The following is a 121,046-nucleotide window of genomic DNA, read 5'->3' on the forward strand; positions in this document are numbered from 1 at the left end:
TCTCTTGTGGGATTATCCTGTGCCTTGTAATCAAAATGTCTTCTTCTTCAAGTATCAGAGGGGTAGCCGTGTTAGTCTGGATCTGTAAAAGCAACAAAGAATCCTGTGGCACCTTATAGACTAACAGACGTTCTGCAGCATGAGCTTTCGTGGGTGAATACCCACTTCTTCAGATGCAAGTGGTGGAAATTTCCAGGGGCAGGTTTATATATGCAAGCAAGAAGCAAGCTAGAGATAACGAGGTTAGTTCAATCAGGGAGGATGAGGCCCTGTTCTAGCAGTTGAGGTGTGAAAACCAAGGGAGGAGAAACTGGTTCTGTAATTGGCAAGCCATTCACAGTCTTTGTTTAATCCTGAGCTGATGGTGTCAAATTTGCAGATGAACTGGAGCTCAGCAGTTTCTCTTTGAAGTCTGGTCCTGAAGTTTTTTGGCTGCAGGATGGCCACCTTAAGATCTGCTATTGTGTGGCCAGGGAGGTTGAAGTGTTCTCCTACAGGTTTTTGTATATTGCCATTCCTAATATCTGATTTGTGTCCATTTATCCTTTTCCTTAGAGACTGTCCAGTTTGGGGCATTGCTGGCATATGATGGCATATATTACATTGGTGGACGTGCAGGTGAATGAACCGGTGATGGTGTGGCTGATCTGGTTAGGTCCTGTGATGGTGTTACTGGTATAGATATGTGGGCAGAGTTGGCATCGAGGTTTGTTGCATGGGTTGGTTCCTGAGCTAGAGTTACGTGCAGTTACTGGTGAGAATATGCTTCAGGTTGGCAGGTTGTCTGTGGGCGAGGACTGGCCTGCCACCCAAGGCCTGTGAAAGTGTGGGATCATTCTCCAGGATGGGTTGTAGATCCCTGATGATGCGCTGGAGGGGTTTTAGCTGGGGACTGTATGTGATGGCCAGTGGAGTCCTGTTGGTTTCTTTCTTGGGTTTGTCTTGCAGTAGGAGGCTTCTGGGTACACGTCTGGCTCTGTTGATCTGTCTCCTTATTTCCTCGTGCGGGTACTGTAGTTTTGAGAATGCTTGGTGGAGATTTTGTAGGTGTTGGTCTCTGTCTGTGGGGTTAGAGCAGATGCGGTTGTACCTCTTCTTCTTCAGTGACTCTTGTATTCTTGAATGGGTGGGAAAATAGCTTCAGTGTGAAGTTCCTCTGCCAACTTCTGTGCACTCTTCAGAACATTTTGAAATCCCTCATCTGACCAGTAAGACTGTAGGTATGACTTTGCTTTGTCCAGTTGTTCCATTGCTCAGATATATCAAGGTCAACACCTTGGAGTCTCTTGCTTACAACATTTATTTCAAACAGTATGTCATGCCACAACAGTAAGCCACACGGAAATTTGAAGTTACGTGTTTCTGGTGATTGCATTTACTTCTGCCACTGTTCTCCCATGAACAGTTCCTGTTATAGCATTATCCTCAATAATGGCAACTATGGCATCATCTATCTTCCCAATTTAGTGTTTGATAGGCTTTATTGCCTCCACTCGACTTTCCCATCATGTGGCACTCAATGGTTTCAGTGTCAGAGAGGATGTTCCCAGATGTTGTTTCAAAATTTGCCATCGATGAATTGATGCAGAGAAAAATACATAGATGCTTTGAATTACATTAAAAAATTCAGCAGCCTCACTAGAAGCTTGAAGGGACAATAATCCACACCGTGCAGAGTCAAGCACAGGAGTTTATTACGCACTGCGCTGGTGGAGTGTCACTTTGCTTATCAGGCTCAGAGACACTGCAAAACAATTAATTACTATCAATTATATATGGTACTCATTGGGCAGAGAGAAGCTACGGGGATGGATTTTCCCAAGCCCCTGGATAGCCCCTTCCAGCAAGACAAGATAAGCACAATAAGCCAATGGTCTAAAAGATTACATAATGGCTCCTCCCATGGCCCAAATTAACATATTGCTGTCACACAGGTAATTACCCCCAAACTATGTCTGTTAAAGTGTATAGGTTAAATCCTAATTTTGGAGTCCAGGGGAATTTTGGAGTCCGTAGCAGCTCTCTTGGTTGACCAACAGGTGCATTCCTAGAGATTTAACGCGAAAAAGCAGTAATTAGTACTTAACAATTTCACAAGTTTACCCTTGCATTTCTGTGGGCTAGGACTGGCATACATCTGTGAGGGGAGATGTCATAACTCATGTCAATCACATGAGGCCTCTCCACAAATTTTGTCTAGGATCTGAGGGGTATTGTACCACTATCTCCTCCCTGCATTAGGGAGTAACCGTGAGGCCTTTCTCAGCACTTCATGTGCCGATAACTCATGATAAGGACGCCCAATTACATTCAGAGTTACGTTGACTCCGCACACTGACTTGAAAGGTTATCTGTTTACCCCAGCTTCCTCTGTGCTATGTATTGTTCTCTGTTAGCTAGCCCCCATAGCCCAAGCTGAGCTGTGGACTCCGGGCCTATATGAAAAGTTCTCAGGAGAAACTGTAGTTAAGATCTTACCTCCATAGCAAATGGATTCTGACTCTTCAAAGCTGATGCTGCATCACTGACCACCAAGTTAAATGAAAGAACTGCATGGGACAAAAAAAGCTCGAGGGTTTAACTCTTGGATCCATGTCTGCACTCCTCTATTCTTTCCTCTCACATTGGCACCATTATCGTAGCCCTGACCTCTCATGTCAGCTATCACAATTCCCGTATCTTCCAGCTTTTTAAGAAGCCCATTTGTCATACCAGCTCCTGAAGTATCATCAATGTCAATAAATTCTAGAAAATGCTCTCTGACAGTCACCATTGCAGTGATATTTTCACTAGGTTCTGTTGTTGTTACAAAATGCACCATTAAAGTCATTTGTTCTGTATGGTTGATGTCAGATGTGCAGTCCAGAATAACAGAGCAATGTCTTGCTGACTTCAGATCTCCCACAATATTCTGTTTGACTTTTGTTGCCAGTAACTGTATGATCTCTTTTTGAACTGTTTTTCCAAGGTAGTGGTGTGTGTACATTTCTTGGGTGATGACTCTTCTCAGATGCTCCTGGAGTACACCATCAAACGCAGCCATCAGCTCCACAATTTTAAGGAAGTTTTATTGTTACAGCTGATCTGAAATGCCACACAGTGCTAAGTTTTGGGTAGAAAGCATTCTCACAATGGCAATGAGCCTTTTCAGAACATTTTGCCAGTAAAGAGACTCTGACACAATCTTCTCTTGATGCTGATCACCTATGGTGGCCTTTAACCTTAGTCTCATCTCAAGCTCTTTCCACATATGGAATGCTCTTTGGTGATTTGCTGTCTTTCCATGGCATAACAGATTTCTAGCCAGATTTTTCCAGTCCTTTGTTCCTGAACCCAATGTGGCTGGAACATTAGACTGGAAGAGTTTGTAACAAAAACAATATGCAGCATTCTGGGTTTTTGAGTACATAAGCCATGGCCTCTCCACTTTGTCACCATTGGGGATTTCACGCCAGTAATGTGTTGGATGGACACTTCTATTTTCATTGTCTTTGGGGAACATGAAGTTTTTCCACTTGCTATGGCCCATACAGTACAAGAAAGGCCCTCAGGCTACTGCTCAAGTGGGTCCACAGTCCTGGGTCATCTAGACTTAAGGAACTAAACTCAGCAGCAGCTGTTTCTTGCGCCTCCACCACACTCTTCTCTGATCTACACTTCAGGAATGTGCATGGTTACATCCATCTGAGATGGAGATATGGATGGTGCAGTAGCTGCCAGGTCACCTGCACTCGACTAACTGGAAGATCAGGCATCTCCTCACCACTCACATCCTCACTGGGGCTGGAAGGCTCACCATGAACATTTGTGTCTATGTATCTCAGGAGAGCTCCTTCCTGCTTAGATAGAAAAGCTTCCTTTGCTTTCTTCCGTTTTCTGAATGCTGCCCCATTTTTCTTCTTTCACTCATGACTGCTGTTCTGTGCCAGTTATAGTGACTCTCAACGTTCAGTTGAAGGGACAAATAAGCAGGCTGGTAGCAGGGCCTGAGTGATGGAAGATATCAGTGTCTTAAGGGCCTAACTGGCTCCTACTACTTCAGTTTACTGCCTGTTTTCCTCAAGTGGGTTCAGGGAAGCAGCAGGAAACAGGAAGCTCCCTGAGAAGCTGGTGTTAATCAGTCCAGGTTCCTGGGGTGCTAGAGAGATACATAAGAGGCTCCTTCCTCCACCTCTCTCTCCCTGCAGCTCCTGCTGCTTTCTGTTATCCCCTCTCACCTTTTCTCCTGCCTGCCTGTTTTGTCTCTTGTGCCCTCCTTCCTCCAGCACAGCACTCCATCATCTCTGAGAGCAGAGAGAATACATATGCACCAGCAGCAGACACAATTTTCTACACTCTGGATCCTAGGGGTGCCCCCCCTCCCCCGTCCAGTCTAACACTTGAGGCAGCCGCCTCAGTTCTCCTCATGGTAAGGCCAGCCCTGTCTGTAGCTGTGAACTTTACCAGCCTGGCATCCTCAAGCTCAGTCACAGAACTAACTTACATTGAGCAGTGGGTTAGGTGCTGATAGCTATAAATTGTGGCAGATTAATCAGTTATTAGACACAATTCCCTCCCTACTTTATATAAGGAACATGAACACTAAGAAGGGGCAGATTCAGACCAGTAAGGAATTGCTGTGTAGAGCTGGTGAACTACAAGACTCAAGAGATGGTTTCAGCAAAACTGCTGCAATTCATTCATTCAGGAATTCGCCAGTAGAGTGCAGCAGATTGAGAAAACATTGTAAAATAAGTACCTTTACTGGATTAAAGGAAGAGTGCTTCTGTACAGCTGGACAAACAATGGATTGTTTGCTTTTTTTTGGTTTGCTGATAATTTTGAAAACAACCCAAAAAAGTTTAGTTTTGTCTCAAACCAAAAAAGACATTTTCTGAGGTTTTTTTTTTTTTGGCAAATTGAAAAACGTTTAAGTCTAAATCTTTTTGGTAACATAGAAATGAAATGTTTCAGTTCTACCTGAAAAAAATGTATTTCAAGTTTCAAGAATTTTGACCAAAAAAAAAATCAAAGAAAAAGGATGACTGGATTTACAAAGCAAAGGTGCTTCCCTTATAAGCTGTAGCTTAGTACAGTAGTCCCCAAGCATTTTTTATCATGCCCCCCCTTTCCCCGTAATGGAATCTGTCCACACCCCTGACCCGGAAACCATAGTCAGGAGCTACAGCCGGGAATGGGCCAGGAGCCACAGTGGGAGCTGGAACCAGGAGCAGAGATCCGATCGGGGCTGGGAGCTGAGAGCTTAGGCCAGGGTGGAGCTGCAGCGGGGGGCCAAGGCCAGGACTGGGAGCCAAGGCTGGGAGCCAGGGACCAGGGTCAAGGCTGGGTCCATGGCTAGGCATGGAGCCACTGCTGGTGCCAGCAGCGGGCCCAAGGCCCAAGCTATGGGCAGGGCCAGAGCAAAGCTGGAGGCAGAGTAGGGCTGGGTGACGCTCCCTCCCTGCCCCCGGTGGGTGCTGGCTTGTGCCCCACCATTCCCCCCACCCCCTGAATGTTCCTCCATGCCCCCCAGGGGGGCATGCCCCACAGTTTGGGTACCACTGTCTTAGTAGTTCAGGGACTCACTTGGGTTGTGGAAGACTTGGGTTCAGTTCCTTTCCCTTTGTGATGTGTAAAAGGGATCTAACTTGAGCCTCCTCCACTGCAGGAGAGTGCCCCAAGCACTGGGCTATGGCGTATTCTAGGATGGGGCAGTCCCAAGCTCTCTTCTTGAAGCTGTTCCACTCTTGATAAATAAGTTAATAGTCTCCGCAGCAAGGATTTGAATTTAGGTCTCCTACATGAGGGCCCCAACTACCAGGCTATAGAATCATTGTCATTCACTTTTCTTGGCCAAGTGACCATCCATCGTCATCATGAGGGGCAGTAACTGAGCAGGAGGGTTGTGGATCATAGTACAGTAGTGGCTAAATCTGGGATTTAGGCACCTAAATTCCTTTGTGAATCTGAGCCCTGGAGCCTTGTCCCAGCGTGGCTCCGACAAGCGCTAATACCAGTATAACTGATTCAGTGCTAGTGCTGGCATGTGGGGAGGGAGCGAGGGGATCTCTGGCACATTCCTCAGTACAGGCTGTTTGTAGCCTGACTGGTTCCTGAACTCAATAGAGCACCGGGTACAAAGTACATTGAGAGTGTTCCAGAGGCCCATCTCTGTGTACACATCCTCATGAGAGCTAGAGGCAATGCTTCAGGGTAGCACCCAAAAGGTGCTCTCCACCCTCAAGTGCCCCTGAGCTCCCAGTTGCACTCCTGACCATAACATCAGTGTGTGATATCAGGCCATGGGGCAGCTCAGTGCATGCCCCACTTCACATCCCTTTTACACTACTAACTGCTCACAGCAGAGTCAGTTGCCATTAAAGAGATGATGTCAGAAAATAGGCCAACCACACCCTGATATACAAATCCACAATCCTAGCACCACCTAGTGGAATAGGAGAGGTACATTTATTATTCAGGGTTAAAATGTTATGAAAGCTTAGACTTTGCCAATTGCTACAAAACAGTTACAATTGGTGATTTTTTTGCATGTGCAACTATTGCTTTTCTCCTGGCCTTGGTAACTATTGGAATTGGCCAGAACACCACACTAACCTAGGGAAGCTTCCAAGGCTCTTTTTGTGACTATACTGGTCAGGATGTTGGGTTTATATCAATATGTCTAAAGGTACTTACATGCCCTCCCCTTACCACTATATCTGAGCAGCTCACAACCTTTAATGTATTTATTTATCTACATAACACCACTGTGAGGTAGGGCAGTGCTCTTATCCCCATTCTACAGATGGTGAACTGAAGCACCGAGATGCTAAGGGTATGGCTACATTTGCAGATGTACAGCATTGTGAGTTAAACCCGCCTTCATACAGCTGAGTAGGGAAAGCGCTGCAGTCTGTCCACACTGACAGCTGCCAGTACACTGTCGTGGCCACAGTTGCAGCATTTGCAGCTGCATTGGGAGCAGTGCATTATGGGCATCTATCCCAGCATTCAAGTGGCTGCAATATGCTTTTCAAATGTGGGGGGTGGGGGTGGAGTGTGACAAGGAGCGTGGAGGGAGAGAGAGTGGGTTTTTGGAGCGCTGAGAATGTGTCAGCACACTGTCTTGTGAGTTCAGACCCCTCTCCCTTCCCCCCTCTCTCTCACTCACTGAAAGCAAACAGCAGCTGTTTCTTTTTTTCTCATAGACCAGATAAGCAGCCACTTGGTGAAACAGACCCCAACCCCCCCCCACCCCCACCTATCCAGGGCCAGCTCCAGACCCCAGCGCGCCAAGCGCGCGCTTGGGGCAGCATTTTGCTGGCAGGGCGGCAGGCGGGTCCGGCGGACCTTCCGCAGTCATGCCTGCGGTAGGTCCACCGGAGCTGTGGGTCCAGTCGACCTCCCACAGGCATGACTGCGGACGGTTCGCTGGTCCCGCGGCTCGGGTGGACCTCCCGCGGGCATGACTGTGGATGCTCCACCGGAGCCGCGGGACCAGCGCACCCTCCGCAGCTGCAGGAGGTCCACTGGAGCCACGGGACCAGCGGACCTTCCGCAGTCATGCCTGCTGGAGGTCCGCTGGTCCCGCGGCTCTGGTGCACCTCCCGCAGGCATGACTGCTTGGGGCGGCCAAATTCCTAGAGCCGCCCCTGCACCTATCTCTTCAAGCAAACATTAGCTGTTGGCACTCCAAACGGAGCCCCCCTGCCTGCCTCTCACTCATTCAAAGCAAATAGTATCTGTGTTTGTTTTTTTGATAAGCAGCCCCGAAATGGAGCTTTGAAAGGGCACTTCCTCCTCCAGAGTTCACAACAAAACAAGAGGACTCTTCAGTTAAAAGGATTATGGGGAGTTTCCAGAGGTCAATCAGTGCATAATAACATTACTCCCCATTTACATTGGAGCAGCAGCGTCTCAGCCAATACGCAACAGCTGTTGTTACTCTCAGGGAGGTGGAGTACCAGCAGCACTGTAGCCACAGAGACACAGTGCTGAACGTGCCTTGCCAGTGTGGACGGGGAGTGAGGTACAGCGCTCTGGGAGGCTTTATTGTGCTGTAATTCGCAAGTGTAGCCAAGGCTTAAGTGACTTGCCCAAGATCTCATAGGATGCCTGTGGCAGAGCAGGGAATTGACTACAGAGCTCCTGATTTGTGCCCTAATCACTGGGCCAACCTTCATTCCTCATTAAAAAAAGCCCACTATTTCCATAATCAAAAATACTAAAACTCTATCTTTGTCTTTGTAGTAACCATCTACTTAACGTATTTCAGTGATCAGACCTTTGGGGTTCTATATGAAGATTAATATAATTAAACATTTCAATTAAATCTCTGTTTTGGGGCCCAGGCAAGCACAGAAAATGGTAAAGCTGGTCAAGAATTTTGACTAGAAAAATAGGTGTCCATTTTTTAACTTGCCCTATAAGAGACCACTTAGTGTTTATTGTAACTATGGAAAGGAAAAGCAAGGGAGTGATCTTAGCAGCAGATCAGCAGCTCTATGGCATGTTTAGTCATTTGGTGTGGCTGATCATATCGTATGTGTGACTATGTCCTATCAACCCCACCCTTGTGTAAATGAATTACTCATAACAAAATACTGAGTTATAATCAAAAATATGAGAGCCACTGATTCTCCTCACAGGCTTTCCCCTAAAAGGTGGGATTCTATATAAATGGATATAAAAATCAAACAATCAAGGCTAGACTGTGGTGCTTATCCAGGGACACATACAAAGTCTTCCTGTGCCACTTGGTTGAGTGTGTAATGGCCACTCACAATAGCAGTCTGTGTGCGCTGGGGAATGGGCAGGGTTGTGGCTCCACACCAGCATATAGAGCAGGGCCAGTGCACTGGGTGGGGGATGTTCTTCTCCACCCTAATCTATGGAGCAGATTGCTCATTGCCCGTACACAAGGAACAGCCCTGGCAGAGACTGTGCTCTCCAAGATGCAATCTCTGGTGTGGCTCTGCACCACCCTCTTTTCAGGATTGTGGCTGAACAGCTGCAATCTAGCCTAAAGTGTTATCTCAGAAATAAACACACAGCAGCACACATTTGTCCAAGATGGGGAAAAACACCCCCACCCTGAATGTTTGCCTCTGCGCCATTTCAGCTGCACCTACACTGAGAATTGCAGGGACCACTCCCACCATTGGTCTCGCACTGGTGCAGTTCCAACAGTGCTAGCAATAGGAGGAGTTGCTTTGTCAAGTCCTTGAGGAATTTACTGTTTCTCTTACAGACTGAGCTCTCTGAGCTGAGACTCTCAACTTTCATTTAAAAAAAATAGCTTCTAGTCCTCATGGTTTCAGAGAAAAGCCTGAAAACCTGATCCCAATGCACCCTAAAGACTCAGAAACCAAGTCATATAAAAAAGCCTCCAAAATATTTTTTAAAATCTCATGGTTTTTTAAGCCAATTGTGTGATTTTAGGGGGTTTACTTGTTATTTCTGAATGTTTGGGATTAGTAATATTGCTAGTGTCCACTGCCTGGCAAGCTGTCTAGAGTGGCTCATGACCAGGAGTGCCAGCCTCAGGGCAGACTGTGAAGAAGCAGGGCACAAACCCCAAACTGGTTGTGAGCTCTAAACTTAGATTTCACCAATCAAGTATCCAGTGTGAATTCCTCCAGCACTACAACAGCCTTAACATGGAATCACAGACAGTCCCCTTGGGCACTCCAATCTATCCTGCCACCTAGGCAAGCTTGCCTTTTTATGGATGATCCCTTACACCAAAAATCGCAACAATATTCAAGTTACTTCTAGTCCCAGAGGCCCAGTCACTTACTCCAGATCAGGGATCGGCAACCTTTGCATGCAGCCCATTAGGGAAATCCGCTGGCAGGCTAGAATAGTTTGTTTACCTGCAGTGTCCACAGGTTCGGCCGATCACAGCTCCCACTGGCTGCGGTTCGCTGTTCCAGGCCAATGGGGGCTGCGGGATCCTCCTTGTCAGACATTTTTATTCCCTACCCCCCAGAGTTCAAGCTGATGGGGTGAGTTCATGCTCAGGTCTCTTCATGGGGGTGGGGGGAGCAGTCAACAAAGTCTTTGTCCTGTGATGTGTCACAATGGCTCCTTTGGTTTCAATGGGCTTTCTTGTGTACAGGACCAGCACTTCACATTAATGAATGCATCTTCCTGTTTGGTGAGTTGCACAATTACAGAGGTTTACAATGCAAACACTCAGCATAACTTAGACCAGGGGCTACAGATGTTACATGTGAGTTCAATACATGCTGCATCCTACAAGCATTTCATCAAGTCTAAACACTAAATGCATTTGTATCAACTTAACATCTATTTTAGCAATACTAACACACCAGTGAGACAGACTTGTTTCCAGCTATGCATTTGTCAGTGTCCAATGAGGCCTAGGGACCTTGCCATGAGCTGGCACCTGGTCTGCCAGCATCACAATGCTCACGGGCAGGTCTCCCAAAGTAAAGAGTGCTTGTGGATGACCAATCCACATCAATGTCTGAACACTTTAGAGTCATCTTCTAGGCCCCTATCTGGCAAAGGGTTCCATATGGATGGACTGGTGCATTCGTATGGAGTCCCACTGACTTCAATCAGACTCTGCATCTGTGTAAGGATCCACCACAGAGATCCTGTTACAGGGTAGGGACCTTAGCACCTTTTCTTTTGAGTACAAAGGCTTAAAAAGCCAGGGTGAAATCTTGTCCCCTTGAATTAAATGGGAGTTTTGCCACTGACCTATTTGGGACCATGATCTCACCCAAGATCCTTTTCTCCAGCTGTTAGATCTACCAGCTTCTAATGCTATGCTAATTATTTTCTGTATGACTATTGTATCTGGAATAAGAGGGCTTAAACAGGAAAACAAAAATATTACCCTACTACAACCATGGTCAGCAGGTAATTTCTTGTCAGACAGGTACTGGGGCTTAAAAAAGACTCTACTAAAAGGGTTTTTGCAACCACATAGTAAAGACAGTAATATAGTCACTGTGTCTCAGAGGAATAAAAATAACTATTACCTATTGGGTTTCTGATTATAATAATAATAGTAAAAATATACTGTGATGTACATGATGTCTAGACTACGATGTTTTTACCAGTAAACCCATAGATATGAGTATGCAGAAAACTGGCATTCTGAATCCTGCATTAGAATGAAAAATGTCAGTTATTAGCCTCTCACATCTGTCTCTACTGTAGAATCAACAGTCTGTTTAAAACTAGTGCAAACCAGTGAGTGTGTATTTGTGGGCTGCAGAACTTCAGGTCTGGAGATCTGGTAACACCCGTCCTGCTCTTTTGTTTGCACAAGGCCTCATGATATCTGAGCATTGGTAACCACAGAAAGAAGATACAGGCTGCAGCATGCAGCAATGGTCCATTTGCTGGAGATGTTTTGTCTGCTAGGCAGAAACAGCTGCTGCTGTTGGCATCTCTCTCAGAGGATCAGAGGTGCAAAGTAATATATTTGATGTGTTATTTTTCATGTTCCTTCCTGCTCCCGTTCATGCTCTTGCCTCTTGAATGCACACTGTTGTTTGTGGGGGAATTCCGGTGATCACATAGCTGAGCACCTCACTGCAAAAGAGACACATACAGAGAAAATACATTTCCGTGGAAAATCCTGAGCAAGCCACATTACACCAGTACACTGGTGAGACATAAGCCAAATCCTCAGTTGCCCTCAGTCCTTACCTAGGCAAAACTCATTTGACTTCAGTGGGAGTTTTGCAGAGTAAACTGTGCACAGAGTTTAGCTATATTTGACATAAGTGGATTCACTGTAGTAATCAATACAATAGCTTGTCTACACTTTTCATCATTTGGCCGCCATCTCCGTAAATTATCAGAATAACCTTCCACTCTTTAATGTATTTATCTTCACAACATTCCTAAGAGATAATGAAGTACTATTATCCCAATTTTTCCAGGTTGGAAACTGAGGGCCTAACATTGCCCAAGATCACATGTGGAGTTCATGGGAGAGCCAGGACTTGAAGCTAGGTCTCAGAAGTCCCAGCTTAGTGACCTAACCACTGGACTGTCTTTTAGCTTCATCTAAACTACTTTCCATCCCACAATGCTTTAATAAACACTATACAGGACTTATTTTAGGCACCACCAAAATGCAACTCTCTGGAGAGGAACATGGAAACTTTTTAAGGGAATGATCATTGCATTGAAGTTCAAATCCTTGCTCTAGCATGGGCCTCCAAAGCTGGATCTAGCAGATGCCAGGCAAATGCCCTGACTATGGAGCTAAATGTTATAAGGGTCACATACCCATGGTTTTCCTGAAATGGAGCTTTCTGATTTGCTGAGAAATTCCAAACATTTTTAGAACCAAACTGAATATTTTTTCAGTTTGCTCATTGAACCAAAAGATCGATTATTCACCCATCTCTACTTGTGGCCTTAATGAAAATGTTCTGGAAATTGTTGTGTTTATAACAGCTCCTCATAATAAATCCATTTGTTTAGTTTGCAGTGTTCCAACTCCTGAAATCTATACTTAGACTAAATTCCCAACTGCTGTGAGAGTTTTGCTTGAAAGAGCAAAGAGTAACTACTTCAGGAATTTACTCTGTAATAGGTCCAGGGTGTCCTCACCATACAAACCAGACTAAGAACCAGTTCTCCTCCCCCTTATACTGTGTTTAGTAACTGATACCTGTGCAAAATCAGTTTCAAGTAGCTGTCAGATATAACCTAGTCAGAATAGATTGTGCTTTATGCCCCGTTTGCCCAGGTATAAATGACTACACAAGGTACAAGTCTGGGCCCAACTGTGTTCTTATACCAGTTTTGCACACAGCTTTTCAACAGCATTCCCTTGATGTACGCTAGAGCGAGATTGGTATCCAGGTCTCTGTTTGCTGCTACCTTTCCCGAGTCATATTTATGAAGATGTAACCAAAAAAAAGTCACAGAACACAACCTGGCTCTCTTTGTCTAGGCTCTTATTCCACACAAACTACAACAAGCAAAAGGAGGGAAATTCAGTCCAAAACATAGTAAAATTGCCCAGGCAGCTGCTTGGATGTGTCCTTCCTGTAGGCTCCTTGACTCATCTCTTTCAGGTCCCAGTTTCCTCTGAGGCAAAAGTTAGTGAGTTATGTAACCTCCTGGTGGTTAATTGTCAGGGAGGGCCACTTGGCAAGAAAACCCAACTTCTTAACCCCTGATAGGCTTGGATACATCCCTTTTTGTGCTCACAGGGTTCTTTGTATATATGATCCACTTGCCAGGGTCTTTGATCATCCTCACTTTCCAGCCACAGGGCAGGACTGGGTCTTGGTGCTTCATCATCCTGTTGTCTACAATGGTTCATTCAGATTTTAATGTTGCTCAAACTCCCTTCACAATAATGTTCTCTACTATTTTGCTTATCAACATGAATCATTTATCAACATGGATCATATCTCCTTCGAGGGGAGATAATTATCTGGAAAGAGAAAAAGTCAGAGACAAAAGATAACTAGAAAGGTAAGAGACCTGCTGTTGTAAATAATACTTTGCAGTTCTACAAGGGAGGTAAGCACCATATGCCAGTTTTAGAGATGAGGTAAGAGACGCACAGAGAGATTACAGGATTGCCCATCATCTCCCGAGTCCCTAGCTGTAAGCTGAGTCCATTAGAGCACAGCTACCCACACTGGGAGTAGTCATTCTGGGAGTAGTCATGAGAAGTGTCATTCTGCCCATGCCAATCTACCTACCTCTGCCCTCAAGCACAACCCCAGAGATTTATCAGATAATATACTGTATTCTACCATCTGTCCCATTCTGAAGAGAAGAAGCAAGTTGGAACAATCGTACATGACAAGAGTCTCTTGATCCCTATGCATTGAGGTACTGTCGGAAATATGACATTTATCAAACTTCTGTGGCTTGATGTCAAAGCCTTGGTCCAGAAGAGTCTGAGAAGAGTACAGGCACTACCTCTGAGGCCTGGTCTACACTACGCGTTTATACCGAATTTAGCAGCGTTAAACCGATTTAACCGTGTACCCGTCCACACAACGAAGTCCTTTCTATCAATATAAAGGGCTCTTAAAACCGATTTCTGTACTTCTCCCTGACGAGGGGAGTAGCGCTCAAATCGGTATTTGCCATGTTGGATTAGGGTTAGCGTGGCCGCAATTCGACAGTATTGGCCTCCAGGAGCTATCCCACAGTGCACCATTGTGACCACTCTGGAAAGCCATCTGAACTCGGATGCACTTGCCAGGTAGACAGGAAAACCCCTGCAAACTTTTGAATTGCATTTCCTGTTTGGTCAGCATGGAGAGCTCACCAGCACAAGTGACCACGCAGAGCTCATCAGCACAGGTAACAATGCAGTCTCCTGAGAATCGAAAAAGAGCTCCAGCATGGATTGCACGGGAGGTACTGGATCTGATCACTGTATGGGGAGAGGATTCCGTGCTAACAGAACTCCGTTCCAAAAGATTAAATGAAAAAACATTTGAAAAAATTTCCAAGGCCATGATGCAGAGAGGACACACCAGGGACTCAGTACAGTGCCGTGTGAAAGTTAAGGAGTCAGACAAGCCTACCAGAAAACCAAAGAAGCAAACAGAAGTTTGGGGCAGGGCCGAAAACATGCCGCTTCTACGCTGAGCTGCATGCAGTTCTCGGGGGGGTCCACCACCACTACCCCACCCCTGTCCGTGGATTCCGAGGTGGGGATGGTAATCGCAGCCATGCCTGAGGATTCTGCGGATGGGGAAGATGAGGAGGAGGAGGAAGGAGGACGAGCTTGCGGAGAGCACACAGCACTCCGTTCTCCCCAACAGCCAGGAACTTTTTCTCACCCTGACAGAATTACCCTCCCAGCCCTCCTGAGCCACTATCCCAGACAATGAAGCCATGGAAGGGACCTCTGGTGAGTGTACCTTTGTAAATATAAAACATGGTTTAAAAGCAAGTGTTTTTTAATGATTAATTTGCCCTGAGGACTTGGGATGCATTCGTGGCCAGTAAAGTTACTGGAAAAGTCTGTTAATATGTCTGGGGATGGAGCAGAAATCCTCCAGGGACATCTCCATGAAGCTGTCCTGGAGGTACTCCAAAAGCCTTTGCAGAAGGTTTTTGGGCAGGGCAGCCTTATTCCGTCCTCCATGGTAGGACGCTTGACCACACCATGCATATAGCAAGTAATCTGGTATCATTGCATGACAAAGCCTAGCTGCGTATGGTCCCGGTGTTTGCTGGCATTCAAGCAACATCCGTTCTTTATCTCGCTGTGTTAGCCTCAGGAGAGTGATATCGTTCATGGTAACCTGGTTGAAATTCAGGAATTTAATTAAGGGGACAGAGATGGTTGGGCTGTTTGCCTGTGGCTTAAAAGAAATCCTTCCCTGCATTTAGCCAAGCAGGGGGAGGAGGGGAGGTGATTGGCGCTGAGCTTTTTCGCGTTTGGCTAGCTGAGATCTTCCCTGCTACCAGTCACGCGGTGGGGGGGAGGGTGGCTAGCCGCGATCTTCCACAATACCAGCCACGCGGTGATGGGAGGGGTAAAGCGATCATCCCAGAGAATTGGATGGGGGCGGTTCTGGTACTGCATGTTAACAGGAAAGAAACGGGCTTTCCTTGCTATTTGGGAAAGGAGGGTGCTGGATATATGAAGGCTGCAGAAGCCGAAAGACAATGGCTTACCATGGCCACATGCAAGCCAAATTCTGAGGCCCAGACCTGCGTCTGTGATCTCTAACACCAAAACCGCAGGTATTCAATATTAAAATGCAAAATGCGACCTTGTAGTGAGATCACATGTGCTATGTAAGGTGAATAGTGTTGTTTACCGTGAAAGAGTATAACCATTGTTCTGTAAAATGTATCTTTTTAAATACTTCTCTCCCTTTTTTCCCCTCCCTCCTGCAGCTGCAAATTTTTCAAGTCTCCCTCCTCCATCCCGAAGGCTATCTCAGATAAGGCGGCGGAAAAAAAAGACGCGAGACGAAATGTTCTCAGAAATCATGGAAGTGACCCGCAATGAAAGAGCTCATCTGAATGAGTGGAAGGACGTGGTATCAAAGTACAGGAAAGATGCTAGTGACCGTGAGGACAGGAGGGACCAACATGAGGATAGGAGGGATGAACGTGAGGAGAGGAGACACGCTCGAGATGAGAGGAGAGATGCTCAAGATGAGAGGTGGCGGCAGGAAGATCAATGGTGGCGGGATGCAACTCTGGGGCTGCTGTGTGATCAAACTGACATGCTCCGGCATATGGTGGAGCTTCAGGAACGGCAGCAGGATCACAGAGTGCCGCTGCAGCCCCTGTATAACCACCCTCCCCCCTCACCATGTTCCTTAGCCTCTTCACCCGCCAGACGAGTAAGAACTCGTGGGGGTAGGCTCCGTGCACCCGCCCACTCCACCCCAGTGGACAGCCCAACCAAAAGGCTCTCATTATTATGAAATTATGAAATTTTTATAGTGGCCTTTTACTTCCCTACTATTCTCCTCCGAAACCTCACCCAGGCTACCTTGTCAGTTCTCTCCCTCTTTTTATAATTAAGTAATTAAGAATACATGATTTTTAAACGAGAGTGACTTTATTTCCTTAGAAAGCAAGCTGTGATCGAAGGTGGGGTGGGTGGCTTACAGTGAATGATTCAATCAAGGGGGGGAGGGTTTCATCAAGGAGAAAGAAACACAACAGTCAGACTATACCCTGGCCAGTGATGAAACTGGTTTTCAAAGCTTCTCTGATGCGCACCGCTTCCTGGTGTGCTCTTCTAATCACCCTGGTGTCTGGCTGTGCGTAATCAGTGGCCGGGTGATTTGCCTCAGCCTCCCACCCCGCCATGAAGGTCTCCCCCTTACTCTCACAGAGATTGTGGAGCACACAGCAAGCAGCAATAACAAAGGGGACATTGATTTGGCTGAGGTCTGAGCAAGTCAGTAATGTGCGCCAGCGCACCTTTAAATGGCCAAATGCACATTCTACCACCATTCTGCACTTGTTCAGCCTGTAGTTGAACAGCTCCTGACTACTGTCCAGGCTGCCTGTGTATGGCTTCATGAGCCATGGCATCAAGGGGTAGGCTGGGTCCCCCAGGATAACTACAGGCATTTCAACATCCCCAACTGTTAATTTCTGGTCTGGGAAGTAATTCCCTTGCTGCAGCCTTTTAAACAGAGTAGTGTTCCTGAAGACACGAGCGTCATGAACCCTTCCCGGCCATCTCATGTGGATGTTGGTGAAACGTCCCTTGTGATCCACCAGTGCTTGCAGCACCATGGAAAAGTACCCCTTGCGCTGGTTGCCCTGGTGCTCCGGTGCCAAGATAGGGATATGGGTTCCATCTATCGCCCTACCACAGTTAGGGAATCCCATCGCAGCAAAGCCATCCACTATGACCTGCACATTTCTCAGAGTCACTACCTTTCGTAGCAGCAGCTTAATGATTGCTTTGGCTACTTGCATCACAGCAGCCCCTACAGTCGATTTGCCCACTCCAAATTGATTCCCGACTGACCGGTAGCTGTCTGGCATTGCAAGCTTCCAGAAGGCTATCGCCACTCGCTTCTCCACTGTGAGGGCTGCTTTCATCTTTGTATTCTGGCATTTCAGAGCAGGGGAAAGCAAGTCACAAAGTTCCAAGAAAGTGCCCTTACGCATGCGAAAGTTTCGCAGCCACTGGGAATTGTCCCACACCTGCAACACTGTGCTTGTTTCCCGGGCCCAAAATCAGCGTTCAATGGCTAGAACCTGCCCCATTACCAGTAGGATCTCCAAAGCGCAGGGGCCCACAGTTTGAGAGAATTCTGTGTCCATGTCCTCATCACTCTCATCGCCGCACTGCCGTAGCCGCTCCTCCTCGACTGGTTTTGCTGGTCCTGGTTCAGCATTGACTGCACGAGAATGCGCGAGGTGTTTACAATGTCCATGATTGCTGTCTTGAGCTGAGCAGGGTCTACGCTTGCCGTGCTATGGCGTCTGCACAGTTCACCCAAGAAGAAAGGCGCAAAATGGTTGTCTGCTACTTGCACGGAGTGAGGGGTGAGGCTGTACCCAGAACCACCCATGACAATGTTTTTTGCCCCATCAGGCACTGGGCTCTCAACCCAGAATTCCAATGGGCGGGGGAGACTGTGGGAACTATGGGACAGCTATGCGATAGCTACCCACAGTGCAACGCTCCGGAAATCGACACTAGCCTCGGTACATGGACGCACACCACCGAATTAATGTGCTTAGTGTGGCCGCATGCACTCGACTTTATACAATCTGTTTTAAAAAACCAGTTTCTGTAAAATTGGAATAATCCCGTAGTGTAGACATACCCTGAGTATACTTTTGGGGTGCAGGTTCACTTTCTAGCATCCCCTTCCAAGAACTGAGACCCCATAGTCCGAATGCCTGGTCTCTGTGGCCTCCGCTGCTCAAGCATGTCTTTCCCCAGAGCTCCAACCTTGAGGATTCTCTAGTTTACAGTTTAGCTCTTTCGGGACACTGACTAGTTTAACCTAACAGACATAGACCTTGCAAAGATTTCTAGCACAATTATTCTTTACTTTAGATAACACAAGAGAGAAAGAGATCTAGGAAAAAACAATTAAAAAAACAACCTGTATGCCATTCGCTGCCTCACTTCCTGCAGCATTCTTTGGGATTTGGGCCAGTGTCCTTTCCAGGCATTCAGGATCTCCCTCCCGCAGCTCCTGGCTTCCTTTCTGGACCATGGAGAGAGACAGACCATCTTTCCATTGTCTCTCAAATGGCCAGTGAGAGACCCTTCCTTTTACAACTTCCAGACCCCTTTGTCAGGTGACCCCCAGATCATCCTCATCAGGAGATCCAAGTCCCCCCCTTTGCCTAGTTAGCAGTTCACTTGGCAGAATCACTTTTCTTGGCATATCCATTGTATTGCCCAGGTAGACCTATTCAAATGACAATGAGTCTTGATAGTCCACTCACCCAATCCAGACACACTACTGCACTGATCACCTGTTACTCCCAGCCAGTGTTTCTGGAAAGAAGTTAACCCCCTGAGGTCAGGTAACAGGCAGCACAAGATTAAACAGGTAAACTGAGTCACACATAATATTTCATAAACACACTGCAGAAATTTCCCACATTCTCCATACCTGGCAATAATAAATCATTTATATCACATTTTATTTCTGTTAGATTGATACTGTGATTGACAGAGAAGGTAAACTGATAGAATATTGACTAATTCAAGGGTAGGTATGAGTGACTCATGAGAAAAAATGTGCGGCCTACCCTTGCCACATAAACCTCCCACTAAGATTAATATCCAAACCATCATTCCTATTTCTTGATAATGTATCTGGACTGAACATGGGTTACCCCAAAATAAATACACAGGTGGAGTTTGGATATAAAATAACCCTCCCACGATAAACATTATCTGAAATGACTGAACAAACATATGGGTATAAAATTAGCTTTTCTACAGATTTTCATTCTGTACTAATTGTTCTAACCAACCTGAAGGTTCAGGACTGAAGACTGCAAACAACAATGGAACACAAGGGGTGCTGGTTACTGGCAATTGTCCTTATTTTAGGGCTCAGCAGCCTGGCTAATGGATACATACAGCTATGTAAGTGCATTTGCTTCATTTTTCCTGTGTTCATAACAAGCAAAGTCTTGTGTTGATTATTTGGTTAATCAAACCAAATAATACATTCAAGGAAAGTCTGGGAGAAATCTTAATTTTATTTAAAGAGTTCTATTAAACCACAAGGCTCTTTCTTGATGATTGCATCCTTTTACTATTATTATCAGTAATAATTATTATTTCTTGAGCACCATTTGGCCCAAAAGTTTACAATCAACTTAGCTTCAATTTTTGGGGGGGATACTGCAAAATCTGTCTTCTCTATTACCAAGTACTGTACATAATACCACAATGAGTGAAATGAAATCAAAATTAAGATTCTTTTAGTATTTGTAATGTTACCATTTTATATAAAGTCTGTTTTATTGCAGCAGAGGGGTTATCACAGAATGTGATCTTGATGCTTCTAAGAGCCCTTGCAATGAAATACAAAATTTCTTATTACAAATTCAGCTTATTAGTAATAATCAAATGTTAGAACCACAAATGATGAAGACATTCTTCTTATTATTTTCATATATAGAACAGCTGACTAAAACATTTGAAAACAATTCCCCTATATGTCAATTAGCTCGTGTGTTTTTCCTTTTCCCCATTTGTAGCCATATCACAGTCTTAAACTATAAAGATTATCTCTGCCCTTGTCCCATAAACACTTGCCCACATGAGTGACTTTATAGTGCAGTATGGTCCCATTAATTATTCATGTATGCATGTGTTTGCAGGATTGAGGCTAGAGTTTAAAAAAAACCACACTGTGCAGGTTTTAAATAACTTTAAAAAAAAATCTGTGCAGATCCCATTGGGCTTGAGGCTGATCTCACTTCCACCCATCATTTAACATTGTATAAATGACTGAAGTTCTTAATGTTTTTAAGGGGGGAAAGAAGAGTCAATTACATAAATTGTCTCAGTCAGACAAGCCAATGCCTTGACAGCAAGTAATTCTCTACTCTAAAAAGAGCAAGACTTTGTGGTGATGAAGCCATTATGTAGACAGCAATTGGTGTTTAAAATCACAACTGGCCATTAGCTCTAAATTGAACTTCTACAATTATGATTGGTTCTGTAACAAAGCCTTCACTTACTACTATAACTGAATACACAATGCTTGGTATTACAAATTGGTCCTCATCACTCAAGACAACTTTACAGTAGCTTTAAAACAAATCTGACTAAGGGAAAGCTGTCAACGGATCATGGAATTCTGAAGCAATGGGAGAAAATTGTTTGTGGCTGAGATGCAGAAACAACAAAAGTGCAGTGGGTGGTACATTGTTAGCATGAATGGAAAGGAAAGTTGTAACACCCTAAATCATTTGGAAAGGAGAAGTAATTCAAAGTTCTGTGAAAAACTGACATTTTAATGTACTCGCAATGCATCACGTAGGTAAATGCTTTGCAATTAAAGGCTCTGGAAAATCTCAAGTCAATGGCACTATTTGAATTAGTAAGGCCTGCTTGCATGAGTGAGATGTTTCTGTATCCGACAATTGCAATTCATTTGGGCCCTGACCGAACAAAGCACATGCTTACCTTTAAGGACACAGACCCCTTGACTTCAGTGGGACCACACATGAGCTTAAAGGTAAACATGTGCATACGTGCTTTGATGAATCTGGTCCTCAAGAAGCTAAAAGCAGCTCAAAGAGATTTTTGTCAAAAGAAGGAGACCAAGAAAAAACCCTTTAAATGTGATGTTTGCAAAGGACACAAATAATGCGGGGACTGATACTGCAGACATTACTCAATCAAAACTCCCATCAAAATGTGGCCTGCAGAGAAGTTTATCATCTAGAAGTTAATAAGGCAGAACAAGAGGGAATACAAAGACTGAAATGTTTCTTCTGTTGGGATTGCAGCATTTGCAACTCTCATAGTTTAACAAGTGTTGGTGCTCTTTGGTGCTTTTCTTCAAGCCCCTCTCCTGGATTCATGAAAGTTAGAGGAGAATCTCAGCTTTCATTTGAAAAATAAGTCAGTTTCTAACCCTCCTGGTTGCAGAGAAAAGCTTGAAAACGTGGCCCAAATGCAACAGAAAGGCTCAGAAGCCAGAAAACAAATAAAAAGAACTCAAATTATATATTTGCTGGTTTGGGATTTTTAAAAATATCATGGTTTTTAAACCAATTTAATGAGTTTTTGGGGCCTAACTCACCATTTTTGAACACTTGAGGCTGGCAATACTGGGATTGTGAGTCATCTTCTCCAAAGAGTTTGCTCACAGGAGGAATAACAGCTGCAACCGGAAACAATAACAAAGTTTACAACGAATTAAAAGTTTTAAATAGGACTCATTTTCTTACTTACAACTGACATCACCATTGTTATTGAATGGATGGGAGATTGTAGCCAAGGTATTTTTTGTTTCAGCAGTTTAGTTATAATGAAAGTATTATATTTACAGAGGCATTTGATGTCAGTGTCTGATCTATTACCATTACAATATGAATTTGAGGCATATTGATATTAAAGAACATATTTTGCCCTTGGATGCATGTGGGCTGAAATTAACGTGAGCTTCAGTGGGTGATGTTTATATAGATAACAAACCATTCTGTGTTATGTTAGGCTGGCTAAGGGATCTAAGAACTATAAACCCTCATGCTTCATATTTCATGAACCAATATCTAACAAAGGGGTTTAGAAAGGAACTTCCTCTATGGGCAGAGAATTCCATAATTACTTGCTATAGGGTTTTTGTACCTTTTTTGAAGCATCTAATACTGGCCAATATCAGAGACAAGATGCTGGGCTAGATGGACTGCTGGTCTGATGCGGCATGGTCATTCCTAGGTTCCTGTGTGCTCATCCAAGTGTGAAGATCACAGTGCAGAGTGGCCCCAAATCATGAAATGAAACTCACACAATCAGTTAACTTGGACTTTGTTTTAAACAGCTCAGGAGCAATGTGCGCAGCAGCCATCTGCCCGCGTGAACTGTGGCTATCCGTACATCAGCGCTGAGGAATGCAACAACAGAGGGTGCTGTTTTGATGACAGTATCGTTGATGTCATTTGGTGCTTCTTTCCTAGGACAGAGGAAGGTAATAGAGCCATGGGCCTGTTTTTCCCAGTTCCAGAATACACAGAAAACATCACTGTAGTATAGATTAGTTCAGTGTGATTAACCTAAAGCAGTAGTTGGATGGGAGAAAATTGTCTGTAAACAAATAACATTTCTGGGCTGGGATTGTGTGCTGAGACTCCAGGAGGCACAGAACACACAGGACCAGCCAGCGGCAGAGAGGGCCAAAGCCTTTAATCCACTTTGGGGAACCTTCCCAATTCTGGGCACCTTCCAATTCTGGGCTAGTCAGTGGCCAAAACTTGGCAGAATATGAGTGAGTGTAAGGATGAGGGAAAAAATCAGTGTCTGGGGAAAGCAGGGGCATGGAGGGTGAGAAAGGAGAGTATCCATCTACATATCCATTCCTTCATTTATTTTATTATTTTTACTTACATAGTAAAACACCATCTGACGTACCCCAGACTACACATTTCTGGAGTTCAGTTAGGGTTTGTGACTTGTAAATTAACACTGTTGGGGAAACATGGGACTATTGGTGACTCTCTGTAAAACATTAGAACTGAACAAAATTTGGAATTTTGGTCCCATGGGACATCCTGACATTTCCATATTTGTTTTCATCCCACACTGGGGTGAAATGTGGCAATTTCTATTTATTTATTTAATTGTTTTTTGCAGAATGGAAATTCTAAAAACATTTGATTCACCATTGTTGAAATGATTGAAATGCAATATTTTGACATTCCCAAAACTGAAATGTTTCATTTCAGTGTATTGAACGGAACCCAAACATTCAACATTAATCTGCATTTTCCCATTGTGGCTCATTGATTCTTGGGAGCTACAATTCAGGGGCTTGATGTCCCTATCCTCCCCTATAGGCCAGGCTACATCTCACATGATACACCCAGCGTCATTTTACTCCCATGATGCATCATGCAGCTTGATAAAAGGGAAATCCACATTGTAGTATTCCAGGGAGCCTGGCCCAAAGGAGAAGATGGGGGGGCAACTACAACTCCCATAAGGCAATTCACTGATAGGGAAATGCAGCTTAATGTTTTGTTGAACTGATTCAAAACAAAATGTTTTGGATCAGTTCACCAAAACAAAAGATGCTGATCTGGGTTTAACTGATCCAAAATTAAATATTTCAGTTCAGTTTTTCTGCTGAAAAATCCATTTTTTGGGCAAAATCAAAATTCTCCTGTGGAAATTTAGATTTTGCTGAAACTCATTTTCCATAGGAAAATCATTCTCAACCAACTATAGTAAACAGCTCTGAAAGTTAGCAAGCCCTGTCTTTGACGTGGAATGGACAGACTTTGGTTTGGAAGCAGATATCAATGATGTGCTTTTGTTTTGTTTTTATTCCAGAATGTGTCTTCTAGAGTGAATCTGTCTCTCTCCGCTGAAATTCCTCAAGCAGGACGAGAACAGAAATCTTTCCTGTCTTACACTATGATCTCCATTAATTGCCAAGCCATTTTTGGCTCTTGTACTTTTGCTTTTCAATGAGATGGCTCACCTCTGCTGCCCACAAATGTTTCAATACTTTACTATTCAAAGCGCATGACTTAAAAAATAAAAGCAGCAAACGAAAAGCTTTATAGCAGTTTCCAATTCTTCTGCAATTACCTTGGGGCTAGATTCTGATTTGTGCTAGCGAGTAAGAGGGATTACAAATCCCCCAACATCCCTATAAGGGCCCTTGGATATAGGTATGTGTGAACAGGTGTGCGGGAAAATGGTGGAAATGGGCAGAAGCTTTACCTGCAATGGTAATAACAAGCAGAACATCTGTAAAATATGTATCTCTTCATGGCACAGAAAGAATGAAGAGCACCAAAAGAGGTCAAAACAAAAAGAGAAATTGATACAATCAGTGCTTCTGAATGATCTGGCTCTTGACAGTTTTTCTTCAGGAAATAGATCTTCCAAAATATACCTGCTAGATAGGTTCCCTTTTATGGCACTTTTAAAGACAGGCCTCACTACTGAGGCATTATACTACCTTAAAACTACTAACCATCTCTCAAACAATTTGATCCCTGCCCAGTTACTTTATCCTTCAAAAAAATTTTAAATAAGATGTAGGAAAAAGATTAACTCTTATTGTGATGACAACTTCTCCAAGACCTTGTGCTTTTATCCTGCATTATGAATCAAGGTTTAAATGGCTAATAAGTTGAAAATACAGCACAGAAGAGAAGCACAGTGAATCCTTTTACTTAATATTCTCTTTATTTTTTTAATCTACTCAAAATGAGTTACAGAAGGTAGTTGTACATGTAATGTAAACCACTTCTTGCACAGTTGCTAATGAGAGGTTTATGTTTTGACTTAGTTTTATGGTATTCACCATAATGAATTTACATTGACACTAGTACTAGATAACATTGTTGGGAGTCCTGTTTCTCTTTGGTTTAGGAACGGTTAGTTTAGGGGGCATGCAAAGTCCATGACCAATTTTGCAGGCCTATGTAAATATACTATAAAAGGCGATCTCAGCTTTAATTGTAAAACTGTCTGGACCGTTGCCTTAAAAAGGCAAACCTATTGCTAATTGTACTATTGGGTTATCCGCTAACGGATCCCCACAGCCTAAGGGAGGATCCACAGGGCCACGGAAACCCACTAAGTGCGGGGGACAACTAATAAGAGAACAGGGACAGGAGTGAGGTCAAAGGGTCATAAGGAGGGAGCCTGATGGGGACACCGAGCAGAGAACCCCGGACAGCGCCCACTGCTCCTCGGCGGCAAGGAGCCAGCAAGCCCCACAGTCGCAGGAGTCTCCGGCCAGCCTCCTCCCTGGTCGCGTGGAGGGCCTTTTTAGCCAGGGCGAGGAGGAGGTTGACCAGGAGGTCCCGCGACTTTGTGGGGCCACGGATAGGGAGTGCATGGATAAGGAGGTGAGGGGAAAAGTGCAGCCAGAAACGTAACAGAATGTCGGTGAGGAGCCGGTATAGGGGCTGCAACCTGGCGCACTCTAGGTAAACATGCGCCAGGGTCTCCCCACGCGCAGAGAAGGCAGGTGTCCGGGACACGCCCGTGCTCACGGCCCCGTGAAGGAGCCGCCAGCTGATATCCCGGCGGGCCTCGGGACCAGGGTGGAGTACAGGCTGGCTCACCCTCCACAGGTGGCAAGAGGTCCCGCCACTTGGTGTCAGTTGTGTCCTTGGCGCGGTTTGGAAACGGACTGGTTGCAGATTGTGCAGCCGGCTGGCGGAGAAGGGGCGGCAGGGGCCCGATGAAGAGGTCCGGAGGGCTCGGGGTGGGGTGGGCGGGCGTGCCCTCACGCAGGACCCGGTCGAGGTAAGCCCGAGCAGCTCACCTCCTGTGAGTACAAGGTCTGGAGAGCCCCATCCGGATCCAGCCAGTCTCCCGGTCGTAGTCCAGGAGGTCTCCGACCCTGGTGGCATCTGCCAGGACCAACCTCTGGCGCAGGGACTCCGCCACCTGCACACGGAGCTGAGGGTTGTGACCTGGTCGCAGAGAACAGCTTCCAGGTCCGGAGGAGGTCCTGGTGAAGGCGTGCGCCAGGGCTCTCCATGCCGGACTACCCGCACCATAAAGGAGCCTCTGCAGTGCCTGGAGGCGGAAGACGTGGACCTGAGTGCGGAGGCACTTCAGGCCCTGCCCTCCTCCTCCAGGGGCAGGTGGAGTACCCTGCAGGGACCCAGTGCAGTCCTGGCCAAAGAACTCCAGCACCACCCTCCGGTCGGTCAGGAACAGACCAGGGTGTTGAGCCGGTACCAGAGCATGGACAGGACCAGTTGATTGAGCACCAGTGCCCTCCTCGGAGAAAGGCACGGAGGAGTCCTGTCCATTTCGAGCCGCTCCGCCACCCTGCCCTGCAAACCTTGCCAGTTCTCCGGCGGAGAGGGATGCGTGCAGAAAGGTAAACGCCGAGATAGAGCAGCGGACCCCGCTCCACGGATGATGCCCTGAAGCGGAGGAGGAGGGCCTGCCACCCGTCCCCGACCACCAGGCCAGAGGCAGGCCTCCAGGTCCTGGACCACGAGGAGCACATCGTCCGTCAACCTCCTGCAGAGGAGACAGAGGAAGGGCTCGATCGCCAGGGCGACAGCTGGGAGCCTGACCAGACACTCAGCACCTGGAGAAAACCCACAAACTGGGGTCCGCCTGCAGAGTGCCCAGGAGATACCCGTGGTCCACCCTGTCGAACGCCTTCTCTGATCCAGGGACAGGAGGCGAGCGACAGACCATCCCTGCACCCAAGCTCCAAGAGATCCCGGACCAGATACAGGTTATTGAAGATGGGTAGGTCTGGTCTAATGGCCTTCGCAACAATTTTATAGTCCGTACTGAGGAGGAGGACCCGCTCCGCAAGGACTCGGCCCAGACGGTGACTAGGTCTGGGCTAGAACTCCACGGTCAGCCCGTCCATGCCCGGGGATTTATTGGTGGGCATGCCAGAGTGAGAGGCAGCTCTAGCCGGTCCGCCGCGCGCTGACCATCAGTCCGTCCCAGAGCACTTTGCAAGCGGCAGGATCGGTCGGATCCCATCTCTGCCGGATCCGTGACGCCAGGAGGCAGGTGGGCCCCCTCCGTTTCTCCAGCGCGTAGAAGAAGCCGCGATCCATCTAGGCGGATAGCTCTAAGACCTCCCGCCAACTGCCCTATCGCCGCATCCCTCCGTCGGCTGGCGCCCGGGTGTGTCACGGCAGAAGAGCATCCCACCACCGAAGGCACGCCGCTGCCCTCGCCAGGCCAGCCAGAACTCCCATCCTCCAGCAAGCTGTTGTTGAAGTGCCAATAGGCGGCCCGGCCTCTGGTGGTCCGATGCTGGAGGACTGGGCCCGTGAGAGATGGAACCGGGACAGATAGATGCGGTCCAACCGGAGTGATGGGCGACGATCTCCTGAGGCTCGAGGACGGTGTTAAAGTCCCCGCCCAGGACCAGGCACTCGCGAGGATCCAGGGAGCGAGGAAGGCGGGCGCCCCGCCGATAGAACTGCCAGCCAGGGGCAAATGCCGGGCATAGATGTTGATGAGGTTGACCACAAGCCCCGCCATGCGGACCCGGAGGTGCAGCAGGCGGCCCGGCACAGCCTCGGCGACCAGCACCTCTGGCCGTGGGTCGGGGAGAACAGGGTAGCCACTCCAGCCTGATGGGTGGTGAGATGGCTGAAGTAGACCCCGTCCCCACTCCAGCCGCCAGTTCGGCCGGATCCGTGTGGGTCTCCTGCAGGAAAACCACGGAGTACCTCCCGAAGGAAGGAGAGCACCTGGCTCCCTACAGCTCCGGGCGTTTAGTGTGGCAAAGGTGATGACTGCCATGAGGAGGGCTGGGATCCACGTCAGCAGGGGCACTCACGACCCCTGTTGGGCGCGCGCAGCAAAACCGCCCACCACCCCGGCGAGGGAGTCAGTCAAGCGCGTGCCCGGTGGTAAGCTGCAACATTCTGCTTGGCCCGCGTGGCCAGGAGGATCCGGTGGAAGTCCCCAGCGCTGGAGAGCAAGCACGACCTTGTTGCGGGAGCCCCAGACGTCCTCCAAGAACTCCTGCAACTCCTCTGCGCGCGTGGGGGGTCGCTGGCCTTGGCACCTCTGGCGCAGCCCGTGGCCCCACCGGGGGGGGGCAAGCAGGCGGCCCTGGCTCAGTGGGCGGCGGAGGGAAGAGTACAGGTCGGGACTGTGAAATTCAAAGGCCGCTCCTGGGAGCCATCCCTGGGAAAGGGAAGGAGACAGCTCAGCATGGGAGGTGGAGGGGCAGGGCTGGGGTCAGGAGCAGGGGTGGGGAGGGACAGAGATGGGACCCTGGGCCACAAGAGCTGGACTCTCAGTGGGTGGCTCCTCACGGCCAGGCACGGGGTTTGAGGGGTAGGGAGGGTCCCCAGCGACACCGGGCTCGGGCTCAATGGCAAGTAGAGCAGCCTCGGCGCGGAGATGCCGAACCCTCGGGGCCCACCCGGGAAGGAACTCGATCGCCCGCACCACGGACACCCCAGTGCAGGAGGGATGGTGGAGCATGGGAAGGGGGAGCTGGGGTGAGTCGGCCAGGTCGAGGCCCGTCGGCAGAGGGTCGTCCTCCCGGGGTGACCGGGTCAGACCCAGGGCCTCGATCTCTGCAAAGATGGAGAGCTCACCACCCACCATCCCAGAGTCCTCCCGCTTGCGCCCGAGGGCTCACCTCGGGTGGGGCACAGGAGGCAAGGGAACAGGAGGGTCTCCATCGGGGCCTCCGCAGGGACTGCGGAGGAGGGATGGTGGTACCCTCGGTGCTGCCACGTCTTCCCTAGCCGTCATCGGCAGATGGGGTATCCCCGTGGGCATGGCGGAAGGCTCGGTGCCTGCAGCCCCTTCCTGGTCTTACGGGGCTTCCACGGCAGATGGCACGAGTTGAGCCCGAGCTTCCGCCCGCTTACCCTCCACCGGGTCCAGCCCTCCATGGCATTGCCTGCGGGCTGGTCAACAGGGATTGGGTCAGGGGCAAGGAAGATGGTTTGGGGGCTGGGAGAGGCACTGGTGGAACAACAGGAAGGAGGATGAGTCCCCTGGGAGAGCCCTCCTCCACAGGCCCCGCCAGAGTGCAGGTAGCAGAGGCGGGGCTCTCCCGCTCATCAGGGCGCCCTGGAGGATGACCCCTGAGGGGAGCAGTGATGGGCTGAGGAGGAGGAGGGGCGTACGGGTACCGGGGCGCGGCGATGACAGGGCCAGTGCTGTGCCGGGGCTCGGGGTCCCGCTCCTCTCGAGAGGGGCCAAGGGCAGTCCTCGGGGGTGTGCCGTCGCCCGGCAGAGGTAACACCGGGCCTCCCGTGGAGTAATGCACCGGTACTGGGCCCCTGATAGGGGACCAGGAAAGAAGTTGAAGCTGCACCTGCCGGGCGGGGTCTTTGCAGCCCAAGGGAGAGGGCTCACCACGGAGATGGGCTTCCCCAAAGTAGAGAGGCGGGTAACAGGGCGACATTGGGCAGGAAGGGAGGGACGGAGGTCAGGACCACTCGGACACCCAGGTCCTCCAGCGGTTCCAGGGGACGAACACGCCCCCACCGCCAGGCCCTTCTCCACCGCCTCCTGGGCGGCCTCCGAGGCAAGGAAGAAGACCGCCTTGCCGTACATTTTGGAGGCCGCCACGATGGAACGGACGCCGTGCTTCGGGTCAAGGTGCCGCTGTAGATGGTAGTGGAGGCGGCGGTCGGGGAGATGACCGCCACCTGGGCGGGGCCGAGGAGGACACCCGCAGAGCTGGTGGAGGAACAGCGGGAGGGCTCCGCCATGGAGGGCTTAGTTTTCTTAGCGGGGCCCTTTCCTTCTTTTGCCTGGCCCTTTCCGCCAGCTGGGGCTCCTCCAGGGGCGGAAGCAGCAGCAGAGGGCACGCGGCAGGTGGTCTGGCAGCGGCGGTTGAGGTCAAGACCGGGAGGCGTTTGGGAGCAGGCGAGGAGGGGGACAGACGTCATCCCGCCTCCCGCCATGCTGAGGGGGGGAGGGAGGGCAAACACCAGAGAAAGGGGCGGGGGGGACGAACAGGTCACCCACTCCTCCCTGCTAGGCTGTGGGCCGGGAGGAGGGTGCCAACAAGGGAGGGGGCAGATACGGGGACTATCGAGGACGTGAGTCACCGACAGAGGGTTGACAGAGGAGCGGCCGGCTCCTCTAGCTGCACTAGGGGAGGGGGCGGGGGAAACAAGAGCAATGGGGGGTGCAGTGCAGGATGGGCAACTCAAACAGGGGAGAGGCACAAGCGCACTGATGGAGCTATGGGTGCACGAGGGGAGGGGCTAATCAGGGCAAGGGACCGCAGAGGGAGGGGAGCAACCAGGCTGGGAGTGGGGCAGAGGGACCAAGGGGCTGGCTTCAGGGCCGGGGCAGGACAAACAAAGCTGCAAAGGGAGACGGGTGGGGCCAGCAAACAAACTGAAGCTGGGCTGGACTGGGCGGGGGGGGAAGACTACAAGGGGCAAACGGAGCAGGCAACAAGGGGCAAAGCTAGGGGGCCTGTTGCAGAGGAAGGGGTCAGTCCAGGGAAGGGGGTGCGTGCACCCACAAGCACTTGTGCACAGTCAATGGCTAGCTGGCTGCCGCTGGAGGCCCAAACGGTGGCAATAGGGCGTGGCAGGCCAGGCGAGCAGCTGAGTCCCAGAGGCAGGAACTGAGGCAGATGGTAAGGGACTGCAGGGGTGGTGGAGGGGGCAGCGGTGGTGGTGGGGGTTGGGGGGGGGACACAGATGGCCCAGGGGGCAGGCTCCACGCCACACCCCCGTGTCCCCACAAACACAGTCTAAACCCCCACCACTAGAGCACAGTCAAAAAGTTACTCAGTTTGTAAGGCCCCCTCCACAGTGGTCTTCAGATTCCTGTGCACTTCCCAGCAGCCGGTGGTCTTCTCAGTCCCCCCCCAGGCTCTAGCAGCTCCCTGGGACAAACACAGCTCCAGCAGCAGCAGCAGCCTCTCCTCCTCCAGCAGCCCTGGTGGCCAGGCAGGAAGGACCCCCCCAGGTGGTAGCTGTAGCGGTGGAGTCCTGGCTTCTCCCTCCAGAGGTGGGGGAGTGGGGGCTGGCCAGCAAGGCCCCCCCCACCCCTCACTCACCCACTCAGCAGCAGTTGTAGCAGGAGCAGCAGTCCTGGGAAGAAGCACTCCAGCCAGCAAGGCAGCCCGGGAAGGGAGAAGGAGCTCCAGCCAGCAAGGCAGCCAGAGAAGGGGGAGCACTCCAGCCAGCAGGGCAGCCCAAGCAGACAGAGCACTCCCTGGAGCAGGGTGGACCCTGCTCCGGCCCTGAGGGCTTGGAAAAGCAGCCTGGCAGGGCTTGAGAGCTGCAGCTGGAGGCTGGGCTGATGGGGAAAGTGGCTGCAGCTGGGGGCCACGCCCCAAACTGAGGAACAGGGCTTATAAGAGGCAGGGAAGCCAGAGCCTCTCTCTGACTCCAGAGAGAGATGGGCCTGGCTGCCTAGAGGCTGAGGCTAGAGTACCTGGGTGAAGCAGGGCTGGGAACAGGCTGAGGAGCTGGGGAAGCTCCAGCCTGGAAAGCCCCAGGCTGCGGCCTAGCTTTGGGCTAGGGTTGCAGAGGGCAGCCCAGGGGTAGGACAAGGCAGCAGGTCCAAACCCCCTTTGCCTGTGATGAGTAGGCTGATACTGCAGTCTGCCCCAGGGTGTGGGGCTAGACCATGACTGTCAGTAGCCACTACTGAGGCAAGGCGGGGATAGTAGCGTGGGGTTCCCCTGGGAGGGGGAGACCCAACCATAGATAGGGGGCACCGGGTCCAGGGAGGGATGCCGGGGCCAGAGAACAGGCGGGTCACCAGCCTGCCGGGGGCGCTCCAGGGCCGGACCGAGGGACATTCCGGGACCGACCAGCAGGAGGCGCGGCAGGGGTGAGTACCGCCCCGCTTACACTAATGATGAAACTTTGTCCATGTAATCTTTCCAAAAGCTCACTAGTTGCTTATGTCATCCAGGATTGGCCATTTTACTGACTTGTAAAAAAAACAACAGCCAAGGGTTCCCTTATTATGAGTAGCCCCGTGGACCATTTAATAATAGGAGTCACTGTTGCATTAGTTGCCTCTAATGATCATAGGCCCACTACACAAATCTACAGCGTAATAGGATAAGAGGAAGCCTTGCCCAATGAACTAAGCATGGGACTGATTGTAAGAGACTCATATATTCTAATCCCTGATCTGATACTGGTATCCTCTGGGGTTTCAGTCAAGTCATTTAACTTTTCTGACTTTGTTCCGTGCCTGTAACAGGGATCATCTACTAATAGGGCCTCCATCATTGAAGTGTCTGAATTTAGTCTCATAATACCCTTATGAGATATTATCACCATTTTACAAATGGGGAGCTGAGGTACAAAGAAACTAAGGGGAAAATCCTGGCTCCACTGAAGTTAATGGCAAAACTCACTGACTTCAATGGAGCCAGGATTCCACCCTTGAATGGCTTGTCTGAGGTCACACAATGTCTGGGAGAGATCTGAGCATCGAACCTAGAATTCCCGAGTCCCATTTCAGTGCCATAGCCACAAAATCCTCCCTTGTAACTCTGTCACAGGGAGGAGGAGATTCATTAATATTTGTAAAGCACAACTTGGAGTGCTAAAAATCACTAGAAAGAACATGCATAAAAGCATCTGAACAGCTCCCAGATGGAAAGGTGTGGAATGTGGGCAAGAAAGGGCATGTCTGTGGTGACATGGACTTCAGCCTGAGCCTCAACATGAAGATGAGGTGCTTAGCAACACGCTCCTCTCTTTGGCCTTACTCCTCCTAGGCATGAGTAACTTGGCAGTGCTCTCATTTATACAGGATTGGGTTTGTCTGCACACCCTGGCCTGTTCATCGCTCCTTCCTTGCATTTATATGGACTATATCTTCTGCTTCCTCCTTGATATTTTATCTGAAGAGGTTCACCTAATGAGAAGACTGACCCTGTACCAGAACTGTACATAAGGAGGGAATTCACACAAGTAGTACAGAACATGCTTCATTAGCATGTGTGCACAAGAACGAAACTGTTGTAGACCTTCAGCTTTCAGGATGAAGAAAGGAGAAGATGAGGAGCTGAAAGAGTTGAGTAATGCTGCTTAATATGGCTTACTCTTTATGAAGTTTCCCAGCACCCTCTAGTGCACAGTCAGTGACTATTTCATCTGAGAAAAGGCATTGGTATAAATAGGAACTAGGGTCATGGCTAATTTTTATTATTATGTATGATATTGTAGGTAGCAGCAAGAGACCAGTCAGGCTGAGGTTCCATTATGCTAGGCACTATAAATGACAGTCCCTGCATCAAAATGCTTATGAAAGACCCTAAAAATTCACTAAAGACAAATAAATTGATTTCATGTGTAATTCATAATCCTGGGACACATGAATTCGCATTTTCTCCAGATTTGAATTCACAGCGCTTTTCATTGGGTAAGAAAGCCCCTTGCATATGTTGGGCTTGATTTGCAAAGAGCATGAGCAAATTGACTTTGTGTGCATGTGGCCAACGAGATACATCACTGTCCATTTGTGCATACAAATACCTGCTTTATGGACACTGCCACAGTAATTACACATACAAATTAACCATGCAATTGTAACTACTTTTTGCACATGCCGTTGCAAATCTGACCCTTTGAACACCAGGCCTTTCCTTAAAAATGAAATAGTCACATTTACAAATTATTAAGTTTAAACCAGTTATATCTCTACTATAAGTATATGCTCTGTCATGACTTCATGGGCTTATCTACACTGCAGGGTATGGCCGTATAGCTATGAGGTCCTAACCCTAGTGTTGATGCATCCTATAGCGATGGAAATAGGTTTTCCATCACTGTAAGAAAACTACCTCCCAAAGAGATGGTAGCTACACTGATGGGAGCATTCTTCCATTGGCCTGGCTGCATCTACCCTGGGGATCAGGATAGCATAAGCTACGGCAGTCAGAGTGTAGATTTTTCACCACCCTGAGCACTGTAGCTACGTCAACCTAAATAGATTAAGTCTAAGGCTCTTGGTTGATCAAAGGCATTGCCACCTGTGTCTTTCAAGGATATTAGGAAGCAATTACCTAGTAATCAAAAGTTTATTCAATGGAATGGTTAAATATTAGGCTGTATTCAAAATGTGTGTTCCTTCAAAAAGCATTTTTTTAAATCTTGCATCCATCTAGCCCCTGCATCCCAACCAAAAGCAAAACACTTTACAAACTTAAACTGGGTTAAAAACCATAGGCTTGAGCCTGCAAAAGCCCTTACTCCTGGGAGTAGGCTTTGTTCATCCAAGTAGTCACACTGACTTCAATAGGACTAAGCATTCAGGTTGATGGGAGTTGAAAACATTTATACCAGGGCTGAATTTGGCCCAAAGAGAGGCTAAGTGATTTATTCAAGGCCAAACAGCAAGACAACGGTAACGGGACCAAATTCTGATCTCATTGCAAATCTGGAGTAACTTCATTGGAGAGTGGGAAGTATAAATCCAGAAGGAACAGTTGTGAAAGTTATAAGCTTGCAAAACCAGGGGAGTACTGCTAATATTGTTGATTTGTTTCTAGTAGTACCCACAGTGTGCAATCTACAAATACAACAAAGGGCACAATCGCTTCCCTGAAAAAGTTTGCCTTCTAAAAACACAAAATGGAGCTGGAGGGCAAGAAAAAAAAAAGAGGTTCCACGTATGAGTAAAATGGTCAGATGGGAATTGGCAACATCCTCATTAAACAACGTTTTAAGAACATTTGCATGATAAGCAATACCAACCCCACAACTTAGCCACAATCAGCCAGTTTGTTTCTTGTAGGCATTAGGGTAGAATGTTGGTCTACAGGAGAGACCTGAATGGGAAGGAAGTGACTGTGGACCAGCTCAGGAAAGAAACTCCTTGCATAGGGGATAGTGTGGAAGAAAGCATAGGGATGCTGGTGGAAGATGCAGACAAATGGGATGTCCAGGTTGTCGTCACAGGAAGAACATTGGGATGGGAATAGGGGTATAATGGAAACTGTTCTGCAGCCTAACTATTTTGGGAGATGCCTATAAGTGCCATAACATATATGTGGAACTAACAAAGAGCAATACACTGCCCCGGATTCATGGCAGAACTCCCCAGACTGGGTGTATATGACTAAGAGCAGTCTGTAAAATTCCAAATCATTCACTGGCAGATATGCTTGTCAGTTCTGATTGAGAATGAACAGGGACTAAGGCAGCAATCTGAAAATAATAATGCTTTATTTGATTTTTGTTACATCATCATAAATGTTCTCTGTTTTCAGAAAACAAAGCCCTAATTTGGAAAATAATGCACATACAAATCTCCTACAAGTATTAAGTATACAGAAATATACAAAGCTTAATGTATCGTTAGAATGCCCCACATCCTAAAGTTGGTACTCAGGTCTATTGTGCCAATGAGTACAAACTACAAAGGTAACAAGCAACCTGAAAAAGACCAGGTTTATGTATATCTACAACAGTGCAAATATATCACAGTGCGCAGGCAACAATTGTCTCTAAAGAAGCATAACAAAGTTGATTCCTAGTAATGCATCTTGCATCACAGAAACAAGAGAGAACAATTACATATTAGATAGACAGTGTATGCACACCTTTGCACACTGATTTAAAATGTTACTTGCATTGAATCTTGCATTTTTTAAAAAAAAATTAAATAACAATAACAAATTCAAGGGCAATATCTCACTACAAGTTCAACTGACTGAGATCAGGTATTGCACAAACAGTCTAAAACAAGTTAGCTAGAGTCCCAACTACACTGTAGGACTGATTTTTTTCTATTAAAACATAACTATAATAAAAATGATTGTTTTCCTTTCCCATCAGAGGAGGACACTACAAATGCAGTTTATTAACTTTTGTAGCATGCTTTATGAGCATTTTTCTGTCAGAGCATTTTTTATTTACATTGCATTGTTTTTCAAAAGATAATCAGAGTTAACTCAAGCAGCCTGATTTTCTGAAGTAATAGAAAGAAGTCATTAATAGCATTTAATTTTAATGTGTTCCTAAAATAAGAGGTGATGGTGTAAAATCATAGATGCCACCAAAACATAAAGATCTTTCAGAAACAAGGACTTCATATTGTCTCTACAATACACTTAAAATACATTTTAGATTTTTTTGGGGGGAAGGCAGGGGGAACACCATTAAATCCAGCACTTCCATTTTCAATGAATTTTGCAAAGGCAGTTAAGATATTGGAATACCTAGCATTGGCACCAAGGGCTCATTTATGCCATTCTATTTCTACACTGTACAGTGTGACACCCAGTGAATAAGGACATGAAGTAACTTGGAGTCAAAGGGTGAAATTCACCACTGTGCAGAAGCCTAGCAGAAGGACTATGACCCAGAGTCTCAAAGATATTTAGGTGTCTAATTCCCAAGGTCTTGATCTATGCCCCAATTAAATCTCACTTAAGCTGTGGATAGGCCTTGTGCTGGTTCCATGCACAGTGGTGGATTTCATCCCAGAAAGAGGATCCAATTTGATGATTTACATGATTGGAAGAAAGCAAAGACCTATTGAAGGAAGACCCTTTACATGAAAACCATATTAAGTACCATACATTACACGGAGTTGATACCATAAGTCTAAATTAGGGCTCATGCTCTTCTTTTGTTCTTAGCGTATGTAGGTGCTGCATGGAATGTGTACAAATAAGTAGAAATGGGCCAGTGTCTGTACAGAGTTAAAACAGAGTTGTTATGGCTGAAGGTAATTACAACTCATGGACATGTCCGAAGCACAGTAGTATACATACTAAAATCCACCTGAATGTAACATGTTAAAATGATCCCTACTAGATTAAAAAAATGATTTAAAACAGGATAGTCTGGATTCAATCCTGGAAGTTGCCGAGTATTCTGGGACCCAATCCAGCAAAGCCCTTTAGCACATGCTTAACTCTAAGAAAACAAGATTGACCTCAATGGGACTTAACTACTAGCTCTATGTATTCACCTAATGGGGCCTATCTGGTGACATGGCAGTGACAGGGGTTATACAACATATAGGATTACATGGCAGAACATCAGCCCCTGCCTACTTCTTAGTTCCGGCACAGCTTTTAAAACGTCTTCAGTATTATCATACTTTATGAATGGCACCTCACAACAGATGTACATACAGCTGAGCAAACAGCTGATAGGTCAAGGCTCCATAGCGCACATATAATCTTTGTTTTCTTGCTGCCAGCGGATGTTGGGAGCATTGAGTCAGGATTTGTCAATACACAAGGTCAATGTAAAATGCATTAGGGCTTAATGTCCCCATCGCTTGTGCCAAGGGGGTTAAGCCACAGACACCATAAAACAGCAGGTCAGAGTGAAACAAAACTAGACTTCAAAATGAGTTCATGGAAGTGCTGGGTGTGTAGTGAAGGCAAGATCAAGCCCTATATTTGCTGTGTTATCATAATAAGATTTAACATCTCATGCAAAGCTCCAATGCAGCGCTAGGGTAAGGTTGCTGCCACTTTTAGCCAACATATAAGCAGAATCAGAGACAAACATGATGTACAAATAATTCGCTAATGGGATTTAAGTAAAGGGCTGCAAAAGAAACAGAGCTAAACAATTGCTGTCAGGAAAAGACTATATCGATGCTAAAATTTAAAATAAAAGATATTCACATTTAATTGGCAAAATCAGTGTAGACAGTGGCTAAAAGCAGCACGGAAATCATTTTCATTGTGGTCCTTAACTACTGGTGCAAATATTAGCGCTGGATCTTTGGGACTGGAACTCTAGGCTCTTGCTACATGCATTAAGAACCGGCTTCTGCTCTTGCTCCAGTGAACTACCAATTCCATTGTTCACCACCCAGCTATTTGTGTTCATGCTAACTCCAAAAGCATGGGCTGAACAAAAGGCAGGTCTCAATTCAGGAAAGCATTTCTGCTCAGGAAAGCACTTAAGTGTATCTTTAAATCCCACTGAAGTCAATAGGGCTGAAGCATGTGTTTAAATGCTTCCCTGAATAGGGATGGATTTACGAATACACCGAATCAGGGCCCCAGTTGCCAGACTGGGATATCAAATTCTGCAAATGGGAGGTGTCAAGTACTGACTAGCACAGCTTAACCCTTGTGAACAAATCCAATTATCTGAAAAAGTTGGGACTCACTAAACTAATAACACTTCCTGCATAAGGGCCTGATACAACTGCAGTTAAAGTCAATGGTAGTCACCATTTCCATTGGTATCAATGGGCTTAAGGTCAAACCCCACACATGAAGCCCTGTCATCTTGCAAAGCCTCAAAGGACTAACCCACTGACACTGCCACTTTCATAGATAGATCCCTAGTGCTGTGTCCTGATTTTGATTTATCCACTACATATTATTTTATTTTTAGGAGTGAGCAAATGGCAATGTCGAGGAGAGGAGAGGAGAGAAGAGAAAAAAAAAAAAAAACAAATTTGTTAGGCCACCTGGGGGTTGCATCCCCTTCACAAGGATTTTCAGCGGGGGCCGTGTTTACAAGTTTATGATGCCTGAACTCTCTCTCTGAGCCCTCCTTGTACTGTAAATACAAGGGCCAAGGGCCAGAGGAGAGAGGGAAGAAGAAGAATTAACATATTATACATAACTATTATTATATTATACCACCATACTTACTGTAAATAATAACCTCTTTTTTTTTTTTAGGACAGAAGTTGAGTTCTTGATTTTTATACAGAGAGGAAAATATAAAATATAAATATATTTTTATTTTTTTTTTTTTAGTAAAAGTTTAAGTTAATAGTACATATAGAAATATACAAAAAATATACCTAAAATATCTTCTTTCTTTCTTCCTTCTTCCTTCCTCCCCTTCCTTTTCCCCTTTGCACTTGTAATAAGGAGCTTAAAAGGTTATTTCAAAAGGGTCAGGTTTGATGAGAATGAACGAATTACACACCCATACATGACAATTACTACAGGACACCACTGATATAGCTACAACGCTGTAGCTATGCTGGCGTAATCGCTGGCGCTAGATACAGCCCATATAGGCAGCCAGGGATAGCTCAGTGGGGGCAGGATTGGGCTAAACTCAGAGTTGTTGTTTTGTCTTTTGAGGGGGGGGGAGGGAGCCATGGGGGGACTGGGGTAAATCTGTCTGGGGATTGGTCCTGCTGGGCAGGGGGGGGGGACTAGATGGCCTCCTGGTCCCCCTCCCCTCCTGGAACCTCCTGAGGATAGTAGGGGAAGAAGGAGTGAGTACCATGGTAGCTATGAGCAGAAGCTGCACAGCATGCAGCTGCAGCTGCAGCCACACTTGGGTTAGCTGGTGCATAGCTGGGTGTGGATTTTTCTTTCACCTTACAGCTATATTGACCTAAACTATACTATTGATACCAGTATAGCCTTGATATAATAAATACACTACAAGCCAGTAAAAAACAATAAAAAAAGCTCAAGTAAGTATTCTGAAGATCCAAGTCTGATCCAGCAAAGTCAAGCTCCACTTTAAAGACATGAGTAGTTCAGAAAGTCAAGGGAAGTCTCAAGTGTAAGTAGTAGTATGTATTTAAGTGCTGCTTTTGAGTTTATAAGAAAGAAGATATTATGGAATAATGGAGAAGATCCATCTATGGAGAACATAGGGGAGCAGGAGAGAGAGAACTTTCACAGACACATCAAAACAGAGATGGTCACACACACCATCACACCTTTTTCTAAATGAAAACATGGTGGTGATCACTGACATGGTTCTGTAGTCACACACACAGTGATGTACAAGTACTGTTGTATGTCTGGTCCTCCTACATGAGTACCTGTATGGGGTGTCCTCCCAGGTCAAGGCCTGAAGGGCCTGGGGGTGCCAGGTGGGGGGGCTTAGGCTGCCCAGGGCTGCAGAGGAGGGAGCAGGGGGGGACTTGGGAGAGCAGGAGGAGCTGAGAGGAGAGGAGGGAGGAGGGCAGGCATAGCCCAGAGCAGAGGAGAGAGAGAGAGAGAGAGAGAGAGAGAGAGGGAGAGGGAGAGAGAGGTAGCAGTGGTAGGTTAGCCCAGGTAGGTACAGTGTACAGGAGGACTGTCAGTATACTGTGCTGCTTGGGTAGGTACCCTGAGGGGGGGGTGGGCCTAGGTGGGCCTGGGGGCTACTGCGACGGGGGGGGGGGGGGGGGAGACAGGGAAGGGGGGAAGGAAGGGTGCCGGGGCAGGCAGTAGAAGGGGAAGGGGAATTGACCTGGTTGGAGGGCCAAGCCATGAAGCATGGAGCAGTTTCCATCCCAAGACACAGAAACACAGAGAGAGGATGCAGTGCAACAGCAGGAAGGGGAGTCGCTCTGGCAGAGCTAATCCCGAGACGTGGACAGACGGAGGCAGTGAGGAAAGCACCCCATGACAGTAACTCAGACACAAATGTTCACTATCTCACAGACAGCACTTAACCAGCTATCCTGGTTTGCAGGGTTTCTTTAACTATATTCTAGCTTCAGCCAAAAGGAAATATCGGAAGCATTTAATGTTTGAATTGATGCATATATGACCAAAAGTAAAATGATACAAACCATATCCACACAGATCTGGGCTAGATAAACAAAGAAAACCCAACAGACTGCTAAAATCTTCTAGATGTCATTACAAAAGAAAACAGCCTTGGAACTCTTTGCTTTTGCATTCACAAGAGGTAGTTCATGTGGATAATGAACACAATTAGCATTTTAACGATCACAAACAAGGTGGGTTTAAAAGACATTGCAAAAACAGATTTTTTAAAAAAATAAAGCAATCAGCTTAAATATTCCTGACTATCTGTGCTCCATATTTTTTTTTACATAGGAATCACAGGTTTACAGTTCTGACTCTGATTTTGTCTTTTTTCCTTAGAATTACAATTTCTTAGTCTGAGACCATCTCATCAAGTAAAGCACCAGAATTCTAAATTTAAATAGTGTATCACTAGGATTTTTTTTTAACATATTATCCATCCCTATTAAAAAAGGACATCTTTTCTTGAGAATCAGTAAGCTAACAGACTTTGGGTTTGGATGGATAATCCTTGTGGAAGAGAGATCCAAAAAGTGATACATTAAAAAATTTCAAAGATGACACTCTGAATTTAAAATGAAGTGATAATACTACTTTCTTTGCATCCTCCCACTTGGTACTTCACTGGCTGTTGATCAATAATCACCAGCCACGTAAAGATGTCATTGTACAACTCTGGCTATCAGGACAAACATCGTCTTATCACAGAGATGGTTTTCATAAAGGAAAGTTCCTGAAACCAGTTTTTGTTGCAGTTACACTGTTTCACAGTTGAAACTCTACATTCAAAATTCCCTTCTATTTTTTTCTTCCTAATTAAAGCTAGAAGTGTAATGAAAATGTGACCCAATCCAACTGGACTGATTATCTTAACACTACACATCCACTAACCCAATACGGTTCTCTATGGGCTGGATCATAACAGCGTCTGTAACTGGGCACTGGACACCAGCCTCCCACAATGAGACAATAACAAGTGCCCTCTACTGCACGTGTAGGGTTCTTCCTATTGGATAGTTTTGTTTGTTTTTCCTTTACCTCTCTGCTTGGATTTTGTATCTGAGAACAAAATAGGCAATAAGACGCAGAGAGAAGAAGAAAATTCCAAGCACAATGAAGTCCAGGTAAAGTTTGGCATTTTCTACATCCAGTTCTCTCAGGATGGCCGCTGATTTTTGAAAGTGGCAAGTATCATCTTTGTCGCAGTGAAGATCTTCTCGATCCAACCCATAGATGGAGAGAATAACGCCCTCAAACCCGTACCTAGAAAGGAAAGGATGGATTACAAGGTGAAATTCTAACCAGGGCAAGAATTTCTCATTTTTTCAGATGTACTCAAGAGGGAAAACATTCATAATTAGAGCTCAGATGGTAAACACTGAAGAGTTCAATACTGTCCTCAGAGGCAGGAAGTTATAGGCCAGATTCTCACCTTGGTTGCATTCAAGCACATCACACTATAGTGGGTTTTGCATGGGTGCAACAGGATAGAATTTTGCCTTTAATAGAACATTAAAAAAACAATACAGTCAACTTTCCTTAAAGGAGAACGTTATTTAAAAAAAAAATCAGCATAATCTGTTTATATTTTAAAAACATGCTAGTGACTTTATTAAAATTGACATGGTTAATATATATATATATATTTTTTTTTAAAGAGAAAATATACTTAGTGCCTCAAGACAGTTGTATTGTGTGATGAGGAAGAAACTGGAATGTCTCATCCTAATTGTCCCTGCACGCTTCTCGTGGCACATCCTCACCAGGAAACTTCCCCCAGCTCCCCTGTCTAACCTGGATATGGTCTCACTTAGGACCTGATCCTGCAAGCAGATGAGCTAGCATGGATCCCTCTGTGGGACTCTGATTTCAGTGGGACTTCACATGGGTTGGACAGGGGCCTTAGGAACAAAACCATTTCTCCAACATCCTGATATTGGATGCTAGCTACCATTGCAGTCTACACTGGCTTCTAGCTTCTGATAATTCTCTGGATACGAGGAATGAACTTGGTCTGGTGTATTTGCAAACCAGGACAGAGTTGGGTTGTCTTTATAGTTCTACAACCTGGAAATAAACTATTTTTCGAAACCTCTTCAAACTGACTTTGCCATTATCTAGGACATATACAAAAGTTGTTTGAGTGGACATTTTCTAAGCCCCCTTAGCTCCCTCTGCAATGTCACCTTCCTGACCCTCTTCTTCTGGAGAAAACCCATTGGACACCTACAGTAGTATAATTATTGGTTAAACTGGACAAACAGGCTTTATCCAAGATGTCTGTCTGAACCGTCAGTGAGATATGCCATGAGACACACACTAAAATGCTAAATAGCCTCCGAAGTGAAGTGCTGGCAACCCCATTAAAGTCTTGCTATGGACACTTTGTCCTCACCTTTATATGTCAAAGCAACTGATCCAAATTCTCTGTAGACTTACATGCTGTGCACCCCTTGAATTTAGTGGGATTGAACAAGGCATAAATCAGCACAGATATTGGCCCATTACAAATAATCCATGCTAAGATTTTTTTTATTTCATGTTGTTATACATACTTCATACAGTAAAATAATTTGGGATTGTTCTTTTACATATATTTCCTACTGGAAACATGGAAATACATCACATTAAATCCTAAAAGAATGTGTTGTAAATGTGGTAACCTTAGCATTAAAAGACAAAAAATGTCCAGGTTAAGCTATCACTGGCTTCCCACACGGTACCTGACATATGAGATGTAGGACATCCATTGGAGGTATGCAGGAATGGTATCAAAGCTGACAAAGAATCCTGAGAAAAGGAGGACTGGGATGGCTGTAACCGGACCCACGAATGTTGCCACCTGGAAAAAGGAGGATACAAATGATGCCTTCTCAGATAGCCAAAGAAACATCCAGGGGTTCGGGGTACTCCCTACTTTTAATTTCTTCACTGCTGTTGGGGAAGGTGGTCTTTAATTCAGCAAACACTCCCTAAGGCACAAATCCTCTGTCCTGTGTCACACTCAGCTAAGCAGTTGAAGTTCACCCAGCCATGCTACAGAATGGCATTGCAGTGTCACGCCCTGCAGCTAGCCCTTCTTCACGGCAGCAGTCATGTCAACAGCTGCTTCACTCCCTCTCTGTAGACGGTTTGGGTTATAGATCTGTTTAGTGGTGACTCTGCCTTGCCTCCTGCACATTTCTGTCTGTACTTGGATGCCACTAGTGAGAACAGCTGCAGGTCCCCAGCACCCTACCCCCCCTTTGCACTACAGAATCACATCAGTTCTGCAACTTATAGGACATGACGCGCTTGTGGGTGAGTGGGGTATAACATCCTTTTGAAAGAAATGGGTGATCTGGCAACTCATTCAGTGCTGAGGTGCTTAAAGAGCTCATTCTTTCAAATGCTGTAACAACATCACTGCTTTCTCGCTATTATTTATCAATTCTCAAGCAGCTGTAAAGACACAAAGAACCGCCTAGAGAACCCCTTCTTTGCTGTTTCTTTGCAGGTGTTTCAGAGTGAGATGAGAAGCACAAAGGAGGTCAGGGAACTTACAGCAGCAGCCGTGGCAAGAAGGCATAAGCAGCCATTGGCAGGGGAAGCAAGGTTCTGGTGACATCGTAACACACAAATGCCAGTACCTGAAGCGATGTGGAGGCTGCACCTATCAGAAGACCCAATGACTGAGCCACCAGCGATGTCATTGTCCCCAGGGCCGCGAACAGGACAAATCGGAGAGCATCTGATGGCTGTGAAGTCATCCAATACACGATGCTGCAATAGGCCACAGGAAACATAATCTGCAGAAAGATACATCTGCAGTTACTACATTATAGAGTCAAGTCAAAAGCGATCCAGAATGTTTCAGTGTTGCTGAAAGCAATATCAACACCTAGAAAGCATTATATCCTACTTAACCCATCTCTCTGATCCCTCAGTGCTGTACTCAAAGTGATGATGCTCAGAGGGGAGTTAGCACATCCACCACATCCTATCAAATCTATCATGTCCTGCATGCTACCTTAGACTAAAAACACAGCTTCCACTTGCTACCAGCCCTTTGCAGCCACTAGGCACAAAAGCAAATGAAAAGCCCCCGTCTTTGTTTAGTTTATTTATTCAGGAAAGCTCAGGTTAGACACAGGATCTTGGTTTCAATAAGGTCCTGCCATTTATTCCCAGTGGGTGTTTGGTTTAAGTCAGGAAGCTCATACACTAACACACAGGCAGTTTTCCACCACTCTGGTATTTAAATGAGATTAAAACATTGATGAAATGCTGATATCTACTTCATTTGCAAGTGGATACAAGAAAAATGCTCTGTGGTTTATTCAAAAGTATATACCTGAAAAGGGACATCAGCCATGGTTTTAGCTAGATAGTAGGCCTTCAGACTGTACCAGTAGTTCAGATGCTCTCTGAGAAATACACCCATCTCAAGAGGAACTAGATAGAATAAAAATGAATAAGCTGGTTACTTACACTGTTAGAGTGTGACGTGCTTGTGCATAACAATATCCTACCCATTTGTAATTCTGAGATGCTGCAATACTACAGTGTGTCTGGAACTCCAAAACAATTGTCAGACCAGCAACACACTGAATCATGTCTCTTGAGGCACAAGAGGTCAGCCCGGACAGCAGTTCATTGTGCACATATCTGCCAGGCTGCTCAGATGACACGGCTCTCCCTTAAAGAGGCTTTGTAAACAAAAACTATGTGGTTAGAAGTTGAAAGCCTTCTTCCCTGTCATGGAGGGAATCTAAGATGACAGCCTACAACGTAAAACCTTGCAGGCTCTGCAGGTCCCTCACATGATTATGATGACAGCCCTATAGTTAAAGAGTCACAAGTTAAAAAGCTTGGAGGTGTCATCCTAGTCCCTATCCATATACATTGTATACATACAACACAGGGTCACATCACTGGCATCTTCGGACCATGGCAAATTCCAGACCAGAGCTGGAAATTTTTCTCTATCTTGAGTCAAATGAGTGCAAGATGTGCTCACTTTTATTAAAAATTAAGCCAAAATTCATACATGGTTTCACATGAAATGGGTATACTCCAGCACTGCTTACTTCATTCCAGCTAAAATAACTTGTTTACGGAAAATATAGCAACAACATGGTCAGTACTCACATGTAAGAACAGTTGGCATGAGAGCAGCAAACATAAGGAACAACATGGAAAAAAAGAGGAAGCCAGAGTTGCTTAAGACTTTCTTAGCTTCATTTCCAATCCCTAAATACAGCAAGCCTATAAGAAGTCCAATTCCAATGTGTGATGTGATCCGCAAATGTGTCAGGACCTAGGAGCAAGGAAAAGTAGTATCTCTGATCAGCATGTTTGGATCTAACAGCTACCACACTATGTAAAATCAATTAACAGCCTGCAAAAATCTTACATCTGTCCTAAAATGAACTATTTAGAAATGGTCATTTTGCACTAGCTAACTGGGCTCCAGACAGACAAAGCTCCATTAATGGAATTTCTAGATGTACCCCTGCCAATCAGATACAAGGACCAATGGAAAACAGAATTTTGCTCTCCAGGCAAAGGCTGTAACAAAGGATGTCCCAGAATAGTGTGTGACAATCTCAGTGTAGCCACTGGCATACTACCTCAAGAGAACAGACTTATTCTCTGCCTAAAAAGTAGCTGAAACATAATAGAAAGGGCTTTGAAAGAAACAAACAAGATATTTTGAGTTTATATTGACAAAATCAAATTAATTTGACATTGATTAGCTCTTGGTATTCTCTCAGTAATTCAGTATCACTACAATAGATATGGCAGAAGGTACAGAGGCCAGAAGAAAATCTAGAATAGTCACATCTTTATGATTAGGCAAAAAGAAATTTCCTTAAGAAATAGCTATTAACTGCCCAATTTGAGCATCCCACTGGGAAGAGACGAGGAAACTATTATACGATGAGAGTGTGGTCTTTTGAAGACATCTGTGGGGTAGCCTCTATAGATAACTAGCAAAGAAAATTATGAGTTAAGTGGATAAGGCCTAGACAGGTAATCTGGAAGATCTGAAGCTGGATATATCTTTTTGGATGAATAATAATACCTTGACATTAAGATTAATTATAGTGTCTTAACTAAACATTTTAATTTACCTTAATTAGCTATTGGGAGCTTTGACCAATGGGACAATGGTCCCATGCTGGCACATGTGGAAATGCAGGCTGCAGCATTTCCAAGGGTGGTGAAGCTCCTAACCCAGCGTAGCTGTTCAGAGCCAGAAAAGGAACTCTATCTGAGTGACCTGAGAATTCCTCCGAAGATTCCTGCTGCTGTGCAGCCTCCATACACCCAAACACATACACAATGCACACTGTGACTTCACCTCACTAACTGGCCAGTTATATTTGAAAAGGACAAATTTATCCCAACCCTCCCCTTATGACACTGTAATTAATAAAAGAGCCTGATTCTCCACTGCCTTGCAGTTTGCAGAATCATTTACACCGGTGCAACTTTGCATTCCCTTTGCACTGGTGTAATGACTGCACAAAGTGTAGAGTAGCAGAGAATCAGGCCCTGGATGGGACTTTGTTCAGATATTTCTCCTATCTGAATACCAATGAAAAATTTATGATTCCCCCTCTCGTACTATAATTACTGAGACTCAAAACATAACCTCCATGTTTTAAAGTTCTGTGCCAATCTGCACGCACATAAGGTGGATGCTGAAATTAAACCCAGGACACCACCTCACAAACACACAAAAAATGCCCTTGGCTACAAAAGTATGTTAAAAGCAGCCTTACCGAATCCCTCATGATGGTGAGAAAAGTTCTTTTAAAGAGGATGCAGAACTGGGTGAGGCAGCTGGCTGAGAAGCTGTGACAGCCTTCTGTGGATGAAGAGTCCTGAGGCAACAGACAACACAACAAACTAAGCTCCTTGAAGAATCTTATTTCTGTTTACTAATAAGCCCCAGCTCCATGCAGCAGAACATGCTCAGCTCTCCACTACTTACTTAATATTTCAATTATTTCTCTCAACCTCCCTCCCCTTCAAGTGCTTTGCATGGATTTACCTCTTCAGAGGGTCGATGCCATAAGAAGGGGTTCAGTTCATTCTCGCCACCAGCATCTCTCTTGTAGTCTGTGTCGCACATCCCTTCCCGTGCTGCTCTGACCAGCCGACTATTCTGGTCCCCGTATTCACCAGATGCAACCTCCATCACTACATACAACATTTAGAGGAGATTTACTCATTCTACACCATGCATTAGTCACAGGCTTGGCTATTGGGGCCTAATCCTGCAACACTGAAGTCAATGAGAGCTTTTGCCACTGATTTCAATGGGAGCAGAAGCAGGCCTTAAATGCACAATATTTGTATGTAAAAAGCCTACATTTTTCTGCTGCTAATACTTGTTAAATTCATTATATTTCCTTTAAAATGTTGTATGTATGGCTGCCTTAGTACTCATTATATGGATTGCAGACCTGTTTTTTCTGGTCCCTACTGCTAAGTGTGAAACACTTAGCTATGACTATAGAATGATATAGTATTGTTTTCACAAGGGCTGTGGTGTTTCATTAGAAAACCATAGAAGTTTATAGGTGTGACACACATTCTGCCTTTCATTTCCTACTACTCCATAGTTTGCATTTTAATCAGAAAAGTCACTAATTAGTCCCACCACTAGATGGCATTAAAATGATTTACAAAAAACGGGACTCATTCCACACTGACACAGTAAAAATATAGAAACAAAAACCAATAAAAGCCCCACTATTTCTATTTCATTCAGAAGAGCTAATCAAAAGGAAAATAAGCAAACTGGAAAAGTTATTCAATTTTCCTTACCAAAATCTGCTGGATTGTGGTAGGTTGGACAGTTTAAACCCAAATCTCTCAAATAAGGGACAAGGTTTAACACTTTCCCACGGTAAATACATTGTCCTTGACTTAAAACATAGAGCTGAAAAATAAAAGATAGAGAAAGTGAGAAAACATAAGAACCTATGAATGTGTCTGTGACGTTGCACTCTATATGATTTTATAAAAATATGTTAATGAGTTTAAATATAATGTAACTGGAATATGCTTCATGCAAAAGGTGTCTTGTAAGGTGTCATTACAAAACTTATAATCTACTGAGTGTGATCATCCTATTTGTATAAATGTACCACTCTTCTATCTGAAACTAGAAATATGAAATATAACTCTGAGGGCCTATTGTAATTATGCAAAGTGTGGGCCATTGATAGTGGTTTGGAATCTTGATGACTCCCATCAACCAGGACAATTGTCTGCAGATGGCTCTGTTTTACCTGTAAGTCTTCCTGTATACGTGTGTGCTGGCAAGTGGGTAATGAAATCTTACAGTGACATGTGATCATGTCACCTGAACTGGAATCCATCTTTAACCTGGTGCTTTTCCATTGAGAAGGAGGGGGTGGGAACCCAGAGAGGGACAAAGGAACAGAACAAAGGGGAGGAGCCATCATGAGGAATCCCCTAGCTACCACCTGAGCTGGAACAAGGGCTGTACCAGGGGAAAGGACTGTGCCCGGACTAGGAAGATGTCCAGTCTGTGAAAGAGACTTATTAAAATCTCACCCTGAGAGATGTTTCATCAGTACTCAGTTGTATTACTGTATTAGGCTTAGATTTGCGTGTTTTACTTTATTTCACTTGGTAATTCACTTTGTTCTGTCTGTTACTACTTGGAACCACTTAGATCCTACTTTCCTGTATTTATTAAAAATCACTTTTTACTTATTAATTAACCCAGAGTATGTATTAATACCTGGGGGAGCAAACAGCTGTGCATATCGCTCTATCAGTGTTATAGAGGACGAACAATTTATGAGTTTACCCTGTATAAGCTTTATACAGGGTAAAACTGATTTATTTGGGGTTTAGACCCCATTGGGAGTTGGGCATCTGAGTGTTAAAGACAGGAACACTTCTGTTAGCTGCTTTCAGGTAAGTCTGCAGCTTTGGGGCACGTGGTTCAGACCTGGCTCTGTGTTGGAGCAGACTGGCATGTCTGGCTCAACAAGACAGGGTGTTGGAGTCCTAAGCTGCCAGGGCAGGAAAGCAGGGGCAGAAATAGTCTTGGCACATCAGCTGGCAGTTCCCAAGGGGGTTTCTGTGATCCAGCCCATCACAGTGTCTACCTGCTTTCTCATAGCAACTGGACTAGTAAGTTAGTAGCTGTTTGATTTGGAAGAAAATAGCAACAGATTGAAAAGATTTGTCAACACGGAACGTGGAACTACAATTAATGGAAAATCTGCAGAATATTAGAGATGTTCAAGATGTGAACACTGCAAAATAACCCCTTCAGGGCTTGTAGTGTACTAATCTAGAAACAGTGTAATTCATCCCTTAGACACAGGTTGGAAAGCAGGCTGGAAATCAGGGCCACCCAGAGGATTTAGGGGGCCTGGGGTCTTCGGCAGCGGGGGCCCCTCACTACCAAATTGCCGCTGAAGACCCAGCACTTTGGCGGCGGGTCCCGAGGCAGAAGGACCCCCCGCCGCCGAAGACCCGGAGTGGAAGAAGCTCCAGGGGCTCGGGCCCCGTGAGAGTTTTCCGGGGGCCCCAGAGCGAATGAAGGACCCTGCTCCAGGGGCCCCAAAAAACTCTCATGAGGGCCCCTGCGGGGCCTGGGGCAAATTGCCCCACATGCCCCCCCCCCTCTGGGTGGCCCTGCTGGAAATGGCATGACTGTGCCATCTTATTTCCATAAATTATTCGTGTTTTTGGTATGAAGATGGGGCTGGCGAATTCAGGGAGCAATGGGGGAAACAGGAGGAGAAGAAGGAAGAGCAGTAAGAAATGCTTGATGAATCTTTTAGCCTCTCTATTGACTTCATTTAAACTCACTGAGAGAGTGGCAATCTTCAAGAGCTTGTTCACCTACTGCAGAGTGGGGTTTCTCTAAGCTCTCACAACTCTCACTTAAATGGCATAAGAAGATTAAAGTAAATTTAAATCTAATCTAAACAGTAACAGACCTTATCCTGCCATCAGTGTGAACAAAGATTTCTGACAGCCTTCATTTTTCTGTTTTATTCTTTCACATGAATACAAAAAAGCAATCTGTTCTCAGGTATTCAGGGTCAAACCAGTAATTCCATCAAAAATGAATGGAATTTTCTGAATTTACACCAGAGTAGCCAGGATGAGAATTTGGCCCAGCAACATTATAGACCTTAAGAGTAACGCACTCATACTAATACTTATTTACTATAACACACACAAAACATTGGCAGGAAAGGACCCGAAATTCAGAAGTGTGATTATCACGACTTCTAAAATTTACCAGCCAGATTCTTTAAAATCAAATAATATAATATAATATAAAAACAGGAATATGAAGGGAAAAAATGAAAATCATATTTTGTTCAAACCTACAACTCTAGTGATACTGATTTGGGACATGAGCCATGATTTTGCATTACCTCCAGCCTGCACCAATTATAGATACAACATATTTAAACAAATATGTAAAGAGAAGAATTTCTAAAAGGTACCTGATCAAATAACTCAAACAGTTTGGCACTTGGTTGATGAATAGTGCAGATGATGGACCTGCCACCCTGGGCTAACGCCTTCATGAGAGAGACAACCTGAAAGCAAGATGCACTGTCCAAGCCACTGAAAAAAAAGGCACAAAAGTGTTTATTAGATATGAGGTTCCATATGCAACTGTTCAAAATAATACATGTGCTATGATGTTTCCGTCTCTCATTATCATCTTTTTACAAAATGCATCTTTATTATCTAACACTACACCACACAGTACCTCTGGGCTCGTATTTCTCTCTTCCCTGGCCTTTTCCTTTATCAGGCATGCATCATACTTAATTAAAATGGGAGTTCTTCATCGGGTTACCTTATGCAATTTTCAAATTCTAGGATAGTGGGTTCTGATTAATGCGTGGGTTCTAACAAACTAAGGGCCAAATTCTACTCTCAGATACACACCTGTGGCCCAACTAACTTCAGGGCTGTCATGAGTGTCTTCCTGAGACAGAATTTGATCCTAAATGTATTAAATTAAAAATGCAATTATCAAAAATGTTTAAGCTAATTGGCCATCTTCACTTCAAGGGAAACTACACATTATAATCTGAAGAATTTTTTCTGTCTCTCTTCTGGGGGATCCCTCTAGGATTTCTCTCAATTGCCCTCTTCCATATTGTTTCCCTAACAACCACCTTTAATAGCCCCATGTCATGTCAGGTTACAACAGTAACCCAGTGCACTAAACTGGTGACCCTACTGAAACTATTTCTTGGGGCTTGCATTGCTCTATGGTTTTACACAAGTGTAACTCAGTTGCTTTCTATAATATTATCCCAGAGTAACCTGGAGTAACACAGTGGCAAATCAGGCCCTTTAAAATCAGTATTAAAAAATTACAGGTTTTACAGATGCTGATGCAAATATTTTAAATAAAACATACCAGAAGCATTTCCTAGCAATGAAAGGTGAGTGTAGCAAACATGAAGCTACATAACTTGATGCAGCATATAATCTAGTATCTACATTTCAAAGGAAAGTCTTGATTTTCTTCTGTTTCAGCTATTCTAAGATGCTAACAAGGGCTAGTATGTTCTGTGATAGTTCTCTAGCACATTCCGGCGGGGGGGGGGGGGAGGGAGGAATCAGAAAAGTATGTAGGCATCTAAGTCCCATTTAAATCAATGGGAGTTAGGGGCCTAAATACCTCTATGAATCCCACCTACAATAGCAGTAGTCTACTTTCTAACATTTGGCCTTGATTTACCTGGTAGGTTCATCAAAAAACATAACTGGCGGGTTGTTCACCAGCTCCAAAGCAATTGCAAGACGCTTCCTCTGGCCCCCAGAAAGACTTCCAGTTCTTGTATTGGCACATGTCAGCAAACCCAGCGCTGTCAAGATCTCCTTTACCTGGGGACAGGATCAAAGCAACAACATGGGTCATTTAGACTGTTACCACACAAAAAACCCACTACATCTCTTACCATTATCACTGGTTTTTCTATAAAAGATGAAAACAAACCAGTTGAACCTATGTTACCATTTATCACTTCTCAGTATAATGGCAGAACAGTTGGATTTTCATGTCCACTAGATTAGTAGGGCTCCAGAAAACATCATTTCTCATTATGACCCAAACTTTGGTCACCTTTCTCACATGACTAGTCTCATTAACTTCTGTGGGATTTCTTCCTTGTATAAAGTGAACAGGAATTGGTCCTCTAATGGTAATATTTTTTTGATTTGCAATCAGGACTTGGGTTTGTCCTCAGAGCCAGATGTCATAAGAGCTTTATGATTTATGAACAGATAACATACAGCAAAACAAACATGACTTCTTGTAGATTTTGTAGATTTTTATTTACAAGGGAATCGTACAATTAAATAGTAGAACTCAGTAGTTTCTAGAGTGCATTAACTTATTTTCATCTAATAGCTCTGTTCCTCAAGGCCTACATTTTTTAAAGTGGCCACTGATTTTGGGTGCCTCCATTTTTCTTGGGGACCAGTTTGGAACACCTAAAGCTTGATCTTCACTGGCAGTATGAGGAGGGTCTCAAATGGGTCCGCAGGACTTTACACAGATCACGGACTGACGTAGGACACAATCTGTCCCAGTGTCTTGGGGGGCAAGAGAAGAAAAGTACTGGCTACCATAATTTTTTTCTTTCAGCAACTGTGGCCCGATCCTGTAGCCTTGACTCGTGTGAGTATCTCATTGATTTCAATGGGACCACTATATAAACAAGGCCTATACTTCTCAAATTATACTTTATAATCCCCAAAAGGAGGACAGTTACTAGGCACTGACATTGACACCACACTGGAGTGTAGGAAGGGAAGTTTGCTGCTTTGCTCATGCTGAAATTGGGTTGGCTGGAGATAATGTACTTTGAAGAAATATAACATGGTGACAAGTCATAAGGGCCTGATTCTGAAAGGTGCTGAGCCCCTGAAACTGCCACTGTGTTGATTCCCATTGACTTCAGTGAGAGCTGCAGGTGCTCATCTTTCTGGAATAGGTTCCATGGAAACAATGAAACACTTAAAAAATTAATACAAAATTCTATAGAAAAATAATATTGTTGAAGATAAATCCTTAGATCATGGGTTCTCAACAAGTCATCAAAGGGTGGGTGGTCTCAACTTGATTCTGTTTTCACATAGTGTTACACTGTGGAAAAGGTTGAGAACCACTGTTCTAGATCCCAGAATCAAAGAGAGGGGATAGGAGGAAAGGTTACATCTATTATTTCCCACTTCTCCCAGTCACTATTTTAAATAAGCAACAATATTCAGGCTAAATCAAATTCTTAAAAAGAAACTGATGATACAAGAATGGGGAAGTATTTCTGTCCTCATCTTAAAGCTGGGATAACTGAGTCACAGACTTGCTCAAAGTAATACAGCAAGTCAGTAACAGAGCCAGGAATAGAACCCAGTTCTCTTGACATGTAATCACTGCTTTAACTACAGGAATACATTGTTGTTATGTAAGTCCCATTAGCCCCAGCATTGCCAACAATCACACTAAAGGCTTCCTATATTAAGACACATAGAGACGCGTCTTTTGCTTGTTAATGTCATTTTATGCTGGACAAAAACATAGCTTTAAGCATGCAAAAATAACCCCACCTAACAAAAAAATCTCATTTTAGTAAAAAAAACCCTGACCTAATATTTTGCTTCTCATGAATCTCTCAACAACCTGAACTGTCTCTGCTTTCACCAGTGCTGTGATTTCTTTATTTTTAGCTTCAATTGTCATCCTCCTCTCCCCAATCACTTTCTGTCTTAAAACATCTACACAGCAATGACTAGGTCTTTTATCACGTGCATGGGAATGCTTCTGTAACTCCACCCACACAGTGATGAGCACCTGAGCTGCAAGTCTGCCTAGGAACACTGGCATGCAGGCTCACATTTTCAAAGGTCCTGGCTTGCCAGACAAAAAGGGTGCATTTTCCAATTCTGTTACTTCAACTGAGTTAGCTTAACAAGAAGTCCTATTAAGATGCAGGCTAACATGTCGGAAGCCATATCGGCTGGCTGTATTTTAAGCTTAGTCTCCCCACTAGACCACGCTGTGGCAAGCTAACACAGTTGGAAATGTGTTAGCCTGCACCCTCATGGAGCTTTTTAATTGTGTTAACTCAACTGAACTAACATGATTGAAAAACACACCCTTTCTGCCTGGCAAGATGTACCCAAAGACTCATGCCCTTATGTGTGCAGTACCTGACTTATGCTTGCAAATTTCTGCAGCACTTGTAAGAGCTATTGACTATGTTTGTGCATTCCTAGGTGCGCACACACAGCAACGGAACTGTACTCATAGCCAGGCACTGGGGATTAGTATGGGCGTGTGCAAGAGTGTGTGTGCCCTGAGGCATGCAGGCCCAAACATTTAAGCCACAAAGTGCAACTAAAAAGGCACCACAAAAACTGCAATATATTTGAATAAATCTTTCATATTTATCTAGTAAAACTTCCTGTCATTTGCAGGGTTTTACTATCCCTCCTACACAATAACAGCTGTCAACTTTGTTATGTTATAATTTACTCCATTCTTGCACATTAATTGCAATTCAATTTTAGATACAAACTCAAGCTATATAAATTTCACTCTGACATCTTCACTATGCAGCATTTATACCCAAAGGAATAACTCAGTTTGAAGAGCAATATACATACCATCTCCTTTCTGCCTTCATCCTTCTCTTGAAGTTTCAGATGAGCAGACACCTATTATATAAACACACAATATGTTGCAAGTTAAATTGGAATTGGTCAATGACATGACATCTTTGGAATATCCACTGTAAGTTTAAGGGCAGGTCTGCACTTAAAATGCTGCATCGGCGCAGATACACCAACGCAGCTGTGCTGCTGCAGCACTGACAGAAGAGCTACTCCTATTGGTGTAGTTAATCCACCTCCGTGAGAGGCAGCAGCTACGTCGACAGGAGAAGCTCTCCCGCTGACATAGCACTGTCTGCACCAGGGGTTGGGTTGTGGACAATTTGTTCTAAAATGAAGCAGAAATTAGAAAACAGAAGCTTAAGAAGAGCAGTATTAGCTATGAAGTTCTAAGCATGAGTAGAGTGTAGGCATTTGCATACTTTCTTAAGGGACCACTCAAGGCACCGACAAAAATAAGTGCTTAACAGAGATGCTTTATCATATCAGAAAGGAGAGTCCAGTGGACAAGGAAGCGGAGTGGGATGCAGGAAGTTCGATTCCTAGCTCTGCCACACCCTTCCTGTGTGATGCTGGATAAGTCACAGTCTCTCTGCTTTAGCTCCCCATCTGCAAAGTGATGGTAGCAATACTTCCCTACCTCACAGAAGTGTTATAAAGATAAATTCATTAGTGTTTGGTAAGTGCTCAGATACTACAGTGATGTAGAAAGTAAGTAGAGAGAGAAATAATCCTGTATAAGACGCCATCTGCTGTCCTAAGAGGTAACTACAAAATTCTGCTCTACCTTTATAAGAAGCAATTAAATATTAAGTAATTAATTTTTTGTCAGCACTTTGAGTGGTTAATTTAGACACAGTATATCATATGGGCCCAACTTACCAAAAGAGGCTCTCTTTTTGCAGCTGCAATTTAGTCAGCCACTTTGAAAAACATTACCCTATTGGTCTTTGACTTCAACTAAATGAACCAGGAAAGCTTTCTGACAGAGACGATCTCTTCCAGAAATCAGTATTAGAAAAATTACAACTCTGGAAAGTTAACAGATAAGGCATAGGCCAGACTAGGTGATCATAACGGTCACTTGTGGTCACAGAGAATTGATGAAAGCCCCTTTCTCCTTACCAAATGATAATACCCATGAACTACTGACTTTATATATTGAAGATTCGGCAGGTACAACAAAACTATCGGGCTGATTTTCTCATCAAACTGAACAGCAGAAGGTTCCAGACTTAACACTCCAGCTGGCTCTCAGTATATGGGCACTATGTCAAGAGTGAAGAGGAAGAGATTTTTATCTACTTTAAGGCCTGGGTTTCTTCACAGGGAGTCCAGGTAAAGACAGAAAGAAAGAGGCTGTATCTGAGGGCTCCTGGACCCAAGACAGGGACAGAAGAGTAGTGACAGCCAGGAGTCCTGGCATACAGTAGCATCATGCCAGCATGGAATCACCTGGTTAGGGCATGGAAAGCTGACAGGGAGATTTAACAGGTCACCTGCCAGTGTTCCAGGAAAGAGATTCACACAGGGCTCTCACAGACTCACTCAGTCTGGCAACACCGGCCATGATGAGCATTTCAGACTCCAGTAGTTGGCAGCTACTGGAATACAGAACAAGTGACAGGATACCAGTAGGCACTGGGAGGACTCGTGGGTGAGAAGGTGTAGTTGCCATTCTCTGGTACCAGCCTATTGTTGCTGTTATTATCCAGACACTAGCCTTTCATGGTATTTTATTTCCCTGAGGGGGAAATGAATGCAGGCTCACAAATTTTCTTCTGAACCCTAACTGTGATCTTAAAACAGCAGCAAAGCCAGGAAGACTCAAGTGAAGTCCAGTCTAACACCTAGAACCACAGCCAGGAATAAAAATGTGCTCTCATGCATGGAGCGTGCCTCTCTCTAGTCCCACCCTCCAAACCAATCAGAACCAGAAAGAAAGTTCACCATCATAGCTTCTTGGACAGTGAGATGAGGGAGCAGCATGTCATCTTGCATGATGTAACAGGATACTTTGCGAAAAGAGCGCAGGTCACGAGGCTGCCCGTTAATGAAGATCGCTCCTTTCATCCCGGTCTCTCTGAAATGAAACAAACACGTGAGTTAGCATGAGAGTTACCTTTATAATCTTTACTGCACATCTCAGAGAGTGGGCCCATTGGGCAATTTTAGCCACTTTTTAGGTGATTTCTTAGGGCCAAAACAGACAGTAGAGGGAGTGCACATGTCAAGTGTGTGTGTTTATTGTTTCAGAAGAAATGTCACACCTTGGCAAAAAATTTAATTCAAACTTGTGCAAAAAGTGTGCTGCCCATCTGGATGTTTGAAGAAATGCAGAGTCATTTCTTAAAAGGCTGTTTGTGAGGTGCCTCTGTCCCTCCTTTTTGTGATCTGGTGGCAGCAGCTGCAAAAAGCAACAGCTTACGGGGGGAGGGGAGGGAAAACCACCCAGTTGTTTCACATATTGCAGTTTAATCAAGAATTATTGTTACATCCTGAAAATTTTGATGGAAACATATTCTTAAGTGCTGATAAAACCTAATTTAAAATACTCCACAGATAAAATCTTGGGCCAAATTCATCAGATGGCTGGTGAGCAGCCATTTCTTATTTCTGGAATTTTAATAAATATTTATTTAAATGCAAAACTAATATATAACTCAGAAATGTCTGCTGTATAGAACATAGGAACATGACAAGTGGGATAGTAGAATTCAGTATTTGTGAAGCACCTATTTTCTACAAATATTGGGCGAGAGTCTGTAGAGAAGCGGAGTAGCTTCCATTCAAACTAGAGAGCAAAGGACCACTACACTCGCCCAAATGGGTGGAGCTGAATCTGCCCCACCCTCAGAATCCAGAGGTGGGACAGGAAGTATAAAAGGAGAGCCCTGGAGCTCAGTTGTGGCTGGACCACCGGAGGAAGCAGACATCTTTTTTAGGGAGCTGAGAGCTCTACAGGATCCCAGACTTGCCCCCAAGTGGGGCTGCCCCCTGCGGTCAGAGGAGACAGATGAGTAACTTGAGTAGCTGCCAGGACTGCCACCAGACGAATGCCCTGAGAAGCTGTGGGGACATCTGGCTGCCAAGGACCCCGAGGAAACAGAGGGCCTTTGGACTATGGAGCCCTACACCCAAACTATGGTAGGAAGTAGTCCCGGGAAAGCAGACTTTAGTCCGGTTACACTGCTGGAGAATAATTCACTGTGTTTCGGTGGGATCCCCACTAACCCAGTGGCAGAAGGGGGGCCCTATGAGGGGGCCCTGCGCTGGGATCCAGTGGCGTACGGTGGGCACAGGTCCTCCTACCCCCTGCTGCCAACCCCACCCCTGGAGTGGCAGCCTACTTCCCCTTGGCTGGAAGGCCCTGTGCCAGGCTTTGACTAGCCCCAGCCAGAAAGCTGTGAGGGCCCCAGACTGTGTTTGCTGTCTGCTCCAGCCTGAAGGCTGTAGCTAAAGATGGTTTGTGCTCTGCCCCGCCCAGACGGTCAGAATGTCCCCCCAGACTATTGGTTACTGTGTGCCCGGAGTGAGGCAGAGTGGCCTCCCTCCCCACTCGAGAATGAGGGACCACTACAGAGTCCTTTTGCTTTTTCAATGGAGGTCAGACTAAATTATCAGTGTGGTCCTTTATACTGACCTGTACCCGGCCAGGATATTCATGAGTGTTGATTTCCCAGCCCCAGAAGGACCCATAATTGCAACAAGTTCTCCACTGCTGAACTTCCCTGAAATTCCTTTCAAAAGGGTCTTGTAACCTGAAGGAAGAAAGAAAATATTACTAAACAGTGACACTTCACAGTTATATACTGTACATAAAATATACTTCACCTATGCAGAGGTGACAAGGATGGCTGTTAGTGAGTGAAATGCAGGAGGCTGGGAGGAAGCTGGCAGTTATATCAGCACACCACAGCCACTGCCACAACCTACAGACTGCACTGGAGGTTGCAGCCTTTTTCTACTACATGAGTAGTGGTGATGAGGCTACACTGATCCATTTAAAAATGGCTTTATTCTTGATTCACTCCAAGACCATAAGAACAGTCCTACTGGGTCAGACCAAAGGTCCATCTAGCCCAGCATCCTGTCTTCCGACAGTGGCCAGTGCCAGGTGCCCCAGAGGGAATGAACAGAACGGGTAATCATCAAGTGATCCATCCCCTGTCGCCCATTCCCAGCTTCTGGCAAACAGAAGATAGGGAAACCCTGCCCATTCTGGCTAATAGCCATTGATGGACCTATCCTCCATGAATGTATCTAGTTCTTTTTTGAACCCTGTTATAGTCTTGACCTTCGCAACATCCTCTGGCAAAGAGTTCCACAGACTGACTGTCCAAACAAATACTTCCTTTTGTTTGTTTTAAACCTGCTGCATATAATTTCATTTTGGTGCCCCATAGTTCTTGTGTTATGAGAACTAAATAACACTTCCTTCTTTACTTTCTCCACCCCAGTCATGATTTTATAGACCTCTATCATATCCCATCTTAGCCGTCTCTTTTCCATGCTGAAAACTCCCACTCTTATTAATCTCCTCATATGGCAGATGTTCCATATCCCTAATCATTTTTGTTGCCCTTCTCTGAACCTTTTCCAATTTCAGTACATCTTTTTTGAGATGGGGTGACTACATCTGCATTCAGGATTCAAGATGTGGGCGAACCATGGATTTATATAGAGGCAATATGATATTTTATGTCTTATTATCTATCAACTAGTTTAGACACCATCATTTTATATGTATAGGTTGGATTATGTTTTCTAATGTGCGTTACTTTGCATTTATCAACATGGAATTTCCATTTGCCATTTTGTTGCCCAGTCATTCAGTTTTGAGAGATCCTTTTGTAGCTCTTCGCAGTCTGCGTGGGACTTAACTATCTTGAGTAGTTTTGTATCATCTGCAAATTTTGCCACCTCACCCTTTGCCCAGATCATTTATGAATATGTTGAATAGGACAGGTCCCAGTACAGACCCATGGGGGACACCGCTATTTACCTCTCCCTGTTCTGAAAACTGACCATATATTCCTACCCTTTGTTTCCTATCTTTTAATCAGTTACTGATTAACCATGAGAGGACCTTTTCTCTTACCCCATGACAGCTTACTTTGTTTAAGAGCCTTTGGTGAGGGACCTTATCAAAGGCTTTCTGAAAATCTAAGTATAGTATATCCACTGGATCCCCCTTGTCCATAATTTTTTTCTAAAGTGACTTAGGAATCCAACTGCCATTTTCCAAAGGCTTTGTTCCTGTATATTAGTTGGGTGCTAGCCTCTCCATTACAATCCCTACTACTCAGGAGTTAATACCTCAAGCTTTGAAGCAAAAATCCAGACAGTTGCTTCAAGTTTTATGTCAAGTCTCTGCCCAACAAAAAAAAAATAAAAAGTAATATTCTTCATATTTGGATATCTTAAAAGCAAAACATATAAATATTTGTCTTTTCCCCTCAAAGACGACAACAAAAGTAATGTGGCAAAAAGAGACATACTGTGCAGAAGATCCTACTTGATTCTTTCCTCCCAAAGACAGCCCTGAATCAAAATGCTAAGGGCTTGTCTGTAGAGGGAAATTGACCAGAATAGCTATTGCAGAATGTGCCCACATGGGAATCTATTCTGAAATAGCTATAGCACATTAAATTCATATTCTACCTATCCAGCATAACTTCCTCATGTAGACATGCCCTAAATTAGAACAGCCCCCAAATTTGGATCTGCAGATTAAACTCATAGCCGCACCTATATTTGATCAGATGAATGAAGACCTTAGATCCAAATGGTATGATCTGGGTCTGTTTCTAGCCGCTTAATGACAACCTTTGAAAGTATACCCAATCTAACAATATGGCTGTTGTGCGCTGAAATTCAGGACCTTCAGTATTTGACTCATTAATGATGCTGATGAAGAGAAAAACATTTTACTTGCTCACACCTGAATTCAGTGTTCTGTATACATAAAACTGCCTAGATAGCACTCAAACAGATGACATCTAGTTAACCATCATTTATAAAGCTGAAGCCACATTAACACAGAGACTGTTGACTGCAGAACATCACTCACTAATTGGATTTTCATTCTAATCTGTATCTGTGATCCATTAATGTACCTTCTCTGATTACTTGGATTTAGAGTTCTTTTTCCTTCAACTGCACCCAGGAGATACACTAGTGAGTGTGACATGCATTTGTACTTCTCAGGAATGCCACTCCTTTGTTTCTAAAGAGTTAAAAAATGACCCTTTGCTTAAACTTTGTAACCTGAAAATATTGGTCAGGTGACAGGAAACAGCCATGCTTTGTGTTGAATGTTTCTATAATGAAATGAAAACAAAAATGGAGGGGGAAAGAAAAGAACCAAGCATATGACATGTTGGGATTTGGCAATCCACTGAACCTAGGTTAGTTAATATTCAGAAAGAATTTATACACAATGTGTTCCCACTGCCGGAATTATTAGCAAAGATTCTAACTAGGACACTGAAATGCCAGAAAATGAACTTGATCACAAGCACCAAGAAAATAGGTGGTAGATTCTCTCCACATTATTTCTGTCGCCTCGTTACCACTTCATGGCCCATCCTTCCTTATCTTGTTTTCCTTTCATCTCCAGATTCCCTCTTCCCTTTCTCACCTCCCCTTCTCCTTTATATCTCCTCTTCTGTGTTCTCTCTCCACCCTGCGCCAGTAACACTGAGGGGGACCCTTGCCATTGAGGGATCTTTCTGATTCACACTCTAGTCTCTGCTCGGAGTGTTCCACAGGCAAGGGGCACATCCCTGGCCAGAATAAGCTCAAATACTTCTGGAGGGAGCAACATGCCTGCTCCCAATACCACAGGCCACTGTCTAAAAGTAATTAACAAAATACACCCATATACTGGCTCTGAAACCATCCCTCCTTTTTTTTTCCCCCACAAGCCAGAGGATATTTGTTTTGAAATGCTGGCCTGATCTGACTAATGGAGGTCATCTGGGAGTTGGCAATATGCTATGTGCTTAAGCATGACCCTAATGGTGCAATATTACAATCTCCAAATGGAGCAAACCTCAAGAAGAACAGTAATAACATTAGTTTAAAGAGCCTGCCGTGCGAGGGTTAGGAGAGGGGACTCCAGAAAGGCAAGGCTGAGATACCAGTGGCTGGCTGTCTTGTCCTTGATGTCAGTATCACCACAGATTGTATCCCAGAATTCAAGGGAAAGAAAAAAAATCACACCTTTTTGAAGGGTATGTTTTTTAAAGTATGTCAAGATTTATTTATTTATTTAAAAATTGTAATAGGGATATGGCCCTCCACACTGGTCCGTTATGTCCTATAAGGACGAGTTTTAAGTACTCTTGGCTTTACCTCAGGTCTTTAGTAGACTGATGAAGGACCAGTATGTCAGGCCTTATCACTCAATTAAAATTACTACACATTACATGTAAATGTGATACCTTTATACTGGGTGAAAACCTGGCCCCACTGAAGTCAAAGAGAATTTTATCATTAACTTCAATGAATCCAGGATTTTACTCATTATGTAGCACTTTACTCCCACAACTAGCCCAAGTACTAGCTTAGTTTAGAATACTATTGACTGAAAGAAAGGCTACTAATGAAGCTCATTTGATAACACAGAAAATACCATTGTAACTTTTTGGTACACCAATTTCTACTGTTTGACATTGTTCTGATATAGATTTTTACTCTATAGGATAGTTTATTCTCACTAAAGATTTCATAATATGTAACACATCATAAGCACCAAGAATAGCGCAGTAAGTATATGCTTCATAACTGTTTTATACTATAGCATAAAGAACTGGGCCAGTTATAAATACTTACGGAGCTATAATCAAAAAAATACTTTCATAGCCTAAAAATTTTTCATAGCCTCATAATATTCATCCAAAATATAAATTTATTGACTAAAAATTAAGGCTTTCTTTACTAGTACACCTCTACCTCGATATAACACTGTCCTCAGGAGCCAAAAAATCTTACCGTGTTATAGGTGAAACTGCGTTATATTGAACATACTTTGATCCACTGGAGTGCGCAGCCCACCCCCCCCACCCCCGGAGTGCTTTACCGCGTTATATCTGAATTCGTGTTATATCAGGTCACATTATATCGAGGTAGCAGTGTAGTTACACTAGTTTAACTAAAACAGGTTAAAATATATTTCAACTACTAGTCCACCTAATGAGTAAAAAAATAAACTAGGCTTGTTTTAATTGCATTTTCCTTTTAAAATTGTATTTGTAAATCTGTACGTCAAGTTTCAGTGTATTTTGTAACTTGAGTTTTTTCACTATAAAAACTCTTCTAAATGGAAATGAGCGATCTCCTGCCAAAAGGAGATGTAATGTGCAACAAGTGGTTGCTCAGGGCCTGTCCACTAAATTGAAGAAAATAGCTAAAACCGTAGAAAAATAAGGAATATCCCCATCTTCAATTAGACAGATTTAGAAATTTGGATCCAGCACTATTGTCTTTGGCAGGATACATTTTAAGCATCTTACATATTGTACTTTGATTAGAGTGAACTAAACTTCCCAAAATCATCTTCATGACACACAGTTCAAGTGTAAGAGAATGATTTAAAAAGGAGAAGGAAAATGAAACTCATAATGAATTTTAGATTAGGATGTCATTAATTGGCATTTCAGACCACTAAGTCCCAACATATACAACTCCATACCTCATTCTCAGCAGGAGTGGGTGAGAGGTCTTTCTACTTACAAAGGTTAATTCTGCCAAATCAAAGAGAGGAGATTTTACTATGCAGTGATAGCATTGTGCCCCGCATAATCCCTTATCAGGAATTAAAAACATTCTGAGCCGTAAGTAACTAGAGACTTCTGTTACAGAATACTGAGGCTAATCTTCCATAGAATCAGTTGACCTATAAATTCTATACTGGAGTCACATGTCTTTCATGAGGAATGGATTGTGTGTTTGGAAAAATTTGTGTTTCTTAAATACAGGGACTGCTTTCCAGTGATATATCTACCATGTAGAGCAAAATTTCCCTTATTTCCCAATTCACTTTGGCCAAATTGTTCCATTCCATATATTGGGGGACCAAGGAGTTGCAGTGCTTTAGAGGAAGTTCAGGGAGGGATTGTACCTCAGAGAGGCATAATCCATTCTTAGAGTTGCCCAGTGTGTGTTAAGGACTATGGTCAGTCCTGATCTAATTAGGCAAATCTCTGCTGAATTCAGTAGAGTTACAACAAGGTTGAATTTAGCCCTAGACTGTAAGATACTTTCACCAAAATTATTTTATTTTTCTTAACAGAAAAATGGATTCTTAAAGGCACTGAATTCCTCTGAGGTTTTCCAGGAGTCTCCAAGTGCTTTAAAGAATCAGGCAGGTATTTGGAATCAATCTGAAATAGTCTTTTTTTTTTTTTTTTGCAAGTTATATCTTAAGATGGCTAATCAGTTCATACTATCGTCAACGGCTGAACTAGTCAATTTCCTATCGAACATTCTTCCACCAGAAAATGTGGACTCATCAACATCAAAATGTGTTTCAATAAGGTTGTTTCAAAATAACTTTTTATTTTTAATTTTTATATCCTAATTTTAAATTTTATTTGTATCTTATCTTGATACTTTTATTTTTATGTTATACCAGTTACTAAACAGATTACAGATTACCAAACCAGTTAGAATACCAATTACCAATGGCCTGTCAGAATATCAGTAACTAACTTCCAAATGCCATTTAGACTACCAACTACAATACCAATAATTAAGGCTAAGATTTTGTCACGGATATTTTTAGTAAAAGTCACGGATAGGTCACGGGCAATAAAGAAAAATTCATGGAAGCCCGTGACCTGTCCCTGATTTTAGTAAAAATAACCATGATAAAATGGGAAGGGACTGGGCAGCTGCTGAGTGGCTGGTAGCTCTGGCACCCCCACCACCCATGGGGGCTCAGAGCTCCAGGGTCCCCCTACCCCCTCTCCAGTGGTGGGGAGCTCTGGGGGTCCCCCTGTCCTGCCGTGGTGGCCGTGGGCTCCAGGGGTCCCCCTGCCCCCACCCATGGTGGCCAGGGAGCTGCGGGGATCCCCCTGGCCCCTGCAGAGGCTGGGAGCTGCAGCGTACTCCTCCTGCCTCAGGCAGCAGGGGTACCTCAGCTCCCTAGTGCTGTGAGAGGTAGCAGGACCCTGCAGCTCCCAGCAGCAGGGGCTGACATCATGGAGGTCTTTGGAAGTCACAGATTCCGTGACTTCCATTACTTCCATGACAAAATCGTAGCCTTCCCAATAACCAATTACGAAAGCAATTGTCAATTACAATAACACTTAAGAATGACCACTTATAACATAATTGGTTGTTATTCTATTGTATTCTATTTTTAAAATAACTGAAACCTATTTTTAAATATAAAATAAAAATATTATAAAATTAAATAAAATAAAAAGTACAAAAATATAACAAATCTTACAAATATAAAAATATCAAATGTCAAAATTGAAATATTTTGATTTTATCTAAATCAAAAGTTTTAATTCACATGAAACAAAATATTTCAGAAATTTTATTTCATGGGAAATTTTGACTTTTCAATCTAATTCAGATCAGTTATTTCCCAAAAATGTCAGCATTTCCCACGGGAAGGGAGATTCCATTTTTGACCCGCTCTAGTCAAAGAGGATGGAGGCACAGAATAGGTCCACAGTTAGGGATGCAAGATTGCCCAGCAGTGGAGTGCAATAAGCACCTAGATTTCTCTAGCCTTCTGATCCTAGGTCAAGTACTTAGCAACCTTGTCTTTCATGTATAAACAATTAACTTTCATCAACCAAATTAGGCAGATCTCCTTACATAATAAAGAAGATAAGAGGGGTCTAACAGAGAAGAATTCTCTCTTTGCTGGAGCAAAAGGCTTTGTTGTGGGACTCAGCAGAGAAGAAGCTTGCAGGAGATTACATCTGCTTTCTCTGGTGAGGAATACGAGGATTTCTGGGGAAACTGAGATTTTTCATTTTTTCCAAAATTAGAATAGTCCCAAGGCAGCACATGCTTAACTTTAAAGTGAACAGGACTACCCCGGTGCTTAAAGTTACGCATATGGTTATGAAGAAGGCTGCGGAACTGGGGTCAAAATCATCATTAGAACTACTGCTTCTCCAATGAATTTACTGAAGTAAATAACATCTTTAAGGTGACAGATTCATTTGCATTTCATTGATGTAATGCATTCATTTGGCATTCAGAGAGAGGTCACACAGACTTTCTAAAATTTCTGTGAGTTCTAGCATAATTCTGCATTCATTAATAGACATGTGAAGCCTGGCTGTGCTCCCATTTAAATCTATGAAAGTTTCACATTGTCTTAAATGGCAGCAGGACTGGGCCTTGAAAATGAATGTTTCCATTGCGTCACCAATCCTTTTGAAGGTTCTGAATGGCTGCTGATGCTGTTTATACCTCTACTGTACACTGACACCTTTTTGCTTCTCCGTGGATTTTCATTGCATACAATGACTAGAACTGCTACCATCTGACCTTGAGGATGTTATAAATGTAGACGATTAGCACCATCAGCTCCTATAAGCAATTGTCAGAAGACAGGATACTGGACTAGATGGACTTTTGGTCTGACCCACTATGGCCGTTCTTAAGTTCTTAACTGTTTTTATTTATATAAATACACAACCTCATCCTTTTATTAAACTACATACAAAAAACTATGCTAAAAGAATGTTAAGATTGTAAAGTCACGGACTCTGAAATTAGGCAATGTCAGAATTAAGGCTTCCCATACTCAGTGCAATTAGCACATCCACAAATTATATCAGCAAGCCCCTGACAAATTCTAATGAATAAGTGCAAGTGACAATTTCCAGATGATTATAACTGAGTCAAATCTGGGTGGATATTCACACACAAAAGACATATCTTTGACCCTGCCAAATTTCAAGTTCCTGCTCCAAAACATAGAGGAGATAGAGCTCTTCAAATAAATGTTTGGAAAAATGAACATTGGTAAAACTACCTATTTTTCTCTGTCATCTCAGTCTAGGAAATGGTCAAACCATTTTTGCTGAAACTTTCTCAGAAACCTCAACTTCAGGCAGACACCTGGCATGAGAAATTTCAGCCTAAATTATTGAAGTTTGGCAAACTTATAAGCAACTGAAAACATGGGTTTATAACAAAAAGTGCTAGGAAACCTTAACTATAGGCACTGTAATCAGCTCCACCTTCCATATTTCTGCCTGCAGCCAGGTGTGATTTTTAAAAGCCTGAAGATTTTGTAAAGCAACCAGTGCTTCAACTGTGTTGGGCACCATTAACTATTATACAAAATTTATTTGCAAAGATTATTTTTCATTTTTGTACTACTTATTTTTCAGTAGGGATGTTATTTATTGCTCTTCAAAATCACCCAGCTGTAAATTCAACAAACCATCCTGGCATTTAGGAAAATCAATAACCTACGTGACATTAATATTTTCACGAGAAACATGGTTTTTAAAATATTGTAGTTGCAAGTGGAGAACATGGAGATCTGGGAGATGGGTCGGAAATAGGAGGGAGCATGGGCTATAATGGCAGAGAGAAAGGAGGGTCAGGGCAAAACTGGGAGGCAGGATCAAATCAGCATCTTTGATGCCTATATACAAATGCGAGAAGTATGGGTAATAAGCAGGAAGAACTGGAAGTGTTAATAAATAAATACAACTATGACATTGTTGACATCACCGAAACTTGGTGGGATAATACACGATTGGAATGTTGGTATGGATGGGTACAGCTTGCTCAGGAAGGATAGATGGGGGGAAAGGGAGGAGGTGTTGCCTTATATATTAATAATGTACACACTTGGACTGAGGTGGAGATGGACATAGGAGATGGAAGTGTTGAGAGTCTCTGGGTTAGGCTAAAAGGGGTAAAAACCAAGAGTGATGTTCTGCTAGGAGTCTACTACAGGCCACCTAACCAGGTGGAAGAGGTGGATGAGGCTTTTTTTAAACAACTAACAAAATCATCCAAAACCCATGATTTGGTGGTGATGGGGGACTTCAACTATCCAGATATATGATGGGAAAATAACACAGTGGGGCACAGACCATCCAATAAGTTCTTGGACTGCATTGCAGACAACTTTTTATTTCAGAAGGTTGAAAAAGCTACTGGGGGGAAGCTGTTCTAAGTTTGATTTTAACAAATAGGGAGGAACTCGTTGAGAATTTGAAAGTGGAAGGCAGCTTGGGTGAAAGTGATCATGAAATCATAGAGTTCACAATTCTAAGGTAGAAGGGAGTACAGCAAAATAGAGACAATGGATTTCAGGAAGGCGGATTTTGGTAAGCTCAGGGAGCTGATAGGTAAGGTCCCATGAGAATCAAGACTGAGGGGAAAAACAACTGAGGAGAGTTGGCAGTATTTCAAAGGGACACTATTAAGGGCCCAAAAGCAAGCTATTCCGCTGGGTAGGAAAGATAGAAAATGTGGCAAAAGACCAGCTTGGCTTAACCATGAGATCTTGCATGATCTAAAAAATAAAAAGGAGTCATATAAAAAAATGGAAACTAGGACAAATTACTAAGGATGAATATAGGCAAACAACACAGGAACGCAGGGGCAAGATTAGAAAGGCAAAGGCACAAAATGAGCTCAAACTAGCTACAGGAATAAAGGGAAACCAGAAGACTTTATCAATACATTAGAAGCAAGGGAGAGACCAAGGACAGAAAAGGCCCACTGCTCAGTGAGGAGGGAGAAACAGTAACAGGACACTTGGAAATGGCAGAGATGCTTAATGACTTCTTTGTTTCGGTCTTCACCAAGAAGTCTGAAGGAATGCCTAACATAGTGAATGCTAATGGGAAGGAGGTAGGTTTGGAAGATAAAATAAAAAAAGAACAAGTTAAAAATCACTTAAAAGTTAGATGCCTGCAAGTCAGCAGGGCCTGATGAAATGCATCCTAGAATACTCCAGGAGCTAATAGAGGAGGTATCTGAGCCTCTAGCTATTATCTTTGGAAAATCATGGGTGACAGGAGAGATTCCAGAAGACTGGAAAAGGGCAAATATAGTGCCCATCTATAAAAAGGGAAATAAAAACAATCCAGGAAACTACAGACCAGTTAGTTTAACTTCTGTGCCAGGGAAGATAATGGAGCAAGTAATTAAGGAAATCATCTGCAAACACTTGAAAGGTTGTAAGGTGACAGGGAATAGCCAGCATGGATTTGTAAAGAACAAATCATGTCAAACCAATCTGATAGCTTTCTTTGATAGGATAATGAGTCTTGTGGATAAGGGAGAAGCGGTGGATGTGGTATACCTAGACTTTAGTACGGCATTTGATATGGTCTTGCATGATATTCTTATCAATAAACTAGGCAAATACAACTTAGATGGGGCTACTATAAGGTGGGTGCATAACTGGCTGGAGAACCGTCCTCAGAGAGTAGTTACTAATGGTTCCCAATCCTGCTGGAAAGATATAACAAGTGGGGTTTCACAGGGGTCTGTTTTGGGACCGGCTTTGTTCAATATCTTCATCAACAACTTATATATTGGCATAGAAGGTATGCTTATTAAGTTTGCAGATAATACCAAACTGGGAGGGATTGCAATTGCTTTGGATAGGATCATAATTCAATGGAGAAATGGTCTGAGGTAAACAGGATGAAGTTTAATAAAGACAAATGCAAAGTGCTCCACTTAGGAAGGAACAATCTGTTTCACACATACAGAATGGGAAGAGACTGTCTAGGAAGGAGTACGGCAGAAAGGGATCTAGGGGTTATAGTGGACCACAAGCTAAATATGAGTCAACAGTGTGATGCTGTTGCAAAAAAAGTAAACATGATTCTGGGATGCATTAATGGGTGTGTTGTGAGCAAGACACGAGAAGTCATTCTTCCGCTCTACTCTGCACTGGTTAAGCCTCAACTGGAGTATTGTGTCCAGTTCTGGGCAACGCATTTCAAGAAAGATGTGGAGAAATTGGAGAGGGTCCAGAGAAGAACAACAAGAATGATTAAAGGTCTAGAGAACATGACCTATGAAGGAAGGCTGAAAGAATTGGGTTTGTTTAGTTTGGAAAAGAGAAGACTGAGAGGGGACATGATAGCAGTTTTCAGGTATCTAAAAGGGTGTCATAAGGAGGAGGGAGAAAACTTGTTCCTCTTAGCCTCTAAGGATAGACCAAGAAGCAATGGGCTTAAACTGCAGCAAGGGAGGTTTAGGTTGGACATTAGGAAAAAGTTCCTAACTGTCAGGGTGGTTAAACACTGGAATAAACTGCCTAGGGAGGTTGTGGAATCTCCATCTCTGGAGATATATAAGAGTAGGTTAGATAAATGTCTATCAGGGATGGTCTAGACAGTATTTGGTCCTGCCATGAGGACAGGGGGTTGGACTCGATGACCTCTTGAGGTCCCTTCCAGCCCTGGAATCTATGAATCTGTTAACTTATTTTATCATAATTCAATTGCCTTGGTGAATTATAAAGAGAAACCTAGGAACTTTTTTTTTTATTAGATTCACCAGTGCTATTCCATTAGGAAAACAAAATGGTGTTTTCCTGCTCTAAAATCCCTGGGCCCAATTCTGATCTTTCTGACACCAGTGTAAGTCAAAGTACAGTGAAGTCCATGCAGTTCCCCAGTATAAAAAATAATGTAAATGAGATCAGAATAGGGCCCCGTGTTCTTTTCTTTTTGCCTTGGGGCAGAACTAGGGAATCTTCCTATCACGCAAAAAGGCTCCTAGTAAATCCATGAGTCTGCCGTCTCACTGAGGTCCATTATGCCCATAAATTAATAGCTAAAGACCTCTGTTATTTACTACAGAACAAGGCAAGCATCCTAGGCAACATGGACTAACCTTTTTATGTTTCCTATTAAGGGACCAGTTGGTTGAATTATTCAAGAGAAACACAAGTTGTAAAAGTCTGCCCTGCAGACGAAAGCTTCATCTGAGGATACTGTGAGGATGTGTACACAGTACCTTTAAATCTGTAGCAGAAAGCCTGGCAGGACAGGGCTGGGGAAGGCTGGCAGAAACTCCGCAGTGAAGCAGAGCGGCACAGATACACTAGTCTTAGGCCAGGTCTACACTGGAAATTTTTGCTGGTATAATGTGGTTAGGGGGTGTGATTCCTCATGACATTTTCGTGCTGGCAAAAAAAGTTTTTGCTAGTATTTATTTCCTTCAGGGAGCTGGTATAATCTACGAACTGCATCTCCCCTGGGAGGGTTCACCAGGGCAGCTATGCCACTATACTGGTACACCCTTCCTAGGGAAAGCAAGGTCTTGGGGTTTTGTTTTTTTTATTTTAATGTTACTCTTTGTTCACTGTTAGAAGCAAGCAGCTTTTTACCATTGCCACATGAAAAATACAAACAGCTAAGGAAAGTCACTGAAAAAATTTAACAAGCATTTGTCTCATTCTAAAACACAGATATTTGTCCTATTTGGGTTTGATTTTTTTTTAGGCTGGATTGTCTTTCCACATGCACAATTTGTTTACCCTACTTATTTTAATATGGTGTTTGTGTGGTGTGTCAGTGACACAGATAGGGCACTGAAGTTCTGTTTATCCACAGAACAAGCTGATGACAGACTATGTCACACACAGCATTTCACCAATGTTCCTCACACCTCACCTACCTTTAGACTAGTGTAAATTGCAATCCAATATTCATATCAGCTCAATCCTTGGCCCAGAGGTGGGCAAACTATGGCCTGCAGGACCCTCCTGCCTGGCCCCTGAGCTCCTGGCCCAGGAGGCTAGCCCCCGGCCCCTCCCCCATTGCTCCCCCTCCCCTGCAGCCTCAGCTCACTGCACAGCCAGCACAATGCTCTGGGCTGCAGGCTCTTGCCAGGCCACAGCTCTGCAGCTGCGCTGCCCGACCCGGTGCTCTGTGCTGCGCGGTGGCGTGGCTGGCTCCAGCCAGGTGTCATGGCTGCCTGTCCTGGTGCTCTGGGTGGTGCGGCTGTAGCACCGCCAGCCACCAGTGCTCCACGCAGTGTGGTAAGGGGGCTGGGAGCGGGGGGAGGGGGGTTGGATAGAGGGCAGGGGAGTTTGGGGTGGTGGTCAGGGAGTGGGGGTGTGGATAGGAGTCAGGGTGGTCAGAGGGTGGGGAAAAGGGGGGTTGAATGGGGGCAAGAGTCCGGGGAGTCAAAAAGGTGAGCGGGTTTAGATGGGGCGGTGGGGGCAGTCAGGGGCAGGGGTACCAGGGGCGGTCAGGGAAAAGGGCTGGTTGGATGGGGCAAGGGTCCTGGGGGAGGCAGTCAGGAATGAGAGGAGGGGTTGGATGGAGCGGCGGGGGGCAGTCAGGGGTGAAGGTTCCGGGGTCGGGGGGGTGGTCAGGGAGGGTTGGATGGGGCAGGAGTCTGGGGGGAGGCATCAGAGGGGAAGAAGCAGGGGGGGTTGGATGGGGGCGGGCCACACCTGGCTGTTTGGGGAGGCACAGCCTCCCCTAACCAGCCCTCCATACAATTTTGGAAACTCAACATGGCCCTCAGGCCAAAAAGTTTGCCCACCCCTACCTTGGCCTCTGCTGAGAACAGGCCATTACCCTAAGGAAACAGTTGTGCTTGTGAAAGAGACCATGGCCATCATCAGCACCTAACTAACTGCCGCCACAATAGGTCTAACAAGTTTTGGCTGTTGAAGATGCTAAAGAAGCAAGCAGGGAGTGAGTGCAGGAAGATTCTGCTGGAGTTCTCAGAGAGGATCATCCCAGAGTGGAGTTCCAACTGCGTACCCTGTACTTCACGCCGCTGACTGTATCAGCTCAAGAACAAGCAACACAAGTAATTTGTTTGCCTCCAAACCTGGGTCAGCAGAGAGGAAGTTCCAGCCCACTTCAAGCTGATCAAATCTCACAGCCAACATTCTATGTAGCAAACGAGCGCAAAGTTACCATGAACAAGTTCATTAATCTATTTGGTGTCCTGAACAGACAAACAACACGTCTATCATAGGAACACCTTCACGGTTCTATAGATGTTCATTCTTATGCTTTGTTCATGTTTACGAGCCTCCAGAAAACCAAAATGATTTCTGTACGCATATCAAGACCTTTAGTTTTCACTCTTTAGCTCTATAACTCAAAGAAAGCCTGAGAAATATGGAGTTCTCAAAGTTAGGTGAGTGTAGGTCCTCCCCAGTCCCACTATGAAATGTGGGTTTATACTTTGAGTAGGGGTCTGGGAATCCAGACTTCCGAGTCCTGTTATAGCTTTGCCATTGTCTAACTGTGCGGCCTTGGGGACAACTCACTTATGAACAGATTTTCAAAGATGAGTGTGTCTAGTTTTTGCATACAAATTAGGTCTGTGACTAGTTATCTGGCCAATTAGGCATCTCACTAGCCACATAAATACATAAATACAAATTGCAGTATTTCCTACAAAAAGAAAATCTGCACCCTACCCAGCTCTACTTATTAGTTATATCTTGACAAAGTGATATGCATTTGTGCGCACATAGTTGAACACCCATAATGTATGTGTGCAGCTTTCATGTTTACATACGCAAACTGTGAATTTATTTATTTATTTATTTGCATTCCAAAATGGAATGAAAACAAAAAAAAATGAAGTTTCCTGCAAAATGATATTCCAGGAAAGCAAATCATTTTTTATTTTGATAAAATCAAAACATTTTTCCTATTTTAATTTTATTTTATATTATATTATAAAAAATGGGAAAGTCATTTCAAAATGGAAAATTTAAACCTTCCATTATTTATAAATGAAAATTTATTTGAAATTAAAATATTTCCAATACATGTTTTTCTTTAGACAAATCAGCATTTTCCAATGGAAAAGTGTTCTTTCGGAATATTTCCAAACAGCTCTACCATTCTGTGATGCAGTTTCCTCATTCAGAAAGTACTTTACCTCTCAGAGCTACTGTCAGGGTTTACTAATCTTCAAAGAAGGGTTTTCAGATCTTTGATGAAAAATATTATCATTTATAGGCATTGCTACAAAATAATTTAAACTTCAAAACCTCTTTACAAAAATTGATAAGCCAACAAAATAATGATATTTGGGGAGAAAAATAGATATCTTTTAACTTCAAGGAAATTTGTAGGACAGAATGGGCATTCTGGAGAGACAGAGTGAAAATGTATTGCTAAAACAATAAAAATATATTGCTAACAATAAAAGTTCTTTATTACAGGGAGACAGTTGGCATGTATACAAAGGGGGGCAAAATTCCACCTTGGGACTAGTAAATGTATTACGGTAACGATCTAACAAAAAAAAAAGTCATAGCAGGAAATTCACAGGCATTGGTCATAGTGGCTTCATCTGCCATTGGTATGTTACATTTACCTTTATGAACCATTTTGCACTTTATTGCTGGAAACCAAAGATCCCTATATTTATATTTCATCCATTTTCAGGAGTGCAGAACTACACTAATAAATTTGTTAGTCTTTAAGGTGCCACAAGTACTCCTGTTCTTTTTACGGATACAGACTAACACGGCTGCTACTCTGAAACAGAACTACACAGTTCTTTATGTGACCCACTTTATGACAATTAATGGAATTTACAGTTGTAATGCAGTATTATTTGCCTCAGAGCAAACACCCTTCATTATATAAGTGTCTGTAAAGCAGCATGCCCTGGACTAAAACATCAGAGAAGAAAGAAACACTGAATGCAGAAGTGTCTGAAGTGGCCAGATCAAACATTTCAAGGTCCTTTTCACTGCTCATTTTGGGGATTCGATTTCATTCAACTTGACCAAACTAATTGCTTCTATCATAGGCCTGGTCTACACTAGGACTTTAATTCGAATTTATCAGCGTTAATTCGAACTAACCGCTCAACCGTCCACACCAGGAAGCCATTTAATTCGAACTAGAGGGCTCTTTAGTTCGAATTTGGTACTCCACCCCGGCAGGTGGAGTAACGCTAAATTCGCACTTGCTAGCTCGAATTAGGCTTGGTGTGGATGCTAATCGAACTTAGCAGCTCCGGGAGCTATCCCACAGTGCACCACTCTGTTGACGCTCTGGACAGCAGTCCGAGCTTGGATTCTCTGGCCAGCCACACAGGAAATGACCCGCGAAAATTTGAATTCATTTTCCTGTCTGGGCGGTTTGAATCTGACGTTCTGGTTGCACATCGGGGCGAGCTCCGCAGCACCTGCAACGATGCAGAGCTCTCCAGCAGAGGAGTCTGGGCAATCCCAGAATAGAAAGAGGTCCCCAGCATGGAGTGACCGGGAAGTCCAGGATCTGATCGCTGTGTGGGCGAGGAGTCTGTGCTCGGAGCTGCGCTCCAACAAGCGGAACGCGAAGACGTTCGAGAAGGTTTCTAAAGCCATGAAAGACAAAGGATACAGCCGGGATGCGATGCAGTGCCGCGTGAAAGTGAAGGACCTAAGACAAGGGTATCAAAAGTCAGAGCGGCAAACGGACGCCCGGAGCCCAGCCCCAGACATGCCGCTTCTACGAGGCACTGCATGCCATTCTAGGTGGCTCTGCCACCAGTGCCCCACCAGTGACGGTGGACTCCGAGGACGGAATAGTGTGCGGGACAGTTCCCCCTCCCTGTTCGCCGATGGGGAAGATGAGGAAGGGTCTTTAGAGGACGGCGCAGGCGACATCGAACCCACTCCCGCTTTCCCTGACAGCCAGGATCTCTTCATCACCCTCACAGAGATCCCCTACCAACCGTCCCTGCCCGTTAACCAGGACTCGGAATCAGGGGAAGGATCAGGCGGTAAGTGCAACACACGTATAAACATTTATTTTTTATAACATTGTTATAGAAAAAATAGAAACAGTATTTACAAAATTCTAAATATTAAACTATAATATATATTAAATTATATGAAGAGAAGGTCCACACAAATGGACTTTAAAAAATTCTAAATATTTACAATTTAAAACATTCTAAATATTAAACTATAATATATATTAAACTATATAAAGAGAAGGTCCACACAAATGGGGATAGAAAAATAGTCCTCTAGCGACATTTCTACGAAGGAGCAACAAAGAATCCTGTGGCACCTTATAGACTAACAGATGTTTTGCAGCATGAGCTTTCAGACTTGCATCTGAAGAAGTGGGTATTCACCCACCACTCATGCTGCTGCTGCATAACTTAGTCAAGTCTAGTGCAGTGCTTGCTTTTGTGCTAGAGACTACTAACACGGCTACCCCTCTGATAATTTCTACGAAGGTGTCATTCAGTTCCTCGCAAAGCCTCCGCATGAGGTTCGTCGGAAGAGGTCGCTTGTTGGGCGCTCCGTGGAAGCAGACTCTTCCACGCCAGGACATCCGAATATAGAGTGGAACCATCGCCTCTACTAGCATTGCTGCATATGGTCCTGGTCTGTGCAGTGCGTCCCGTAACATGCGGTCTTTCTGGGCACGAGTGACCCGCCTCAGGGTGATCTCGGTCTGCAAATACTGCATCTAAGTAGGGCAATTAGTGTAGTGTTACTATTGTTAATGGTTTACAATTAGGTTGCATAACAATGACCTCGCCTAACAGCCACGTGCGAGAGGCCACAGAGAACAAGCATGCATTGATCGTTCCGTGCGCTGGCGGGAGGGGCTGCAAAGGCTTATCCTTTCTGCTTTGCACATTGCCTTTAGCAGGAGAGCACAGCTAACCAGTAACTGATAAGCAGTATGTACTGTAAGGCTTACCAGGACTTTGTGCAAGAGGATGCAGCTATCTTTCCTCGTGCGCTCTCCAGTGCAATGGCGCCGCCAATGAGAGCGTATTCAAATCTCAGACTAGTTCTGAGATCTCCTGAGACTTGGTTCCCTCTTTGGTCTTGTTCACTGAAACTGACTAGACTGTGTTTACTGTTGGCAAACATGTATGTGTTCAAGGAAATCACCTACTTTTTCACATCACACAGCTCGGCTCCTTCCCGACTGCCCCGCCATCCCCTCTGCAGAGGCTGGCTCGGATTAGACGCCGAAAGAAAAAGACAAGGGACGACATGTTCCAGGAACTGATGGCCAGCTCCAGAGCGGAGGCGGCAGAGCAGAGACAGTCGAGGGAGAGCCTGTGTCAGCAGCATCGCACACACCTGGAACGGGAGGATAGGTGGCGGCAGGAAGACCAGCAGGCGACTCAAACGCTGCTTGGTCTAATGAGGGAGCAAACGGAGACGCTCCGGCGCCTTGTAGATGTTCTGCAAGACCGCAGTCAGGAGGGAGCCCCCCTGCAGTGCATCTGCAACCGCCCTCCAACGCCAAGAAGTCCTGTCCCCCCCTCACCCAAAGTGACAAGACGGAGGGGCGGTAGGGGCCGTGAGAACTGTCCCTGCACCGCAGCACACCGATAATGTTAGAGACAACTGTCGCGCTGTAAATTTGTACAAGCTCTTTCTTTACAGCATCAACCAGTCCCAACTCCAAGTTCAAACCCCCCACTGTGTATTACATTATTAAAAGCGGTTTGGTGTTACTGACTGTTTCCGTCACGTTTCTGGTGTCAGAAGACTTTCTGTTGTTCTGTGGGGGGGGGGGGGAATTGTAATGTCACTGCATAGCCCACAGTGCCATGCTACAGACTTGGCTGCAGGGTCAACTGCAGGGCACACACAGACTGCAGTCACTAGGCACCAGGGACAGTCTGTGTGGTGTATGCTGCCCGGTCTTTCCTTGATGTGTATGCTTGTGCAGGGTCCTGGTGCCTGACATCCCCGAATGTAAAGGCAGGCTTCCCTTCACATGCATTTGGACCGTAGTCACGATCCTCCCCGGTGCCACGAGCCCCAAAAAGAGACCTCATCCAGGGGCAGATACTCACCCTTCCCCCACACCCCACCCCCCGGCCCACGCCCCAACCCACAGCCGGCCAGGTAACCCCAATCCAAGGACCGCACCCTCGCCCTTCCTGCAAACCCACCCATCAGTGCACACCTTAACCAGCACAGAATGCTTCCATGTTTCAACGAATAAACAGAAATGCAAAGTCAACGAAAGATTTATTATTAATTACTAAAACATGTCCTTAGTTTTAAAACGTCCTTGGGAAGTGGGGAAAACTTGGTTTATGATCAGGCTCTCTTAAAATCAAGTGGACAGTCACAGGTTACCCTGCTCTGCGAGGAAACTCGCTTTCAAAGCCTCCCTGATGCATATCGCTTCCCGCTGGGATATTCTCTCAGCACGGGTGTCTGGCTGATCGTAAACAGCAGCCAGGCGATTTGCCTCAACCTCCCAAGCGGCCAAAAAGGTCTCGCCCTTGCTCTCACAGAGATTGTGGAGCACACAGCAAGCAGCAATAACTACGGGATATTCTTTTCGCTGATGTCCGAGCGAGTCAGTAAGGTCCGCCATCTCCCTTGAGACGTCCGAAAGCACACTCCACCACCATTCTGCACTTGCTCAGCCGGTAGTTGAAGAGTTCCTTTTCAGTGTCCAAGGCGCCTGTATAGGGCTTCATGAGCCAGGGCATTAGCGGGTAGGCCGGGTCCCCGAGGATCACTGTAGGCATCTGCACATCCCCAACCGTTATTTTGTGGTCCGGGAAGAAAGTGCCTGCCTGGGGCGTCTAAACAGACCAGAGTTCCTGAACACACGCGCGTCATGAACCTTGCCCGCCCACCCGACGTTGATGTTGGTAAAACGTCCCCTATGGTCCACCACAGCTTGCAGCACCATTGAAAAGTAGCCCTTTCGGTTAATGTACTCGCTGGCCTGGTGGGCTGGTGCCAGGATAGGGATGTGAGTCCCATCTATAGCCCCACCGCAGTTTGGGAATCCCATCGCGCGAAGCCATCTATGATGGCCTGGACATTTCCGACAGTCACTACCTTTGAGAGCAGTTGCTCAACGATTGCGTGGGCTACTTGAATGACAGCAATCCCCACGGTAGATTTGCCCACGCCAAAGTGGTTCGCTACTGACCGGTAGCTGTCTGGCGTGGCAAGTTTCCAGAGGGCTATGGCCACTCGCTTCTGCACAGTCAGGGCTGCTCGCATCCTTGTGTCCTGGCGCTTCAGGGCAGGGGACAGCAAGTCACACAGTTCAAGGAAAGTGCCCTTACGCATCCTGAAGTTTCGCAGCCACTCTGTGTCATCCCAGACCTGCAGCACTATGCGGTCCCACCAGTCTGTGCTTGTTTCCCGGGCCCAGAATCGCCGTTCCACACCATGAACTTGACCCATTGCCACCATGATCTCCACTGCCCGGCGTACCCTGCTTTGTGAGAGGTCTGCGCCACTCTCCTCACCGTGCTGCCGAGCCTCCTCGCCCGGTTTCTCAGCATCTGACTGTGGAAGAGGTGGACGATAATGTGCGAGGAGTTGACAATGGCCATAAGTGCAGCGATGATCGCAGCGGGCTCCATGCTCGCAGTGCTGTGGCGTCCACGCTGTAACCGACCAGAGAAGGGCGCGAACAGATTTCCCGCCGGCGCTTTCAAGGAAGACAGGGAGGGCGGGATTGACGGTTCAATGACGACACATTTTTCCCCCCAGCATGCATTGGGGGGAAATCCCACAATTCAAATGGGCAGCGGGGAGTGCGGGAACTGTGGGATAGGTTCCCACAGTGCACCGCTTCCAAAGTCGAAGCTGGCCCTGTGAATGTGGACTAAGAAGTTCGAATTTGTGTATTTAGTATGGATACACAAATTCGACTTATTAAGGTCGAATCCACAAATTCGACTTAAGTAGATTCGAAATAGTCCTGTAGTGTAGACAAGCCCATAGTTGGTGAAATAAAAAAAAGTGCATCAAGCTAATTTTTGTAGCGGTCTAATTTGCATTTTTATTGCAGTCCATGACCAGTCTAGGGTTATACACTTCACTTAATCCACAGTAGAGCCACCATCTAATAACAATGAAAGGGATTATACAAACTCCAAGGGAAGAATATGGCCCCTATATAGTAACTAAACAAGCTACTGTTAAATTCAACTTCACTCAAGAATAAAAATGATGTCTGGCACTTTAGGACAAGTGCTATTTGTGCCCTGTGTTTATTTGACCATTTATATGTGTAATTACCTGATTTGTATATGCTGATTAGTATGCAATAATTGTGCGAATTAAGCACACAACTGCACACCAAACTTATTACTATTTGTTATTTAGATTGTGCTAGAACCCACTTAGATTTTTCTAGGTGCTTCCCCAGGAGAAGAGGGTACAATCTAATCAACTGTTTTGAAAATCTGTCTTTTAAAATGAAATAAATAGAGCTGGGCATTTTTATTTTTTGGCTAATAACTTATTAGCTGAAAAATGCAGCTTCGGTTGACCTGAAACTATTCACGAATTCAAGTTGAGTTTACTGAACAGTTCTGACTAAGCCAAAAAATTGAAATGTTTTGGTAGTGTCAAAATGAACCATTTGATTTTGACATTACCAAAACGTATTTTTTTTAGGCTGGAGTCACAAATGGCCAGAGGAGGTGATAGATACAGAAGACCCCAGTTCAATTCTCCCCTCCACCTGATGTAGAAAAGATATTTGAACATGGGTCCCCCGTATTGCAGAATATTCTGGGTATGGCTCTCCCAATCTCTCCTGTTGAAGCTGTTCCATTGCGCATAACTAATTAAACAGTCATTGGAGCAGAGACTTCACAGCCTAGGTGAGAGTCCTAGCTGCGAGGCTACAGAATCATTCTCACTCTCTTTCCCTGACTCAAGACTGTCCATTATCATTCCCAGTGGCAATTCATGGTCATTTATGATTAAACAAAAAAAATGGAGTCAAGTGGAACGAAACATTTAATGTGACCCAACTGTGATGCGATCCCTGGGGTGCAATCTGGAAATAGGATACTGCTGTACCCCTTAACTCTCCAGCCTTACACCCCAGAGCTGTACCATCTTGCCCTTGTCAGAAGCCTGATCAGTGTAAGTTTATATCAGTTTGCCCCTCCCTCAATGTGGAGAGGACATGCACCAGCTTTTGTAAACTGAGCTGAAGTTTCATAGAATCACAGAATATCAGGGTTGGAAGAGACCTCAGAGGTCATCTAGTCCAACCCCCTGCTCAAAGCAGGACCAATCCTCAACTAAATCATCCCAGCCAGGGCTTTGTCAAGCTTGACCCAAGCACTTCAACCAAACTACGCTGTTTTAAGTAAAGTATAAAAGAGATTTATTAACTACAGAAAGATAGATTTTAAGTGATTATAAGTAGTAGGTATAAAAAGGTCAGAGATAGCTACCAAAGAAAATAAAAGATAAAGGTATAATCTAAATCTTAAACCAGGGGTTCTCACACTGGGGGTCGGGACCCCTCAGGGGGTTGCAAGGTTATTACATGGGGGGATCATGAGCTGTCAGCCTCCACCACAAACCCCACTTTGCCTCCAGCATTTATAATCATGTTAAATATAGAAAAAAGTGTTTTTAATTTATAAGGGGGTTGCACTCAAAGGATTGCTATGTGAAAGGGGTCACCAGTACAAAAGTCTGAGAACCACTGTCTTAAACCTTATTATACTAGGCAGTATTTAGATCAACAATTTTTCTCATCCCACTGGATGTTACAGTTCATAATACACAGATTTCCCTCTTAAACCAGGACCGGTCTCCTCAGGTACAGTAGTTGTCCTCTTAGCATTCCTGTTGCTTCCAGCATAGGTGGGGGAGGAGAAAGGCCAAGACATGATGCCACCGTCCCTCATTTTATATTCTCAGGCCAAGAGTCTCAAAGACACTTACCCAGACATGTCCTGGTGAGCTTTGTTTAGTCAGCATGATCGCATGCCTGGTGGGCTTTGTTGAGTCACAGTGACTGAGTAAATCCCCATTGTGTGGACTTGTGCAACTGAGCTATAGGAGTTGATTACTGGTCAGTTAACACCCACCTGGCAGTAGAGATTCTCAAACTTACAGCATATTTCAGTAACAACCATAGAGCAAAAACTCAACTTCATACACATTAACTATATTCATAACTGGGCAAAACAATGAGTTTCAGTAGATCATGACTTTTCACATGACACCTTACATGGCACGCTTTGTATGGAACCGATCATAATTATAAGACACTGGTGAATATGGGGGTTCCAGTGTGCTGTTTTGAGGTACAGAGAGCTACCCAACACAAAAAGTTTTCTGGTTTTTCAATTTGCCAAAAGAAAATTGTATATGTTTTCAGTTAAACTCTAAATAAAACGTTTTTCATTTTTTTTGGAATTGCCAACAACCTGAAAAATCCATTATTTGCCCTGCTCCAGTCATAATTAGGCTTTAGAATTAACATGCCACTGAGATGAATGGGAGCAGCTGACTCTTCTCAGGGCCATTATTTCCGGCTGTCAGCAGACTCAAGAATACATCACTGTATTGATTGTATTCAGTTCAAACTTGGAAGGTTTTTTTTCACAACCATAAATACTTGTTTGTTTTTATGGAGTCTGAAAAGACTATAGAGGGGCAGATCTTGATCAAGGGCTGGGTGTGTCACACCATTGCTCTAAAACACATTTTGAACTCTCTTTGTGTAGGTGCCTATAGTGTCACTGCCACCAGCACAAGGTACTAGTGTCAAAAATACAACCTGACTTTTTCCACTGGATTGCCTATATGCTGCAAGGTAAAGTGGAGGCTAGTGACAAATTCTTAGCACTTAACATTGACAGAGACCTTGGCATGAAGTCATTCACCACTATCCGTGGTTTTGTTAACAAAAGATGACAGGCTGGTGAGAAGATGGGAGCTGAGGTGAGAAACTGATCTTAAAATTGTAGTTGAGGAAGAATTTGGAACTAAACTGTAGATTATGAAGGACCTGAAAAGACCCTGTAAATTTATTGTTATCTCAGATCCATGGATTAGATGTTAAACTTGCGCAAGATATTGGATCTGACAGTCTGCATTGTTCACCCAAATAAAAAAAGCCCTAAGTAAAGTTTTCAGTCTTTTGAAACTTCCCAGTAAGGGCTGTATATACCATGCTCTTTCTCCATTATTCAGCCAGCTCATTGCATAATCTTAATATCTGAATAATACTTTTCTTCAGGGTAACTAATAAGATGTGACAGCCTGTTAGGCAGCTAGTCCTCCAACATCAGACCATTCAATTCAATTTCAAAGTTTAACAGATGGCATGACCTCACCCATCTTGCCTGGCTGAAAAGCATCTGCCAGCCACACACTGTTCATGCAGAAATTTCAGAATGAACAAATTTCACCTGCATATTTCCCAATCCTCACAAAACACAAAACCAAGTGCTTGAAAATGAATTGAACAAAAAAGTTACAGAACTTGCCATAAAACACTCTATGCCAATTCCCAACCCCTTCCTAATTATTCAAAAGCAGTACAATGTTGAGAAAATGGATATGCAGATGGATTAAATGATACTTGCGTTGTGACGGCAAGATATTTGTAACATTCATCCGCTGCTTCTTTGTATCATCAACTTTGAATGTGTGAATCTTACTTTACATAAAACTAGCATGTCAGAACTGTACAAAACCAACAGCACACAATTATGGTGCATGGAACTTTAATCTGTCCTGCACCTTTAAACTTTCAAGCACAGATACCACATGAAGAGTTTTGATCTCACACTTCTGTAGACTGTTAGAGAAGAGATGCACATGTGCATATATACAGAGAGTGGTCTCTATCACACAGAGATCGAGTCCCCAATTCAGGAAACATTTAAGCATGCACTTAAGCTTCATTGGGACTTAAGGGCATGCTTAAAGTTAAACACATGCTTAAGTGTTTTCCTAAGTAGGGATGCTTTCCTAAACTAGGCTTTATCTTTCTTTCTTTCTAATTAAAGTCATTTTGAAGTTATTTTAGTATAGTATTTTCTCTTTGTAGGTAACTCATGCTTACTCTGTGTGGCTCTCTGTCCCGCTCTAGTGGCAGGACCACATTGAGGGTTATGAATCGGACACTGGCTTGAAGCTAACAGCCCTGGGTCTTTTTCTCAAGTAATGTAGGCTCGTGCCTTTTGGTCCAGAAAATTAATCCCCACTATTGACAGCTCAGGATTACATGTTTATGGAAAACATAACACCAAGGCTGATCTGTCCTGTCCACTTGGGCATAGCTAAAATCAGACTCTAGTTAGTCTGATTTTGGGGTGTGTTTTAATTTAGCTGCATACAAACTTTTTCCCCAAAAATACAATATAACATTGTATTACAATGTGGTGCACTCAGCTGGATTCATTAAACAGTTCACTGGTAGGCAGACTATGGGTTTTCAAATCTTAATGAATAATAACATTTCCATTCTTTATTACATATAATGATAATTTTCAAATGTCATCATTTATAGAAAATTGTCACATGTAGGTAACCACATAATGTGATATTTATGAGGGGCCTGGCTTTTATAAACATAGAAGTTCTATATTTATCATTAAAGCTACCAATTTACGTACTTTTGAATATTAAAATATTTAACCAATAGGAATGTCATTTATTTATTATGGACCAAATTCTGAGACCCTTAGTATTTCTTCAACCTTTACTCAGGCAAACTCCCTACAGTTCGTTCTTACCACAGTATTATTATTTTTATAATTTAATCACCAAACACCCAGAAGTGTGCTAGGTGCCTCAGAGACAAATAAAAATGACAAACCCTCCCCCAAAGACCCTACAATGGAAGGGTCAGTTCCTGCAAACCCTACTGAACGAAAGAAAGACTCTCTCTTTAGGAAGGGTCTTTACGCATGTGTTTAGGTTCTTTCCTGATTTAGAAGCCTAATGCTTGTAACCATGAACAGTCCCATTGCATGGCAATATGAGTTGGGATTAAGTTTAGTAATCTGTATTTGCAAGACCAGACCCCCAAGTAGAGACATGATAAAATCTGTGAAAACAAAACAGAAGGAGAAGGCAGGGAAGATGGATGAGAATGGATACAAATACACGTGTTAGCTTAGTAGCCCTATACAAGGAATCTTTTTCACTGTTTTGCACCAGGCCTATCTCATTTGCATCTAAAATGTTCCCACCCAAGTTCTATAAACATTGGCTCAGTCTAGCTTGAGAATTCTTTGCCTTGCAACCACACTTATTCACCTGTTGCTTAAAATAATAATAAAATAAAAAATATAAGATTAATTCATTTAAACAACTGTAAAGTCCAGAAAACCTTTTACTCTGACCCTTGTGTTCCATCACCATCCAATCCTTTCCTCCCAAACTCCCTACAATTAACAACCATTGCTGCAAAATAAATGGAAGCATCTCTTAGGGACCATTAAAGTGACCAAAGGAATTGTTATGGTAAACCTTGTTTTGTGCATAGGTCATGGCGAGAGGAGGTGATGAGCCCTGAAAAATGAGCAGGTGCTAAAAATAACCTTCTGCCATGTCTGAAGCAGAGAGATGGGGACAGTAGTAACCATGTAAGCCAACAGCTAAGAATTCAACTCAGGATTCTCCTTTCACTAGAAATCTTCTCTATACCATGTGCAGTGAATCACCAGCCAAGTTTGCACTCAGCTTGTTCAAAGGAATGGTACCAGGACACATCAGGACAGAATTCAGGCAGACCGCCAGCTTCAGTGGGGGTGTCATAAACAAACAGCTAAGGGCAGCATAAAATCCCTCTTTTACCTGTAAAGGGTTAATTCCTCTTTTACCTGTAAAGGGTTAAGAAGCTCAGATAACCTGGGTGGCACCTGAGCAAAAGGACCAATAAGGAGAGAAGATACTTTCAAATCTGTGGGGGAAGGTTTTTTGTCTGTGTCTCCCGGAGTCAACAAGGAACCAGGGCAGGGAACATACATCTCCCTCAGCCATATCTAAACTAAGCATCTAATATTGCAGAAATAGTAAATACTAGCAAAGAAATGCGTTAGGTTATCTTTTGTTTTAGCTTGTGAATTTCCCCTGTGTTAAGAGGGAGGTTTATCCCTGTTTTTGTAACTTTAAAGTTTTGCCTAGAGGGAAATCCTCTGTTTTTTTAATCTTTTGTTATTCTGTAAAGTACTTACCATCCTGATTTTACAGAAGTGATTCTTTTACCTTTTTTTTTTAATTAAAATTTTTCTTCTAAGAACCTGATTGATTTTTCATTGTTCTTAAGATCCAAGGGTTGGGTCTGTGTTCACCTGTACCAATTAGTGAGGATATTATTCTCAAGCCTTCCCCAGGAAAGGGGGTGCAGGGCTTGGGGGAACAGGACTCCAAGTGGTCCTTTCCCTGATTCTTTGTCTAAATCACTTCGTGGTGGCAGCATACTGTTCAAGGCACCCACATCTGTACCCCAGAGTTCAGAGTGGGGAAGGAACCTTCCCCGGGGGGGCAGGGAAAGGGTGGCTCAGCCTGATGTACTGAAAGATTTCTGTTCACACAGATTTATCAGAAATGTGCTTACCTCAGCAATGAAGGCTAAGAACTGAAGGATAAGAAGCCACTAAGGCCATCACTGTCCTGTCAAGTCACTCAATACCCAGGCCAGTTGCTGGGTTGTGAAGCTGCTCAACATTTTTCTAATTTCAAAATTCTAAATTTATGGGTGGGGAGAAAAACAAAGAGAATTTGTTTTAATACTTCATAAAATGCTTTCCCTTCCTTTCGACCAGCTATACTAGGTTTTGTTGCTAAATGCTAATGTGTTCATCCACTGTTCTCAGCCCAAAGCACTGAGCAGGAAAGCACAAAGTCTAGGTGGTGACCTCTGGAACACAGAAAGAACCGACCAAGACCTCAGAAACATACAAAACATCAGAAATGCCAAAACTGCCCAAATCACAGGAGGAAACCCTCACAACATGCTTGCTATGAACAACTTCAAGAACAATTTTTGCAGAAAAAGCAACATATATACTGATTATGGGGCAAGGGCAGCATATTTTGTCCCCAAAATGATCAGTTTACAATAAAGGCAGAAGACCACATCAGGAACCATTCATTGCCAGCAGCAGCAGCTTTCACACAAAAACACTGTACTCACCCGGGGCCACGGCCACCCCCATGGCAAGGTGTCACCTCCACATGGGATGGGAGGGGCAAGGGTGAGTGTGCTTTCTGTGAAACGGGCAGGCACTGAGGACAGTATTTTGTTGCAGGCACTGGTAAATGGGAACAGTAGCAACCAGTATGCCACCTATAAGTCTGAATACCCCTGTCCACTAGAAATTTATTTTACACCATGCACATGGGGTCCCCAGCCAACCACCAGTTCCAGAATCTAATAAACCATCGCTACTTTTCATTGCTTAGGGGGGAGATTTTCAAAGGAACAGAAAGCAGTTAGCTAGGCATCTAACTCCCATTTGTGCCTATGAAAGTCACATCTCATATGAGTAAGCCTACTTCATTTTCAGTTTAAACCTCTTTTTACCAATAAAAAAAATCCCCGGTTTTAAAAAAGGTATTATTTCCCCCCCCCCCCAATTTTCACCCTACTTTTGTATCATTCAAATATATAAAAAATAACTTGTTTAATTAGGAAAATGCAATACATTGCATGAGATACTATATATTACGATGATACATTAGTCTCTGAGTCTATGCAAAGCTGCTTGTTGAAGTAAGGCTATGTATTAGTCTAAAGACACACACAAACAAACAGGCATGCACACAAGCTCTGAAGTGTGTGCGCATCTGAACATACTGATGAATCTCATGCCCACCACGTACACATTTCAAGCTGTTAGCAGATAATGGTTTTAAGATCTGACACACTAAAATGGGAAGAAAACAAAAATCTGCATCAGAATACATTTCAGAACACAAAGAAGTATTCAAAAGTTTAAAAAAACAAAAGCAAAAACAGGACAAAAGGATGAAGTTGAGTGTATGCGTTGCAAATGGTGTGGCCCATTTAAATGTAAATATTTATAGGCTAATAGTTCTAAGTCTACAACAGTAAATTGTTTATTCAAATAAAAAAATTTATTTGGGGATTAGAGATGCATTTTTTCTTAAACTCAGAAGTAGCATTGCGTTCTGAGTTCTGTTTTAGTTCTGCAGCAAACCACATGAATTCCGTTCATCAAAGCATTAATTGACTGAATACTTTTCCCCCCGTCCTTCTGTCCACCAAAATAAACCCCAATATTTACCCAGAAAAAGTATTAATATTTTGCATCAATTTTAATCTGTTTTTTGTTGTAGTAACAAAACACCAATAAATTCCCAGAAAAAAAATAAAAACCAAAAATGAAGGGCCCTATACATGAGGAATCCTTTTCTCTGAATCAGCCTCTAAATCTCAAAGGAATTCTCTAAGAGCTAACTAACAATATTTCTGAAGTATATGGTACATTAACGTAAGATTTTTTTTTAAATGACCACAAAATCTTCATGAGGAGGGGAAAATCTATCAGTTCCCTGAAGCAAAGCCTGCAAAACAGATATAATCCTAACAACCCAAAGTGCTGGGTTTGTTTGCAACTACAGGCACAGCATTTTTGTCACACCAGGCCCAGCTCCCCTCCACTCCATAGAATATCAGGGTTGGAAGGGACCTCAGGAGATCATCTAGTCCGACCCCCTGCTCAAAGCAGGACCAATTCCCAACTAAATCATCCCAACCAGGGCTTGTCAAGCCTGACCTTAAAAACCTCTAAGGAAGGAGATTCCACCACCTCCCTAGGTACCACCTTCCTTCTCCATTGTTGTGAGCAGGCCGAGTTTTGCAATGTGTAAGAATCCTGCTGCAAAGAACTACTTCAATAAAGTGCCTCCGTGCCTGCTCCATCTCCTTCCTGCTGAATAAATGTCTGGACACTGACTGCTGCCATATTACTCTAACTGGCATGGCTGTTCAGAGCAATTACTAATCTTTACAGAGAATAATAGCCACTTGTCCACTTATCTGTACGTTGGCATGTGAGAAAGTGGATGGGAAAGAGCGAACTGCTTGTTTCCAAATGGAATAAAGTATTTACTTCAATGGGAGTTTCGCCATGTGCCTGAAGGAAGAATTTCTGCAAATCCTGAGGGAGAGGTCCCTCCTCAGCAGCAACAGATGCAGAGCTGCTATGTGGCTACCCAGCCCTAACCCCTCCCTCAGAAACAGAGAGCACACTCATTCCCCACAGCCACTGTTGACAGAGGGCTGCTGGAGAATTATGTGGGAGGAGGATGTCTCTATATGGGTTGGGGTCTCCCTAGCTGACTGACTGCTGGGGAGATACTGAAGCCAGCAAGCAGCCACACCTCAAGACACAGACATCCCTCTCTAAGGGCCACTGCAGTGATGGTAGCAAAGCCCCCAAAATCTTTCCTTAACCCACAATCAAAAGGCTGATTTGAGGGGAGCAATGCCTCCCTCTGTCTTTTCCCTATAAGTGTCTCCCAAAGAGGTAGTAGTTGCTGCTATGGTCCTCGCATCGATAATGGACCGAGAGAGGATTAGCAGCAGGCCAACATAGAACGTGGAGGGAAATAAGGTTCTATATAGATGACTCTAAAGACCTATGGAATTTTATAAAAACAATCACCTCTGTATGAGTTTTTGAGCTGATCTATAGCAGGGATATAATTCTCTATTCAATCTTATACGATGTCTAAAAGAAAATGTATAGAAGGGATCTCCTTTTCTGTTAACTTCTATAAGACTTTTGCATAGGGATCTGACTCTTAGATAGAGACCGTTTCCTTATCAAATGTTGCTTCATACGAGAGTTAAAGCCGAATTCTGCCTTCGGATGCATGCACATGCAGCCATATGCCTGCATCCAAGGACAGGGATTGCCACTTAAATAGGTCAATGAACTGTAATAGCCCCCGCTCCTGCAAATATACATAGGAGTAACTCTATGTTTGTGAGTAATGCTGCTGGCTTCAGTGCATTGCCAGAGCATTTGCAGAACCGAGGGCAGAGTATGTATTGTGATCTAGAAGAAAATCGTTTCCTTGCCTCTCTCTCCTCCCACCAAAAAGATAATCAGGGTGAAATCACAAGCACCTGATGCACAACTTTACCTTTTTAACAAATCTATTGAAGATTTATTTATTTTTGAACTAATTAACTCAGCCAAATATTGGACAAGTGCTTTTTTTCTTTGGGTTTCTATTTTTTATTTTTACATTTGTTTCTGCAGCTTAAAAGTACAAGCAGATTTATTATTGTCCCCAAAAAAGCCATCATACGGAGAGATGAAAAGCTGACACATTCAAGGGAATGACAAACAGTAGTCACGAGCACGGTACGTACATAGAGACGAGCGCTCCTTATGTATGCCAGTCACGCAGAAGGTAATTTCCTCATAATTACAGTACTTTTATACCTCAGAAAGTACAAATAGTGCTATTCACAGCCTTGTAAAACAGATTTTAAAAAAATAACCAAGAGGTTTTAAAAAAAAATTCTTAATCTAGGAAATATTCTAAATTGTTCTAGTTGGCTGTTACTTGCTGAACAATCTCATCCAACCTCATTTTATAACACACAGATCTAACTGGGCTGCTCTGTTACAGGGGAGTCAGAACGTGCCTCACACTTCTGCATGGACTATCTGGACTATGGGTGTGGGTATGCAAAAATAACCAGGCACTGCACACTTGCTCCTCCCTCCTCCATGCAGAACAGATAGGCAGGGAGGGGGAGGAGAGTGGGAGAAGGCTTGCCTCCCTCCCTCTCCCTCCCCAATGCACTGTAGGCTGGAATGGCAGCTGTTGTAATTTGCTGCTGGTAGAGGCCAGGAGCAAATTTCCACCCCAAAGCAAAAGGACAGCGTTGTTGTTCTGAGGGGTATCTCTGACTCACAGTGCTTCAGGGCTGCTGCTGAACTCATGCATGTTCCCTGCCACCCCTTTCTCCAGGCTGTGTCTAATGGCACTATCTAGCCCATAGTTTTTTATTTGCAGAGAAAAGCTTTTCAAACGCTATTTCTTTTCTAAGTCAAGGTTTGTCAGACTCACTGAAGCAAAGGAGTGAATGCTGAAAAGCCTTGTGCAGACCATAAAGAGAATACCCATCTCCTCCCAGCATATTGCAAAGGAGAGTGGTTGTCACAAATGTGCACCCAGGATCACATCTTCCTACAAATCCCTACAGAAACTAAGGGATCCACAGTTTGTGGATTTTGAAAAATGTTTGGGTTCCACTGGTTACATGATAAAAGTTACTTCACTCTTTGACTTCTAAAAGATGTTCCTCTTTAAAGGTTAGCTTTAATAATTCAATAACACATTTGACTGCAAACAAAGTGTTGTTGCACTGGAGTTAAATCAAATTAAATTCAAAATACTGTTCAGGCAACAAGCCATCTATATTTTTTGGAGAAGGAGAAAGAACAGCATTAGAACAGATCAGCAATTGTGCATTCTAAAATATTCCTACATATGTCTCTCCCTCTTCCTTCCTCCCAGTCCTCACAAATAGATTTGCTTCATGTTTATACATTTAAAAGAGTCCTCCATTATTGTCCAGTTCCCCTACTCCAGCTCCCATTTCTTCCGTTCTGCCACCTATTCCATAGACAGACACTTGAGGGCCAAACACACTCAAATATACCCAACTTGTTTAAAAATGCATTTTAAATAAGTTTTCTGCAGCTTTTCACCAGGATCTGAGCAGGGGGGGAAAGCTTCAGGCCTTTCATTTTGTTTCATCCACCCAATGCTAGCTAGGGGCTCAGATTGATTGGTCTCTTACAGTTGGTATGCATACTTCCACCTTTTCATGTTCTCTTTATGTATAAATATCTCCTGTCTGTGTGTTCCATTGTATGCATCCGAAGAAATGAGCTGTAGCCCACGAAAGCTTATGCTGAAATAAATTTGTTAGTCTCTAAGGTGCCACAAGGACTCCTGTTCTTTTTGCGGATACAGACTAACACGGCTGCTAATCTGAAACCAGAGAAGCTGAAGCAATTGCTCTCAAAATCAGGAGGAAACTGGGAGAGAAAGAGAAATAAATCCCATAGAGAGTAGTTTCTGAGGTTGAGATAAGCTTAATTTCAGTGGGACATCCACAAAGCCACTTCCTACTTGTGCCTGCCACTTGTTAGCAGTGGGTAGGCGGCAGGCTATCCGTGGGGACTCCTGCTTTGAGAAGCATCCATACTGATCCCTCCCATTTGTTTTTCCTGCATCCACAGAAATAATTTGATAATGATATGAATGACATACAAGTATTATGGCAGCATCTGTGATCCTGAATAAATATAAAGAATAAAGACGAAGAGTGTGGCAACAAGACTGGGATTTCTACCAGCTCTTGGATTTTGGTTAGAATAACTGTGTTTTTCTCTCTCTTTCTGAATATTTACATTAATGAAATCTTCTAAATGAAAACACCAGTGAACTATTCTAATTAACTACCCCATCTTCTGTAGCATGTCAGTGCTGAATAAATTACAAACAGAAACCTACTGTACAGTATGCTGGTGCTGTTGGAATGAAAATGAGTTAAAATAAGCGGATTTCAGAAGGCTGATTTCTGCTTTTTCTGCAGTTTGGAATGGGAGATGTTGGCAGCCTTGTGGGGGCATCTGTTGAGCCACAGTAAACTACTAAATTTCCATCTGTTTTAAAAAGCTCCAGTTGACCTACATTCAATGTTATGGATTAGCTAAAGCTGATACGGTAACATGCAGAAAGCTTTGATTCTTGCTGCTAACCACATATCCTAAGCAATTAAAGATTTCATCAGTAATATGTAAGAAGAGTGTTTCAAAAGGAAGATACTTTTGACTATTCACACACAAACCAAAAACATAGTTTGTACAACGCATAATTTATGACACAGTATCAATATACCCAATAATCTCATTACTGACTTGTTTACCGTACTTTGTTTCACTCTAATGGACACCTTTTTTTTAAAATGTATTGGCCAAGACATTAAAAAATGACTAATGATTCTGTGTACTCAATTTAAGATTCCGCCAATAAGCCTGATTTTCAGAACTGCTGAGCACCCACTTTCTGGAAACTGGACCTTTCAAGTTATCTCATGTTGGACATGCAAGATAACTAGTCATTTTGGAAAATCTTGGCCATTATTCTGGCGCTTGTCATCGGAAAAACTTGTGTCTTTCGGGGGGGGGGGGGAGGAAGAGAGTTTAAGACCCCTGAAAGACAAAAGTTTTGTCATTCAATTGCCAGTATAGACATGGCCTAAATATAAACTGAAACTGCAGCATGGGATGAATTATTAACATACTGCTGTCTGACAATCACATTTTCACCTGCATGCAGCCATTACTTATATTAGCAATTCATTTGCCTGGTATGTTGAGGAAACACAGATTTAAAACAAATTTTGCTATACGTACATGCAAAAGCAAAGAAAAGCAATGAAAATTGTAGCATCTGTTCATGGCACTCTTGATTTCAATGGGAGTGTTTGTAAGCACTGTGTTTAAGCAGTGAATGCACCAGCTGCATTTTTTTTTTTTTTAGGCAAGTTAAGATTTCATTAGTCTGGCAGACAAGAGATAGGGATTGCAACAATTTGGATAATGACAAAACACAGCACATTATTCTGTCACTGGATCACAACATTTTCAAAATATTACAGGATAATTTTCTTAACTTGTGTACCTCCCATTAACATTAATATGAGTCACTAGACCTTTGGTGAAGATATGTGCAAACCCCCCAAAACTACTTTTGAATAGGCTTTCCCTCACTTGTATGATTTGCTGTAAACCAGTCTAGGAGATGTGATCTTGTCTGCAAATATTTGTTTGCAGCTTATACTTATCTATTATTTGTATTACAATAATGCCTAGATGCCTCTGTGCAATTCAGTCCCATTGTTTTAAGCATTATATAAAACATATATGAAATAATCCCTACACCAAAGAGCTCACAGTCTAATCACCCAGTTCTTCCAGTACTCCCCACTCTCTATTAACTGTGTTACTGTAAATTCTCCTTATACATGAAAAAGGAATGCTACAGTATCTTACTGCTGCAATGATCCAAAGCTCTGCAGTAAAGCTCACAGAAGCAGAGATGGCCTAAGAAAGCAAAGGGTCATATTAGCATTTGGTTAAGATAGACCTTAGGGTTCAAAACATAATCAGGGCTAGAGTATGTTTTCAACAGCCCCACAAGTTGTTCCCTTAAAATTGCCATCTGCTCGAATGGTAGAAATCTCACAAGATCTGCTCTTCTCGTGACGAGATGTTTGCTACATCTGAACCAGAAAAAAGGCCAGTAGGCCCGTCTTTGGCATAAGGTAGAGCAGCTGTCACCTGACAGCTGTCGCTCAGGGACTGCTCTGGCAGTTGGGGAGTGCCAGGCTATAGACAGACCACAACCACACCCCCTGTTGACCACCAGACACACTCCCGGTATCTAGGGCAGGGGTAGGGTGGCATGGGAGTTGGCATGTTCGCTCCATACCACCTAAAGATCTATCTATACAGAGGAGATCCTATCTTTTAACCAGTTACTGATTCATAAGAGGACCTCCCCTCTGATCCATGACAGCCTACTTTCCTTAAAAGCCTTTAGTGTGAGACCTTGTCAACAGCTTTCTGCAAGTCCAAGTACACTATATCGACTGGATCCCCCTTGACCACATGCTTTTGGACACCCTAAAGAATTCTAATTGATTTGTGAGGCATGATTTCCTTTTACAAAATCTGTATTGACTCTTCACCAACATACCGTTTTCATCTATGTGTCTGATAATGGTATTCTTTGCTATAGTTTCAACCAGTGTGCCTGGTCTCTGCTCTAACACTGATCAAGCAAAGCTCTATGGCTTGGTATCTAACTAGATGATACTGTGATTCAAAGGACAGCACAATCTTGATCTCCTTCTCCTAGGGACAACTGTGAAGACCCTGCAAGTATTTATAACTATTTTTTCCTTTATGTATCTGCATAACATTGAATTGTTATAAATAAGGATATTAAGAACAGAAAAAAAAAGAGACATATTCTAGGTTTTAAGTCCATTAAAATACATTGGGCAAGTAGGATCTGATTCATAACAGCGCTGTGGTCCACTTGTGCCAGCATAATCAGTACAAAGTTGCTGTAAAGCAACTGCATGGCTCTTCATGGAAGTACGCCTTGCGCTGGTAGCCTATCCTACCAGCTGCAGAGCGCAGCCAGCTCTGTACCTCTTGTGACAGCCTTAGGCACAGAGGGTGTCCCAAGGCATGTTGGAGGCAGGAGGGAGGGGATGTGACTTGGGTTATTATGGCCCTAGCTATTCTCTGCCTGTCACAGAGGCTGTGGACAGCCTGTCACAGAACTGGCCCCTGGCAGCCCCAGAATCAGAGGGACACAGGTCTCCCCTGCATCCCTATGGCAATCTGTTCTAGTGTTGAGGCGAACTGGGATCAGATAGTTTTTGAGGCGTCAGGGTAGAAAACTAACTAAAATATAGCTAAAAAAGAAGAGTTGGTGTATTTGAACCAATTAGAATTCAGACTCTCCACTGTTGGCGATGGAAAAGGCCTGTTAAATTATCAATTCCATCTCCCTGCCAGTTCAGGATTATTTCACATTTTATTTTCCAGGGTTTTCTCCAGTGCAGTGTTAAACATCCGAAGCAATGAGGCTTCCACCACTTCCACTAAGATGCTATTCCACAGCCTAACAGATGTCACCAGAAATTCTATTTACATTTTCCCATCCTTAATTTCATCCCATTATTCCTAGTCACCCCATCAGTACTAACGTAAAAAAATTCTCTTCCTCCTTGGCATTCATGCCTTTCTATTTTCTGCAGCCTGTTTGAACCGCCCCCTCCACCCCCATGGCCACCACATAGCCAATCCATCCCTATTTCGCTCCTATACCCTTTTCTCTTCACTCAGACCATGTCTACACTACAGGCACTATAGCAGCACTGTAGAGATGCCACTGCATTACCATATTGTAGATGCTCCCCACACTGATGGAAGGGGTTTTCCCATTGATGTAGGAAATCCACCTCCCCAACTAGCAGTAGCTTGATTGATAGAAGACTTTTTCCATTGACCTAACTGCGTCTACACCAGGGTTAGATTGGTTTAACTACAATGTTCAAGGGTGTGAATTTTTCATGACACTGCGCATAGGGTTGCCAACCCTCCAGGACTGGCCCAGAGACTCCAAGAATTAAAGATTAATCTTTAATTAAAGATTATGTCATGTGATTAAATCTCCAGGAATATGTCCAGCCAAAATTGGGAACCCTACCTGAGCAACATAGCTGGGCCAATCTGAATTTTAAGTGTAGACCAGGCCTCAAGTTTCTTCATCCCCTTGATCATTCATGTTGCTTTTCTTTGAACTTCCTCCAGTTTAATCAATATCTTCCTGAAGATGACATGCTCAGAAATAAACACAAGATCTATCTATACAGCTAGGATTTTATTCTGCACAGATTGCCATGGTGTCTGAATGCCTTAATATCCCTAGTGTGATTGCACCACAGCCAGGTAAGAGGAACTACTACCCTTTACTGTAATGTTATGCTTCTTCACATGCACCCAAATTTTCTCTCATATCACATTGCAAAGTCATGCCTAATTTGCCGTCCACTCTCTCTTTCAATATTTAATGCTTTCCCTCACACTGAGTTTCTGGATTATTTTATTAGCTTTAATAACTTATTCCAAATTGAATTTTATTTCATCATTTCCTTGCTTATATTTCTAATATCTTCCTGTCCCTTTATATTTGTTTTGTAATCCTCACTATGGCTGCAATTCCTCCCTAGTTTCCTTCAAAATGATCAATGTTAGGCTCGATTTCCTCTCCTTAGGACATCTTGTGGAGATTTTTCACCAGTTATTTTATTTAAAGGGCTGGGTTTACCTCTCCATCCCTTTCCCATCTCCTCCCCTTCCCCCATACCTTCACACACATTCCCCTGAGGAACCAGTCATAGAGCTTACCCACAAACTCCCCTAAGCTTTGCTAGGTATGAGGGGTACAATATGTGTCCCCTCCAGCCATTCCCCAGTCAGCCAGCTCTCTCCCATTAGGATCCCCCATAGGCAAGGACCCCTAGGGGAAGGGGATATGCCACTTGGGAGGCTGATGAGCCCCCTTCCTGCATGCAAAGAGCAGAGTTATGTATGAAGAGTTCGTTCTGCATACAGAGCTCAGGGACACAATCAGGCACTGTGATGTTATTGACATAAACTGTGACCATATAGATCATTGTTGCAACCACTGTTACATATTTGCAACAAATATTGTACAAAGGTTGCCAAGTGAGATGTCTATAAAAAGGTTATGATTTGCTGGTTATGAATATGCTATCTGTATATGTGTATCATTTTGTAGTTGAAGTTATGAATATTGGCTATGTACTTGTATCTCAATGTGTTTTCATTCTAAGTAGCCTCAGTGAAGCATTTGGTCAGCTTCTTAAGAAAGGACTATTCTCAGTAAGTGCCCAATCAAGAAACACTTAACTGACAATGAACTTTGGGAGATGCCAATCCTCATCTGAGCTGTCCTGGGAACGTTCAAACTAGCATGTAAGCAATGGCATCGGCCTGCAAACTGAGTCATGCTTGGACATGTGACTTGCCCATGTGAGTCCAAATCCCATCTTGCTGCTGTGATTGTCCACAGTAAGAACAAAGGGGTGTCCTTCCAAAGGGCAGAGAATATAAAAGGCCCTGGAAACCCCTCCGTTTGGTCTTCAATCCTGCTTCTTACTTCTGAAGGAATTTTGCTACAAACTGAAGCTCTAAACAAAGGACTGAATGACTCATCCCAGCTGTGGATGTACTCCAGAAACTTGATTTGAACCTGCAGCTTATTCCATCACAGCTACGAGCCTGAACCAAGAACTTTGCCATTACTTTATGTAATTGATTGCATTTAACCAATTCTAGTTCTCATCTATATATCTATTTTCTTATGAATAAACCTTTAGATTCTGAAGGATTGGCAACAGAATAATTTGTGGGTAAAATCTAACTTGTATATTGACCTGAGTCTGTGGCTTGGTCCTTTGGGATCGGGAGAACCTTTTTTCTTTTACTAGGGTATTGGTTTTCATAACCATTTGTCTCCCTAATGAGTGGCACTGGTGGTGATACTGGGAAACTGAGTGTCTAAGAAAATTGCTTGTATGACTTATGGTTAGCCAGTGGGGTGAGACTGAAGTCCTCTCTGTTTGGCTGCTTTGGTGTGCAAAGGACCCCAGCCTTGGGCTGTGACCTCCCTGCTCTAAGCAATTTGTCCTGAATTGATACTCTCAGTTGTGTTCCAACAAAGGCAGCATTGTTACAGGCACTATGAACCCCACTATAAGGGTGACCAGATGTCCTGATATTATCAGGACCATCCCAGTATTAGGGGCCTTGTCGTACATAGGACCCTATTACTCACTCCTCCACCCCCGTTCTGATTTTCACACTTGCTATCTGGTCACCCCACCAATTATACACCTTCCCCCAATTACTTAGATGCAGATAAACATTTTTATCTCACCAGAAAATCAGCTACAGGAAGTCTCTATTGTATGGTCATTGTTTGACTGCGTTTTTTTTAGTGTCTTTTTGTAAGCTGAAGTGTACATTTTCATTATTTGTCAAATTCTGGGCATTTTACTTCTGGCTCTACCTAAAAAAACATATTCCACCAATTCTTTGCCATCAACAAATCACCGAAGAAATGGAAGTGAAACAGATTTATCTAGTAAACACGCCTGTTCCCCTTTAAACCCAGCCTGAAAGGGAGTCAGAACAAAGCCCAGGGTAACACAACAGGAATTTCAGATAACTATGTTCAAAGTTTCAAATAGAGATCTAACATTGTACCATATCTGAACAGGAATCCCTGTTGACATATTCTGAGGGGTTCCATGACATTCTTCCATGTCATTACTGAGGGGAAACGGTGATAAAATACAATATGAACAGTATGGATTGCAAGAGAAATTATTAGAAACAGCAGAAAATTGCCCAGCTCATACAACACAATAACCCCTATTGAGAAACATTACTAAAAATGCTTTCCTTTCTTAGTTCTCATCCTTTCCACTGATGGCACTCAAAAGGATGAGAAAGCTTCCATTTTACAGTCCACTTTTCTGCTATTTTCATTTATTATGCAGCTTATCCAATGGAAACAGGCTTGAACTATTTCTAGGAAACTGCTATTCCCTTCTTTTGATGCAAAAATCGCAATTTTGCTTATCTGGACAGGAGTTTGAATCCAGGTCAGGTTGAAACTGGGGGAAGTGTCATCCTTTGATTTATTTCCAAGCCAGTCAAAATTCTTATCTGGCCCTGCAGATTGTATTGTTTGACTCTCTAAGTAAAGCACCTTACTATTAATCATGATGGACTATAAACCTAATTGCACTGTATGATATTAATGTACCTGTACTTTTAAGTATTAGTGCATGCTAATGAATGAAGAGAGCGCTTTTCGGGAAGTAGGCCAAATTCTTTTCTGATCAAACTCTATTGACTTTAGTGGGTTTATATCAAGGATGAATTTTGTCCAGAATAGTCCTTCACAAAAAAAGACACACTTGACAAACTGTTAAGGATACGTCACATAGGTCAAATTCATCCTTGTACCACCACAGTAACTCTAAGACAGAGGTTCCCAAACTTTTCTTATTGTGTACCTCCTTCCAGATCTACCAACTCCCTGCACACCCCTACCCTTCTCATCACTGATACTGTGTGTTCTTCTTAACGCTACCTGTCTTTAGCCATCTGTACATATTTCACTGTTATGTACAGATATAGTTGTAGTGCAACATATACAACTGGAAAAAAAAAGAGCTCAGTTAGACTGGATAGTTGCATCTTGAAGTAAATTAATTACGGTATTTTATATAGCAAATTCCCACAGAGTTTTAAAGCTTCATCAGAGTAGCCTATTATGAAAATGAAATAAATAAATCTATAATCAATAAAATCCACCTTTACACAATTTCTCCTGGAGACGTCTCACATATCTCCAGGGGTCTGTGTACCAGTTTGGGAACCTCTGCTCTAAGATGATACAGCATGAATGTCTGAGTTGAATCAAAGCCTCCCAAGTTAGTCTTGTTTGTTAAAGTAAATGCATTTCTATTGCCCTGCTTCAAATAATTTATTTGGTTGCATTTATTTTGACTATTTAAAAGTTGCCTATGAAAATCAAACAAACACTATAACAAGGCTGTGATCATGCCCTATCTTCCTCAATTCCAAGTACTGTAAAGAATAAACAAGATTAATGCAATAGTGCAAAGTACTCAACTTCATGTTTCTTTTACTACCTCACTACCATCCTGTTACTGGTTGCAATCACACTGTAGAAATATACAATACTATTTTATTCCAGGATTCAGTGATTTATGCCTGCTTCAGTTGAGTAATATCTTTCCCCTTGAGGTTTACATAACCATATCCTTACACGTCAGAGCAAACATTCTCTCCAAGAAGGTGAAATACTGTTGCTTACTCTGATTGCTGATTCCTAATACAATAACTCACACGTGGTAATAGCTCACAGCCTTGGACATTAGAACTTGTTCTACTATAGTAGAAATGGCAGAAATTCTATTTTCCAGTTTGCAGTTGTTCATAACTATCTGAAACTTTCACATTCAGGGCTGAATTTTTCCATACTTGAGACCCAATCCAACACCCACTTAATTCAATGGGAGACTTTCCATTGCCTTTATTTGCTATTGCCCTGGGCCCTTGGTCTGTGCTGGTGATTTTATTTTATTCATTTATTTTTAATGAAAGTTTCAGCAAACCCAAGTCAGCCATTAGGGATTAAAAGAAGAGGGTTTTTATTTAAAAAAAAAAAAAATTCCCCTTGTTCACAATTCTTGCAACCTGTTTTTGCACAGCTCTCCTATCAGGCCCGCTGGGAATTGAAAGTTGAAATCTGGCTGATATTCAGAATGATATTTGGAATCTTTGGTCCAGTATTTGCATATTAATTATCAATTTACTGCAAATTTGCCCATCCAAAGAATTATACAAGGTCCAGGACCAAAACCCCTCTCTTTCCCATCCCCAAATGAATGAAACCTTCATACAGAGCTGCACTACCCAGCTCTTTTACTTGTGTCTTGAGGACCAAAAAGTTCTCCGCTAGCAGCCTATGACATTCATTTGTCTGGGAGTAAGAGGCCTACAAACCACAGGTTGCAAGGAGGGCAAGTTTCAACCTCAACTGATGTAAGCAGGTTTTTAGAGAAAGCTGGGCCCCAATATTCATTTTCATGAATATTCAATAAAAAAAAAAGTTAGTTCGAGCATTTTGACCCAACTGCAATGGCAACCCCAATTTGCCAGTGCAAGTTTTCTAATTAAGCATTTACCCTCTAACCCCTCTTTCTTTTGATTCTACGTTCATTTGCTGATTAAGCACATTACATTCACAGTACTTTATTGTTTAATGTCTCAATCACTCAGAGAAGTGTTTGGCTCTGTGCGTGTAAAATGAAGTAAAAATGCCTGAGCTGTATCTGTGCCATCTCGTTCACTTCAATGATTCCAGAACGATGGCACAGGGTTAACTCAGAGCAGTATTTGGCCCAATAGCCTTGGTTACAATATTAAAACCTTTAGAAAACATTTTTCCTTCAAATTTTATGTTCATCTTAACTAACCATATAATTTCTGATTTTGGAGCTCCCATCTCCTCTCTCTGACACTAAGATCTAGGCTTTGAAGGTCAGGAGAAGATTGAACACAGGCCTCATTTCCCAGGGTCCTGACCATTAACTGTTCCATCTTTTCCTTTACGTTAGCAGATGTACTCAGGAATAATTACAAGTGTTGTTTATAATTAAACATGTAAAGCAGCAAGAAGTAGGATTCTTACACAAAGGATGTAAGCTGTGGAAAGTAAATGACAGGCAGACGGTAAATTATCCCGCAAACCCTAGGCCTCTGCCATTTATTTGTATGTATTTTGAATAATGAATAACAAACAAGAGGTTAAATTACATAATGGTTGGAATGAATTAACACATTGTTTTTCTTTAAGGATTTAGACTACTTTGCCATCACCATCCTCTCTTGTGATAAATATATATTATAAATTGTCAGGTCCTTCTCCTGATAACGCTGATTTTTACTGAAAGCCTAAAACAACTCCAAGGGAAAACGAAAGACGGGGAGCAAAAAATAACTCTTTCTAGCATGCTTAACCAAGATGCTTTCCACAATGGGACTCAATTGAACACAATAAAATTTGAGATTTTAAAACACTACAGGTCTACGACATCATTTCCAAGTAAGTATTATGATTTTATCCACACTCTGCTAATATTTAGAAAGCACTAATTTAATAGTATTTGCTGGTACTGCTTTGATAGCTTTTCCTCACGAGATAGAGTTTCTTCTCAAAAGAAAAAAAAAGAAAAAATCCACAAGTTTGAGCCCAGATTCAATAAAAACACGTCTGAGCTAGAACAGCTAATTCACTAGGGAACCAATTTCCTATGAATATGTTATCAATTGGACATCATGGTAGGCCTGATGATAATTAATAAGTTCCAAGGGGAAATAAATGAATAATAAATCTCCACAGCATTCCCTTCTACTACTGAAATAACAGTCTCTGTCAAAGGTCTCCTCTCTTCTTATGTCTGAGCTGCTGGTACCTCTCTCTGTGTGGCATTTCAACTGTCTTCTTGCTTGGGGTGGGGAGGGGTGAATTGTAGAGCTGGTTGAAAAACATGTTTCATGAAAGATTTTGAAAATGTCAAAATAAGTTTTGTTCTGCAGGTTGTAAAAAGGAAGGACTTTTCATTTATTTGATACTTGTGAAAAATGTTGATACTTTTTTGGGGAGGGGGGGGTCCCTTTTCCTCACCATTTCTCCCCTCCTCTTGTCTCTCCTTTTTCTAGTTTGCAACTGAAGGAAGAGAAAGGAAGACAAGAAAAGCCAAAAAACAAAATTCTCATTTCACTGAAAACTAATTTTTGGGGAAAAAAAAAAACACACACACAATTTTTTATATATGTTTAAGTCATTTTTGATGAAAAATTTAAACTGCTCATGTGAGCTGTTTCTGTTTTGTTTGAAACTGTTTACTGATCTTTATAGATCTCTATATACTATGGAGCTGGAGTGTGCCTTTCGCCCTGAGTAGGGGCTGATACATAAATGCTCCATGGTGTTCCTCCTGGTGGAGGGGGAGTAGACATCCCTGCAGCGCCTGCTTACTCCTACATATTCTTACAAGGTCTAGATAGCCCACACATTAGTAAAAGAATCCTGGCACTTCTCTTATGCCCATGCATGAACACACAGACCAATTCATAATCTAGCCCTTATTGTTAATTTTATTGTAATTGTCATAGTTTTTGTTAGATGAAAAGACTAAATTCATATCAGACTCTGCATAAATGTGTTGCAGCTCAGATGTGATGTAGTCAAAAAAAAAAAAATCTGCCTACTTTTATACCCCAGTGAGGTTACATTGATGTAACCGCAGGCAAAGTAATCCCACATGCCTGTGCTAGAGCACAGAACAATTGATTGTTCCCAACATCCACAGTTCTGGGCAGGTTTCTGCCATGTGGCATGCTCACTTGAGCCCTGAAGTTATTTCCATCCAAATACCGTGTGAGATTATCTGTCACTTTATTTCTCCATATGCAACAAGAATGTACTAGCTACAAAAATCTCATATATGAAGCACTATGTTGGTGGGGGTGGGGGGGTTGGATAATAAATTCAAATTTTGCCTCAAGGACATTAGCTTCTGGATTTAGCCACTAGCTTTTTATTTGTAGTGCTCTCATTTTAAACTCAAATTAATACACTCCCTTAGGCTAAAATATTGTGTAGATTTTTCTGGGATTCTCCTTTGAAGTTCTGATTTGGATGATGCTGAAAATGTTCATTTTCTAAGTAAGATCAAACTTTTTTTTTTAAATGGGGGGGGGGGGAAATGTGTGCTGCAGTTTTATAGGCACAGTTCCTAATTATAACTCAACAGGGTTATAAAGTCAGAATCTGATGTATGCACGTAATCTGATGTATGCACGTTCCATGAGTAGTCTTACTGAAATCAATCAGCTTACCTGCCAAGTAAAATACTAGTCCATAATTCCTTAGAGAATAAAGGGCAGAACCCTGCAGCCTTCCCTATTCAAGCAAACTGCCCTGAAAATGAACGTTTTGCCTCAGTAAAAACTGGGTAGATCCTACGTTCGCTAGAAGGTACATTTCAAAACGGCATGTAAATACAATGGCAGAATACACACACTATTAAAAGCATTTGTACTCCTTGGGCCAAATTCTACCCTCGGCTGCCTGCACAAAGCTCCCATTGCATCAGACAGGATAATACCAATCTACAGCAGTGATGGCAGAGTCTTAAACCCAGACTGGCACATTTCATATGATTTCCAAAGGTACCTTCTCTACACTCTGGGCCAAATTCTGCCTTGGAAGGCATGAATTGGAATTCTGCCTTGGAATACCTGTGTGCTGATTCATGGTTTGAGATCATCTCCTCCATGGCACAGCTAATACTATCGCCTTTGAAATGAAATTGCATGAAGAGAGGAACACCCCTGGTGCAGGGGGCAGATGGGTGGAAAGAGGCTGGAAAGCGAAGCACTTGGCAATCCCCATTTATCTCATGGAGATCCAGCCCTGCAGTACGGAACTATGGAGCCATAACTGGGTCCGTGACTGCCCCCCATACCTCATGCTGTGCCCAATGTAAAGTTACGTCTGCATTGCAATCATACAGTGTGACTCCAGTATGAGCAGACATATCCGAGCAAGCTTTAATCTAGCTAGCTCAGGTCCCCAGGCAGTGAAGCCACAGCCACATGTGCTTTAGCATGAGCAACCTCTGCGAGTAATTACCCAGGACTGGGGGGAGTGGGGGGGCTTGTACAGCCCATGCTGCTGCGGCTTTACTACTACAATACCTGCTAGCTAGACTAAAGCTACTTAGGTATGTCTACAGGAGCTGCAATCAGTCCCTGTGATTACAGTACAGACATACCCTACACTGCAAGTGAAGGTGTGATTGCAGCATGGGTAGGCATACCCATGTTACTTGTACTAACTAGATAAAGCTAACAATAGTAATGTAGATGTGGTGGCACAGGCTTTAGTACAAGTTAACAACCAGAGTATGTACCCAGATCCCTGGAGGGCTTGTTCTCTGGCTATTAGCCCATACTAATGCCTGTGCCACCATGTCCACACTGCTATCGCCACCCATTCTAACTAGATTAAAGCCAACACAAATATGCCTACTTGTACCACAATCACTCCTTCACTTCCAGTGTAGACATACTTAAAGTAATCTTTCATTATGCAGGCCAGATTCTCTGCTGTCTCCATTTATGAATATTTCAGAATTTCTGTCAAGGACCTGATTTTTCCTGTTCATCTGGCACAGTTCATGCCTGGCCATGAATTGTACAAAAACTATAAAATGTGTTATTTTAAAATACTGACTAGACGTCATTTTAAGAGTGAACTGAATAGATAATTCCCTGTCTTAGTTTTAACATGCATTATTTTAAAAGAAAAGAAAAAAAGGCTTGAAAAATACAGACCAAAATCCTACTAATCTTCCTCACACAAATAGACTCAATGACTAAACTCCATTAGGCCAGATTCTGCCAAACCTTACTCGCACTGGTTAGTACCTTACTCTACAAGTAACCCCACTTAAAGTGAGTAGTTCCATTAATTTCAATGGGACTATTTGTGGAATAAGATAATACTCAACATGAGTAACAGTCACAGAATCTGGCCCACTAAACTGTCGGGATCTGTCTCAGAATCTGCTATTGTACAAAATGCATGCAAGAGGATGGATAGGGAATTTTTTTTTTTTTTGAGGATTACCTCATGAAATGCCATAATGTATTACAATAGTTGTGATTTTTCAGTACTTGTTACCATCTTTATACAGTTTGAATGCTAACAACAGTGTTTCCCTCTTACTGGGTTACTTACAATAAAATTAAATTCAGGAATCAAGTTAAAGAAAAATATACAATTTTGGTATGGTCAGGCATGGGTAAAGTTAAGCTGATAAAAAAAAAAAAAAGGAAAAGGACCCTTAAAATACCTAGCTCTGGAGCTTGTTCTCTAGTATTGCAGTTAATTTCTACCAGTTAGACTTGTTTGCTCTAACATATGGATACTAAATTACTTATATTTTGCTATCTGAGATACAAATATATGATCTCAGAGCAAGCAGATTCTAAAGTGGATGAAAACAATACAATCCATCTGTTCTAGAGAAAAGGAAAAACTATCCCCAGCAAGGGTTTTGGTCCTTACTGTTCTGCATCTTTTCCTCTCATCTTAGCAACAGTATATATAGCAGCCAATCAGATTGCACTTCCTCTAGCTCTAACGTCACACTCTGAGGTTACTATAGTGCACTGACCGACAGTAACCGTGAGAGAGGAAAAAGACAGTTCATGCGGCACCTCTACCGCAGTGCACCTGCTATGATGAGGACAGGCTTTTTCTAACTCCTCTAGCAAGCATTAGCCAATAATTTAGGGCAAATCCTATTTTTGATCATTTGGATCTTACAATGTCACCGAGAGTGAAATCTTTCCAGGATGTTACACAAAAGGCACAGAAAAATGTATGTTTTGTTCAAATCAATATGTCTGAATGAATTTGTAACAGCACACCAAGAAAGAATTAGAGAAACCTAGTCCATTGAAATCTATTTTGGCATTTTGACAGTGGATTAAGTCACCTGTGTTTTCCATCTTCTTATATAAAGAACAACATTTACATGATATATGTATCTTCTAGCCGAAATGTAGATATCTAAAATCTCTAATGAGGTTATCTCAGACTGTGATAATATTTCTTAAAAATTAAAATATCTTAACAGCTTAACAAAAATTCTACCTTTCCCCTTCAGACACCATGGGTCAAATTTGTCTAAAAGCTTCTCCCATGCAGGGAGAAGATCTTGTTTTGCTTGATAACTTTAAGGTAAAACATGTTACAGTCTTGTAAAAGAAGGCAGTTTCTCTTGAATCAATCACAGGGATTGCTGAAACATGAAAAAAAAACAGATGTTAATGATCACATATTTTACAGAGCATGGATGTCTGTGTTGATATTAACCATATCAATAAAAATACAGTTTTTAGAAAGATTACATTTTGACTGGCTAGAACCCATTTCTTCATAGGTTACTAAAGAGCAAATTCTACCAGCCCCTGCATTCTAACTTGGTGCAAATGAGTCATTACAACACTGAGGACAGTGAAGGAGAAAATAAATTTCCAACTAAAATGTTGCCTAATTAACCATGAATACTGATAACTCAGGTTTTACTTTTTCTAGTACTTATTTAGAATTTCTGAAAAGCAAATTATCACTATCTCCTTTGAGGATATCCTGGACTTATGTTGGAACGATATTTCCATGGGATCTTAAGTTATGTAAAAGGTGCCTTAAAGTGTAGATGGTGTCCATTTTTAGTGCATATATAAAACCAAATACCATAAATAAAGTAAAGATGCATGTGTTAAGGGTGAGAGGGCAAAACAGCATTCGCATCCCTATGACGGGGTGTACATACCCCACACTAGCCAAGAAAGAATGGGGTTAACCCTATGGGCGGCAGAAGACCCGCCCCTCAAACTGTGCAGGGCATGCTTCAACTGCTGCCTCAGTTTAAAAGGAAGCAGTTCAGCTCATTCTAGGCTGACCACCAAGGAAAGAGGATGCTTGGTAGAGGCTCATGCCCAGGAGCTGCTTCAGCACTTGACTGTGGGAGCTAGAGATCTCAAGGACCAGAACAGAGACCTGGTGCCTACGGCTGGCCAACCAGAGTCAGAATCGCAGGGAGATACCTACACTGAGGGGCTTGGAGACCCTGACAACATATGGACCCTGGCTTCAGGAGACATGGTAGTAAGTGGCCCAGGGAGGCAATGTGAGTGGTATCTCCCACCGGCGGCAGATCAGCATGTTGCAGCAGGATCCCTGCTGATTAGGTGGTGACCTCTCTTGCTGCTGACAGGGCCCTGGGCCAGGACTTGGTGGAGCAGGGAGGGCCTGGATTCCTCTTCCCCGGCCATCACCCCCACTGCGTGGCGGCCCCTTATTCTATTAGGCCATCCAGCCCTGACTCCTAGGGCAGTCACACTGACTCCAGCCACTGGGTTGTGCTGTTCTCAGCCTACGGATAGGTGGGTAGACTGTAACCGTGGTAGTATCACAACCTTGACCTGCCTTAAAAGGGGACATGGTGTGCATACCCTGTGACAATCCCCTAGCCATAATCTGATCCTAGATACATGTATTTTATTAAGGTAAACTAATCTTCTCTTCATGACGCTTTTAATGAGAGGGGCATGACAGCAGAAGAGTTGACATCTCTGTTGGAAACCCTGATTTATGAGGTAGAAAAATTTAATTTCAAAAAGCACTAGACTGAAACTTAGTATAAAGACTATTAGCCCCAATATCAATCTTCCCTCTTTAAATTGGTTAACCTGCAGGGTTTTTTTTTCTTTTTTAAAATCTAGATTGAGGTATCAGAGCTTGGGGTGGAAATTTATTTCATACCTTATTTTTGTTCAAACTCTAGTCAAAATAAGGAGTTGCATTTTTTTAAATCAATTTTGCCTACAGATAGTCCTCAAACTTTGTGGATTAGGCTTTTGTTATATTGAGAAAATATATTTGACATAGCAGAGGGATTTTTCCTTAAAAAGTGAGTTGGCTCATTGCTCTTAAAAATGAGGGACAACCAGCATGGGACTGAACAAATCTTAGTGTGTGTGTGTACTGTGCCAGTTCTGCCAACTTACCTCCATTCCAAAATATGGCAACACTCTACACCAGTCCTGGACCTCAGCTAAGTAGACTCTGAGTCCCACTTAACTGCATAATAGTTTCATGATGTGCCCAAGCAGTGGCCAGATTCAAACCATGAAACTCATTTTCACTGAGAAGAGTAATCAGGATTTGATCCCTGCAGCCTCCAGAGCTCAACTAACTCACTCCACAATCTATATCCTTCAAAACCGAACAGCTATTTCACTGTGAAAATCAGAGACTTTTCTCCATAAATGTTATGGCCAAAAGTGCCAATGTGATTTAGTGACTGACTAAACCACACTGAAAGTCAGTGGGACTCAGGCTCCCAAGTCATTAAGGTACTTTTGAAAATCCTACCCTACACCCTTTTCCAAACTCCTGTGCTAATGAAAATGCCCATTGAAATGGACAGGTCAGAGGTATCATTTGCTTGATTAAGTATTTGTGTGTCAAATTCATTCCCAGCATAATCCCATTGACTTCAAGGGAGTTAGGTCAGGGATGAACCTGGCCCAAGGTCACCCCCAGACTAGCTCATGATGGATTTCTTAATGGCGCATTCCACTCATTTTAATGAGTCTCTTGCGACAAGCAGCATTTGTCATGTAATTCTTTGTAAATAAAAGTGAGTCCCTCTACAGACATTTAGCCAAACAAAAAAAGGAAAATGAAATTAATACGTATATTAAAGAGATGGTACAGCTGGGACACAGATCAATACAAGAAACATCCTGACTTAAAGGCAGCCATGGTGTATTTAACTTACCTGTTAATGTCAAGTAATGCAGAGCTGAAGTTCTCACTGGATCTTATAAAAAGTAGATGATGTTACATGCCATATGGGTTTCACTGTCTGAATAATGTGGCTGAACATAGAACACAAGGGCAGCATTATCATAAAACGCCACTGCTTTTGTTAGTTTGGATCTTAATTTTAAGACTTTCAACTCCTATACAACCTGTTTGCATGGATTTTTCTTTGCAAGGAAACTATTCTCCCACATATTTGAGCATTCACTGAATGTTAACTGTCTCTCTCATTAAAACCAGGCAGAAAGATAAAAATCTAGGTAAACTGCAACAAATTTTTTGAGCTAGCTATTAAATGAACACCATCAATTTGAAAAATCTCATTGAAATCTAAAAATCTTTTACATGTTGTTGCTACAAGTAACACCTAAGAGTGACTAGAATTCGAAGAGATTATTTTCTATTCATTTGTGCATCTGACAGCAGTTTAATTTAAAAAAGCAAACCGTGAAACTAACTAGTCATCTGCACTTCCTAGACCTGATTTTTCTGCTGCAGGTGAGTTACTTTGCACTATTCTCGTGTAAAAACATATCTTGCCAGCAAAAGATCTCTTCAGCATGAGGAATCCCAACCAGCATAGCTAGCTATGCATGGAGTTCATTGTTGCCTTTTTGCCGAGCTTCAGCTTATGGGGCTTTGCAGTGCATTGGTTTCTCAATGGAGAAATTGGTAACACAGACTCGGGGTATTTTCTCACATAATTTATTTTTAAAATATATGTAAACTCTGTTAATTTGATTGCACAGAGTTAATTCTATTTTGCAGAAACCCCAGCAAAGAAGCCACAGACCTCATACAACGAAGCAGCTTTTTGGTCAGTGTCTTCATTTGAGACCAGTTAGGCTGTTCAGTTTTTGATCTTCTATTCCCTAGTGTTTTTAGCTTGTCCAACGTAATAACTGTTTTATTTAAGCCAATGCTCTGAGCCTGCCCCTGGTGGAGAGGGATGGAAATGGGAAGAAGGGGTGTGGCTTGAAGGCCTCTGTGCTCTGGTGATCCCAAGAAAGTCTAATGAACCTTGAGACCCATTGGCAGCTGGCATAATTTAGAGCAGTTCTGAGGCTGCTCTAAGATATGTCAGGAAAAAGCAAGTGCAAGCCCAACATCAGGACTGGGGACTAGCAAATGGCCCCTTGTAGCTGCCCTGCACAGAGAAACTAATCCTCTGTTTCACACACCAGCGTGATGTCATCACTGTCATGCACTCATCTTCCCTAGGGCCAGCAACAGATGCATACCAGTAACAGCAGCTGCAGAACTGAAACTGAATTGCCAGGAAGCAAGCAAGTGCTCAGTAAGGGAAGAAGCAGAGGCAAAAGCCTGAGCATGTTTGGTAACGATGCTGTTGGTTTACCCAAAAGGTGCTCTTAAACCTCAGAAGGTGATCAGAAAATCATTTAAAAATTTTAGGCATTTTTAAAAGTAAACATCAGGGTTCAATTAGAAGAATTATTTTTTTAAAAATGGAAAAGACTTCAAGTAGACAGCATCCTTTTAATCTCCATGTAATGGCCTGCCCCGAAATAGTCATTGCTATTAAAAGCTAAATACGAGGGGTCGTTGGAACATTTTCAACCACAATAGAACCTCTGAGTTATGAACACCAGAGTTACGAACTGACCAGTCAACCTCACCCCTCATTTGAAATCAGAAGTACACAATCAGGCAGCAGCACAGACAAAAACGTTCAGTGTTAAACGTAAACTACTAAAAAATAAAGGGAAAGCAGCATTTTTCTTCTGCACAGTAAAGTTTCAGAGCTGTATTAAGTCAATGTTCAGTTGTAAACTTTTGAAAGAACAACCATAACATTTTGTTCAGAGTTACGAATGTTTCAGAGTTACGAACAACCTCCGTTCCCAAGGTGTTCGTAACTCTGAGGTTATACTGTAAATGAAATTTAATTGAAATATGCCATTTTATCAAAGCCAAAATGTTTCACAGGGAAGTATCGGAGGGTTTTTTGGGCGCTCTGTTTACTTGAGACCAGAGAGAGAAAGTGAGAAACTGAATAAAAAAGCTCAGGTTTTGGATCTGAAAAGGGACATTTCAACTCAATTCCATTTTGTGAAAATCTTTCAAAAGGTCTTGTTTTCATTCCAGTGAGGAACAAAACAAAATTTGAAATCTCAAAACCTGCTGGAATTGTTGTCTCCCATGTAGCTCTACTAAATACATTAAATAGCTTTCAAAAATACCTTCTGTGGTGAGTGGGGAGGAAAGGGGAAGTAATGATTTTTTTGGGGGGTGGGTGGGAGGGGGAAATGAAATACATTAGAACCCTGATCCTGCAAAAACCTATGCATGTGAGTAACTGTATTCATGTGAACAGTGGGGCAGGGGCTACTTACAGGCATAGGTGTTTGCAGGATCAGAGCTCACGTGATGTTGTTTCTTCACCCCAGACATTTCTAGATTATTAAAACTTGGTACATTAGCCAGGTTGGCGTGATGGTGCCTGGGAATTCTGTTTATCTGACAATACATTTTATAAAACAATTTTAAGAAGAATGTTTAAACCAGTGGATACACACCCAAAGACAGGTAGATTTAAATTGAGAACAAGAAGTGTCATATAAAATTTCACTAACCTTTGTCTCTAGTATGGCTCAGCAGCATGTATGTTATTTCCAATGAATAGATAATACCCTACCAAAGCACACAACCATACCAATTTCCTCTACAGGAAACAATTCCTTGTGGAAATGTAATGACCTCATTTAAGTATGTGAAGCTCTCCTTAAAGAGTTCAGTATTTTCTCTTGGGTGTATTTCCTTCCAGAAGTGGCTGCTACTGGGAATATTATACATCCTACTTGCCCCTTCAAAGAGACCACTAATCTTATGAAAAAGAGAGAACTTCACTAAAAAATGCAATGCACCTCATTCTCCTCTGCCTTGCATCTTGTGTAGCCCTTTGCAAAGTGAGTGCAAAGTGGATAGAAAATGTTACTATTCTGGTTGGGCAGCATTTTATGCCCGTATTTCGTAAGTGCAAGGCAAAGGAGAGTCAGACCCATTATAACAGTTTTTCTGCATCCACAAAATAGAGATGAGAATATTTACCTACGTCATGGAAGCACTGTAATGACTAATTACCAGATATGTCTACATTGCTTTGAATATGTAAAGCATTATATATATTAGAACTAAGGGTGAAATCCTGGCCCCACTGAAGTTAATGGGCGTTTTGCCATTGACTTCACTGGGACAAGGATTTTACCCCGTTTTACTTATCACCTTTGAAGTGTTCTGGACAACTACCCACAATCTGTTCGTTGAGCACAATTTATTAGGCAGAAATAGAAATACACCTGTCTTTGAGCTCATATTTTTAGGCTTGGACTTAAGGTCTTGAAGTAGGGGAATAATAATGGAGGCATAGCAGATAAAATAAACCACTGCTGTAGCTGCAGTGGATAGAAATACATTCTGGGATGCTTCAGAGTAATATTTTACAACTACTTCAGTGAGAGATTGTAGTAGTAGTTCCTCATTTCAGTGAGATATACCACCTGGCCAATAGGCTTACAAACATGGGCCCATATCTAGCAGAAGTAGCCACGCAGGTAGGCCCTTATATCCACTTGGTTTCCCAATGACTTCAGTAGGATTCATTATTTGACTTCAGTGGCACTCCATGTGGGCAGATTCCTTTGCAGGATCAGGGCCCACTAGCTGCATATGGGGTAGGACCAACGCTTTGTTCACAATTTACCTCACTGTACTTCAGCCAAAAACCTGAGGTGCTCAGTACACCATTTAAGTCAAAAGAAGGTGCTCAGCATCTCTCAGGATCTGGCCCTATCAAGAACGACCAACCACATGGGTTCTCTCTCCTTATACATTGTTAGGATGTGAAAAGAATGATAAAACATCCAAGAGACATGGATGAGCTGACATTTCTACATATTATGTGCTAGATTTTCAAACACCACATTTTAAGAGACACATTCTGCCCTCAATTTTGTGTGCTACTATACTGCTGAAACACTCACTCCTCGGAAAGAGTTCAAAACCTAACCATTTGCCAGTAAACGCTTTCTCTTTTGTCCTATACATAGGAGAAAAACATATGAGGTTGTAGACTAGGCAGATTTGGCAACCCTGTAATACTGTATTTACTTGGACCATGAGATCTAAATTGAATTTGGAGTTCTGTCCAAGAATAAATTCTTTGTCATCTGAACAATAAGTGCCAGGGGATCATACAGGGTTAATAGTTAAGCTAGAATAAATTTTAATCATAGTCTTTATTTCTACTGTTTCAGCCAAACTCCCTCAGCGACTAGAACTGGTTTGTTAGGCTCAGATTGTGCCATTTAGGCACTGGCTGGAGCGGACAGCAGTTCTCTACCACCCAATGCGGAACTCTGGGAGAGACTGTGCTTCAGAAGGTACAGTCCCACCCCCAGCTCTCCAGTACACAAAGGGTAGCATCTATGCTGCAGTCAAGGCCGGATTTACACTTTACGTACCCGTAGGTACGGCATCTTCAGCGTCCCCTCTGCCTACAGCTGACCTTCGTATTTTCTGTAAAAAAATGACACTTTTTAACCCACCTAACTTTTAGGAACCCCCAGAACACTGATGCCCCTAGGCACACGCCTAATTGGAAATCTGGCCCTGGCTGCAGTGTCTCAGTGAATGGCATAGGCCCCACTTTCCAGTACATCTGCCTAGCACCTGAAGGTCCTCTCAGCACACTCTGAGGTGATCTTGACCCCCAAAGTTACCAGCCAGGAGCACTGCCTCGAAAGCAAGGACTCCTATTGTGCTTGTCCCTTGAGCAGGATAGAGAGGGATGGTGGTGAGGAACGCTCCTTGTGCCCATCCTACCTTCTGCTCTCCCATGTTAAGGCCAAACAAAACAGTCACCTTAGTCTTTGTTAAAAACACATCACTTTGTATTAAGCTATTTATTTGCATACTTTACAGATTTATTTTGAATGAGAGAAAACATCAAGTATCACTGCAATAAGTGGCTGTGAGAATGCCCCAGAAAAACAAACACGGAATGTACTTTGATGGCCCCACTCATTGCCTTTGCTTCCCTGTATACAACACGCTACCTCCTTTTTCCCACCACAGGCCACATGAGAATGTAAAAACCATTTCTCTTTATATTTCTTCTAAAAACATTAGTTTTCCTCACCCTTCTTCCTCCACCATGGTCCTTCCTGGATAGAATATGACAGTTCCTTAAACTCAATGTTCACAGCTGGTCTTCGGGGTAGGTAGGAGAAACGATGGGCTTCTGTTAGAGTGTTGTCCACCTTTTTTAAGTGTCCATTCAACAACCGAGCATCTTGGTTATCTGTGCCACTTGAGACCACCTCATCCACTGAAACACACACTGACTTTGGCTCAGCCATAGCAGAAGAAGAACTGCTGACGTTCTAGAAAATAGGAATAGGAAACAAGAAAACTTTTCAGAAACTCTTATTGGCAACAAATGTAATCAAACTTCTTCATTTGTTCTAATAATTCTTAAAAATATATTAATCCAGAACACTAGTATTGAAAGGTGAAAGGGAACAATTCAGTGGTTTGAGTCCTGTGTATAGGCAGGTACGTAAGGGAGGAGGGGGCAGCAGTGAAAAAGGGCCATTTCCCAAAATTTAGCAAGCACGTATGCTGCCATCCAAAGCACGCACAAGACTGTTCCACTAGTACCAGTCACTTTTTTTTCCTTCTTGAAGACTTCACATTCAATGTAGCAAACACATGATCCATAATACTGGAGGTAAAAGTCAGCTCAGATTACCAAATTTCCTGGCGGAGAGGGGAGAAAGTGTTTTATGCATGCTCATAAGTAACTAAACTGGTCAGGAATCCAGCAATGCCTACCAAATTTATTTGACAATAATGACATGTAATATGAACAGGATAATGTGAAAGAGGATCTAACAGAACCCTAGGCACCAAAAAAAATAGTCCCATTGGCAGCCTCACAGATCAGCACCTCCCTCTCCTCCCATCCCCAGCACCTTCCGCTCACCAGCGGCCTCATTGATCAGCACCTCCCCTTCGCCCAGGGTCTCCCGCCTGCCGTGATCAGCTGTTTGGCCTGATGCAGGAGGTGCTGGGGAGGGAGAGAAAGGAGTGGGAGCAGGAAGAGGTGGGGGAGGGGGTAGAACAGAGTGGAAAGAGGCAAGTCAGGAGTGGGGGCTTGGGAGAAGAGATGGAGTGGGGGCGAAGCAAGGGCAAGCAGAGGCAGGGCGGGAGTCGAGCACCCCCGGGAACAAAGGAAGTCGGCACCTATGAGCAGAACTAAATTTGTTAACCTGAAGAACCTATGATGAAAGGTTTAAAAAACTGGGCATGATTGTTTAGTCTCGAGAAAAGAAGACTGAAGGGGAACCTAATAAGTTCCATGAGGGGATTTCCACAAACAGGTTGGACAGAGATGGTCTAAGAGGTTTACTTGGTCCTGCCTCCGAGCAGGGGGCTGGATCTGATGACTTCTCAAGATCTCTTCCAGCCCTAGATTTCTATAATTCTATCTTGCAGGGACTACTTGCTGTAAGCAAGGGCCATTCTTTGAGTAAGGATTTGCAGAATTGTAACCTACAGTAAAGTAAGTGGCCAAACGCCCCAATCCCCAGCCCCACTCCAGAGCCTGGACCCCCTCCCACACCCCAACCCCCTGCCCCAGCCAGCCATGAGCTCCCCAAACCCAGAGCTCTTCCTGCACCCCAACCCTCTGCCCCAGCCCTGAGCCCCTCCCACACTCCAAACCTCTCATCCCCAACTCCATTAGGTCACAGGCATCAATAATTTTCTTCAACTGGGTCGCCAGAAAGAAGTTTGAAAACCACTGTTTTAAACTGATGTATGTTTCAATTAATGTGTTTTTGGGTAACAGACAAAGACTCTGCCTGCACCTTCAACCAGTTTTTTATGGTTTCATTTTCCAGTTTCTCTGTTGAGGTTTTTAATTGCTTCTGTTTCACAACAGGCAAAACAATAAACTCATTTCCATTTAATGCAGTAAAACTGACCTACATCTCTCACACTGTGAAATGCCTCCATCTTCTACCAACCAACTACTCTCCAAATATCTCCCTTTTGTGAAATTCAACCGGAGGTACACAAAACCCATTAGATAATGAGCTTGTATGTTTCTCAGTAAATTTGTTTTGAAATCATAGGATGCAGTTGTGCAGGATAGAGCATGCTCAGAAGACTGGCTAAGCCCCCCCTTTTTATGAGCTCAAGGCAAGAGGTAACTATCGGTCAAACCCTGCTGTGTGTCCCTTACTTCAAATCCGTGATGCTATAAATGAAAAACCACTGCATCCTGCCTACTTCTAGCCAGCCTGTACCCTGTGAAATGGCAATAACTATGCCACAAGAACAACCCCCAGAACTTGAGATAAATTCTTTACATGAATTATTTACACAATCAAAGACCACGGTTAACCAGCCACTCCACTTGCTTAGAAAGCACAGACAATTAAATGACCAAGCCATGGCATTCATTTATGTCTGCATAAAAATCAGAGGTCCTCCTCTAGATCCCCTCTCTCACGGCACACAGACAAAACGGTTTCAGAGCTACTGACCCATCGCGGCCAGGCTCACAGACAAGGAAGGCATCACAGCAACGCTTACTACACACAGGAAGCCATCGACCTGGGTTTTTTGCTGGCCTGGGACACTTTTGGAGAAGTCCGATGGCCACCCTCACTCCCTCCCTCCCCAAGGCACGCAACGTTGCCCCCAGCCCTAGGAACACCTGCTGGAATGCACCGCTGGAACTCACCGCCTGGGGATCATCCTGGCTCACCGCGCCGCTTGGGGGCGGAGGGGGGGGGCGCTGCCCTCTCCCCCTGGGCTGCCCAGGAGCAACCGGGCGGCGTGAGTCAGTGGGGGCGGTTTCCTCTCTGTCAGCGGGTCTGTTCTGAAATACGGGCCGGCTGGAGGGGCGAGCAGCGGGGCCCCAGATGGGAAGCTCGCCCCGCAGCTCCGACCCCGCCGGTGGGAGGAAGGCTCTGCAGGGCCAGGGCGCGGCTGGGGAGCCGTGCTCCCCCCGGGATCTCTCAGCCTGACTCCCCGCGTCCCACCGCCTCCTCCCGCGGTGCCAGCCCCGGGCGCACCAGCCGAGCCGCCCTGCACCGGGGAACGCCGCCCCGGGCTGCGGCCCCGCTCGGACCGGCTCCGGGGCCACGCAGCAGGGCGCATCTCCTTACCAAAGCGGTGCCCACCGAGAGCGCTGCCATCAGCCAGGCCATGTGCCCCCGGGGCGCGCGGGGCTCCAGCTGCAGCGGGACAAGGCAGCGCGAGCCGGAATCACGCTGCTCGCCCGGGCTGCGCCGCCTCAGCTCCACACCGGCAGCTAGCCCCGCCCCCTCCCCCCGGATTGGCTGAGCAGGGGCAGGGGGCGGGGCTGGCCTCTTGCAGGGCAACGTGCTCTTGTTTTCCTGCCTCTGCGCCCCCGCCCCCCGCGCGCTTCACAGCTCCTCCTCCGCCCCTCCCAGCCTGGTCCCTGCCTGCTCTGGCTCCAGCGCTGCCTGCGTGCAGGGCAGGGAGTGGGGGACAGTGCCGTGCGAGGGGTGCCCCCCAGCAGCATTGCACCCTCCAGGTGCAGCGCTAGTGGGATGCACAGAGGAAGCTTTCCACGCCCCTCTGCTCCTTCACCCTGGAGTTGATGGGCAATGTCTGGGCAGCAAAGAAAAGAAAGTTCCTTGCCTCCTGGGTTCTTATTGCTGCTACGGGCAAAGTGTATTAATAAAAGAAAGCTTAGCAGGTGCAGAGCTTTGTATTGTAACAGCGCTGGAGATCCAGGAGTCCATATTATTGTGTCGTGCATAGGTGTTGGAACTAGGGGTGCTGCAGCCCCTCCCCCCCAGTTTAAAGTGGTTTCCATTATATACAGGGTTTACAGTTTGATTCAATGGCTCTCAGCAGCACCCGCACTGTACAAATTGTTCCAGCACCCTTGATGCCATAGGGTATGGATATATTATCAGTGATTACTGATGATAAATTATAAAGCTCTACCATGTCTTAGTACATCAGCACAAGATGCAGAGGAGCCAAGAATTGAAATATTGATTAATCCTGGCGTCACCCCTGTAAAGTAAGGAAGTAAGTTTGTTGTGAGGGTGGGGGCAGGAGACCACACAGTCTGAGGCAGGGTTGGAATCTGTGAGTAATTTCATGTGTGGGTGCTGTTGCTGAGCTGACTATCATCATGTGCCACAAATGCAGCTGGAAAGGTTCTGTCACCAATGCCAAGGATTCTAAGTGCTGCTGAAGTCACTGTAGGGTTCTTTTTTCCTTGTTTGTTTTTTCTCAAGATGGAGAAGAAAATGCACCCACTCAAGGTGCAGTATAGATGGCTACACTGGAGGATTGTGGGCTCAAAGCAAGTCTAGTGATAGTGTCAAGCAGTAATGTGAGAGCCTGTGCATCATTTTGTGTGTGGACGTGAGATGTGTTATATGCAAGTAGGGGTTGTGGTCATAAATGGCAGTTAGCACTCCAAATTTCCTCTGCTGTAGTCAAGACCATAGGGAGATGTGATCTGAGAGTAGGATGGAGCGCCAAAAACTCCTGAGTTTCAATCCCAGCTCTGTCACTTATTTGTTATGCCTTGAGTAAGTTCCTAAGATTTCTTTGGCTTTTGCAGAACTGAGGATCTGGCCCAAAGCCTGGTCCAGGTAATAACCACATACTTAGTGGGCCTTGTTCTCATTTGTCCTAAGGACCATGTACATGTCTTTGGAAATGTAAGGAGGCCTTAGAGTAGGCATAAATTACTACCAGAATGGCATAAAGTGGCCAGTGTCAATGAGAATCAGGCCCCAAATGTCTACAAAGCATTTGATAATCAAGTTCATAAACTGTTTGAACTCTTCTATCAGGGAGTCTGTCATACTACTGTACTTACCCTGTCTATAATGTTGTACAGACATAAAAGTAATCTTCACAGTGTTCTTGGGTGGTAGGTAAGCATTATATCCCTCTTTTAACAATGGGGAAACTGAGATGGAGAGGTGAAGTTTTACCTCAGGCAGTGGCAGAACTGGGACTAGAACATCTGAGCTTCCAGCACTCAAGCTTGTATTCTGTTTTATAGACATTGCTGGGTCTGTTTGCAGCACAAATATTGAAAAAGAAAATGTTTGCCTACTGTGGAGTACCAACTAAACTGTTCGCGTATCAAAAAGTGTTAACTACAAACCTGAACCATGTTGGGAAAATGATATCAAAATTGATTCTTCCCTACTGTTCAAAATCAGCTGTCAAGCACTGGTCTGGTTATGTTAAAAGGTTTTAGCTAGCTTGGTTTTGTGAACCATTGTTGACAGAACTTAATATTTGTGTAGACTAGATGCCTCACTTCTCCTTAAAATGTTTGCCTTTGAGATAGCCTTCCCTCCTTCCTTTCAAAATCTGAAAAGCATTGTGTTGTGTGTCAGTTTCTGCTGTACAGTATATGTTTAGGAGTTATGTGGTCAGATGGCCTCCTTAAGTAAGCCAGCTGTAAGGTAAAACAGATGGGGGAACAGAGTAGAGATATTACTGAAGAAGGCATGTAGCAGCTAGTAGTTTGAGGGCTTGGCTACACTTACAAGTTGCAGCGCTGGTGGAGGCTTTCCAGCGCTGCAATTACACCCCGTCCACACTTGCAGGGCACAACCAGCGCTGCAACTCCCTGGTTGCAGCGCTGGCTGAAAACCCATCCCGGCAGGGGGTATAGGAGTGCAGCGCTGGTGATCAGCGCTGCTCAGCAGGGATACTGACACACACTTTAACTGTCTGTGTCCCAGGAGTTATCCCAGAGAAGAATTCCTGTTCTCAGCTCATGCTCATCAGTTTGCACTCTCTGCTGCCTCAGGCAGGTGACCCGCCCTTAAAAATCCCGGGAATTTAAAAAATCTCCTTCTGTTTTGCTGCAGGTGTGTGTGTGGTGCAATCAGTTAATCTTCCACAGGTGACCATGCCCTCCGCCGCGCCAGCAGAAGCAGCATGGAGCAATGGAGCGAGTCATGGACTCATCATCAGTTTGGGAGGAATGGGTGCAGGCACAGCTGCGCCGCGCGTAGGCGAATTAATCTGATATCTTGGTAGGAGGTCCATGGGTCCATGGGGAGGGATGGGCATGCACTAGGGCGCAACAATGCAGTTAAAGAAAGAGCTGCGCAAGGCCCCCATTACAAGCCCCCGAGCGATGCCTCTGCCCCCCCCCCGACCTGCCGTTTTACCAGGGAGATGGGCGCAGGATGGGGGGTGACCCAGGCCCAATCCCAGGACATCGATGGACACTTCTGGACAGGGAGAGGAGGAGGAGGGAGGGGGAGAGGAGGAGGAGGAGGAGGCGAGGAGGAGAGGAAGAGGCGGGGGCG

At 43.8% G+C, this 121,046-nt stretch overlaps 1 protein-coding gene across 2 annotated transcripts; it reads right to left on the reverse strand.

Moving 5' to 3' along the window:
* Positions 1 to 40,264: 40,264 nt before the first annotated feature.
* On the reverse strand, positions 40,265 to 118,042 carry ABCG1 (ATP binding cassette subfamily G member 1). 2 transcript variants are annotated; one of them, XM_039495887.1, is made up of 15 exons: positions 117,885 to 118,042; positions 114,845 to 115,088; positions 58,909 to 59,026; positions 57,216 to 57,348; positions 55,260 to 55,310; positions 52,330 to 52,475; positions 51,071 to 51,194; positions 48,390 to 48,504; positions 47,611 to 47,759; positions 47,339 to 47,440; positions 45,699 to 45,867; positions 44,902 to 45,002; positions 44,198 to 44,356; positions 43,292 to 43,410; positions 40,265 to 41,831 (listed from the first exon to the last, which is right to left on the reverse strand). In XM_039495887.1, exons 1-15 carry the CDS (start codon positions 117,924 to 117,926, stop codon positions 41,603 to 41,605), a joined length of 2,001 nt encoding a protein of 666 aa, XP_039351821.1. In that variant the 5' UTR covers positions 117,927 to 118,042; the 3' UTR covers positions 40,265 to 41,602. The 2 variants fall into 2 exon arrangements, with proteins under 2 accessions (XP_039351821.1, XP_039351830.1); XM_039495896.1 differs by lacking the exons at positions 114,845 to 115,088; positions 117,885 to 118,042 and adding an exon at positions 63,964 to 64,071.
* Between the last annotated feature and the right edge of the window lie 3,004 nt (positions 118,043 to 121,046).

Source organism: Mauremys reevesii, linkage group 1, assembly GCF_016161935.1.
Source record: "Mauremys reevesii isolate NIE-2019 linkage group 1, ASM1616193v1, whole genome shotgun sequence".
Lineage (NCBI taxonomy): Eukaryota > Metazoa > Chordata > Testudines > Geoemydidae > Mauremys > Mauremys reevesii.

Coding starts and splice junctions, on each gene's coding strand:
- ABCG1 (XM_039495887.1), bottom strand. CDS start 117,926: ATGGCCTGGCTGATGGCAGCGCTCTCGGTGGGCACCGCTTTG. Junction 55,311..57,215: donor CTGTCCAAGAAGCTATGATG/GTGAACTTTCTT, acceptor TTTATATAATAG/GTGTCTGCTCATCTGAAACT. Junction 41,832..43,291: donor TCCTACATCTCATATGTCAG/GTACCGTGTGGG, acceptor TTTCCTTTCTAG/GTACGGGTTTGAGGGCGTTA.